At 41.0% G+C, this 121196-nt stretch overlaps 3 protein-coding genes across 6 annotated transcripts; 2 read left to right on the forward strand and 1 right to left on the reverse strand.

Moving 5' to 3' along the window:
- Positions 1 to 28953: 28953 nt before the first annotated feature.
- Positions 28954 to 31907, forward strand: LOC131230998 (protein OCTOPUS-like). Its single transcript, XM_058227046.1, has one exon. It carries the CDS (start codon positions 29878 to 29880, stop codon positions 31459 to 31461), a length of 1584 nt encoding a protein of 527 aa, XP_058083029.1. The 5' UTR covers positions 28954 to 29877; the 3' UTR covers positions 31462 to 31907.
- Positions 31908 to 48358: 16451 nt separating this feature from the next.
- LOC131230207 (AT-rich interactive domain-containing protein 2) lies at positions 48359 to 84034 on the forward strand. Its single transcript, XM_058226024.1, has 3 exons — positions 48359 to 48671; positions 48793 to 49643; positions 82241 to 84034. The coding sequence occupies exons 1-3, from the start codon at positions 48605 to 48607 to the stop codon at positions 83183 to 83185; spliced, it is 1863 nt and encodes a 620-aa protein (XP_058082007.1). The 5' UTR covers positions 48359 to 48604; the 3' UTR covers positions 83186 to 84034.
- A 6785-nt stretch (positions 84035 to 90819) lies between these two features.
- On the reverse strand, positions 90820 to 107403 carry LOC131230713 (pentatricopeptide repeat-containing protein At1g63070, mitochondrial-like). Of its 4 annotated transcripts, XM_058226648.1 has the most exons (4): positions 107220 to 107403; positions 104177 to 107136; positions 97968 to 98075; positions 90820 to 91586 (listed from the first exon to the last, which is right to left on the reverse strand). In XM_058226648.1, exon 2 carries the CDS (start codon positions 106436 to 106438, stop codon positions 104246 to 104248), a length of 2193 nt encoding a protein of 730 aa, XP_058082631.1. In that variant the 5' UTR covers positions 106439 to 107136; positions 107220 to 107403; the 3' UTR covers positions 90820 to 91586; positions 97968 to 98075; positions 104177 to 104245. The 4 variants fall into 4 exon arrangements, with proteins under 4 accessions (XP_058082631.1, XP_058082632.1, XP_058082630.1 ...); XM_058226649.1 differs by having other exon boundaries at positions 90820 to 91520; positions 104177 to 107403; XM_058226647.1 differs by having other exon boundaries at positions 104177 to 107403.
- Positions 107404 to 121196: the final 13793 nt, after the last annotated feature.

The following is a 121196-nucleotide window of genomic DNA, read 5'->3' on the forward strand; positions in this document are numbered from 1 at the left end:
CCAAAACAGTGAAAATTCAGGATGTTACACAAACGTAGGCCCGAAGTATAAATAAAGTTGATAGTTAATTGATTACTACTGCCGACTACACTTAAGGCCTATTTGTTTTTTCAAAGTCAGTGTAAATACACTAGAAATAGGTAATTATTACGGTTTACCGTGTTTGAAAATTCATAGGTATTTGTGCCATTAAAACTAGTTCAAAAGATATAATTTTAATTTTTTTTGAATGGTACGGTAATGTATATGATATATCCGTTCCGTCCATCTATTTTACTACAATATTTTGAAGCATGAGACAAAAAATTAAGCAGATGCAACACTAAGGTGGCCCACACCAAAAGAAACAGTGGCCCCACAAAGTTTTTTATAATAAGTATTTGATTCCCTTTTTCATGTGGTGTGGTCCACTTGAGTTTTAGATATACCTCATTTTTTTGCTCATACTATAAATTTAAATGGCATAATGGATGAACGGTGTGGATAAGCGAAAAGCATCATAGTGGGTCCCATATATATTTTGTAATGTTTTTAGTTTCCGTGTCAAAAAAGTAAGTAGTCAAATCAGGTATGTTGTAAATACATGGAAAATAATTATTACTTTTTTACCTGGTATTTATCAGTGCACTGCACTGGGAAATCAAACAGGCCCTTATGAATGTAAATGGCTGATTATGCTAAGGAGCACGGGGTAATTAAAAGATTGATTTTATTTTATTTTATTTGTTTAATACCGAGACATCTTCTTCTACTTAAATTATCTTGCTATTTATAGCCTTAAATCAGCTATCCGATGCTTACCATGTTTTAATGGTTATTGTTTACCGGTTCATATACCGGTTTTAGCACTCTCAGTGGCCATTTATATCAGCCGTATCCTGGGGTGGAGCCCATGGATGCTCAACTTCACCATGGACGGTAGAAAAGCATTTTCACGTAAAAATAGGCCGTCGAGGGCTTCGGAAATCGCACTTCTTTTTATGTCTCGAGACGCCCAAAAGCGCTTCTACTTTGTCGCTTTTTGGTCGATTCTAACGAAAGACACCTGCATTCGGAAATATTTACAAATCTACCCTAAATTTGCAAATACGGTAGAGTCGGAAAAACTGAATAATGATAATACGTCGATCGTGACCGTCCATCTAGTGGGCCATGTTATAGATGTCCCATATTTCGAAACTTACTCCTCGTGGAAAATCTTATACGTCAATATCCTTCTACTTACTGAAGAAATTTTTAACGGTTAGTTATTGATTACTTTCTACCGTCTCTTTGAGGACCACCAATCAGACGGTTAGATTCATTCCATTGGTGGGTTTTTTCTATCAGTCTTGGAAAATAAATGGACGGTTCTAAATGATAAAAATACACCCTCCCAAGATGCTGTCACGTACTACTCTTTCATGTTGAGTGTACAGAAAACAAGGTCTACAGGAATACATGACGTATTCCAATGAGATACGTGGGGAGTCGGGATTATAGCCGTTGGATGTTGGTCATGTTCAGTGATCCAGACCGTTCCCGAAATGGGCCCCACTATCGATGGAGGTGAGGTTTTTTTTTTTCAAAGAAGCTCTTTGTTTATTTAACATTTTCCCGTTGAATATGGGCTGTCCGTTTAACCGTGATTTGTGGGCCATTGATTTCAAAGTGCCTCTGAGGGGACACCTTGATGTATGGGTTTTATCCACACCGTCCATCCATTTTTCCATATTATTTTAAGGTAAAATGTAAAAAACGATGCAGTTCTAAGGTTCAAGTAGACCACACAGTGGGGATTAAATACCTGCCGTTGAAAACTTTTGAGGGGCCACAGGAGTTTTGATCAAGCTGATATTTATGTTTTCCCATCATCCAGGTCTATATTTGATGGTAATCAACCATCAAGGTGGACCCTAGAAAGGTTTCACCAATGGCTGTCATTATAACCACTGCTTCTTATGGTGTGGTTCACCTTAGACTTGGATCTGCCTCATTTTTGGGATTATATGCTAAAATGACACAATAAATTGGATGGACGGTGTGGATGAAACGTTGGTCCCTCAGAACCTCTCTTTACATTCCTAGCTAGTACCTGCGGGCTGATCTGCTTCCCTTGGCAAGACTCTACGAGAGGGACTCGGATTGCGTAGCGTCGCAAGCATCACTACAAAGCTTTGTCATCATAAGCATCACTACAAAGCTTTGTCATCTTCGTATGATGTATGTATTTTATCCTAGCCGTCCATCCATTTTACCCCCTCATTTTAGAACAGGAGCCCACAAGATGAGGTAAATTCAAATGTTAGGTGGACCAAACTATAGGAAACAGTGGTGATTGACTGAACGCTCAGCATTAAAAACAGACGCAGGTTGCCTACACACCCCGTTGCAGAAATTTCCCGCACTCACGAGTTAGGTGGGGCCCACTATTATGTTAGTGAGAAATCACCCTTATTTTTCCATTTTTGCGGCTCATGCTATGATATTGATACTAGCCTCAAAATGAGACGGATCCACAACTCAAGTGAGTCACGTAATCTAAAATAATAAGGGCCTGTCTGGGAGCGTGGATTTGGAATCCATTGGATTCAAAAACCCCTGCGTTGAAGCCCTCCTGTGGTGTTTGGCACCGTAAATTCGGAATCAACTTTAATACAAAACTAGCTATAGATGATATATTTACAGGGTTTGAATTTAATTACTAAATTAAGTTTAATATCTCTAATTAGTGACGTATGTAATGTTTAACACAATGGTTGTAATAAGCCCACTTAAATATATACTTGCCAGAAAACAATGAAATTCCAAGTCTCGAATGGGCCACAATCACAAGATCATGTACTAGTGACTAATTGACAATTTTTAGCCGTTGATTTACATGGACGATATTTGGATGGTGTTGATCATCATATTAAAATAGATAAAACGGTACAATTGATAATCTAATTGTTTTTTTATATCATTAGTGAGCCATATGTCCAATAGAACAATAGTAAAGCGACACACATATTACACATGCAACTATTGAATGAATTTTACGTGTTATCTAAGTGCTGATAGTGAATTTCAAACCTCTCACTTGAGGGTGTTTGGGCGGTGGATGAAAAGGGTTTGGGTGGGATAAGATTCAAAAAACATAATTATTACCCATGACAGGGATCGTCCCAGTTTTCGTGGGATAAGATTAATGCCATGCTTTATTGGTAATAAAGTGGTACATTTAATAGATATACCCACCATCATTTGAAATAATTGAGAATAACACACATGTGTTATATCTAAACCATTCATTTGTTTTGTAACCTCATTTTATATCATGGGCCTAAAAATGAAGTAGATCCAAAACTTATGTGGCCTAAAGAAGTTTTCAACGGTAAGTATTCAATCCCCCTTGCTTTCTATGGTGGGGTCCACTTGAGCTTTAGATTTACATGAATTTTTAGCCCATGCTCTAAAATAATCTCAAAAAATGGGTGGACGGTGTGGATATAGCCCACTCATTATGGTGGGACCAACACAACTTACTAACACTGAGTGAAATTGGCACAGGACCCAATGCAATTCCATATAATCTAATTCCAAGCTTTTTCATTCTTCTCAGACAGGAGTGGAATTGGCACAGGACGGGATGAATCCCATCCCACCTAATCCCTTCTAATCCCGCTGCCAAACACGCCCTCTCGGATCCCCTCAAATCCACGGTGCCACTGAAGGCATGGATCTAGCTAATAATTTTGTGTTTTCAGTTCATCCCAGCAAGAATGATTTTACGTGGCACGTAAACATCACGTGGGCTTAGAGAAGTTTCAACCGTAAGCATTTCCCTGCCCACTTTTTCTTATACTGTGGCCCACTTGAGTTTTGGATTTACAATATTTTTTTAGCTCATGTCATAATATAAAATGAAAAACCGAATGGACAGGGTGTATTTCTCTAGCTTATAAATAAAAGAGCTTTGGCGCAAGCAATCCACGTCCAATAAAAACTTCCTGGGCCCACCACTGTTTATTTGCCATTTAACCTGTTCATTAGTCCAACCGACCTGGATAAACAAATATCAGATCCAGAACTTTTTAGCCACACAAATAATATGAGCTGATTGGTGGGACCCACCGGTAAAGATTCTCTTTCCATCCAAAGAAAAGTATGATACGCTGGCAGAGTGTGATGGATGATACTCGGGCACTTACAAATTACCTTAAATTTGCATACGTGGCATATAAAAATTTAATTAAACTGAGAAAATTATGTTTCATGTATCTTTTAAATAAATAAAAAAACACGTGAGTGATAATCTGACTATCAGACTGGTGGAGATTTATTGGACGGTTAAAAATGAAAAAATCCAATGGTACAGGAAACAAGTTTTGAAGAATCAGAGGTTAGGATTGTTAGATAAATCTGATTTCAGGAATATGACAAAGTCACGGTGGGTTCCACAATTTAACCTGTTTAATTGAGTTTAATATATGTAACGTATACAATTTCCGAGTGCCTGCGTATCAAGCGTCATTTGCCACCCGAGTATCATATAACTCCCCTTTCCTTCAGGTATTCCAACTTCCTACTCTTATATGTGGGCTGGTGAAAATTAATTTTGAACCGTCCACGTGTGGCTTGAATCTCATGCAACGTATGAGTGCACTCGCGCGGGTGCACCTAACAAATCTCGTAGTCTTTGGGTAGATCGGGAGCGGGTTAGGTGAGTCCGGCCACCAGCTTAGTGGGTGAGTCCCTCACGGTGGGGCCCACCTTGATGTATGTGTTGTATATCCACTCTGTCCATCAGTTTTTTTACAGATCATTCAAGAAATAGTCTCAAAATTGAAGCATATCCAAGTCTCAAGTTGATCACATCAGCTTTTGTGGCCCACCGAGTTTTTAATGGTCAATAACCACCGCCTCCTGTGGTGTGGTCCACTTGAGATGCTGATCTGCTTCATAGCCCAAAATGAGCTGGAAAAACTGATAGATGGAGTGGATATGCAACACATATATCAAGGTGGGCCTACAGCCAAAGACTGGTCTACTTCTAGAGCTGTACACCAACCGAGTTAGCTCAGTTAACTCCCTCGACCCAACTCGAAAAAGCTTGCTTAGACTCGGTTTGAAATTGAGTTCGAGCTGAGTTGAGCTGATTTTTGGAGTTCAAAAAAATTTAGACCCGAGTTTAAGCTTGACCAAGCTCGAATCAATTCGAATCGAACCCCAACTCGAATCGAACCCCAACTCGAATCGAACTTAAATTGAACTAATTTAATTACTTGATTATTTTGATATTGATGTTACTCACCAAGTGTTTGATGAAATGACTCAACAAAGTATCGGTTGGTGGCAAAAAAGGTATGGATATGAAACAAATACTTTTGTATCTTGATTTTGATGTTCACATACTGTGAGATATTAAAGGTGCACTCTATATGTTTAAGAAAATGCCGCATTGGCTTGAACTCAACTTGAATTGGCCCAATCTACCAACTGAATCGAGTTGAGCTGGCTAATCAAGCTCGAGAACTAAGTTGAGTTCAAGCCGGAGTCAACTAGTGGCCGAGCCGAGTTGAGTTGTGCCCACCCTCACCTAATCTACACCACACTTCGCTCATTTGTGGGCCGCCCAAGTATGTTGACCGCCAAAAATTAATTTTGAACCGTCTATTGCTTTTGTGTCCACTTGTGGATGGAATCTCACATTTTCCAGCATGTGAGTGCACTCACGCGAGTGCACCTAACTAGTTTCGTAATCTTTAGGTAGATCACCAACTGAAATTAGTGGGTCCCACCATATATACACACTGGGCTGGATGATCAAGTTGGTTAGATGTCCTGTGGACTTCAAACAGGACACGTGGCACTGTCTGGTGTATAAATTCAAGAGACATTCATTGGTGGGCCCACCGTATGATAGCAACATTATTTGGTGTTTTCTTCCCAACCATCATAGACAAGCCCTACCTGAAATGACACACTCAACGGATGATCCTAGCCGTTCATTCCTTCAGCAAGCATCCCTTCTTGCTCAAGACAAACTTGGGATATTTTGGGATAGTGTAATCTTAACCACTCAAACATATAGTGAATTATGTAGGTTAATCATCACGAGTCACGACTTTTTCATCATCCATCTTGACCGTCCAATACATTCTCCGCTTCTTGATAAGAGTTATTTCAAAACCCAACCAATTCAGATAGCCATAAAACTTCCGATCAAAGGAATTCTCTTGGACACGTGCTGAGCGTCCATTATCCGTGATTTTGTACTGTCAACCAGATATATAGTCATGCTCACCTGCGCACCTTTGCACATGTGTTATGGGTGTCTAATATGAACGGTCCATGTGATGCGGAATCCCATGAAACCCCGAGGGACAAATTTTCACCCTGATCTAAAATTCTAGTGGGCCATAGCAAAGAGGAATGCAAATCAAGGGAGGAAACTATTTTCATTTTTCATGGCCCACCAAAGTTTTGGATCAAATAAAACTTGGGCCCAGGGGGTTTCATGAGGTGCTGCTTCACATGGACGATTCAGATTTTAGATCCACATTATGTATAATGGGTTCTCAAAAAAGTTGGCACCAATTCCACGTGAACTGCTGTCCAGGTGAGCATTTCCATGTGCATACACACACACACACACAAAACCTTTACAACCAAAAGAAGTTTTTAATATTAGGCGTTAAATCCTTTACTTTGTACTATCAACCACTTTAGTTTTCAATTTACCTCTTTTTGGCTAATTTTCTAAAATGATCTCATCAAATAAATGAATGGTTTAGACATAACACATACATAATGACGGCATCAGGAAACTAGATGTGGGCATCGGACAACTCGTTCCGACTAACTCAACTCGTCCGACTCGTTTCGATCCGACTTGACCCGAACCGAATAGGTGAGTCGGTCCAAACTAAGTAGGCTTCGCCCAATCTAAACCAAGTCGAGTTCAAGTTACCTAGTATCTCGATCCGAAACTCGATTCGAGTAGACCTAACTCGATCTGAAAATTGGAATTGTAACTGCAAATGGAAGTGGGTCTCCCTCCCTCATCCTCTTCATCTTCCAAGCCCGACAACCACCTACCACCATCACCCTCCTCCTCCTCCTCCTCTCTCTCTCCCTCCCTCATCCTCCTCATCTTCCAAGCCCGACAACCACCCACCACATTTGCCCTACTCCTCTCTCTCCTCTCCACTCTTTCGGTCTCTCCCTCCCTCATCTTTCAATTTGACTCGATGCCAACTTAACCTGACTCGGTACTTTTGAGCGGACTTGGACTTGGTCCGGATCAGTCCAGGCTAGACCAAACTCGAATCGAGTCAGGCATGCTGAACTCGGTATCGAGTCAGATCAAGTTCGGGTCAAGCCTATTTCAAAACTGAATCGAGTCGAGTCAGCCCTAACTTGATCCGTCTCAACTCCATGCCCAGCTCTACAAGGAACTAAGTGACGTCAACATACCACCTAGGCAAGTGGTGTGACACACCAGGCAATCCACTCTCAAGCGGTTTAGCTGGTGTGCCACACACCAACGACTTGACTAGTATGTTTACATCACTAAATTCTACGAGTCTTATTATTAGGTAAGTGTTATATTCAAATTGTCCATTTATTGGCGAGCTTGTCATAAGGATTGAGCCAGAAAATAAAACAGGTCAAAAGCACAAAGTGGACCACGCTGCAATAAGCAGCGGGGTTGAATGTTTACCATTGAAATTCTTTTACGAACACCCCGTGGGGTGTACTAACAAGCTAACCAAAAAAAAAAAAAACTCTTCTATGGATAATAGAAGTTTTTGATCAATATGATACTTTTTTCCTATTTTTTTGGTTATGTGTGACCTTACGAGGTATTGGATTGAAAATAAAATTTGTGGTAGGCCTATAAATGTTTTAACGGAGAGAATCATTGTTCCACAGCTATTTGTGGTGTCGTACACTTGGGTTTTTGATATAACTCATTTTTGAGGTAATGTGCTAAAATGATTTTGCCAAATGGATGGACGGTGTAGATATAACAAATACATCATTGTGGGGCCATGTAACTTTGATCTCATTTGAACCGTTCGTACAACTCAGGAGCTCAAGGACCGTCAGTGCTCAGCTTTGCACGGTACGTACCCACACCAGCCAGACCAGCCAGGTCGGTGGTGTGTGATACACCAGCCAATCCGCTTCCAACCTTCACATACCCCCCTTCCTTTCATGGACGCTGATTGCATCCTATCCCTATCCGTCTCCAGCTGGGAACGGGCATGGGCTTTGAGTAGCCACCGTGGTGTATAGGTCTTATCTACACTGTATATCCGTTTTTCCGAATTGCTAGGATATAAGCGCAAAACTAAGACAAAATCTAATCTAAAGTGAACTACACCATAGGAAGCAGCAGTTATAATAATTCTCACCGGTGAAACTTTTCTAAGTCCCACCATGATGTTTATTTGCATCCAACCCATTGGTAGAATTACATGGATATGTACAAGCAGAAAACACAAATATCAGCTTCATCCAAAACTTACATAGATCCTAATAAATTTTAAAGGTAAGAATTTAATTCCCACTGTATGGTCCACATATGTTACCTCAATTTTTAGCTTATATACTAAAATGATAGGAAAAAATAAATGGATAGTGTGGATAAGTTCCGTACATCATGGTGGCCGTCAAAGCTAGGGCAGGGTAGAATGCAATCATATCCCTTGTATGGTAACCGTACCCGTGCAAAAGGTACCCGTCCGTCTCTAGCCCCGAAGGAAAAGTTACGTGGGCGGCGGGCCTACCGTGATTTATCTGCATATTCAAGTCATCTATTGCTTTTCTAATATCGTTTCAAGGCATGGACAAAATATTTAAGTAGCTTCTACATTAAAGTGGCCGCACCAAATAATAAGCGTGGCTGCATTAAATGCACAAAATATTAAATGCAAGAGTCTTTATTGTGTGGTACATTCGAGCGTTGCATCTACCTCATTTTCATTTTGTGTTCATGTATTAAAATGAGGGGAAGCGGATTGGTTAGTGTACCTCACACCAACTATATAGCTGCTGTATTGACATCAGCAAGTTCTGTGGGGTCTAATCACAAGGTATTTGTTATATGCAAACCGTCCATCCATTTAGCGAGCTTGTCTTAAAGCTTGAGACTAAAAATAAGATAGATCTAATTATAAAGTGGACCACTATGCAAAAAGCAGTGGGGGAGTGAACATCTACAATTGAAACCCTTTTTTGGGTTCACAAAAGTTTTGGATCATTATGAATTTTGTTTATCCTCTTCATTTAGGTATTTGTGACCTTATGAACAGATTAGATGGAAAATAAACATTATGGTGGGCCTTACAAATTTTTTAACGGTGAAAATCATTATCTCCACTGCTATTTATGGCGTGGTCCAAATGATCTTTGGATATGATTTATTTTTTGGACAATGCTCTAAAATGATCACTAAAAATAGATGAACGGTGTAGATATAATACATACATCATTGTGGGGCCCATAAAACTTTGATCTCCTTTAAACCGTTTGTACAACTCTGAGCTCAAAGAGCGTCAATGCTCATCTTTGCACGACACGTATATACAACAGCTATATAGCTGGTATGAGGTACACCAGCCAATTCAATTCCAAAAGGTATATTGTAAGACCCGTATCCTCACACCAGCTATGTAGCTGTTGTAGGTATGTGTCGTGCAAAGGCGAGCACTGACGCTCCAAGTTGCACAAATGTAGAGTTGGGCATCGGTCCGGATCGGATCGAATTGGGTCCAACTCAACCCGATCTGAAGTCTCAATGTCCTGACCCGAACTCGATCCGATTCGAGACCGAGTCTGGGTCACCTGACTTGGACCAATCCGATACGTGATTGGCTTGACCCAAACTGAGTCCGACTTAGTCAGGAAAACCGAGCCAGATCGGGTTCGATGGGATTCAGATCGTATGAATTTAATCCAACTGTTTTATGTGGTGTGGTCCACTTCAGCCTTTAATATACCTCCTTTTTGTGCTCAAGGCCTAAAATGATATGTCAAAATGGATGAACGGCTTAGATAAAACATATACATCAAGGTGGGCCCCACATGGCTCTGAAAGAACTATCCGTCTATGTATCCTTGCTTTTATCGAATATATGTTAGATATTTTAGTGTTAGCGTGCACTGCACGAAAGCGCAATGATGTTTCACAACGTTTCACGCAAGTGTAACTGTGCACCTGACTTGCTGTATTGATGTTAGCAAGTTCTATGGGTCTGATCATGGGGTGTGTGTTATATCCAAACCGTCCATCCATTTGGCAAGCTCGTCTTAAGGCTTGAGACGAAAAATAAGACAGATCTAACTATCAACTGGGCCAAACGAGATGTTTAACGGTGAAAATCATTCTCTGCTGCTATTTGTGGTGTGGTTCAGATGATCTTTGGATATTATTCATTTTTTGGATAATACTCTACAATGATATCTAAAATTATATGAACGGTGTAGATAAAATAAATATATCACTGTGGGGCCATATAACTTTGATATCCTTTGAATCGTTCGTACAACTCAGAGCTCAAGGAGCATCAGTCTCGTCTTCGCACACCACGTACCTAGCTAGCTAGCATAGCTACGGAAGCAGATTGCATACTATGTAACTCAGTACGCTAAGTGTACTGAGTAAACTCTGTGGGGTCCGCCGTAATTTGCATATTTTATCTACTCCATCCATCCATTTTAACAGATAATTTTATGGTTTCATCCCAAAAAATGAGATATATCCAAATCTCGAGTGGACCTCACCACGGGAAATAGTGTGAATTGAAATTTTACCGTTGAAAATTTCTTGGGGCCCACAAAAGTTTTGGATCAAGCTGATATTTGTTTTTTACATTCATCCATGTCTGCATAATCTTATGAACAGGTTGGATGACAAATAAAAATCACTGTGGGCCCTAGTAAGGTTTCAATGGCGGAAGTCATTATTCGCATTGTTTCTTATAGTGTGGTCCATTTGAGCATTGAGAATACTTCTATTTTACACTCAATCACTAAAATGATCTCGAAAAATGGATGGACGGCGTGTATAACCCAATACATTCATGGTAGGCCCAACTGAGTTTACTCTATACGATAGAAGCGTTCTGAGTAACTAAATACACAATCTTATTTCCCTATTTCCTAGGCTATAGCAGTAGCTGGTACGTGGTACTAACGCTGACGGATTGGCTACTCCCTGTGTTCGGTGATCTGTGGGCCCCACCATGATGTATGTATTTCATCGATGCCGTTCATTCATTTTCACAGATCATTTTAGAGCTTGATACAAAATATTAGAAGGATAAAAATCTCAGGTGGACCACACCACAAGAAAACAATAATGATTGGATATCCTCCATTAAAATCCTCTGAAGGCTCCAGATCGGGTCGGATCTGATCGGATCGGGTCCATTCGGATCGGGTTTCGGATCGGATCGGTCCGGATTGACCACGATCTGATCCCGATCTGAAAATCATTCGAATCTGAACTAACTAACTCGATCCAAGCCGTTGGTTCAGTTAGGATCGGGTCGAATCCACCGGATCGGATTTGTTTTGCCCAGCTCTACACGAACGGTTCAAAGGAGATCAAAGTTATATGGCCTTAGTTCTGTAACGCCACGAAAATCGGGGTCGTGCATACACTCGACTCCCGAGTTCCCGAGGTCACTTATAACCGGTTTTCATTAATGCATTTAATCGGGTTTTAAATGCGCAAGAATTTCTGGAACATGAAACATAATCACACAAGTCTACCGAAATGAAAGAAAAACTTTTATATATACAGTCCAAAAATATCAATGGGTCACATAAGGCGTTGCCCAACCAAAATAACAAAAGAACACTATGTCCAAAAGAATAACATCTCCCACACCCCAACAATCCCAATCCCGCCCATCAAGCCGATGGAGAGCCGTCCATCAACTGGAAATAAGATATCCGTCCTTGGAGAAATTAGCACTCAGCCTTGTCGTTTCAGCCTGGAGGTTGCATCAATGATACACTTCGTTGGTGTTTTAAAACACCGTCCCAGAGTAGGAGTGAGTGATCAACTCTGGGTGTTATTAATCTTAAGTTATCACAGTCAATTATAATATGATCTTAATGAAAAGTAGTCAATCATAAACATTTAACTAATCTTATTAATACGCATGCATGACGGATGGTATGATGCATGCCCTCGCCACAACGCTCCTCGAGCGACTCCATCTAACGATCACGTATGACAACACTCCCTCGAGCGACCTCGACTCTGCCGAGTCGCCATTCTAACTAGTGCGATGCAATGCGATTGTGTTAGTCGAGTTATTAGTTAAGTCCATTCATCCAAAAAAAGATTGGAGAATCTAGTACACCCCACGATCAATGCCCTAAATGGGTTGCGAGGCCAAGACCCCCAATCGTAGGCCGAGACCCCACGTCGTGATCGCTCGGGTTCCTCATCCCCGACTTCAAGCACATAGGAGTGCCGAGAGAAAGGGATCGCTCGTGGTCACTACGGGGAGGCGCATCACCTAGCATAGGGCGACAGAGACACGTGTCTCATTCCACCATACCCACGAGACGGATCTACCAGTTTCAGGTGGTTCAATGATGGGCTACAATGGTTGTAGGGTGGATCAGGTTCCATACATATATGAGCAATCAGGATTAACAACAAGGTTGGTCAGACAGTAAGCTAGACCGCACGAGTCAGGTGAGCGTGAGACGAGTGACATTGGGCATATGGGACCCATGTAGTCGAACTACAGCCATCCGAACACACCCGTCCAAACCCACGGACCTAGCCCTAGCATAGTCTTACCGATGGGACTACCGTCTCTCCTCATGTTCCTGACCAAACCAAGGGTGTGAGGGTGGTCCATAACCTGCCAACTATCTAGGTTACCAACTAACCTATCCACAACATGTTCTCATGCATCTCAACCATATAACACGAATACTTCTACAAAGCAAGCAGACATGATCAATAAACAACGTGCGTGTGAGTGTGTGGGTTTGTGAGGAAGTTAAACACTTCCTCCATCTTAAGAAATCATGTGCACATGGGTAATAAATCATACACACAATGAAGTACCACACATGAGGGAAAAGAATCAAGAAAACATGAGCATACTATCATCTATACATCATATCATGTGAGAGACAAGATCAACACCAAATTTGAGAGCTAAGTATACACATCCATACAACTCTAATGAACATATAATCCTTAGGATTTTTCTAGAATTGCAAATACAACATCTAAGCAATCAAAATCATTAAGCTCATACTAAAATTAGTGCTATGCCACCTAAGAACAATAGTCCGCACCTATGGGTCGTTGGAGACTTGGAGAGCGACCTAGAAATGAGGGCTTCGGGTCGAACGGCCGGAATCCCTAAAACAAGTTCTTGCATGTGAGAAATACATGCAAATCCTTTCTCAATATATGGATTTCAAGGAAAAGAGGGTGAAAGATCTTACCTAGATGTCCCACAGACGATTGTTGAGGTTGTGGTGGAGAGTTCCCCTTGGAGAAGGGATAGAGAGTTGAAAGGGTTGATTCCCTTGGGCCCTACCTTGATCTAGGGTCCACCTTAGCTCTCTTCCAGTCTCCCTTTCTCGTCTTTGCTCTCCCTTAACTCCCTTGGCAATGGTAGTTGTGGTGGGAGTTATGAGATAAGGGTTAGGGATTTATTTCCTAGACTTGGGCCCTTTGGCCTTAAGTTTTCTCAAATTTCCAAAATAGCCTACTAGGACTCACTATTGGTTTTGGAGTAGCCCTAACACTCTTTTGGCCATAAAATTTTGTGGGTAGGTGCCCTATGGCCCAATGAGGGGCCATATAAAATTTGAAAACAAATGGATGAATGGTTATGGGGTTCGAGTCAACGGTTTCGATCTTTAAATGGCCCTGTAGGGGCCGTTCCGGTGATTGGAGCAGTTTTGGGGGCCCTCTGGCCATGAAACTTATAGGATAGATACTCCATGGCCCGATGAAGGGCCATGCAAAATTTGAGAACGATCGGATATGGAGTTTAGTCGTACGGGTCCGATTTGTGATCAACGGTCACCGTTCCTCGATCGGGTCCCAGAGTTCGTGGATGGGTGTAGGAAAATTTATTAGACCTTCACCGAAAATATAGAAGAGATCCGACGGCTGAATAGTCTGGAATCTCAGTTTTTTATTTCAAGTGCCAGATTCCAATCCTGGCATTGGTGGGGTGTATTGGGCAAGCGCCAGATCCTAGTTCTGGGTGTCCACTGGGTGTGTGGCCCGCGATGGTCCACAAGCCCAGTGAGCTCTATGGTTCTCTAAATTTTTAGATTTTTCTGACCTTCCTGCGTCGTGGTGTAGCCCGCATGGACTGTTGCTAGGAGTAAATGGGCATCGCACTGAGTCGAATTGGATTGGGCCCAACTTGACTAGATCCGAGTTCTGCATGGCCTGCCCCGAACTTGGTCAGATCCGGGACCAAGTTCAGGTCCTCTGACCCAATTCGATCCTAAATCTTGCTGACCTGGACCGATCCGAGTCTGACTCAGTCAGGAAAACTGAGTCGGATCGGGTTGGGCAAGGTTCGGGTCGTCCATTTTTGCCAACGGTGTGGAAATCATTATTCTCACTGTTTCTTATGGTGAGATCTACTTGATCATTAGATATACTTAAAATTTAGCATCAATCCCTCAAATGATCTGAAAAAACTGATGGACGGTGTGGATAAACCAAAAGGAATTTAAAACGGGGCCCCACATAGTTTACTCAATGTACAAAATATCTCCCTGCGAAATCAGCTTCTTGAAGAAGCTTTGTATCGGATTGCGTACCGAGTAACTCAGTACAATAAGCCTACTGAGTAAACTCCGTGGGCCCCATTGGCATTCATGCATTTTATCCACTCCGTCCATCTCTTTTGAAAAATAATTTTAGGGCATTATCCCAAAAATGGAGTATATCCAAACCTCAAATGGACCACACCACCGGAAACAGTGTGAATTGAACATCTACCGTTGAAAAATTCTTGGTGACAACAGAGGGTTTAGATCAAGCTGATATTTGTGTTTTCCCTTCATCCATGTCTTTTTGATCGTATGAACAGGTTGGATGACAAATAAACATCACTGGGGGCCTTAGAAAATTTTCAACGATTGAAATCAATTCTTCCACCTTTTCCAGTGGTATGGTCCACTTGAGCTTTCTATATGCATCAATTTTGGGTTGAACCCATAAAATGATCTGGCAAAACGAATGGACGGCGTGGATGAACTAAATGCATTCGAGGTGGGCCCAACTTAGTTTACTGAGCGTAGTAACTCAGTGTGCTCCAAGAAGTACTGCAATATAGGCTATATAGCTAACACCAGCTATACGTACCTGCTATAGGTACATGTCGTGCGAAGACGAGCACTGACGCTCCTTGAGCTCCGAGTTGTACGAACGGTCCAAAGGAGATCAAAGTTACATGGCCCCACAGTGATGTATTTATCATATCTATACCGTTCATCTAGTTTTAGGGATCATTTTAGAGCATTATCTAAAAAAATGAATCAGATCCAAAGATCATCTAGACCACACCATAAATTGCAGCGGAGATGATGATTTTTACCGTTAAACAATTTGTAGGGCCACCATAATGTTTTTTTTTCCATCCAATCTGTTCTTAAGGTCACAAAGACTTAAATAAAGTGGAAAAACAAATTTCATGTTGATCCAAAACTTCTGTGAACCCAAGAAGGGTTTCAATGGTAGACGTTCAATACCTCGCTGCTTTCCGTAGTGTGGTCCACTTAATGGTTAGATTTATTTTATTTTCGTCCAACCCTTAATATGATATTGCCAAATGGATGGACGGTTTGGATATAACACATACCTCGTGATTAGAGCCACAAAACTTGCTAAACCGCTTTCGTCTTTGGGTCGGGTTGTCAAGACGATGCTTGTAAATAGCGGTACACCGACCTTCGATCAAAGTCTGCAGTCTCTTTCTCTTTCTATCTTTCGTCCGCAGCTATCCACCATTTTCAGTGTATTTCTTTCCAACAGAGAAATCTCCAAAATCCAATGGCGGAAAGAGAGGTATTTGATCTACCCTATATCTAACTAGTTTTCTACTCGCCTTCATCTTCAATAGAAAGGGAGAGATAGATATAGAGAGAGAGAGAGAGAGAGAGACAAATATAAAGAAAGATAGAGAGAGAGTTGGGGGCTCAAGTGTGTGTTGGGCGGGTTTTTTTGACGCCAAACGAAAAGTCAAAGATACATGGATATTTTTTTTTTAAATATAAGGATATTTACATCCTCGAGTCGGGTCGGGTTGGGTCGGACCCTTTCGATCCGGATTTTCGGATCGGATCTGTCCGGATACTACTATCCGAACTCGATCCGAAAACGATCGGATTTGAAGGGCCAACTCGATCAGGCCAATCTATGCCGTCGGTTCTGTTCGGATCGATCGGGTTGGATCCACCGGATCGGGTCTAACATGCCCACCTCTACTCATGACCTAAAATGAGCTGGCTGCTCGCACTTGGCCTTGCCATGGCCCGTTTGGCCCACTCAATTTGGCTAATCCTGGATAAATTTTATTTGTGGTTCATCACCACGAGCAGTATAATTAAAGTCCTGTGAAAAATCCTCCGTGGATGCCCCAGGACACTGTAGACAGGATGTTACAATCTACCCCTCTTATAAATAAATTTCATCCTCAAAATTTATTCTTATTGCTAAAACAGGCTTGGGTAATGCTTACGAACTTCTGCTTCCGTCTCCTAAGTGGCCTCCTCTTCATCTTGATGGGTCCATAATACCTTGATCAATGGGATGACCTTGTTGCGTAGGACCTGCTCCTTCCTATCTAGTATTTGAGTGGGCTGGAGAATGTATGTGGTATTTTTCTTGAGTTCCACATGTTCCCACTTGATGATATGCGAAGGATTGGGGACATACTTCTTCAACATTGATACGTGGAAGACGTTAAGCACTCCGGCGAGAGGCATGGGTAGGGCCAAGCGATAGACAACTGCACCCACACGGTCCAAAATCTGGAAGGGCCCTATAAACCATGGCGCGAGCTTTCCCTTCTTGTCGAAGAGTAAAACGTCCTTCATTGGGGAGATCTTGAGAAATATGTGGTCCCCAACTTCAAATTTTAAGTCTCCCCGCCTTGTGTCGGCATAGCTTTTTTGCCTGCTTGGAGCCGTCAAGAGGCGCCGGATAATTCCAATCTTCTTGGTCGTGATCCGCACCAAATTTGGTCCTAGCAAACTCTTCTCACCAATTTCCTCCCAACAATGCGAGGCTCGGCACAGACACCCATATAAAGCCTCGTAAGGCGTCATACCGATGCTAGCCTGGAAGCTATTGTTGTAGGCGAACTCAGCATATGGGAGACAATCGTCCCAACTCTCCTGAAAGTCCAGAAACAAGCCCGCAACATGTTTTCTAAAATATAGTTCACCCGCTCGGTTTGCCCATCTGTCTGCGGGTGGAAGGCGGTGCTAAACTTCAGTTTCACTCCCATGGCTTCATGATTGTGGGTCCAGAAGATCGACGTGAATCGAGTATCCCGATCCGACACAATCTCCAACGGGACGCCATGGAGCCACACTATCTCCTTGATATACAGCTTGGCCAAATCATCGGAGGAGCTAGAAGTCTTGATCGGCAAGAAGTGGGCTGATTTGGTTAGCCTGTCCACAATCACCCATATCGAGTCATGCTCCTTCCTAGTCTTAGACAAACCAGCAATAAAGTCCATAGATATGAAGTCGCACTTCCATTCTACTATGGGCATGGGCTGCAATAGGCCCGATGGTCGGCGGTGTTCAGCCTTGACTTGTTGACAGGTGAGGCATCGGGACACATACTCCGCTATCTCCTTCTTCATGTTGTCCCACCAATAGTTCCGCCTCAGATCCCGGTACATCTTGGTACTACCAGGATGCATCGCCAACTTGGAGTTGTGAGCAACATTTAGAACCTCTTCCCGTAGTTCTTGAAGATTTGGAACACAAAGGAAGCCTTGGTACCGCAATCCCCCATCGGTACCGATCCTCCACTCGGACCCCATGTCATTCTTTGCTCTTTCTCTCATCTTCTCCAATAACTCATTACCCTCTTGGGCTTCAATGATTTTACTGTTAATCATTGGTTAGGCCTGAATGTAGGCTATGACCTCCTACGATTCCTCCACGGTTAGCTTCATGTCGAAGTCCCGTATGAATTTCACCATGTCCCATTTTCTCACCATTAGCGGGGCCGCAAATTCGATTGTCTTTTTGCGACTCAAGGCGTCCGCCACCAGATTGGTCTTGCCAGGGTGATATGAGACATCGAACTTGAAGTCCTTCAACGTTTCCATCCAGCGACGCTGTCTCATGTTCAGGTCCTTCTGGGTGAAGATGTATTTGAGGCTCTTATGATCAGAAAAGAGCTCAAACTCCTCACCATAAAGATAGTGTCGCCATATCTTTAATGCGAAGACTACCGCCGAGGTCATGTGTAGGGTAGTTCTCCTCATGTTTCCTTAATTGCCAGGACGCATAAGCAATTGCCATATCCTTTTGCATGAGCACGCAACCCAACCCTACTCGAGAGGCGTCTGTATAGACGGTATACCTAACCCCTTGCTCAGGTAGCACAAGCACTGGTGCCGATGTCAGTTTATCTTTTAACTCTTGGAAGGCCGCCTCCGCTTTTTCATTTCAGGCAAATTTGAGGTCCTTCCGAGTTAGCTGGGATAGCGGTCGGGTTATCTTCGAGAAGTCTACAATGAATCTGCGGTAATAGCCTGCGAGACCAAGAAAACGTCACACTTCCGTAACCGACTTCGGTTGCTTCCAATCTTGCACAGCCGCCACTTTGACGAGATCTACAGATATGCCCTCCTTGGACACCACATGTCCTAAAAATTTGACCTCCTCCTTCCAGAAAGCGCACTTCCTAAATTGTGCAAACAATTGATTTTTCTTAAGGGTTTCAAGTACTGCCCTTAGATGTTCTTCATGCTCTTCACTGTTCTTTGAATAAATAGTATGTCGTTGATGAACACAATGACGAATCTGTATAAGAATGGCCTAAAGATTCTGTTCATGAGGTCCATGAGTACCACTGGGGCATTGGTGAGCCCGAACGATATAACCAGGAACTCATAATGGCCAAAACAAGTCCTGAAGGCCGTTTTCTATATATCCTCGTCTCTAACTCGTAGCTAATAGTACCCTGATTATAGATCGATCTTCGAGAAATATTGAGCACCCCTCAACTGGTCGAATAAATCGTCGATTCTGGGCAACGGGTATTTGTTCCGAACCGTCACTTGGTTCAATCTTCTATAATCCACACATAGTCGTAAGGAACTGTCATTCTTCTTTACAAATAGGACTGGGGCTCCCCATGGCGATACACTGGGTCGGATGAAGCCTGACTTTAGCAAATTGTCAATTTGAGACCGCAATTCTTCCATCTCACATGGGGGCATGCGGTAAGTAGGCAAGGAGATGGGCTTGGCTTCCGGAGTCGGATCGATCGTGAAGTCTATCTCACATCGAGGTGGAAGTCCAGGTATGCTCTTAAATACGTCCCAAAAATCTCAGACCACGGGTGTGTCCGTTATCGAGGGCCCATCATAACCCTCCTCTAATGAAGTATAACACAATTCTTTCTTGGTGGCTAACCTGGAATGGGAACGTGAAGGGAACTTTGTCGCCCTCGTATATTTTCACTGTCCTTGTTTCACAATCGATTTCCGCCTTCGTCGGTATCAACCAGTCTATACCCAAGATGACATCGTAATGAAAAATCTTAGTTGCGATCAGATCGACGAGTACCACCTTGCCCCCCAAGTCTATGGGGCAGTCACAACACATCTTCATTGCATCAGAAACAGTTCTAGCGGTGACAATGATTTTCACCCCTATGATAGGAGTGAGGCGTAGCCCTAAGCGCTTGACGGTTGCATGCGATACAAGAAAAACAGTAGCGCCAGTGTTCACTAGTAGAAATATGGGAGTACCTTGAACATGGGCCGTCACCTCGAAGGCCATAGGATTGGGAATAACTGCATCTTGGCCATCGGCCGCTAAGGCATACACCCGTGCCTGCTGTGAGAAGTTCGGCCGCTGCATGGGTCGTTGTGGTGGCCTAACTTGAGGTGGTGGTGGACGGTGAAACTGCTGACTAGGCCCCATTGCCCGTAGGGGTGAAATTTGTAAGGCCTGTTGTGGGGGCCTATTGTTGCTCTGTGGAGGTGTGAAGCTGAGGTCTCTCATCCTAGTGAAGTAATATGGCTCTGAGTGGCCAGTCCTCCTATAATAACTGCACACCTGGGTAGATCGTGTAGAAGGGGTCGGTGTGGCAGCTAGTCGGGGCGGAGAGTTTGGGGGCGCCCTTTTCCCAGTAAAGGAAGAGGACGGTCCCTCTATCCTATTCCATGGCCCCAACTGTGAACGAGTCCGTGAGACTCTTTCCTTATCCTGTTCTGCCCGTATGGACATCTCGACGAGCTTGGCATAGGTCCGGATGCTCGAACAACACATCTTCGAGCAGTTGCCGCTCCTCAACCCCATAGTGAATCGCCTCATCTTAATCGCCTCGTTGGCGATCATTTCGAAAGCATAGCGTGACAATTCTGTAAAACAGTTCTCATATTGCGCTACAGTCATCCCCCTCATTGAAGGTGGTGGAATTCATTCTCCCTCTCATGCTTGTACGTCTGAGGGAGGTACTTCTCATTGAAGCGGCTCTCAAACGCCTCCCACGTCCACACGTAGTTCTCGAGAACGGATCGAAGAATGCTCTCCCACCATAGGTCTGCCTCTTTCTCAAAGAGGTATGAGAGAAACTCGACATTCTCCGCTTCAGAACAATAGAGATGCCAAAGTAGCTTGATGACTCGGTTAAGCCAATATTTTGCTTCCTCGGGGCAGTGGGTGCTGGTAAAAGTGGGCGGCCTATACCGTTGGAACCGCTCAAACAGATTGCTTATGTTGTTTGCAGGCGCGGCTAAGCCCGGTTGCGCCGGTTGCGGCATACCCATGTTATGGGCCATAGCTCCCATCATAGTGGCCATCATTTGTTGTTGTTGTTGTATACTTGTAGCCATCATTTGTTTTTGTTGTTGCATAAGAAGTAACATTTGGTCCATTCGGCCTATGGCCTATGGCGTAGGAGGTACAGGTGCCGCGGCTAGCGGTAGCGGAGCACTCGGGGCCGCCTCTTGGGTAGTGCTACCCATATTTTGGGATCCATTCCCACTTAGAGGGCCTTGTTAATTAACGGGGAGGAGGTCCCTATCGACTAGGCCGCTGTGAGGAAGGAGGACGTATCAACCCTCCGGTCACGGAGGCATTTCCTGGACAAAAATTTCTTAGAGTATTAGTCACTAGAGCATCGCGTACACTAGGCATACAGACCTATAGCCTGTTATTCATGACTATAACAACAACATAGGTAAGGCACATTTCTAGCGAAGAGAACTTCATGACGATCCATACATTGACATTAATTTCAAAATGCCATTAACATGGCCAGTTACATGCTACAACATAGATTACATAGATTACTAGATATGCTAAACGAAGAGAAAAAAATAAGCTAGTTAAGCAAAATTCCTACGCATCCATCAGTACATAAGATTAGACCTAAACAACTTAAAACAGACTACTAATCATCAGTAGAGTCGTGGTGCTACTCGTCTGAGTCGGGCGAAAGTGGGGGTGCTTCTTCCCCTTTGCTGCAGCAGATCAAGGCCTTTATGGCTCGGTACATCTTCTTGTTCCATTTCTCTTGCTTCGCTTGGTTCCTTGCTTGGGTTTCCTTGATCTCTGCCACCTCTGCCTTGAGCGCATCCAAGCGCTCACTTATGTCTGGGATGGTAAGTGGCTCCCTACCAGCTTCTTCGACCTCGTCAGCTCCTTCCGCCCCTTCAGCTTCTTCCTCATCCTCATCCTCCTTGCTTCCGTCACTATCCTCTTCTTCTTCGACCGGATCTCCGTATCGATCGATGTGGGCCTGTCGCTGCTTTGGGCCTATCCTCATATTGTTCAACATATCGTCTCCCAAGATCAGTGTTGGTATATAATTTCCATCCGATCCGCCCACGCCGTACTGCTAAGCCAGCCGACAAACTAAACAGACAAATGGGAGGCATACGTCCTTCCGGGTCGCCCTTGAGGCCCTCACGATCTGATGGAGTACCACGCTGGGGAGGCATACGTCTACTCCCTGGCCTATCTGGTATAAGAACTCCACCATATAGCGGGAGCACTCGGTACGGTTCTTCAACCTTGGATAAATATTGTGGGTGCCAATACGGTGAAGCACACAGTACTCTGGGGTCAAGTTAGACGCATTCAAGTCGACTTCTCGCCTCCATTGGACAACCTGTCCGCACAGAAAGCGTGCCCGCTCGTTGCGGGCCCGACTCGTATCCAAGTTTCCTTCCTCAATCTGCACCTCCCCCAGTGGCTCGCCAAGTACGTCCGTAATGTCCGCCACCCCAAATGGGAACCTCTTGCTTCCCACCACAAGATCAAAGCCTAAGGGCTTGAATTGAGGGTTTCTAATTTGCACGTAGAAGGCTCCAGGCCGTCCTTCATCCGCCTGGGAATCTCCATAGAATATTTGACCCCATCCCTTTTTCATGAACTGACCGAGTAGGATGATATCATCGAACAGGTGCTCCTCTATAGAGGCTTCGAAGGCAACGTTACGTACGTGAAAATTTCCCACATCTTCAACGGGCGGTTGGGACGCTTGAATCGCGAGAGCCCTTTGAGGGTTGTTTCTGTGCTTGGTTCGGACTTCCGCGATTTCCTTCCCCTTCAGATCGGCCCTTTGCTTGCTTCGCCTTTCTCGGCTCAGTCCCGATTCGGCGGGAGGTGGCCTCTTCTTCCCCATGAGGGAAAAGATTGTCGTAATGGAGAAGAGAGAGATAACGGTTGTTAGGAAGGTCATTTCCCTTAGCTATGATGGATTCGGGTGTGAGAAATGTGGGTGGATTGTTGAAGGAATGGTCTTAGGAAAGGCTGGAGGATAGACCTAGGAGTGGGTTTAATGCTGGATTTGAGAATGGGTTTTGAGGTGATGTTAAGTGGGATGAGGAGAGTGAAAGGAGTGGGGTTTTGGTGTTGGGTTTGTGAAAGGGGCTTTGTAAAAGATGTGTTTTGGGAGAAGAGAATGGAAAGGGTTTTGAAGTAAGGGGATTTGGGGGATTGAGTTTGGAGTAGAGGGAATGGGATATGTGGGAGAAGGGAATGGAAGTTGAGAGTGGGGATGAGTTGAGGGATGGGGTTTTGAGATGGAAAATGTGATGGTGAAGAAGATGGGAAGGGAGGAAGGGTGAAGGTGGGTTGAAAGTGAAGAAGAAGAGGTGGGAGTTTTTGGAAGAAGGGTCTTTGAAGGTAGGTTTATAGAATGATGGTGGAGAATGGTGGGTTGGAAATGGGTTTGAGAGTGAACGAGGGGAAGAATGAGGGGTTTTGGTCCTTTAACTTGCATTGAAAATGGGCCCCACGCCGGTCGGGCGGGGTCCCGCCGACCCGCTGGACATCTGGGCGAGGGCCACGCCAGGCGGGCGGGGTCCCACGGGCACTATGGAAAGGTGGGCGGGGTCGGGACGGTCAGGCGGGGTCGTGTGGACAGGTAGGCCGGGCGGGCGGGGTCCCGCTGGCCCTCTGTACTTCAGGCGGGGCCCTCTTCTTTTATGATTTTCCAGGCACCGGTAAGGCCCCCCGGGGTCCACTTGCGTCGCCATTTCCCGGGCACCGGTAAAGCCCCCGGGAAAGTTCTATATATGGATTTGGGGTAGGAGGAACTGATCTACGCAATGGGCCTATCCATTTCAAGAAATTATTCCTGTTTAGTGTCTGAAACCCCCTTTTTCTCCATTTTCTCTGTTTTCACTAAAATTTCGCTTGCCCCTACCTAATAACCCCCGAATGGGTCGAAACTAACATGTCCGGCCTAGTATTTGCTCATTTGGACTTGGATGAGGGCTCCTGCTACGAAATCGTTTAGTCTACGGCCCGTCTCTATCAGTATGCCAGGAAAGTCCGAAAATAGAGCAAGGACAGGTGAATACCCAACAAGACACATTAAAAAAAAAAGAATTTCAATCCTTAGCCTACATGGCTAGCGGCATTAAGTTGTACTGATTAGGATTGCAAGGTTAATCCCAACTCAAGGTTGGGACTGTTGTGCCTGAAATGAGTGGAGTGGGATTTCCAAATTTATTTCGTTGACTTGCTATATGAGCATCGTTTTGGAAGATGTAGTATGGGATTTTCAATCCCATGATGGTGAATTTCTAAGTTTAACGAGAAATGAAGACACAGAACTTCCTAGTTAATCGAATCGAGCCGCACCGTCAAGTTCCCTATTCCTTGTCCGGAAGTGGGGTGGTTCCTAGGGTTTCGTAGTTTCTATGGCATAACCTCTCGAGTCAGCGAACGCGTTAGTGAGTTCATGACCCATGACCTAATTAATTTCAAACCATGCTCTGATATCAACTTGTAACGTCCTAAAAATCAGGGGTCGTGCATACACTCGACTCCCAAGTTTCCAAGTGTCACTGATAACCGATTTTCATTAATGCGTTTAATCAGGTTTAAATGCGCAGCCTGGAATTTCCTGGAACATGAAGCACAACCACACAAGTCTACTGAAATGAAAGAAATCTATCATATATACAGGTCCAAAAATATAAATGGGTCGCACAAGGCGTTGCCCAACCAAAACAACAAAAGAATGCTATGTCCAAAAAATAATAAGGCTGAGCCCACTGCTCAGCAATCCCAATCCTGCCCATCAAGCCGATGGAGAGCCGTCCATCAACTGGAAATAAGATAGCTCGTCCTCCTCGTCGAAGCTCGCCTCGCCAGGCTCCTCCAGCCCTGAGTGTGCAATATCAAAGTAATGCGGTTGGTGTTTTAAAACACCGTCCCAGAGTGGGAATGAGTGATCAACTCAGTGCGTGCGCTATTAATCTTAAGTTATCACAGGCATCAATTATAATATGATCTTAATGAAAAGAAGTCAATCATAAATATTTAACTAATCTTATTAATGCGCATGTATGCAGGATGATATGATGCATGCCCTCGCCACAACGCTCCCTCGAGCGACTCCATCTAACGATCGCGTATGACAACACTCCCTCAGAGCGACCTCGACTGCCGAGTCGCCACCCTAACTAGTGCGATGCAATGCGATCGTGTTAGCCGAGTTATTAGTTAAGTCCATTCATCCAGCAGGTTGGGAAATCTGGTACACCCCATGTATTAATGCCCTAAACTGGTTACGAGGCCAAGAGCCCCCAACACGTGATGCTAAGGCCCCGCGGTCCGTGATCCCATCAAGTTCCTCATCCCTGACTTCAAGCACATGAGGAGTGCCGAGAGAAAGGGATCACTCGCGGTCACTACGGGAAGGCGCGATACCCCAGCGTAGGCCGACAGCTCGGACACTGTCCCATTTCACCATGCCCGCCCCACGAGGCTGTGGACCAGTTCCAAGTGGGTTATTGACAGGCTACAACGGTTGCAGGGTGGATCAGGTTCCATACATATGTGAGCAAACAGGGTTAACAAACAAGGTTGGTCAGACAGTAGGCTAGACCGCACGAGTCAGGCGAGCGTGAGACGAGTGACATCGGGCACAAGGGACCCATGTAGTCGAACTACAGCCACCCGAACACACCCGCCCAAACCCACGGATCTAGCCCTATCATAGTCCTACCGATGGGACTACCGTCTCTCCTCATGTTCCTGACCAGCCCAAGAGTGTGAGGGTGGTTCATGACCTGCCAACTATCCAGGTTACTAACTAACCTATCAACAACATGACCTCATGCATCTCAACCATATAGCACGAATACTTCACCAAGCAAGCAGACATTATCAATAAACAAGGTGCGTGTGAGTATGTGGGTTCGTGAGGAAGTTAAATACTTCCTCTATCTTAAGAAATCATGAGCACAAGGGTAATAAATCATACACGCAATGAAGCACCACATATGAAGGAAAGGAATCAAGCAAACATGAGCATACTATCATCCATACTCAATATCATATGAGAGGCAAGATCAACACTAAATTTGAGAGCTAAGCATGCACATCCATACAATTTCAACAAACATATGATTCCTAGGGTCTCTTTAGAATTTTAAGTATAACATCCAAGTAATCAAAATCATTAAGCTCATACTAAAATTGGTGCTAGGTCAACTAAGAATAATAGTCCGCACCTATGGGTCGATGGAGACTTGGAGAGCGACCTAGGAATGAGGGCTTCGGGTCGGACGACCGGAATCCCTAAAATAAGTTCTTGCATGTGAGAAATGCATGCAAATCCTTTCTCAATATATGAATTTCAAGGAAAAGAGGGTGAAGGATCTTACCTAGATGTCCTATAGACGATTGTTGAGGTTGTGGTGAAGAGTTCCCTTTGGAGAAGGGATAGAGAGTTGAAAGGGTTGATTCCCTTGGGCCCCACCTTGATCTAAGGTCCACCTTAGCTCTCTTCCACTCTCCCTTTCTCCTCTTTGCTCTCCCTTAACTTCCTTGGCAATGGTAGTTGTGGTGGGAGTTATGAGATAAGGGTTAGGGATTTAATTCCTAGACTTGGGCCCTTTGGCCTAAAGTTTCCTCAAATTCTCAAAATAGCCTACTATGACTCACTATTAGTGTTGGAGTGGCCCTAACACTCCTTTGGCCACCAAATTTGGTGGGTAGGTGCCCTATGGCCCAATGAGGGGCCATATAAAATTTGAGAACAAACGGATGAACGGTTATGGGGTTTGAGTCAACGGTTCCGATCTTTAAATGGCCCTGTGGGGGCCATTCCGGTGATTGGAGTGGTTCTGGTAGCCCTCTGGCCATGAAATTCGTCTGTTTCATGGCCCGATGAAGGGCCATGCAAAATTTGGGAACGATCGGATATGGGGTTTGGTTGTGCGGGTTCGATTTGTGATCAACGGTCACCGTTCCTCGATCGGGTCCCAGAGTTCGTGGATGGGTGTAGGAAAATTTATTAGACCTTCACCGAAAATGTAGAAGAGATCCGACGGCTGGATAGCCTGGTATCTCGGTTTCATTTGCGAGTGCCAGATTCCGGTCTTGGCATTGGTGGGGTGCATTTGATCAGTGTCAGATCCCACTTTTGGGTGTCCACTGGGTCTGTGGTTCGCGATGCTCCACAAGTCCAGTGAGCTCTATGGTTCCCTAATTTTTTAGATATTTATGACCTTTCCGCGTCACGGTGTAGCTTGCACGGGCTACTGCTAAGAGTAAACGGTCATCCGGCTTAGCGGCCTGCACATGGCCTTGCCATGACCCGTCTGATCCACTCAGTTTGGATCCACCGGATCGGATTTGTTTTGCCCACCTTTACACGAACGGTTCAAAGGAGATCAAAGTTATGTTACATGGGCCTCACAATGATGTATTTATTATATCTACACCGTTCATCTATTTTTAAAGATTATTTTAGAGCATTATCCAAAAAATGAATCATATCCAAAGATCATCTGGACCACACCTTAAATAGCAGTGAAGATCATGATTTTCACCGTTAAACAATTTGTAGGGCCCACCATAACGTTTATTTTACATCCAATCTGTTCATAAGGTCAAAAATAACTAAATGAAGAGGAAAAACAAATTTCATATTGATCCAAAACTTCTGTAATCTAAAAAAGGTTTCAACAGTAGACGTTTAATCTCCCGCTGGTTTTTACAATATTGTCCAGTTGATAGTTAGATCCATCTTATTTTTTGTCTCAAGCCTTAAAACCAGCTCGCCGAATGGATAGACAATTTGGATATAATACATATCTCATGGTCAGACCCACGGAATTTGCTGACATCAATACAGCTAGCTAGTGTGACATACACAAGCCAATCCGCTTCCACGGCTATATAGCTAGTGTGACAAACACAAGCCAATCTGCTTCCGTATATACAACACTCAAGTGGACCACACCAGATAATAAGTTTAAGTTTGGTTGTATTAAATGCACAAATTATTAAACGCAAGAGTTATCTGTGGCGTGGCACATTGGATCGTCGGATCTACCTTATTTGGTGTTCATATATTAAAATGATATGGTATGAAAAAACAGATACATCGCGGCGGGGCCGCTACAGAGCTACCCGTCCGTAGCATACCTGACAAGTACATCTTGTTTTCGCCGCGGGTGATCTTAATGTGCGGCCGACCTTTCATCCGAGTTGGATGTTAAGTTTCCGTCTACTGAGATCACGTTCTACAAACGTGTGCCATCGGTGGCCCCCCACCATGAACGGTCCAGCTGCGCACACGTGTGTTAGACTCGGCCACGCATAAAAAAGTGCCCACGTGGGTACCTTGCCGCACGTGTGCTAGATCCGTTGTTCATTATCTTTTTTAGCATCTGAAGTCAACTCCCCGTACCGCGCTGCCGTACCTTGTGATAGGTACCTACCAGGGTTACTTTCGAAAACCGAGACCCACGTGGGTGAAATTTTCACAAGATCCACACCGTCCATCAGTTACTCTAACTCATATAAACCATTGAAAATAATTATAACATAAGACTCAATTAGGCCCCTACATAGGAAACAAATGGGATGGAACGCCCGTGGGGTTTATATGTCATCCAATCTATTAATCTGATGTTTTTCATCAGAATGAAAGCATTACCCAAGTATAAAACTATGGTAAAAATAAATATGGGCCATTCCAGGTGAATTTAAAGTATTTTTGGGTTTACTTCTCGTTGTGGTCAACATAAAATTTTGAATTATCGTGATTTTTTATTAAAAGAAAAAACATTTTTGTACTTGATAGACGGCATGGATTGTACGTTCATTAGTCTGTTTTCCCAAGATAGAGAAACTAACCCTGGATATATATAACGCGATGTACACAAGTGGTTTCGATAACGGCAAGGATATCCTGGTAATTCCACTTTCCCTTGTTAATATTTTCAACGGAGATTTTGATAAGCTTTTCGCAGAATCTAGGGTTTCTCATCTCTCCACGACCGAGCTTGCACAAATTTTCTTTTTTCACCCGTTTCCGAAGAACAGAGATCTAGGGTTTTGGAAAAAGGCACCAAAAACCTTTGATTTTAGGGTTTCGTTTCTGAGATTAGCTGATTTTTCCCTAGATTCCATGGTTATTTCGGTTCTCTTGAACTTCTGGGGGGTTTTGCGATTTTTATCCCTTGATTCTAGGGTTTTGATTTGAAATGCATGGATTTCTGGGGTTCCTCCTTTAGATGCAGTGATTTGTAGGGTTTTTAGGGCTTTCGTCTCGTAATGTTCGGATTTTTAAGCTTTGATTCCATTTTTAAGGGTTTTGCATCGAAATAACAGGATTTTGTTGGGCTTTTAGGGTTTTTAAGTGTGTTTTGGGGATTTAGAGCTTCAATGACCCCAGTTTTTGGTAATTTGTTTTGAAAACTGCTCTTTGATCCTCTTCGGCTACTGATCTGTGAATTTCTGTTCTGTAACCCCTGCTTTTTTTCTTTTGGATTTTGCAACTTTGCTGGTATTTATGGTTTACAGCTACCATTGTCTGTGAATTACACCCCCTGGAGTTTCTCTAGAAATTTCTGCTCGAAAAGCTGAGATTTGTTAGAGTTTTTGCTTCTGTGTTGGGGGATTTAGGGTTCACAGCCACCATTCTATGAGATTTTCTGGTGAAAACAGAGCCTTGGGGTTTTGAGGATATTATTCGGTGACATTTGGCTCCAAAAACAGAGATTTTTTTTGGGTAGAATGCACTGATTTGGGGTTGTTGCTAGCTAGTTAGGGTGTTCTGGAGGTGGGAAAAACTAGGATTTTGATGTTTCTCAGGCGCCACATTCTTATGTTATTTTCATTTTGAAATGCTGAAACCTGGGGTTTTATTGATCGAAGATGAATCCTGAAAGCAGCAGTTTCACAAGGTGCGTGCGGCACCCATCTCAGTTTTTCACTGGTTTCTGTTCGACGTGTTTGGTTGAGAGATTGTCACGAGTGGAGTATGCAGGAAGAAGCCCAAAGCCATCCTTTGACACTGAGCAGAAACAGGTAGAGTGCTCTCTACCTGTCTCTGGATCTGAAAAGAAAACTCAAGATATTCGGGTACGGAAAACCCTCTTGTCATTGTTTCATTTGGATGATAATGTTAATGAAGAAAATGGTACAAAGCATCAAGGTCAGATCGAGAATTCCACAAGCAGTGTTAGATTTGCTGAATGCAGAAATGGGTCTGCAAATATTTCTGTTGGGGTAAAGTTCAATCCTGTGACTGGGGTTTCACCAGACCCAAATTTGTCGGAAAACAATCATATCCTGGAAAATTTTGATTCAGAAACTAGGTTTCGTGAAAATGGAAATGGGTCAAAGAGTGATGTCATGGGAAATTTCAATTCAGAAACTCAGGCATCCAGCTCTGTTGGTGTTGTAGAAGATGTCAGTGTTGATGATGGTGTTCGGAAGAAACGCAGTTCTCTGGAGTATGAGAAATTGAAGGAGAAAAGTGTCTTATTTTGTTGGAGCTCTGTGTTTTCAAGAAAAGTATTGAAATGGAGTAGAAGTGCTTGCAGGAGAACTCTAACTCAGGAGACTAACAACTGGAATGTTGGATTCAGGGAGAAACAGCTGGAGACCAAGGTTGATTTCCGTAATTCCTGTGATCAAAAGGCATCTTACAACTCTAATAATGCCTTTTGGGAGGATCCGAGACATTCATGGGATGGTGTCATGATGGGCAAGGCATTTACTCCATCTTTTACTGGCATTGAAGCAGTAGATGGGAAACTGATGGGGACTTCGGGGATTGATTGGCGAAATTCATTAATGTCTCACAGGAGGAGAATGAGTCTGCCCGAGGAAGATATATCATCGTTGGATCCTAGGCCATCAACGGATAGTAAAGATATGGGCAAGATGAGTACTGTGAGTTTGGATGAGGAGAAGTGCATGTTGGCAGGCAGCAATCTGGGTGAACCAAATGGAGATGTGAAATATGACGAACCTGGCCAAGACACCTCAGTTCTGAATACCAGAAGGAAATCTCATGGGTGGAGTAAGGTGTGGAACAGGAGTCTAACCAGCCCTTTTAGGGACTTGAGTAAAAAACGTGAAAACGTTTTGGAGCGGTCTCTATCAGAGTCATGGTGTGGAATTCAAAGAGAAAATAACACAGAAACCATCAAAGCAGACAGTATAACGCATTTGTGTGGTGGCAGCGCAAGTTCTGCTAAGAAACAACAGATTCCAAGTGGGAACAGAAATGTTGGGAATGGTGAATTCCAGAGGGTTAGACCTGATTGCCAGAAGAAGAAGAAGGAAATTATGCTTGGTCGGAGCCGGAGTGTTCACTACTCCTCACCTGGAAACCTGGATCATGGACTTCTTCGCTTTTATTTGACTCCTCTGAGGAGCAGCAGAAGAACTACAAGAAAGGGTCGGATGAAGACATCAAGGTCTTTTGCTAGAGGCATCTTTGGTTTTTAGTGATTATGTACTTGTGGAAAGTATTTTAGTTTGTGGTGGTGGAATTTAAATTTATCATGTGTTATAATGTAAAGATATGATGTTGATGATATGGTGATTATTCACGCCTGTGGAGCGGAGCTGTGCCAATGCATTCTGCTTATCCCACAGTACTGCAGCAAGGCTCTTCACTGCATTGTATAAAGCCGGGTTTTTACTCACAACTGAAAAGCATGGAAGAAGGTCTGAGTGCTGTCTACAACTCTGAAGATAGAGAAAGACACATTCAAGGTGTGCCTCTCAATTTCAGCCTGAATGCTCTTTTGTAAGCATAGTTACATAGTTTCCTTATTCTCACAACCTTCTTTTAGTTAGGAGACAGACAACTTTGCCCTTTCCAAGTTCCTTGAATGTTATTGTTCTCTTATGCCAATTAATAATGGGAATATATATTTCAAATTCGATCATTTGGGTTATTATTACCATGTCTCAATATTACTGTCAAGTCCAGATTGCAGACTCTCAGTCATCCGCTATCCACTGTGGTGCCGATTGAGTTCAATGACCTAGAATTCTTTCCTCTCTCCCTTTTTAAAAAAAATAATAATAATTATAATTATAATTATGAAAGGCTCAATGACCCGGAATTCTTTTTCTTTTTTCCTGAAAGGCTCAATGACCTGGAATTCTTATTTTTTTAAAAATCAAGAATGTGGATCACCAAACCTGTTCCAACTGACTCATGCATCAGGTGCCAATGAGTTCAATGATCTGGACTTCTTCGAAATTAAAAAGAAAAAGGTTCAAGGATCTGGACTGCCAAAACGTGATGATTATTATCAACCTATGCAATAGACTATTAGATAGCGCTTGATAGAACCTATGCAATAGTCAATTACATTGTGATTGTGGGAGTTATGTGCTCTCATTGCTGGTCCCAAGCCTGGATAAAGGGGGTTGTGTCAGGTTGGCAGTTCGCATCAAATTTATGCCATAACTTCGAACATGAATCCGAACAATATGACATTCCAAACTCATGCACATTTGAAGACATCGCCCTTGAGAGATTGGAATCGTGGAAAAGGATTCATGTAGCTGACATCACTTAGTTGGGATAAGGCTTAGATGATGATGATGATCTTAATCACTGAACCTGTACCAACTGGTGCATCAGGATACTCGGGATGCAACTTTCGTTAGAGAAAAATAAATGCGGGTGTTCTGCTCGTCTCGAAAAAGTTTAGAATTTTTTCTTTTTTTCTTTTTCAGTGCCTAAAGGGAGCCAAGGAGTGGTGTCGAAAAGTTAAATTCTTCCCTCTATCTACTTATCATCATCTAAGCCTTGTCCCAACTGATTGGGGTGAGCTACACGAATCCTGTTATGCCAAGGACATGGCGAAGAAGCAACCCAGAAGAAAAAAGGACAGCAAACAAAAACAAAAGAAAGCATAACAGAAAAAACCTAACAAAAACTATTCAACTCAAAACAACCCTGAAGGCAACTGTAAAAACCATACGAAGAGAGTACCCCATGCCACAAAACTTCCGAAAAATAATTATCGATTTAATATTAGGATCAGAAGTTCAAAATTTTCACTCTGTATATATCTCATTGGGAGCTAACTTTCAGTTCATGGGATGTCCTAATTTGGTTTAGGGTGTGTTTGGTTCACCAAATATCATGATATTTCATGATTAATCAGTCTAATTTGATGCAAAATATCACGAATTCACGGTATTTGGTGCAACCAAACGCACCCTTAATCATTTTCATTTTCTCCTATTTAAAATAAAGGGAAGAACTGTCTAACTCCACTGGTTGATCTATGCCATAAGCTAGACTTTTTCTTTACAAAAGGAAGTCTTGCTGTGATTAGGATAAGAATAAAGACCAACAACACCTATGTAATGATGGCTTCAAGTCCCACTTTCGGATATGGGGTTGCTGGTTGCTAGATCATGCGTAAGATGGGCTATGGCCCACCTTGTTAGGTATTGAAAGTCGACACCCCGGCAGCTAGCCAATACTTTTGCCTCTCGTAGAGTATGCACGTCTAACAACAGCTAAACCATCCATCTAAAACTTCTAGGATTTTGAGTTCCAACTCCAAAACGTGGTGTAACACAAGAAGCAAGAGATTATGGAGAAGAAAGCCTTGTAAGAACAGGTTCAGCCAGACGGATGGAGACCCATATGCTTTCTCAACCAGTTGATTGTACCAAAATGAGCTTCAACGGGGAAGATTGATTGGATCAGAACTAAACTGATAAGGGGCAACTTCAACGATTCAAGAGGTCTAGTTCAGGATCTCTTTTTTTTTTTTCCCGCTTCATCTGTTTTCAGTTTAGATCTTCTTTTGTGTCTGACATGTTTCCTGTGGTCCCTAGCTGTTCTCCAGGCCCGATTTTTTTATCTTTAACTGAGATAATGTCTGCTATCCCAATCTGGACCTCTTCTGACTCAGTGCCTGTGGTTGCGGCCAGCAAAGACAGCTTCCCAGTCATCAGACTAAGCATAACTCGCATGCATCTTCCAATGACGGTACTGATAAGATGCGACTGGTGTATGACACTGATGGTCCCACGTTTCATCTCTTCCGGTCACTCAAAACGTAGTTCTAAAACCCTCAGACTCAACTCGTAACTGAGCCGTGTAAACTTGAGAGAAGCTCTCGAGGGCAGCTTGCGAAGACGCAAGCTGAGTTTTTGAGTTTTTGAGCCATGGTTTGAAAAGATGAAGCTCAGATGCTGGAGAAACTATCAAATTTTACTTTGTCGAGCTGGTTCCGAAGGTTGGAGAGATTATCATTGGCAACTTGATAGAATGGGCTCTCGTAAGGCCCTGAATTCTGCCATATTGCACCATCATTCGTTGATAAATCCAAGCTGAGGAGCTCAGAGGAGAATCCGGGTTGTATTTTAATTGTTCATTTGTTGATAAGTCTGAAAATGAGATAGGCCGTTTTTTCATCCCATACAATGCTAGATAAGTCAGCTAGGATGGGCCTAGTTGTGATGCCTTGAGAAAAATGCCAGGTGGGGTCCAGCTGACTCATTACAAGGCCTAAAATTCAGGTCCAGGTATGACACACAACTCTTGAGGCTGATACGATACCCGGCCCAAGGTGGGCTGGACTTGGACTGAGCAGATCCAGCCAAGTGTAGAGCCCATTTGGACACACCCTCTATGGGGGTGTTGGATGCCTAAATGTCCTTCAATGCTAAACCCCTTTTCTGTTCTTTGCTTCCTTTAATTTTTATTAATTTAATGTCATTATCCATTTTAAATCTTCTAAATTAGCTGCAATAATTATAGTATTTATTTTATTTTTATCCAAATCCAAGGGGGAAGCTCATAGTCACCGTTCTTAAGGGTGATAATAGTTTGAAAAGACCCTTATGAAAATTTTAGAAGATAGTAAGATACTCCATGATTTTGTTTACAACATGATCAGAGCTCACAAATATACCATATTTCATTGGTGAGTTAAAACCTGCATTGATTTATTTCCAAATATCAAATAGTGGGATTAACTGATCTAGAGCTCTATGTCAGAAAATAATCTTAATTTCTTGATAGTGAGTTACGTGCTTTTTGAGGCTAACCCAAAAAAAAAAAAAAAACATTGTAGGATGTGATTTTTAGGACAATCATCCAAAAAATGCATTAGGATGCATGCAAGAAGATAAAGTTGAAGGCCATGATGCATGATTTTATTTATTTAAATTAAAAGTTTGGAGATTCTACCCATAAGGTTTTAACTTTGAATTGAAATTTTAACATTGTTGTTTGCACCATTGATGTTATTATAACATATTGGATTTAAGATATCAATGATACTTTAACATTCACTGTTTCACTCAAAAAATTAAAAAGATTGAATTTGTTTTCAATCTACGTTAGTGTGCATATGCTAAGGAATGGGAAATTATTTAGAAAGGTATTTGTGCAGGGTCATTAATACGCAACCTATGTTTTTTGTGGCGGGAAGGTTCCCTTAATTTTCAAACTTGTAAGAGTTTTAAAGAGCCATGAACATGTGATATTGATATGCATGCAATTAAATTGAAGACAATGATACATCAAGACCTCACCTTTGGGCTCAAATGCTTGCTTCTCCCTAGATTTCCATACTCACAAACCTTGATTTTTGGACCTTCGGAATTCTTGTTAAGGACTGGAGAATAATATCTTTCTTAGCTTGATGAACTCTAAGGTTGTGAGGTATATTGAATGAGAAGAGGAGACAGGTGTGTATATGACTCGAACTCGAAATGGTATAGGTAGGCTGGCGGCCATACATGTGATGGTGACTCAAGATCCCATATTGTCACTTATGTTTATATTGCCATGATATTCTTCTATTGTATATACCATGGATAGTTGAAATTTCAATTTTCTTGATCCTTTTAATGACATGATGTATTATCCCGTCAGATGTTTTAGCCCTTTTCGTTCTTTACATGCATGATGAGATGGTACTAGGGGTGTTAACAGGCTGGGTTAGGGTCAGGCCAAGCTTTGTTCAAGTCCGACTTGCATTATTCAATGTAGGCTTGAACTCGGCTCGAGCCTATGACGGGCTCAAATAGTCCGGCCTGAAATGTTTCTGTTGGGCCTGAGCTCGAGTCTAGCTTGTTTGTGCTGTGATTGAGCCCAAACTCAAGTGTTCCTTAGGTGAGTCTACTATTTCTGAAAATGGATGGCTTACCTAATTGTGATACACGAATGGTCTAAACATATGCAAGGTTAGCACACGTGGAAGGTGTACTAAGCGTGCTCTTCACTTGTGAAGTATGTAGACTTCGATGGCCTGAGTTGTTTCCATGTTGGCAAATTGGCAATGGGACTTGGGGGACTTGGGTCATTGACTTGTTGTAATGGGTCGGGGTTGTTAGAAAGAAAGAGGAGGGGGTTTGGGGTTGCTAGAGAAAGAGTGATTTGTATTATATATTTAGTATGTTAGAAAATTATCTTGTAACCCTTAATTGGCCCGAGGGGGACAGATTTGAGTCAGGCTAACAGGCTGTTGTACATAGCCCAAGCTCAGCCCATTTAAAGAACGAGCTTGAGTTTTAAGCCCAACCCAACCCGACCCGACCCCTGGGGCATGATACTATGACCTAAGCTTGGCTTAAGGCAGGCTAAGGCCAAGCCCAACGTTTTACCTTGGCCCATTGATAGCCCTAAATAGTATGTTTTGTCCATGGCTAGTTCTTTTTTTTAAAGAAAAAGAAAAAAGACTATTTTTTCTTTTTACGAACTTTCCAATGGACTGCCTAAACATTTTATGACAAAATAATGAGTTTTACTAAAATGGTTCCAATGTATGGCAATTCCAAGAGAATAGCTTCTTTTTCATTTCTTTAAAAGAAAAAGAAAAAAAACCATCTTAATGGCTTCTTATTGTTTATAGAATCAAAATGCATCATGCTTTTGCATAGGGAGAAGCTTCATAGCCCCAATCTGACATAGCCATTATGTGATGATTGGGTCCACTTAAAGGTAGATTCAATCCATTCATTCTTTTTGTGACCTACCATTTTAGTAGGAAAACATTAATTTTAGCTAGATATGAACTTTCTGTTACCTATAATAACCGATAACAATGATCGTTTACTCTAAATTATTTTGTTGTGGTGTGGTTCACCTTATCTGCGGATGTGGTTCATTCCTTGACCCATGACCTTTTATGAAATTTCGAGTCTAATGGATGGAGTGGATTTGATAAATAACCTACAGTGGGCCCCACATACAATATCTGGATCCCTATAGGTAGGGCTAAAGTTGTCATGTGTTAAGGGTTGTGTTTGTCATATGTTAAGGGTTTGAGTCGTGGTTATCATGCGTTAAGGGCCTATATTATCATGTGTTAAGGGTTGTGGGGTTCATCATGGGTTATGTGTTAAATCCACTCTGTCCATTGAATTTAAAATTTAATTTAAGGTCATGTGCCAAAGAATGAGTTACATCTATAGATAAAATGAGGCCACACCATAAGGAAACAATTGGGAGTGAACGGTCACCGTTATCAATTGTTGTGGACTGTAGAAAGCTCGTATTATGTTGAAATTAGTGTCTTTCCACTAAAATAATGGGCCATGAAGAAAATGAATGGATTAGATCTATCTTTAAGTGGGTTCGGTGACTATGTAATGGTCACGTAATGTATTAAGATTGAAACTACGAAGCTTATACCGGAAGTAAAAGCATGAGCCTTGTGCATTTTGGTCATATAAACACTAAAAAGCTATATGAGGTTAAAAGAATAAAAAGAAATATTATTCTTTTAAAACAACCATACTTTGGGACCATTTTGATAAATAAACATGACGGTGGCTCCTATATAACCTTATGAACAGATTTGAATGGAAAATAAACATAACGGTGGCTCCTATGAAAGTTTCAACGGTGAGTTTCATTATGAGCCCTCCGACCAAAAATTCAATTGGGCCCACCTAGGTTGATGATCGGGTTGGATGGCATATAAACATCACGGTGGGCCTGGAGAGATTTCAATGCTAGGGTCCCTTACCCCGTTGTCGCTTGTAGGGTGGCCCACCAGGGTTTCGGATCGGCCTGATTTTCTAGCTCACTTCCCAAAACGAGCTGGCTGGAGGAGATGGATGGAGTGAATGTATTACACACGAAATCGGATTGAGTACCGATTAACTCATATGCTTTTATTGTGCATTTTGGTCATATAAATACTAAAAATCTACAGGAGGTTAAAAGAATAAAAAGAAATATTATTCTTTTAAAACAACCGAACTTTTGGACCATTTTGATAAATAAACATGACGGTGGCTCCTATATAACCTTATGAACAGATTTGAATGGAAAATAAACATAAAGGTGGCTCCTAGGAAAGTTTCAACGGTGAGTTTCATTATCGTCACTACTTCCTATAGTGCAGGATACTCACATTGGACCGATCTAATTTTCAGACTCATAAAGTAAAATGATCTGAAAATTCGAATGGACGGCGTGGATAAAACACATACATCATGGTGGGCCCCACATAGCCCTGCCTGTACGCATTGAGACGCAATCCGCTTCCTACTCGAAGCCCGCACTCACGGCTCGTTATCCAGACATGACCGGCCCTCGTCATCCTTCCACTAAAGCGGAAGCAGATTACATGCGGACCGACATCACGGAAATGGTGCGGCACTTAACCTGGGACCCGTCTTGTTGCATGTATTTTATATCCAAACCGTCCATCCGTTTTTTCAGAATATTTTGTGGCATAAGACCAAAAAATGAACAAGATCCAAATCTCAAGTGGACCATACTACATGAAACAGTAGTGATTAATAATTAAATCTTTTTGTGGGTCATAGAAATTTTGGGTCAATCTGATATTTATTTTTATACTTTCATAAAGTTCTTTGTGATCTTATCAACAGGTTGGATGGAAATAAAAATTATGGAAACATTATAGAAGTTCCAGGAAGTTTTTTACGGTGGAGCATTCAATCACCACTGCTTCCCACAGTATGGTCCACTTAAGATTTGGATCTACTTCATTTTTAGCATTATGACATAAAATGAAACGAAAAAATGGATGGACGGAGTGGATATAGAATAAATATATCAAGGTGGGCCCCACTACGAGTGCCGCACCGTCTTGGGTGGGGCCGGTGCCGCGTCTAATCCGCACCTACTAAAGAAGCCCAAAAATGGCAAGTGTCTTTTGTTTTCTTCTATTACTTTAAAGAGAAATGATCCAATATTCCTAGAGCATTATAAGTTGCAGCGCCTTTAGTTGCGTTGAAACACGTGGATAGTCCGACAAATCAACCTGAGCCGTCCATTACGTCCAAGACTCAGTGCACTTGTAGTAGCATAAGTTTGTAGTGATCCATGTTGCATCGATCAATCCAGACCATCTACTGGGTTCATCATATATTTAGTGGGCCTCGACGTGAATATAACACCTAATTGCATGATATAATTTATACATACGTTGGACTCATTTTTACAGCCATTCGTTTCCCAAGCCAACGATGGAATGCTTAGAAATTTTAATTTGAGCCATCACCGTTCCATGATGGATCCCAACAAATAGAGTCTAAATTGTTGACTAGGCCCACTTTCATCAACGATCTTGACCATCCATGTTATAGGAGGTCGATGGGATGGTTAGAATTAGTAGATTGGTGTGATTTTTTTACTTGATAGACTACTAGATCATTTCTAGTTATACTTAGGTGTACGGATGGTTAGTTATTTTGGATAAGTTATCTATGCCATAAGTAATTTATCTTAGTTTCTATTTATCCGGCGGATAACAAACATACTTATCAATAAAAAAAAGTCGAAGAGTATATTTAATTTCCAAAGTCATTAGTAATCATACCATAGGGTTGTTTGGTCTCCCTCACATTTACTATCAATTGTGTGAGGCCAACCTTTGACGTGGACCAATCATTGTGTAAGCTCCACCTTTAATGTGGGTCATCCATCATATGGGGTCCACCATGGATGTGGGTCATCCATCATGATGGTCCAACCATTAATGTGCACCATCCATTATGTAGAGCCAACCTTTGATGTTGGTTATCCATCAAGTGAGGCCCCACCATCAATGTTGTTGTTGTTCATCGTGTGGGGCCCACCTTCAATATCCACCTCCCATCATGTGGAGCCTACCTTTGATGTGGATCGTCCATCATATGGGCCTCACCTCTGATGTGGGTTCGCCTTGGATACAGGCCACTCATCATTAGGGTTGACCTTTTGATGTGCACCGTCCATCATGTAGAGTCTACCTTAATGTGGACCGTCCATCATGTGGGGCCCATCTTGATGTGGATCATCCACCATGTGCGGCCCACCATCGTTAATCGCCCATCATGCGGAGCTTGCTTTTGATGTGGATTATCCGTCATGTGGGCCTCACCTTCAATGTGGGTTACCCATCATGCAGGGCTTACCTTGGATGTGGGACATCATTCATCATTGGGGACCCACCCTTGATGTGAATCGTCCATCGTGTAGGGCCACTTCAATATGGGTCATCCATCATGTGGGACCTAACGTCAAAGTCCAATGTCCACTACCCATTATGTGGAGCCCACCTTTGGTGTGGATTGTCCATCATGTAAGCCCCATGTTTGAAGTGAGTCATTCATTATACCAACTTGCTTTGGATGTGGGCTTTTTATCATTATGGGCTGACCTTTGATGTGGACCATTTATATGTTGGCCCACATTAATATGGGGTCATTCATCATGTGGGGCCCACATTTTGTGTGGACTACCCACCATACGAGTTCTACCTTCAATGTGGACAATCCATCACCTGGGGCCTCTTTTAATATGGATAGTGAGAAAGAGCCACCTTTGACATGAATGTTGAGAGAGAAGTAGAAAAGCAATAAGTTAAAAATAATTGATTATTAAGATAAGTAGCTTTAGGCACATAAATTACTTTTACAATCAAGCTTACTAAAGTAACTGAAGTGGGAAAAAAAATCAACTTAATTACTTAAAATAAGCTTAAAAGGTAACTTATTTGGTGGTACCCAAACAGGCCCTTAATGAGAATTGCTCCAATGCTTTTACTGCACTAAGATCCACTTATTTGAAAAGTTAAATCTATCAACTTAAACCGTCTAATAAGTCCTAAAAACATTTCATGGACCACCATAATCAATCCTCAATTTGGCCCTATGTTCTATGCCCATCCTTTTTTCCCAGCTATGGATGGTATGATTATGATCTCCTAATAAAAGCGACTCTTTATAATCATGAGTAATCCGTGATGGGCCTAACAAATAGATGGGTCAAATTATTAATTGGACCAATGTTTGTGTAAACAATCCTGACCATCCATATTAAAGGTTGTGGATCAATGGTTAATATTTCTTGGATTGGTACAATGTTTGCATGGTATTCCATAACATGAGTAAGGCCTAATGAACAATATGGATTATTGAATTGGATTGAATTAGACTATTCAAGTGGACCACTGCAACTTGGAGCATTATAAGTTATAATGGCACTGGAGCATTTCTCATATTTACTAATCTATAATTTTTTGAAAAACTTTAGAAAAAAGTGTAAATTTTATTAAAAATGTTTGTAAGAATTGTTAACATAGATATCAAATACACATCATGGTGGGGCCCACTTGAGTTGCTCCCCTTTTGCCTGCACATAAGGTTTCCTACAGTACAACTTATAGGGGATTGCTTCTCTTTTTTAGTATTTGTGATTTTTTTTAATTTTTAATTTTTTATTAATAGAACTTGCACATAAGGTTTCCTACAGTACGATTTATAGGGGATTGCTTCTCTTTTTTAGTATTTGTGATTTTTTTAAATTTTTTTAATTTTTATTAATAGAAAAATATGTGGTCATTTGATGAGCATTTTAAAGCTAACAAATATGGATTTTTGTAATTTATTGGTTTGTAAAAATTTTAAGGGTGTTTTCAACTTTTAAGAGTTTTCTTGGCATATAATTGGAAAAATCTTATTTAAAAAATTTTAAATTATTGGCTAAAATTAAAGAATAATGAGCAATTAATATATATATATATATATATATAGAGAGAGAGAGAGAGAGAGAGAGAGAGAGAGAGAGAGAGAGTATTGTTTAGAATGTTAAGTTATTTATGCGTTAAAATCATGATACTTTTGTGATAAAGTTATAAAAACGTTAAAATTTACCTAAAACTTGACAATAATGATATAATAATTTTATTTAATTATTTCTTTTCACAAAAATATCATGATTCAAAATCTTAGTTGTGGACTTGATTGAGTGGTTCTAAACTCATTTTAATGGACAAGCATTTAGATTGCTTTCGGTTTTTCATTGCATACATCATCAAATGACAATACGAAAGAGTTCACATATGGTGGAGTCAAAATAAAATCAAATTGGACATACTTCTAACCGTGCATGAATTAAAATAATCATAAAATGTTCCTTCGATGAGGATTGAAAGGGACATTCAATGTTTGCTTTCTCTCTCGTTCTCATCGTGAACCAACTACCATAGAGTTTTTACTCCATGTGCTAATAAAGGTTCCTAGGGTGCGAAACTCTACAGGCTGCCTATGCTATTATCTAATATTTATAAACCTAAAGGTTGTGGTAACTAACTTTCTTTATTATAAAAAGATTTCTCCATGACAATCTTCTTAGATTACCTAAACTCAGTGTTCGCAATATCGATACTATCGGCCGATATATCGGCCAATATTATCAATATCATGGTATAGTGATACAAAAACCTTCAGAAGATACTAAAAAAATGAAATTTTTTACAAAATAGTTTGTATAGCATAATATTGCCAAATATTATTCTAAATATAGTGCGATATTAACGATACTATCACTTTTATCGGGATTTTATTAGTTTTTTCAAGAAATTTGCTACAACACCTACCAGGGCTACTGTAGCCAACTCCGGGATGTTGGGAGAGCATCATTATTTGAAAAAATTGGAAAAAAAAAAAAAACTTTTAACTGTAGATTTTGGTACCTGTAAAGAAGATCGCCCTGATCGGAAGCTGCATATGATGGGCCATTCGAATCGAAGTCTTTGATTTGGAGAGATTTGGACGCGAAATCCATTAAAATCCTCAAAATCATCAGCATTTGGGAGAGATTTTAGGGTTCCGACACTCCAAAACCCTCTCTGCTTAAAAAAAAAAGGGCCCAGAGCCCTTCTTTACAGGAAGCGGATGGGCTGGTGTATCGCACACCACCAACCTGGATGGTGTGTTAGCGTCACCAAGTTATGTGGGTCCCATCATGAGGTATATGTTATATCCAAACCGTTCATCCATTTGGCAAGCTCGTCGTAAGGCTAGCTGAAAAATAAGACAGATCCAAACATCAAGTGGACCACAAAAAAAAAAAAGAAAAAAAAGTGGGATATTGAACGTTTACTATTGAAACCCTTTTGGGGTCACAGTAGTTTTGGATCGATATGATATTTCTTTTTCCTCTTCATCAAGGTCTTTGTGACCTCAGGAACAGATTGGATGGAAAACAAACCTTATGGTGAGCCCTACAAATGTTATAACAGTGAGAATCATTGTCTTTACTGCTATTTGTGGTGTGGTCCAATTGAGCTTTGGATATGACTCATTTTTGGGCTCATGATCTAAAATGATCTCTCTAAATGGATGAACGGTGTGGATATAATAAATACATAATCTCCACCATAGAAAGTGGCCAATTCTTGGCTTTTAAACTTCCTGAATGTCTCCGATCATCTTGAACTTCTAACAATTTTCTTTACAATGAAAATACATCTAATGAACACCAATTTACCTTTTATATGCATGATGAAAGAATATGAAATTGATAATAATCATGCAAAAATTTACAATTATCAACCATCGATGAATTTAAGCAATTTGTTTGCCCATAAAATAAGGACAACTTAGCTTTTCCACGACAAGTAGTTGTCACGATCCAGCTTAATGGAGACTGTTGCATCGATTATATCCAAATGTATTTTACGTGGTATATATCCTTTATAAAAACAATATATGACCATATAATTCGATTTAAACATGCTCTAATAAAGAAGTGCGTTGAAGTTGAAAATATTTAGTAGAGATGAATTGACTAATACAAGGCTCGAAAAGTGAGAAATAAGTAAGATAAGTAAATCACCTTTAATTACACACATGTATATGTACATACACCATTAGTAATTTCGAACATGTTTTCCCTTGATATTAGTCTTAGGTACTTTAGTTGTTAGATAACACAATTACTATTAAAGATAAATTTGCTTGTCAGTGGACAATTCAATTTTATCATACAAAGTGTTATGAAAAACCTATATTAAGTTTATTTTCTTTCACTTATTTTAATAAGTGTAACCTACATCGACATTTCATCTTCTCTATATGTAACCTATACAAAGTGTCTGATTGGGTAGATGGTGAGGCAAAGAATTCGTAAGGTGTACCTTGATGATTGTGCGACATTCATTCTATACATTTGTCGTGTTGACTCATGTGGGAATATCAACTAAAAAATTACATGGATTAGGGACTTGATCGGGTCATAAAAATGGGAATAGTAGGGATGAGTCACCCACTCCTCTTTCTCTCTCTAAACATGTATACAAACACACATCTATCTTCACTCAACATGTGTTGCACATGGCATACTCCTAGTGGTGTGTAAGAATATCTCAAATTATGTAAGTACACCATCTAAATTGTCCAATTGATTATGCCCACCACAATAAGATAAACTTGTATAAAAATCAACCTTATCCACTCGTTAAATGAATCACACCATAGAAAACAATGCATAACTACAAATAAAATAACAAAATATCAATGTGGTCCACCTAATAAGTGTATTAAGCTACTTTTTTAATAATGTGCCCTTTTAGTGGGATTAACCTAATGGATGGGTTAGATGACACATGCACATGACATGTTGGAATATATCCAATAGGTGGATGGTTAACATATGATTCAATTGGTTGGGTTGTCACGCCCTAAAATTCGAGTATAAAGTGTGCACCATCAGACCCAAGTTTCAAGTTATAAATCGTACACAGAGTATACTAACTTTATTTGTTGATTAATTTAATTAGATGTGGGAATTACATTCATTCTAAGTTCTACCAAATATCATCGAATTCCAATCACGTATGCATAATATTTAGGACTAATTAACCAAGCATATATAAATATTCACGATCATTAAAATAACATAAATCTCAAATATCATTCATTTGTTATCACATCCTATTATAAATACGTTTATTCCAAACTCCATTATTTCAATCAAATAAATCTAAATAATTTATTAAAATCATATAATCAATACCGATATGCATTATACACCAATCAAAACTATCATAACAATAAATCAAATATTCATGAATGGTCTAATGTTATCAATTCATCCTCAGATAAGTATAATCACGTTTCACATGGGTTGTGTTTAGGTGCGGCGGCTCCTTCCGGTTCCTACGCCACATCATCTGCTAACTGCTCTTCTAAATGGTTTTTATATCAATAAAAATATAAGCTGGGCTTAATGAAATAACCCGGCATGGTTCATAATCATAACAATTAAAATAATATAAAACATTGAATGCAAAAATGTATGCACAGTGATATGAATGTAAATTATATATGAATGCATCAGATGGGACAATCGTCCATCTGCTTGGGTTGGAGATCGTTAACCCGCATCCACCCGTTGGGTAGACTTTCACTTTTTGGTAGGCTTGAGCATTGCTCATATCTAGTAACGCATTACCAGGATTGACATTTCTTCCAAGGAGGGCCTAGATGACCAATAATGCAATGTGCAAATGAAATGAATGATGGATAATGTATGAATGCATCAATTTTATAATTACCATAGTTACTTGTCTTGATCACAACATTCATATATGAATTTAACGTACAATTATCATAATTCATGCAATTCGACACATATTAGCATGTGATTTACTGTAGCATACATTCACAATAGTTAAATCAACAACATTGTAACAAACACTTCAATCAATCAAACCATCATAAATTATTTATTTTAATTTAAATGAATCATGAGACACGTTGGGTTACTCGCCTGAGTCCAGTAGTGTAGAATACACATAGTAATCATGCTGATTTAATTTTGGAAATCCTATTAGTTATATTCACAGCATTGTTATTCATTCGTTTATATTACACGGTGGGGCCCACCTTTGATTAACATTCTAAGTGCCAAAGCCCTAAATGACCAAATATGTTCATTAAATTTAATTATTAAAATTTAGATTTTCTTTTTTGTTCTTTTTAAGATTATGAAATTGAATGAAAAATGATTGATCGAAGTGGCCCACCGAATGATTGGATAATCCAGATTATTGAGATCTTGGCATATTTTACCTCTATACACTGGATGAATGGTATGGATCTAACCACACATACACCGATGACCCATCTCGACCTTGTACGCCAAGTAATACCAACACTTGCGCATAAATATGAACTTTTCTTATTAAACATTTTAAGATCTGACTAGTGTGGCCCATCCAATAGTCAGATTGATCTGGAAGTTAGGGCCCCTGTATATTTTAGTTTTAGGGATTGTATGATTCGTACATATCTAATTTGATTCGACCAAATGCGCACCAATTAATCTCTATGACAAAAAATTTTGTATGAAATTTTAGACTTTTATTATCTTTACATCTCATCTACTAACATATCAGTGCAATGAATGTGTGGTCAATCCACACCGTTCACTGCATAGATCGAATCAAATTACATTAAATGCACAAAAAAAGAAAGAAAGAATAAACAATAAACTTACTGGATCGAAATTCTCCAAAATCTTATATATCTCGCCCTTTCTTAGTTATCATAGGATGTCTTTTGGTTAATATATGAGTTGGAGTAAAACTCATTTTACGACACATTCCTTAAACAAAAAGACTGATTTGAGAGATTGAGAGATACGAAGAGAATAAGAGATATTTATAAGAGATAAGGATTAGGGATATAAATAAGACATGAGATAAGACAAATATAAGATATGAGATAAAAAATTTATTATTGTTATTTTAATTTTTCTGAGTGTTACGTGGCCGAGTCTTCTTTTGTTGGGGCCCTTACACAAAACCTTAAGATCTAGCCTCCCGAAACAAATCAGAATTATGGATACTAAAGCAATGAAATAAATCAAAGCATAAATTATACCGCACAAAATATTTTTACGTGGAAAACTCTCAAAGAGGTAAAAACCACGGGACCTCGTTCAGATCAACAATCCATTATGAAATAGAACGTTGTAACCTTCTTCACTCACGCAGGAGTGGATAAACAATAAGAGAAACAAAGAAAACAAAGAGATCTTACCGATTACGAGGACATGCAAGCGCTGAGATATAAGTTGCACAGTAGATAACCTCCGTGAGCATAGCCTACATTCCATAAGCTTCCTCTCTCTCTCTCTCTCTCACCTTTAATAGCTCTCTTGTGTTTTGCATATATCTAGAAAAACCTTAAGAACCCTTATTTATAGTTTTAGGAAACTCTTTTTCGCATCCTAGTTATATAAAATAAATCTCATGAATATAAGAATTCTAACCTTCATAATTGAAGTTTTATATTTTAGTCTTATTGTATGTGACACAAATTAGTATACAAATATATGAATACATAACATTTTTTTTTCATTTTAAAATTTTAGGCAAAACTCGTGATATGGTAAAAATTTTCAATCTCGAATGTTTTTGCATTTTAATTTATTGGACATGATTTTCACTATTTCTCTATGATAAAAATTGAATTAAAAGTGAATATTTCCCATATTATTTTGCTTATAAGGTGTTTTGCTAATTATATGTATATTTATATAATGTTATTTTTTAAAAAGGTAAAAAAAGTAAAAATAATATTTTCTTCTTATAATAATCAAATAAACAAAGAACATTAAAGCTTCCTAATTAAAAAACATGTCTAAGAGTTATTTTAATAAAAATCTCATTAGAGAATATTCTTTCTTCTTTTTCCTTCTCCTCCTCCTGTCCTCTTTAAAGGAGAAAAAGAGGGGAGGAAGAGGACCTTACATAATGGAGGCTATATTTTGAACTTCTTAAAGCCTAGTTGAGTTAATGAAATCTAATCATGATACATGTGTAAGCTCTATCCATTCATGATATGGGCCATAAAATTAGGTGACTTGGCTCACTGGGTGCATCAAAATGTGGACCACTTGCCAATTTTCCAACCATGTAATTTTTTTCGCACCGGCATGGTTGGCCTAATTACCTAATTAACCTAATTATAGGTTTCGGAGCACATCCATATTAGGACCCACTTGATGAATGTCTTAGATCTTATACACGTATAATATCACCACATGTACTAACATACAAGGACTCCACAAACCCTAAATCAATTATTTCCATATATAAATATTCATATATTCCTTTCCTTGGAATCCTTCGACCACATAAAAGCCCAAGAATCCCAAGAAAAGATGGAAACCAAAATCCCCATCAATGGAACCCCACCATCTGTAGTGTCCTGATACAGTACCCCTTCCCAATACTCCTTAAAAAAAAAAGGAAAAAAAAAAAAGAAAAAAACAAAAAAGCCCTTGTTCCCTGGCGTTTTTGCAACAGAGAAGAGAGAGAGAGAGAGGGAAGAAAGCGCGGGACAAATGCGAGAAAACCAGACCGAAGATCAATCAAATCCCGCCAAAAATCAAATCGAGTCCAGCCAATCCGGTAACCTTTTTCTCCCATCTCCCAAACGTTGAAAACCCATGTTTTGAATTTTCAATCAAAGAGACAAAAAAGATCCCAACCCTTCGTTTATGTTCCATGGCCGGATGGTCTCTTCTATCAGATGGGTCTTCTCTAGATAGCGTTGAAATCCTCCGCAATCTCGAGATCAACGGATTCGGACTCGACGGCAGCAAAGATCAGACCGTCAGATGCTTATTCGATCAGATCCTCTCTCTTTTCCTGAAAGAGATCTCGCAGAAAGAGGAGATTCGGCCGACTCCTGTGATGCTCGGTGATGGGCAGACCGTCGATTTGTTCAAGCTCTATTGGGCTGTTAGACAGAAGGGTGGGTATGATTTCGTCACGTCGAACAGGCAGTGGGGACTGGTCTCGGAAGAAACTGGGCTGGCAACGGAGATGGGATCGATGGTGAAGTTGATCTACGTGAAGTATTTGCACGCGTTGGATCAATGGTTGCGGATGACGTTCGATCAGACGGTGATGCCGGGCCGGGCATTGTCGGTTGGGCTGGAGATGGAGATCAAAGGATTCTTATGTGGGGCCACAGATTGGAAGATGGACGGTTGGGAGTTACCGGAGAGGAACATGGTCCGTGCGGTGGTGAGTGGCAATGGGCATACGGGTGAGAGCATTAACAGATTGGCGGCCAGGGAATGCATTATTGTCAATGATGACGATGACTATCAAGCCATGGTTGTGGACCCCACAGGTGTGAATGGGGACACTTGTTCTCTTAGGAGAAAGCGAGGTCAAGAGTGTCTGTCGGGAATGTTGAATTGGGTGATGAGGATTGCAAAGAATCCTGGTGATCCTGCAATGGAGAAGGCATGTGAAGGATCTGGAAGGAAGGCGGTCGGAGTCAAGGAGTACTGGGCCCAGGTGCTTGTTGCTAGAAAGCTGTTGTTTTCAAGAAGGCCGGCTTGTTTGAGAAGTGAGGGATTCCTCTTGCTGGTATGTTGCTGAGCCATGCCCTTTTTTTGAACTTTTACCATGCAAATCTTTGGTTTTAATGGTATGCCAATGCAGGTGAAAAGCTTCTGCCTGAAAACACCATAAGGGGTCGTTTGGAACCATGGATTTGGGGAGATTTCAAATCCCTTGGTTGTTTGGCACCATAAAGTAAATGGGGGTTTCAAATCCCCTCAAGCAGGGGTTTCAAATCCACCGTGAAAGCTTGGATTACATCTAAAATCCTTTCAAGAGTTGCATGTGTAACATGTGTGTCACCAGACTATTAATCTATTGGACATATGGTCCCCTAATGATATCCTAAAGTAATTAGATTATCAATTGCATCACTATAATTACTTTCATATGATGATTAGCGTCGTCCAAGCATTTTCCATGCAAATCAACGGTTAAAAACAGTTGGTTAGTCACTCGGACATGATCTTGTGTTTGTGGCCCATCCGAGACTTGCAATTTCATCATTTTCGGGCAAGGTATATATTTCAGTGGGCTTATTACAACCATTGTGTCAAACATTACATATGTTCACTAATTAAAGATATTAAAGTTGATTTCAAATCCACCATGAAAGCTTGGATTACATCTAAAATCCTTTCAAGAGTTGCATGTGTGTGACTAGACTATTAATCTATTGGACACATGGCCCACTAATGATATCCTAAAGTAATTAGATTATCAATTGCATCACTATAATTACTTTAATACGATGATTAGCGTCGTCCAAGCATTTTCCATGTAAATCAACGGTTAAAAACAGTTGGTTAGTCACTCGGACGTGATCTTGTGCTTGTGGCCGATCCGAGACTTGCAATTTCATCATTTTCGGGGCAAAGTATATATTTCAATGGGCTTATTACAACCATCGTGTCAAACATTACATACGTTCACTAATTAAAGATATTAAAGTTGATTTAGTTATTAAATTCAAACCCCCGTAAATATACTGTGCATAGCTACTTTTGGATTAAAGTTGATTCTGAGTCCAGGGTGCCAAACGCTATAAGAGGATTTCAAATCCAGGGGATTTCCAAATCCAGGCTCCCAAACGGGCCCTAATCCTGGCGTGGGATTGGAAATCTCAATCCTCATGTATAATGATTATTTCCCAAGGCGCTATGCAAGCATGGATTCCATTTGGGCTTGTTTAGATAACAAGTGGAAATCTCATATTCCTCTGACAATGCTCACCTTGTATCGTGTGCTTGAGAATCCAAACTATGCAAAATTTTAGCAATTGTTCGGGGGAATCCGTTACTTCTTTGCTATTGAAAGAACACAAAGGGTCGCATCAATGGAAAATCTTTTCCATTTCTTTGGATTTCGATGGTTTTTCTCATACCTGGACATGCCTTACATAATGCGAATCTATATACTCATAGAATTCCTAGTTCTAAACTGAGTAGGAAACTTGCTATAGTAAGAAAAATTAATTAGTGACATTTGGATGAATGATCCCTGACAGCCAGCTGAGGTACTGTGGTTAAAAGAGTTTAAGTGACAACTTGTGGTATGGGTACCCTTATTTTTGTCACTTATTTTTCAGGCCAAACAGCATCCACATGACACGAAGTTGGTGTAGTTTGAAAGTTTATTGTGTTATCTTTCAAAGAAGCCTATGATCAAGTGGTCTTGACATCAACTAACCATGTCATGGCCGGATCTGTAGAATGGCTATGTTGTTGTGACAGGATTTAGGTGTATTTTAGTCATTATCAATACTTTTATGGACAAAGAACATCTCTATGAGATTTTAGATATTCTATAGTTCCTCCCCGTATCAATTGCCAAGTTGTGGTAATTGAGATTCATGGGCTATTTGGATTGATATTTAGGGATAAAGGTTACTTTTCTTTTCTCCTTTCAAAAAGTTTGTCTATTTGGATTTGTCTTTGGTCTAATTCCTATTACTTTGGTCAGATTATTTGTAATTGCATGGTTACAATGCAAATGTGGTGATCAATTGCACTTTCGATTGATTAATGTGCACATGTGTGTGCATGTGTACCTGTTCTTCTAGTGGAATTCCAAAGAAGGGCCTATCCCTTTATTCCTTTTCCTATTTTCAAATAAGTCTTATCCTTTAAACACGCGGTAAAAAAAGAAGCCCACATTTGATTTTGATCAGGGAAAACGATATCCAGAATGGTTCGGAAATGATGATTTTACCCAATGTTTTCAGTATCAACGATACCCGCTGATTTATCCCACAATATATCTAGCATCCCACTTGTGTGATACGAAATGCATAGCTACACAAGGGGTTCAACATAAACGGTGCCTCTTTTCTATAATAAGGCGATCGACGACTACATATAAGGCTGCCTTATTTGTGATTATCTGGACAACTCCCACTTCCGCAACTACAGTATCTACTAATTTAAACATGTCATTTGCCGTATGAAGATGATCCGATGCATCCACATACTTTAAGGACATTGTCTCAGCTGGACAATTCACTAGAAAGTTTATTAGAGTCCGATCGGATTTATCGGTTCATCTATTGGCCACGAGTGTACAATCGTAGGTTTTCCATGATTCTTTATATTTGACTATGAAATTTTGTGTATAGTTAACCTCGGTTTTGAGGTATGTCTCCCTCACTTCATGATATGAAAGATGCTTAAGCCCAGGACCAAATTGACTTATTGTCTCAACCATAACTTTAAAGCTTTTCAACTTAACGGTGTCGAAAACAACATTGGCTTGGTATAACCACTTTGTGATATATTGAATCGTGGGTTTTCTATCTTTTTGCTTGTATCTGTTTTCTAATGTGGTTTGAGCAGGTCCTTTGCCCCAACTCTTTTGGTTGACCACATTCTCGGGGTGTGGTCTACACCACATATCCTTGAGCCCATGCCTACAAGCTCTTTTCGAGGCTGGCCTGTCAAAATAGGGGGAGAAAGGTTTATCCACATCAACCACATCTATATTCTCATATGTTTCATGTTCCATAAATTTCTCTTGAAGTATAGAACTATCGTGTGTTTTTTTCTTGTTTGTTTATCCATATACTCCATGATTTCCCCTTGGATTTCAGGAGTAATATTGGGACATGCTCTTGCATTTGATCCCGACGTATGTGCAAGGTGTTGCTTGTGCCGTGCAATGCCACTGACACTTACAAACCCACATAAGTCACATACTATGTGAGTCTTTTTGGTAGCACTACGATAGTGCTCGTACATCCAATCCGCGTCATTGGACTTAGGTTTCAAAGAAGAGGATTGGGAAGAAGAAGACATGATTCTTTCTTCTTGTACACTTGTAAGTTGTAAAGATTAGAGAATGAAAGAGAGTTACAGACTTTAACTTATAGTTGTAGACTAAAAAGGAAGGAGAGAGAGAGAGAGAGAGAGAGAGAGAGAGAGAGAGAGAGTCACACAATCTTGAATCCTGATTCTTGTCTTGAGACTTGCTTGAGTCTTGAGTCTTGTTTCTTTAAGCCTACACTTGTAGATTCTTAAAGTCGAATCTTAAATCTTGTAGTTGTAGCTTATAGCCTACACTTGTACCCTTGTAGTTTTAGACATTTGGATTGTACACTTGTATACTTGAGTTCAAAAAATACACTTGAAAGGAGAAGGTAAGTAATAGATAATGTAGAGATTAGAGAATGAGAGAGAGAGAGAGAGAGAGAGAGAGAGAGAGAGAGAGGAAATGTAGGAAAGGTACGATGGGGACATCACACGCACGCCCCCCTACGCACGTACGCAAGGAGGAGGAGGGCCCCACCATTGATCTAGATCGATGACGACGTCTAAGGAAGGTCTCCTAGTTAGAAGACTGCATTTTGGTTCGTTAGAGTGGGCCTGATAGTCATGTAAATCCCACCATGGGTTCTCATGGTCGTGACCCACTATTCTAATTAATCTAGTACTTTGGGTTTTGTTTTTTATTGTTATTAGGAATATCATGGATGGTTTAGATTGCTTTGATTAGTTTTTATTTTTGATTACTTTGTCTCTAAGTAATAAGTTGCGTACATGGCGCGAGTTTTGGGGTATAGGGTTTTCTTATAAATAGGTACCCCTTGTAGGCTTTTTTTCTCATTGAAGATTAATAAAATTTCTGCGTTTTTTTGCTGTCTAAATTTCTGAGTTGTGGAGATCCAATTGGGTGTGAAACCCTCCATTCCTCGAAGGGCTGACTACCGTGGTGCGAAGTCACACTTATCTCGATTCGCCCCCACCTTCTACCATTCATATTTCTATTCTCCTACAATCATCTACGCTTCAAATCCATCCTCTATTGCAGCTGTTTTTCTTTCTATAGCAAATTTCCAGAATCTGGCCCTGTAAGAGGGCTGAAACTTCGGCGGAGCAACACGCACAGACTGTGCATCGGATCAAGCTGAAATTTGGAGGTTTTGTGGCCCACCTCTGACCGACCAGAGCCAAGCTGGCCGTTTTCTGATTTGTGGGCCCCGCACATGTGCGGGACACCTCTAGCGCACGTGCGGCTGGGCCTTCGCTGCTGTCCACACGTATGACGCTTCTCTGGTTCGTCTCTCTCCTCTCTTTCACCCCTTTTTCACCCCGAATCCCTAACCCTAACCCTAAATTACTCAAATGTCCAATTTTATGCCCTCTCTTCAACCTTAAGGTTCCCCAAATTGAAATATGTAAACCCCTTGGATTGGGGAATTATTTCTGTGCATGTGTGGATGAATTTACCCTCCTTTGATTATTGTTTGGTCTATAATTTTGATTGATCCAACCCTAGCTTGTGTAGGCCTGGGCCTGCATAGATTCCCCTTGTTGAATGCTTGAACTTTTGTGTGGGATATGGAATTTTGTGTAATTGTTTATGAACTAACGTGATCTAAAGCCTGAATATCTTGCACATCATATTTGAATTTCATGTCCTACATCAAATTTGGTATCAGAGAATAAGGTTTTTATAGGGGAATGCATTGCATGTTTAAGGTTTAGTTTATTTGTGTCCATTATGCATTAAGTATCATCATATGGAGCTGTTTAGAGGTCCATAATTTCTGATATAAGCTACTGAATTTTCTGCTATTAGAAAATCCAGCAAAATCCGCATATCTCTTTGCTGGATTTTCTATTGACAGATTCTTTGGACAGATAGGGTGTTGGAAATTGAGTAGTATTGTGTCGTTTCCCCCATATAGAGTCCTATAGGAGCATTTAGTCCCATCTAGGCGCATATAGTCGTATTAGAAGGTCCCTAAGTTGAGTTAGTTGTATGCCCACACGTATGGGTTGTGGTTTTGGCTTGCACCGTACACTAAATACGAAGCAATTGCAAGAGTCAATAAACAAGCTGACCCAGCAGTTTGAGTCTTTGAGTAAGCGCTTGGAACAATGTATGGACCAACACTTTAAGCAGTTTAATGTGTGCGTTACCCGACTAGAGGCCTCCGCCGGAGCAAACCCCACCATTGGGGAAGATGCTCAATCTCAGGCAGGTGATCAGGAGGTTAGACCAAGGAATGGAGGTGGCCAAGGAATTGGTCATGGGTGCGCATCTGTGCACCCACCCCGCGAAGGATATCATGATTAATATGACCTAGATGCGCAACTCCTCAAGGGAGTTAGAGTAGATGCCCCTATATTTGATAGCCACTTAGACCCTAAAGCCTTTTTAGACTGGCTGGCAGATATGGACCACTATTTTGAGTGGTATGACATGTCGGATGTTCGTCGAGTCCGATTCACCAAGATGAAGCTTGTGGGCTAAGCAAAGAGATTTTGGGCTACTATAGAGTGAAAGAAAGAAAGAGCGAGGGAGCTCCCAATAGTCCATTGGACAGAAATGAAAGAAACTCTTAAGGAAAAGTACATCCCTTTCTCTTATCACTTACGGTTAATTGAGGAATGGCAGTCTCTTCGACAGGGTTCCATGAGTGTTGCTGAATACATTGAGAAGTTCGAAGAGTACTTGACCCGTTGTGAGGTTGATGAGGACCTCGTACTTACCCTTGCTCGATTTAAAACGAGCCTCCGTTCTGACATTAGAAGAGAATTCTGACATTAGAAGAGAATTGCTTGCCAAAGACAGACACTATTAAACAGTTATATTAAGTAGTGTTGGAGGTTGAGCAATACCTCAAAACATCTATGGGAAGGCGGTTTGACTTTCGCGATTCTAGTGCTAAGGCCAATCCTTCTGGGGCTAAACCTAACACTAGATACCAGAACAAACTTTCCAACAGTTCTCAGTCTAGGCCCAAGGATGATAAGGGTAAAGAAATTGTCGGGTCTAGCTCACGTAGAAGTGGAACAACTAGGTGTTTTAGGTGTTAGGGGTTTGGTCACTTTTTCCACCAGTGCGGCACGAGAGAGGGCACCAAGGTGCTCCTTATTGATGGGCAAGTAGAAGTAGTGCCCCTAGAGAGTGACAGCGAAGAGGAAGAATATGAGCCAGTAGAAACCCCTGGTGATGAGGAAAATGGAGCGCAAGAGTCTGCGACCCTCGCAGTTGTGCGTTGGTACTTTGCTCAAGCCAAGAACACTGACGATTGGTGCGGCAATACGATCTTCTATACTTGTGCAAAATATGGGGAAAAGAGCTGTAAGATGATTGTGGATAGTCTAGTTGTGCCAACGTGGCATTGACTAGCACTGTGAGCCGTTTGGGCTTGAAGCTTGAAGCCCATCTTCAACCCTATAGAGTGTCCTAGGTTGATGAAACTTTCATTCTAGTCTCGCACCGTTGTCTTGTTCCTATTCAGTTTGGATCATATAAAGATACACTTTGGTGTGATGTTGTTCCCATGGATGTTGGCCATATCATTCTGGGTAGACCGTGGCTTTATGACAGGGATGTTACCATATTTGGTCGTTCAAATGTGTGTACATTCTGGTTCGAGGGCAAGAAGGTCAAGCTAAATCTTCTAACACCCAAGAACACGACTGGAAAGGAGTCCACCACACAGAGTGGTGTAGCGGCTCAAAAGAATTGAAGGAGTTGAAGTCCAAGTCCAAACCTCTCCATATTCTAAATGCCAAAGACTTTGAGCGAGAAACGGAGGCGGACTCGATGGTATACGCCCTTGTGGCTAGGGAAAGTGTACCAGAGGCTAGTGTAGAGTTACCCACTGAGGCCATTCAGGTAGTGCATGAGTTTCGTGATGTCTTTCCTGATGATCTACCGAATGAGCTTCCTCCTATGAGGGATATACAACATGCCATTGATCTAGTCCTTGTGGCAATTCTACCAAACCTCCCTCATTACAGAATGAACCCAAAGGAGCATGTTGAGTTGAAGAGACAGATTGAAGAGCTCTTAGAAAAGAGTTTCATTCGAGAGAGCATGAGCCCATGTGCCGTGCCCGCCCTTCTTACACCTAATAAGGATGGCACATGGAGGATGTGTGTTGATAGTAGGGCTCAAGTATCGGTTTCCCATACTGCGTCTTGATGACATGGATATGATGGCCAATGCTACTATCTTCTCAAAAATTGAACTCAAAAGTGGTTATCACCAAATCTGTGTACGCCTTGATGATAAGTGGAAGACGGCCTTCAAGACGAAGGATGGGCTATACGAGTGGCTAGTTATGCCTTTTGGGTTGACTAATGCCCCAAGCACTTTCATGTGCGTGATGACCCAAGTGTTGAGGCCCTTCATGGGGAAGTTCCTGGTCATATACTTTGATGATATCTTGATTTATAACGTGACCAAGGAACAACACCTCAACCATTTGAGGCAGGTTTGTGGGATCCTTAGAGCCGAGAAATTGTACGCCAACCTAAAGAAGTGTGCGTTTTTGTCTAGTAGTGTTATCTTCTTAGGTTTTGTTGTGTCAGCTGAGGGCGTATCAGCAGATCTCGAGAAGGTCAAGGCCATCGTCAATTGGCCTATACCCCGCAATATTCATGAGGTGCGCAGCTTTCATGGCTCAGCCACCTTCTATAGCCGGTTCATTTGAAGCTTCAGTTCCATTATGGCTCCTATCACGGATTGCATAAAAAAAGGAGAGTTTCAATGGACAAAGGCAGCCTCGAAGGCCTTCATGGAGATAAATGTCAAGATGACCGAAGCTCTAGTCACACAACTTTCGAATTTTTCAAAAGCTTTTGAAGTCGCATGTGACGCGTCAGGAGTCGGCATAGGAGTACTTAGTTAGAAGGGGCACCCTGTCGCCTTTTTTAGTGAAAAACTGAATGGGGCGAAACAAAAATATTCCACCTATGACAGAGTTCTATGCGGTAGTGCAATCACCGCGCCATTGGCGTCATTACCTATTGCTGTAAGAATTCGTCTTATTCTCAGATCACGAGGCCTTGAGATACCTGAACTCTTAAAAGAAATTAAACCATAGGTATGCCAAATGGGTTCAATTCCTTCAAGAGTACATTTTTGTGCTTAAGCACAAGGCTGGTGTAGAGAATAAGCCTGTCGACTGGTTGAGTCGTCGAGTCGCGTTACTCAATTCGATAAGTGTCGAAGTCACGGGCCTCGAGCGCATCAAAGAAGATTATTCTGAGTGTCCAGATTTTGGAGTTGTGTACGCATCGTTGTTAGAGAGTCTGTCAAGAGCTAGCAGAGTACTTGATTTTAGGCAGATATTTGTTTAGGAGTGACCACTTGTGCATACCTCGCACATCCCTCCGCGATTTTCTTTTTTGGGAGTTATATGCAAGAGGGGTTGCGGATTATTTCAGTCCAGATAAGACCATTGCCCTAGTGGAGGATATGTTTCATTGGCTAAGACTTAAGCGAGATGTGACCAAAATAATAAGGCAATGCCGTTCTTGTCAACTGACAAAGCAGAAAAAGCAAAATATAGGATTATACACACCTTTGCCAGTTCCATTCATCCCTTGGCAGGACATCGGTATGGACTTCGTGCTTGGACTCCCCAAGACTATTCGGAAACACAATTCCATATATGTTGTTGTGGACCGTTTTTCTAAAATGGCCCACTTCATTCCTTGTTCTAAGACCTCCGACGCTTCTCATGTTGCCAAGCTGTTCTTTAGTGAGGTCGTCAAACTGCATGGGTTATCAAAAACCACAGTGTCTAATCGTGACGTGCGATTCATGAGTTGCTTTTGGAAGACACTATGACATATGATGAATACTAGGCTCCAATTTTCTTCTGCTTACCACCCTTAGACCGATGGTCAGACTGAAGTGGTCAATAGGAGCCTAAGGAGTTTGCCCAGATGTTTAGTGAGGGAGCACACTAGGACGTGGGACACTGTACTACCTATAACCGATTTTGCTTTCAATAGTTCTGTCAATAGGTTCACAGGTCTTAAGTCCTTTTGAAGTCGTTTCTGTTTATAAACATAGGAAGCTTATTGATCTTGTTCTTATGTAACTGTCCCATAGGCCATTAGAGTTTGCAGAGTCCTTTGCGCATCACATTCATTCATTACATCAAGAAATCAGGCGAAAGATCATTACTAGTAATGAACATTACAAGATTTTTGTAGACCAACATAAACGTTTTAAGGAATTCAATGTAGGGGACTCTGTGATGGTCCGCATTAGGCCCGAGCGGTATCCTCAGGGGGCCGTTCTTAAATTACATGCACGTAGCGCTGGACCCTTCAAAATTATTAAACGAAACGGTCTCAATGTGTATACGGTAGATCTTTTACCTTCCATGGGAATTAGTTCCACATTCAATGTGGAGGATCTAGTTACTTTTCAAGGGACCACTGATACTTTGTCCGGCCCTTCGCCCACCCATCCTAATTCCCTAGACCTGTACCTTGATCCATGGCCTCTTTCCGACCATTCTTCCCAACCTCTACCTCCTATACCTACCATTTCCACACCCAGAGAGGAAATAAAGGATATTCTGGACCATCAGATAGTATCATCGTCGGACGGCGGGTTTCAGAAGTACCTGGTTAAGTGGAAGTCACTCCCAGCTTCAGACAGTACATGACTCACTGAGGAGGAGCTTCAGAGATTTGATCCTAACATCTTGGAGTGGTTCAAGAGTTTTGTTTCGCTAGTGGCGAAATCTTCGCAGTCGGGGAGAGTTGATGGAGACATCACGCGCACACGCATGCCCCCCCTACGCACGTATGCAAGGAGGGCTCTGCCATCGATTTGGATTGATGAAGACGTCCAGGGAGGGTCTCCTAGTTAGAAGACTGCGTTTTGGTTTGTTGGAGTGGGTCCAATAGTCATGTAAATCCCATCATGAGTTCTCATGATCGTTACCCACTATTCTAATTAATCTAGTACTTTGGGTTTTGCTTATTATTGTTATTAGGAATATCATGGACTGTTTAGATTGCTTTGATTAGTTGTTATTTTTGATTATTTCGTTTCCAAGTAATAGGTTGTGCACATGACGCGAGTTTTAGGGTATAAGATTTTCTTATAAATAGGCACCCCTTGTAGGTTTTTTTTTTATCCTCATCGAAGATTAATAAAATTTCTGCATTTTTGTGCTCCTCTAAATTTCTGAGTTGTGGAGATTCAATTGGGTATGAAACCCTCCATTCCTCGAAGGGCTGACTACTTTGGTGCGAAGCCACACCTATCCCGATTCGCTCTCACCTTCTACCATTCATATTTCTCCTCCTTCAAATCCATCCTCTATTGCAGCCGTTTTTCTTTTTACAGCAGGTTTCTAGAATCTGGCCCCGCAGGAGGGCTGAAACTTTGGTGGAGCAACATGCATAGACCGTGCATCGGATCAGGCTGAAATTTGAGGGTTTTGTGGCCCACCCCTGGCCGACTAGAGTCAAGCTGACCGTTTTTTGATTTGTGGGCCCCACACATGTGCGGGACACCTCCAACGCACGTGCGGCTGGGCCTTCACCGCTGTCCACATGTATGACGCTTCTTTAGTTCGTCTCTCTCCTCTCTTTCACCCCTTTTTCACCCCAAATCCCTAACCCCAACCCTAAATTACTCAAATCCCTAATTTTATGCCCTTTCTTCAACCTTAAGGTTCCCTGAATTGAAATCTGTGAACCCCTTGGATTGGGGAGTTATTTCTGTGCACGTGTGGATAAATTTACCCTCCTTTTATTATTGTTTGGTCTATAATTTTGATTGATCCAACCCTAGCTTGTGTAGGCCTGGGCCTGCATAGATTCCCCCTGATTGAATGCTTGAACTTTTGTGTGGGATATGGATTTTTGTGTAATTGTTTCTGTACTAACGTGATCTAAAGCCTGAATATCTTGCACATCATATTTGAATTTCATGTCCTGCATCAATGTATGTAGAGATTAGAGAATGACTCTAAAGATTAGATGATGTAGAGAATGAATGTAAATTGTAGAGATTAGAGAATGAATGTAAAGATTAGATGATGTAGAGAATGGATGGTGAGAATGTTGAGAGAGAGAGAGAGAGAGAGAGAGAGAGAGAGAGAGAGAGAGAGAGATTAAAGAATGTAACTATGTAAAAGAAAGAGAAAAGAATGTAGGAGAAAGAGAGTGAGAGATTAAAGAATGTAACTATGTAAAAGAAAGAGAAGAATGTAAGAGAAAGAGAATGAGTAAGTAGCATGATTGTCTTCTTAGGAGCTCCAATCTTGAATGATCTTTGTAAACTTCTCTTCTTAGGTGCTTGTAGGGTTGTAGAAGATTGTAGAGAGATTAAACTTTAGAAGAGAGAGAGAGAGAGAGAGAGAGAGAGAGAGAGAGAGTTTAGAATGAATAATATTGAAAATGGGGGGGAACAAGACATCACTACAAACTTAGAAATGAAAACATCACAAAAACATGTGCACCTAATAGGTTTCATTTGCATGGGGCCCTAGTTATGCATTGTCTCATTGAACTAACGCAATATTTTCAAAATCAATTCATATAATTTATAAATGTAAGAAGACATATATGGAAACACAACCAATACATTCAAAAGCAAAAGAAGTAGAAAACTAGAAATATACTTGTGAGCAATGCGTGTGCATGTGGCTCAAAGCCTCAGACCCACATAGATTTGCGCGGTGACCCATGTTGTCGAGTGTGATCGCATATGCATTTATTCGACAATATGCAACATATGCGATTGACTATTAGCCAACAGTCAAATATTTGACATTGATTTTACCCTTTTCATGACCATTTTACCCATCTCTCCACCTGTACCCATTAGAAGATCCGCTTGCCAAATGTTAGCTATTGTGTTGGCCCCTTTGTAATTCAATGTTGCTGAGGTAAAATCTCCTCATACTCCTTCCTAACATGATTTGATATGTTACATTTCATAGTTATTATTATCCAATGGAGAAGATATAGGGTCATTGCCCTATAATATGTGATGCGGGCTGATCTCGGCCATGCCCATTAAGTCCAAGCCCAAAAGTTGGCTCATCAATAAGGAGTTCCAAGCCTCCTATTTAGGTAGCTAGCTAGTGATATCATTCAGCTAGCTATGAATAATTCACTAGTCAAATCCCTATTTATTTATTTTCCATACTTGTAATAAGTCATTGGTTGTCAATTACATTATAAGTTTTCCTTTTATGTACGTTTCAAAGCTTATATAAGGGTCTGATATGAGTAGTATCAAGGCACCTTTGAATTGAATGAAAATTTCCAGCTTGCTTCTTTCTACTTTATGTGGTTCTTGTGCATAGATTTAAGGTGCCTACGCTTGGGCGGATCCTTCACATCAGCCAGCTGCGCTAGTTTGGTATCAAAGAAGGTCTTAACGGCTGGGTTGAAGTCCTGGATCAACAACAACTCGATATTATTGTGTCCAGGTTCTTTAATCATAAAATTCCGCCTCTTTTCCTTTATTTTCTTCATTGCATCCATCCTTCCTACCCACATTCTCCTTTTTTCTTTTCTTTTACAAAGCCTAAAAGTCCAATTGACAAGGTGAGTCTCTGCCGAAATTTTGGCAGCCATCTACCCATATTCCAACCCTTTAAAAACTCCCAAAATCAGCCATATTCAAACCCATTAAACTCCCTAAAATCGGCCTTATTCCAGGCCATTAAAACCCCCAAATCAACCCATTCCAGCCCTTTAAAACCCCCCAAAATCAGCCATATTCCAACCCATTAAAACCTCCAAAATCAGCCATATTCCAGCCCATTAAATTCCTCAAAGTCAGCCCCATTTCAGCCCATTAAAACCATAAAACCAGCCCTATTCCATCACTTAAAAACCCCAAAATCAGCCTCATTCCACCCCCCTCCGCCCCCGCCCCCCCCCCAAAAAAAAAAAAAAAAAAAAAAAAACAGCCCATTAAAGCCTCCAAAATCAGCCCCATTAAAACCCCCCAAATCAGCCCATTCTATCCCATTGAAGGCAAAAAGACAAAAAGGCCATATTCTTGTCCAAATCCAGTCCAACTAGTAACGACCCTAATCCAGCCTATTTCAATCCAACGTCGCGATGTCTACCCGTAGTGGTAACGTCTATCGAGGGAAGCTTACCGATCAACAACAAGACAATTGCATCACCGAGCTATTCGCAATGGTAGCTAGCCTGGAAACCGCTGTTGACCAACTACGTGGAGAACAACATGGTGAACAACCGGATCCTATCGGAGATCCCAATGGTAATCCAAATCCACAACAAGGGTTCCAAGCAGAACCTTCGGCGAATCAAAATGGTACGGGTCCTTAGGAGTCTATTTATAACTTCATGCAACGACTCTTTGCAGAGAGCCCATAACATTGCGATAGAGATGCCTAAGAAAGATGATATTATTAAGAAATTACGGGTTGAAGTCAGGACGTCATGAGTTATCTTGATGCAAAGGCTTTTGTCGATTGGATTACAACGTTGGAAAATTATTTTGCAAGGTACGACAAGGATGATGTCCATCAAGTGGCCTTTGTCAAGGTCAAGTTCAAGGCCCCAGCAATAATCTGGTGGCGAAGCATTGGCGACAACAATGTCATCATGGCTCGTCCTGCCATCACCAGGTGGGCTGACATGAGGGAGAAGTTGGAAAATAAGTATTTGTCTTCAGATTACATGGATACTCTTCTCTAGGAGCTTCTTGTGTTCAAACATGAAACCTTATCGATGGATGATTACACCGAAAAGTTACAATTAACTTTATGTTCATTGTAAGCTTGTAGAGACAGACCACGTAACCGCTAACCGCGATCAGGCAGGGTTACACCAAGAGATCCAGCGCGAGATAGTCATGTATGATTTTGAGTCAGCTGATGATGTTCATCGGAAGGCTCGACGAGTTGAACAACAGTAGCAGCAACGTGCTCTTTGATGCTTTGGTTCTCCAGTTGGGAAACCTTCCGTGAGAAAGGGTTCGGATACCCATCTCAACCGGTTTCCACCACAGGGCTACCGGCCACCTCCCCACCCATTTCAGTTACGCCCATAGATGTAGACTCCTCTTATAAGGTAGCATTAACCTTTGCAACGCCCTCTGCCGCAAAATTCGTACCAAAATCAACCAACAGTGCAGGGACATGACACCAGCGAACGAGGTATTAATCTTAATCATTCCATCCGAAGAGAATGATAGGGTGTTGATTGTTACCGTTGTGGACAGATAGGACACTTTTCTAGTGAGTGCCTGCAAGTCAGGAACCTCCATTGCTACTGCAATGAGGATGACTCGTACTACTTAGACGGCCATGATTATTACAATGAGCACATCGAGATGGAACAACCTTATGTAGAACCTGCATCATAGCTAGAGGTCCCTCCTGCTGAAACTGCGGTTGAAGCTGAGGATGAAAGCCCTACTCTTATCATACGTTGCCTCCTTACCACCATCGAGGAGGAAGAAGAAGATTGGCGATGGACCACTGTTTTCCGTACCCGAGTAAAATGCCACGGTAGGTTATGTAACATGATCATTGATGGTGGCAGTGTAATGAACACCGTATCTCAAGAGGTGATTGATAAGCTCAAGTTCCCAACTGAGAGGCATCCAAAACTATATAAGGTTGCATGGGTTGGGGATACTGCCATTCTTGTGATTCGAAGGTATTTTGGTATCATTTAAAATTGGCATATATGAGGATAATAGTTGGTGTGACATAATTTCGATGAATGTCACCCACATCCTTCTCGGTCGACCTTGACTCTTTGATTAAAAGGTACAAAGCGACGATGAAGCTAACATGTATACTTTCCTATGGTCAGGTCATCGTATCCTTTTTCGCTTGTTGTAGCCTACCTCACCTCCATCATCAACATCAGCTACTCTTTTAAACTCCCATGTTCTCACAATGCGGAAGTTCGAAGAAGAAAGTAAGGAGAAATGCGTAATGTTCGCTCTAATCACAAAACATGTGCAAGAGCCTATTATTTACTAGGATGAGCCTATTCTTGATGAAGTCAAATCCATGTTACATGACTTCCAAGATTTGGTCCCTGATGATTTGCTTGGGGAGTTGCCTTTGTTGTGGGATATTTAACATGCTATAAATTTGGTTCCTGGAGTATCCTTAGTCAACTTACCAGCATACCGGATGAGTCTCACCAAGCACGCCAAGTTGAAGAGTCAAATTGATTACATCTAAGAGAGCCTAAGCCCATGTGTAGTGCTAACCCTCTTTACTCCCAAGAAGGATGGAGGTTGGCGCATGTGTGTAGACAGCCGAGGTATTAATAAAATAACAGTGAAATACCGTTTCCCCATTCCTCGGCTTGATGATATGCTGGACTTGATGCCAAGTGCTAGCGTCTTCTCCAAGATTGATCTTTATAGTTGATATCACTAGATTCGCATCCGACCTGGTGAACAGTGGAAGGCGGCATTTAAGACGAAGGATGGTCTCTACAAGTGGCTAGTTATGCCATTCGATTTCACAAACACGCTTGACACTTTCATGCGCATCATGACCTAGTTGTTATACCCTTTTATTGGTAAGTTTGTCATTGTCTATTTTGACAACATTCGTATCTATAGTAAATGAAGAAAAGAGCATCTAAATCACCTAAGTCTTATATTCAGAACCCTTCATTGGCTTTAAAAAGTGTACCTTCATGAGTACATCAATGGTCTTCTTATGGTACATTGTCCCATCGCGAGGTGTAGAGGTGGATCTCGCCAAGGTGAAAGCCATTGTTGATTGGCCGACACTTACCACCATCTTTGAAGTTCATAGTTTCTATGGCCTCGCTATATTTTATAGATGTTTTGTGCGGAACTTTAGCAACATCATGGCCCCGAGCACCCGATTGTATGAAACGAGTTTCAATGGACAAATGCAGCAACATGAGCGTTTAATCGGATCAAATGTAAGATGACTGAAGCTCTAGTCTTGTGCCTTTCGGACTTTGAGAATGTATTTGGGATGAGTTGTGACGCCTCTAATGTCGGCATTGATGGAGTTCTCAGTATAGAAGATGAGTGCTTGTCGTGTCAAGTGGAGTGCATACCTTTAAGGGTTTTCTTTTGTCATTAGTCACAAGGCTGGCAAGGACAATTAGGTTGCTGATGCATTAAGCCGTCGTGTGCATCTATTGCCATTGATGACGGTCATTGTTCCAGGATTCAAAGAGATACAACGTGAGTATGCTAATGACAAAAATTCCAGTTGTATTTATGCAGGCATTCCTTGTGGTGAGCTTGCGAGACACCCACATTTCAGTATTTATGATGACTACTTATTCCAAGGAACACAACTTTGCCTACCAAATACATCCATCCGCGAGTATATTTTGAGGGAATTACAATTCGGTGGGTGTAGTGGACACTTGGACCGTAATAAGACCCAAGCTCTTGTTGGAGATAGATACTTCTGACCTCGTCTAAAATCAGAAGTCGCAAAGATCTGCCAATTATGTAGGGTTTGCCAGCGTGCTAAAGGTCAAAAGAAAAACAGTGGATTGTATCAACCACTGTCGATCCCACATGTTCCGTGGGAAAATCTCAACACAGACTTCGTCCTAGGTTTGCCAAAGACCGCTTGGAAAGTTGATTTAATATTTGTGGTTGTTGATCGATTTTCAAAGATGGCTCATTTCATACTATGCTCGAATACAGTAGATGCTCTCAAGATTGCTCAATTGTTCTTTCAAGAGGTTGTTTGTCTTCATGGGCTTCTAAGGACAATTGTATCTAATCGTGATACCAAGTTCATGAGTTATTTATGGAAAACCCTTTGAGCAGCAACGAAAACGAAGCTTCAGTTCTCTAGTGTGTCTACCACTATCAGATTGGTGGTCAAACAACTCTCAGACTGATGGTCAAACAAAGTGGTCAACTGTAGCTTGGGCAAGTTATTACGATGTCTTGGTCGCGATCATGTAGGTACGTGGTACTTAGTTATACCCATGGCTGAATTTGCTCATAATAACTCAGTCAACCAGGATGTCACCTTTTGAAGCAATACTGGTATACGATCGCATCTTCCAGTTGATTTGGTTCCTCTACCTATAGAGTGGAGACCAAGCGCAAAAGTCAATGACTTCATCCACCATATGCAGTAGGTGCATGATGAAGTTTGACGCATTATCGCCTCAAAAGTTATAAGCAACATGCAGACACAAGACGTTGTTATGTTGAATTTGCGAAAGGTGACATGGTTATGGTCCGTATTTGTCTCGAACAGTTGCCCCCCGGTACCTTGAAGAAGCTCTATTCTCGCAATGCGGGGCCGTTCAAAATCATAAAGAAGATTAGTGCGAATGCTTATGTTTTAGATCTCTCACTGGATTTACCTTTCATTCCTACTTTCAATGTGGAAGATTTTCCATCTATCATGTGCACCATACCGACGATGGTATCGAATAACACGTCATCACACTTCCGACCATTTTACCACCGATAGACACGATCGTTGATATTCTCAATGACCAGATCGTCTCCACGTGCTAAGGTGGTTACCAAAAGTTTGTCATTCGTTGGCAAGGACGACCTCTCTTCGATGCTACATGGATCACAACTATCGACTTCCATGTCTGAATCCTGACCTCTACGAGCAATATGAAGCCATTAACTTGCCGGAGTCGAGTTCTTTCAAGTGAGGGAGGACTGATGTAGGATGATTTGGTCCCACAATCCACGGGCCAGGCCCATGCCCATTAAGGCCAAGCCCAACAGTTGGCCAATCAATAAGGAGGCCCCCCTTCTGTTTAGGTAGTTAGCCAACGAAATCAATCAGCTAGCTATGAATAATCCACTAGTCAAATCCCTTTTATTTATTTTCCATATTTGTAATAAGTCATTGGTTGTCAATGACATTATGTGATTTTCTTTTATGTACATTTCAAAGCTTATGTAAGGGCCTAGGATAAGTAGTATCAAGGCACCTTTGAATTGAATGAAAATTTTCAGCTTGCTTCTTTCTACTTTGTGTGGTCCTTGTGCTTAGATTGAAGGTGCCTATGCTTGGGCAGATCCTTCCCATCAGCCGACTGCGCCACTCTGATTGGTCCCCACTGCGAATAGTGCATAAATGTTTGATGTGGTTATGCCAAGCACCCAAAATATCTATAAGTGTGAGACATAGATGCGACACCTTGACTATGATTAGGTGTGTTCCACCCTGAAGGAAAATTGGTGCAACCCAAGCTAACGAGTCAATGAGATCTCAACACTTGCATCGCAAAGAAATGGACAAGAGGATACTTATAAGAATAGTTGAGTGGAGAGGGACAAATAATTTTATTGATATCATATCAAGCTTCTTCATGCAATACTCAATACTTAGAAAATACCTCCTACCCCCCTTTTGTAAACCTTAAATGAATCTTTAATGAGGATTTCCCAATTAAGAGATTGATTTCATCAATCATAGTCGATTAGAAATCAATATAATCCACTTAAGATGGTAAAAGCCTAATAATAGTAAAAGAAAATCTAGGAAATAATCCTCAAAATCTTTAATCATGTTTTTAAATCAGCCTCATATCATCTATCACATCGTAGCTTTTGATATTTAAGCCCCAAATCTATAAATTAACACTCTAAAATTAGCACATGTTGGCCCTACTGTGGGCCATGGGCTGCATCATTCTCCCTGGGTCGGAAAGAACTCGACTCTGACAAGTTGGATGCCTCATACAAGTAATAGTGGTTTGTATCCAGTTGTTTCAATTTGTCGTGTGTGATCCAATCATATTCAAAATAGAGCTTATTCTTCCATTTCAAGTATTGCTTGTATTGGCCCCGTCGAGTTTCAGTAATCTTCACTTGAAACAACTTCTTTTTCTTTGGGAGTTGTTTATCTATATCGATAATGACTTCATCTCGCACGTTAGACACCTCGCTATAGTGCTTGAACAAATCCATCTCGTTTAAAGTCGGCAAGATATCTAAGTCATCTAGCAACTCGATATCATAATTATTGTCACCCAACTTCATCTTAACTCGACGTGGACCAATCTTCTTAGAATTAAGCTTATTATAAGTTCCCCTCAAAAGTGATGCAGGACAATTATCCACTTGCTCTAAAAGCTCGAATTGATAGAGCGTGGCGAATCAATTCATTTATCTCATAGCTTAGGCCCCACATCCCAAGGGTTAGGACCTCGATTGAACCCCCATTGTGGGCCCCACTTCACATGGGTTCCGCCTCACACGAGTCACCCGCCTCACACAGGCCACCCAGCCCATGTGTGCCCTTGCGTCCCACAAGCCACCCCACTCGAGCCTGATGTGAAAATGCCCCCGCATTAATCACCATCGGTGAGGAGTTTCGAACACAAGACCTCCTGCTCTAATACCACTTTGATGCTGGACAATTAGCCACTTGTTCTAAAAGCTCGAATTGATTGAGCGTGGCGAATCAATCCCTTTATCTCATAGCCCATGCCCCACATTCCATGGGTTAGGACCTTGGCCATACCCCCCTCGTGGGCTCTACTTCACATGGGTTCCGCCTCACACGAGCCACCTGCCTCACGTCGGCCGCCCACCCTGAGTGTGCCCCTGCATCCCACAGGCCACCCCACTCTAGCCCGGTGTGAAAATGCCCCCTCAATTAAAAAGCCTTTCTTTGTGGAGGTAAGCCAAAGCTAAGTCACATTTTTTATTTTATTTTATTTTTTAAATGTCTTCTCCCATCAATTTTCATTTACGGCTTCTCGGTACCCGGTGTTGCTCTCTTCAATCTTCTTCCTTGTTTGAACTTACGGGTCTTGGATGTGCTCAGCGAAAGCATCAACATCTTCACTTGATCTTGTACCGATTATGCTACTAACTCAAGCACAAGATGTGGACTTCTCTCATTTATAGTCTTAAATGGGGATTTTCTGGTGGTATGACTTATGGAGTTATTGTAGGCAAACTCAGCTTGTGGTATAGCTAAGTCCCATTAAGGAGGTTACCAAGGCACTCTTGTTGGCTACCTTGGTTTGGTCATCTGTTTGAGGATGATATGCATTAGAGAATTGAAGCTTTGTCTCCAACCACTTCCATAAAGTGCGCCAAAACTACTCCACAAACTTTGAATTGTGGTCCAAAGTTGTTGTTTTCAGTACCCTGTGAAGTCTCACAATTTTTGTGAAGAATATGTTGACAATATGCACAGTGTCGATCATCTTTTTTGCATGGAATGAAGTGGGCCATCTTCGAAAAATGCACTACCACAAAGAAAATAAAATATTATCCCCGTTAAATCTAAGGAAGACTTAGAATGAAGACCATGGAGATGTCCATCCATGGTGTGAATGGAACGAGAAGTGGCATATAAAGGTTGGCATTCTGTATGTGACCTTTGGAGATTTGGCATCGACGATATTGTACTACGAATCGTTCAATGTGACGACGCATATGAGGCTAGTAGTATTTTCCCTCCACCATGGCCAATGTTTTATTTCTTCCAAATTGTCCATCTCATCCTCCTTTATGTAGCTCAGATGGAATTTTCTCTCGTAGCAATCCTTCAGGAATGCATATATGAAAACCTTTGAATAAATATCCATTGACTGAGATGAATTTACACTTTGTATCTTGGTCATCCACACATCTGTCAGGCACTTTGCAAAAAATGGTGTCTTCCTTGTATTTTTCTTTTAATGCCTTGAATCCCACAACTTCCATGGCGAGTATTCCTTTGGAAAACATCAGCCCTATCCACTCATCAAGTGGGCCACACCATAGAAAACAATGTCTAGCCATCGATAAATAAAAAATAAAATAAAAACGTGGCCTACTCGATGAGTGGATATGAATGATTTTTGCACTAGGTGATCCTTGTGGTTTGGGCAAGCTATTGGATGGGTTGGATTTCGCATGCACTTAATAGGTGGGAAGTTATTAGCTAGGTGGACCGTAACTTGTGGTCCAATCGGTTGGACTTGAGACCTTTATATATATATATATATATATATATATATATATATATATAAGTGTGGCCGTTGGCAAGGAAGGTATGTATACGACGCTGCACAGGCGAACTCGGCTCATACTAGCCTAAGCTGCTGACCGAACTGAGCCGAGCTGGCCAGTCAGGCTCGAGGACCGAGCCGAGCTGAGTTCGAGCTGGGGTCAGCAAGTGGGTGAGCCGAGTCGAGCTGTGCCAAGCTCTTACTCGTGTACACCTCTAGACTTAGATGGTTTGGCCATGTGCAATGGAGACCAAGAACAACAACGGTTGGAATGAGTTAGTTCAAGTTAAAGTATCCAAAAGGGCGAGGGGAAGGCCCAAAAGGACATTGGTGGAGGCAATTAGAAAAGATTTGAGCACCTTGGGTTTAAACTAAGAATACGGCCTTTGGTAGAGTAGAACGGTAGAACAAGATTTGTGTAGCCAGCCCCAATTAGTTGGGACAAGGCTTAGTTGATGATGGCAATGACAATCTTATTGAAGTAGATGGTTATGATTAGAATTACCAAATGGGTAAGGATTATATTAGGATTTCTTTTTTTCTTAAAAAGTATAGTTCCATATACATACTTATTTTATAGGATGGGTATAAAACCAGCAATGCTTTATAGGTCAAAATGTTGTGCATTAATGAACAACATGTTCATAGGATGGGTTTAGCTGAAATGAGGATTTTAAGATGGATGAGTGGCAAGATGGGAAAGGATAGAATTAAAAATGTTTGCATTTGAGAGAACATAGGAGTGGCACCAATAGGTAATAAGATGAGGGAAAGTAGAGATATGGTTTGGTCATGTGAAACGGAGACTGATTAGGAGTGAGTTGGTGCAGGTCGAGGGCTCTACAGGGGCATGGGTGGAGGACTGGAGATCGTAAGAAAAGACTTAATGACCTACAATCTAATCGAAGTTATTGCCCTTGATGGAGTGGATTGGTAGAACAGGATTCATGCAGCTGACCCCAATTTGTTGCGATAAGGCTTTAGATGACGACAATGCTGACGACGACGACGATGATAATATATCTATATCTATACTACGTAAAAGAGTGTTTTTGCTTTTTAGGATTAAATTCTCACTATCTCCCGTGAATGTACTTTCAATGAAGCTGTCGTCAGCTTTTGTTGGCGCACTTGATGCGGACCATAAGTGACATCTGATACTTACATTGGATGGGCCATACTTTAAAATGTCTTTAGCCAAGAGACAGCATATCTATACCACATAAGAAAGAGTGTTGTTGCTCTTTAGGGTGAAATTCCCAGTGTCCTGTGAGTGTACTTTCGGTGAAGCTATCATCAGCTTCTGTTGGCGCTTGTGATGCGGGCTACAAGTGGGATATCTGAGACATACATTGGATGGACGCACCCTTCTAAGTCTTAACAAGTGGCTATGATTGTAAAAACAGGCATGTTCAAATGATTGACATGGGTTTCACAGTCACACATGTGCACAAAACTAGTGCATGTAAAAGTCTTTTATGAATAGCTGGATGAAGTAGAGAGAGACTCTCATGCTTGGGGGAGTGATTTCTTTACTCTTTGGTAATGATGCTCCAAGCCGGTTGGTGTGATTGCTAACCATATCAAAGTATAACTGATAAAATTTCTGTCATCCATTTAGTGTCTTAATTTATCACATTTCTATCCTTGCATTTTACCTTTGTAATATTTGATTCTAATTTTCCCTTGAAAAGAATAGTATATTTTCAAGGGAAAAGCAATTGCAAAAGTGGTTATATGTTACATTAACCTACAATGGGATGTGGGGGATTGCTTCTCTAGCATCTATATGCCCTAAAATTGTAATGCACTTTAACTTAGCTAAACTACCCGTGACAAAGCAGAAAAAAATACCTAAACTTTTTGTGAAGTTTAAGGGTGTTTTGTGCGATGCAGTTTTGTTCAAAGCATAAATTGTTGGTGTTACATGGATTTTCATGAGTCAAAGTTGTGTCCATCCTTTGCATGGTAATCTTCGTATCTTTGTAATGATGACATTTGTGCAAAAGGATATAACATGCTTTATTGCGGGTTTGTTAGATCTTACTTTCGCCCCTTGTTGGATTTGACAATTTGTTGATTTTGAAGCGTGGTTGAGGATCATTCTGGTCAGTGAGATTTGGGTTATGTTTTCTTTCTTCTTGTAAAGTTCTAAACATTTGTTGGTCTTTCAAAAAATTTCAAACATGGATTAATCAAATGGGAATAAAATGCAAAATTTCGTCGAGTGTATGTGTGGCTTTTGTTGAACGCATTAGAAATTTCTTTTAGCCTAGTAAGTTATAGTTTGCCCTGGAAGTCATGCTAGATGGCTTCTTATCATTACTTTTGTTAATTGGCTTGCCACAAATTCTTTCATTTTGATTTGAATATTGAAATTCAAATTTGGATGCCTAAATGTAAGAGGTAGTTATTATCTACTTGATATAGTCTTTGTAGAGACAAGGTATGTAAGAGGGAGTCATGGGCCTTGATGTGATGATAATTTTTTGTAATGCTCTTTGTTGAAGCTTTCCTTGTATGCAATGTTTTCTATTGCGTTGCTGGAAGATGTCTATGAGTATAAAGATGGATTTTAAGAGGAACTGATTAAGGAAGAAAGAAAACCACATATATGAAGGGCATAATGGACGGTGTAGTAGGGGTTTACAGTGGAAAATTCCAATTTCCAAGTTCCCCTTTACAAATTGTATATGATATGGTTCTATGAGGCATAAAGGACTCAGTTGCTAAATTTGAGAAAGGTCGTGAGGTGTCTCTAAGGTGTATTGAGTTGAAGTACAATCTCCAAAAGTGCAAGCTTCTAGGGGTTTGTTTGGAAAGATGGCCAAACACCTCTGTGATGGGGATGTCGAAAGAATGGAAACCAAGCTCTCTGGATAGAGAAGAAATTATTTGACGCTTGGGGTCCGCATCACCTTTATTGAACTGGCTAGCACAAACATGCTTATTCATGTCCTTGCTTCAGTGCTCAATAAGCATGCTTAACAAGCCTGATTTTTTCTGTGAAGTTCTTTTACTCATTTACTTTGGAGGAGGGTGGGGTTTGAGGACTTTGACTGCCAAGATAGGGCATTATTCAGGCCCTCCTCGGGTGATTGCTTTTAGGGGTGCAAATGGATCGGGTCTGATCGGGTTTAAGGGGGTTCAGGACCCGACCCATCAAATAGTTGGGTCTGTATTTTGCACTCAAACCCTACACAGTAATAGCTGGGTTCTCCAAGTCAAAATAATCCAAGCCATTTGTTTAACATGCCAAGTTTGATATACGAGGATCCCTACCTAACCGTTCGGTTCAAGTTGAAGGAGTATATTGGGGTTTCACACAAATGATGTTCCATATCTGTCGGTTGTGTGTAGGCTTAATTCAAATTAGCTCCAAGAGCACATGGTCTTATGCCATTTTAGATAGAAGTTGAGGAGAACTTTTGAATAATCCAAAGTATAAATCTATTTAAAGCCATCCTCCATATGTATTGAACAATTATAATAAATGATTAAAAAGGTGTCTTCTTAGAGCATGTGTTGCTTATTATGGTAGCAAGTGGGGTTATGTGTGCACAGATGCTAGCATACAGCTATTAGGTTGCTTGCAGTATGTTTCAGATCTAGATTTCATATTTCCTGCTGTTGGGCATGGTTTGTTTGCAGTGTTAGATTCGGATATGGAAAAGTACAGCTTTAGATCTGGTTTTGTTCATTGTGCTGCGTCAGATTCAAGATAAAAATTGTGGTTGGAAGTTGGAACCTTAGTTGCATGATCCTTAACTAGGTGCCACTCCCACTTCAAATCATGCTCTGGACTTGCTCTCCCACCCCCATGTTCTTGCTGGTTATACTTGCTAACAAGTTGGACTAGATGCTTCCATCATCATCATCATCTAAGCCTTATCCCAATTAATTGGGTCGGCTACATGAATCCTTTCCGCCATTCCACTCTATCAAGGGCCAGACCTCCAGTTAGACCATAGATGATCAAGTCTTTTCTTACAACCTCCATCCACATCCTTTTGGGCCTCCCCCTTGCTCTTTTAGAGCCTTCAACTTGTACCAACTCCTAACCGGTGTGGTTCTTGGTCTACGTTGCACATGACCAAACCATCCAAATCTACTTTTCCTCATCATATTACCTATTGATGCTGTCAAACAACCATTCACTCCAAAAGCTCAAGCTGTCAGAGTGTGGTGCATCGATGTATATCAAGGGACTTTATCACTTCAACACCCCCCCGCATGTGCGAGGTGGGAACTCCGCACGGGAACATATTGACGAAGGTGGAGGGACACTCACACCATAAATAGGCCGGGCTTAATTTCCCGGTCCCTGGGCCGGACCTGATTTTCCTGACCCCTCGTGGGAGAATAATATATTAGCAAGGCATATTTGCTGCTCTCGAGATTCGAACATAGGACCTTCCGCTCTGATACCATGTCAAACAACCATTCACTCCAAAAGCTGAAGCTGTCAGAGTGTGGTGCATCAATGTATATCAAGGGACTTTATCACTTCAACAACGCTTCTTTCGCTGTATACCCCCTCCATCCTTCGGAGGTGGAAGAAAGGGTACTCATTATATTACAGGCCCCAGAACGCAAAAAAGGTGGGGGAGAAGCAAGCCAAACCTCTGATCGACCTGGACACATAAATCATTCTCGGCGTCGAGAGAGATTTGAGATTCCGTATGTAACTAAGTGAGTGCTTTCTAAGAAGGGCTTGGCTTGGAAGAAGAAAATGAAATACGAACGACCGCGCTGGTCGTAATAGATCGACTTGAATGCTAGTTCTTGCTCCAGCATGAAAGTTCCATTTCAGGGAAGGACGACGTACCATGATACTTTCTGTTTCGTCGAGCCCTGCTTTGGTCTCTGGTTTGATGGTTGCACGTGCTAAAAATCCAAACAACCATTCACTCCAAAAGCTCAAGCTGTCAGAGTGAGGTGCATCAATGTATATCAAGGGACTTTATCACTTCAACAGGTGCTACTCCTAAGTTCCATCAAATGCATTCGTTTCCAATATGTCCTTCCTCTTCTTGCCACTCAACATCCTCATTTCAGCTGGATTCATCTTATGAACATGTTGTTCTTAATTGCCGAACATTCTGTCTCATAAAGCATGGTGGTCTTATAACTATCCTATAAAATTTCCCTTTCAAATTGAGTGGTGCACGACGATCATATAAAACTCCAAAGGCACATTTCCATTTCTTTTACCCAGCTTGAATTCTATGGGCAACATCCTTTTCAATATCTCCACTCTCATGAATTGTCGACCCAAAATATCGAAAGTGGTCATTTTTGGTAACTTCTTGTCAGCAATCTTAATTAATTCCTCGTTTTCACTCCTATCAATACTAAAACTGCACCCCATATCAAGGTATTCAATAGAGATAACAGTGGCAGTAATGGCCACTGTTGTTACCATTATGATACAGACCTTAACAGCCATTACAACCTTTTCTAAAAAATTTATTTACCATAACAACTGTTATGGGGCATTTTTTTTCCATAATGGCTCCGTAATGCATAATGGTACCCACTGTTACCCATTTTTGGATACCATGCTCCATATACTTTGTTTTAGTTTGACTAATTTGAAATACTTTAGATTTTAAAGCATCCTTCCATAAATCTAGCCTTGTGTTTACGCCCTTCCTCATCTTGTCAATCAAAATTGTCATCTGCAAACAACACACACCATGGGATCTCCTCCTACAAATGCTTCGTTAGCTCGTCCATAACCAATGTGAAAGGTACGGGCTCAATGCTGACAACTGGCGTAAGCCTAGTAGCCTACAGTATTGGGAACTCACTTGTCTCCACTAGTGGTCCTCACATTTGTTATCACTCCCCCATACATATCCTTAACAATGTCATTATATCCTCTTGAAACTCTATTCTTTCCTAACACCTATCAAATTAACTCTATAGGGACCCTATTGTATACTTTCTCTAAGTCAGTAAAGTCAATGTGGATATCCTTCCTCCTTATATTTTTCCTTTAATTATGTCAGTAGGAAAATAGGTTCAGTGGTTGACCTCCTAGGCATGACAAACTGATTTTCTAATACAATTGTCTCACGTCTTTGTCTTTGCTCAATCACTCTCTCCCAAAGTTTATAGTATGGTCTATGGCTTAGTCTCTTTGCTCAATCACTCTCCCAAGTTTCATAGTATAGCTCATGCCGTAGTCTTTGAAATAGGCACTTCCCCAAAGTTTTTTAATAACAGTATCAGGGGGTGTATCTACGATATCGGCCCATACAGCTCCTTGGCTGATGTGAGCCTGTATCGGCCCCATATCAGATCCCCATATCGTGTATCGGAAGGCGCCGTATGTACATGGCTTCCCCCTGCTGCACCGAAACCTGTTGCCACTTAGCTTCATGGTTCATGCAACTATAGTTGGAACAACTATTGCAAAGGTGAACTTGTTACAATTTTTCCTTCATTACATTTAGTTTTGAGCTCAAACCATCTTTTATGAAGGGTACAATCAAACAAATCGTTAGAATATACAGCGAATTGTGCAACTTTTCTTAGACATTTTTACACTTTTTGACACTAATGATAGATGAAGCGGAGGAAAAGGATACAATGATTGCACCTTTGCTGCAAATGTTCCTACCACAATATATATGTTACTACTAAGAAACAGATGCATCCACACATCCATAGCTATTGAACCATTTAAAGATTATTTGACTGTTGAGGTAATTATTTTGGCTATCAAACAACACATTGGGAAAATGTGATGTGGACTTGTAAGGGCCTGTTTGAGTGATGGGCTTAAATGAGTTGAATTCATTTCTTGTCATTTTCGCACAAGGTTCTATCATTTTTATGGACAAAACTGTGCGAATGGTCTTCACCGTAGGTTTGCTCCCTATAGGTGAGGGTTCGATTCCCCTCCTTGGCTTTACCCGATACATGTGGTTGTGGGTGATTGCGTGTATCCCCTGGGATTAGTCTCACTTCAAAAAGAGGTGGGGACACCCTGTGTCTTCAAAAAAAAAAAAAAAAAACTGTCAGCTGAAAATGTTATTTTGCCTGAAAGGAGATGAATGTCTAGACTTTACCCTGGTTTCTTGGTCAAGGGATAGTACCTGCCTGACAAGTGTTCGGATCACACACACATGTAGGCCATGTTGGCAAGCGTGCAGCAAAGTGTGAATACTTTGGCCGATGAAATAATTCTTTATGAACAAGTCGAGCTGAGTCTCCGAACTCGGGCGAGTCGTGACTTGACTCAAGACCGAACGAGTCAAGCTGAGTCTCCAAATCTGAAAACCATGCAGGGTGGTTGTCCATCATGTTGACCAACATATCGATGAGCTGGCCTAAATTTTAGGCTGCTCTACGCATTAGGTGGGTCACTTTTGTATGTTGAACATAGTTGGCAATGTCATTAACCATTCATTGATTCCCATGTTCCACTGGATGAGTTGACTGGCCTGACATTGGGCCAGATCATCATCATCATCATCCGCATTGGGGGTCTGCCTGATGATGCATGCGTTGGATGTCCTGCACACATACATGGTTGATACATGAGGTTGTGTAGAGGTACATGTGGGCTAAACAAAACTCTGATAATGTTGGTCTCATTGGGTTATTTCTCTTATAATGAAAATGGGAACGAAGGATGAGTTTTCTTGTGGTGAAACGTTGAGTTCAATGAATGTTGAACTGTCCCTATATCCCTAGGATACGATTCTCTCTAATTCCTTGTGCTGAGTGTATATTTCAGTAATTGCTAAATCTTCTGGGATTCTCAAGGGAGGATTATTCAGTTTCTCCTGCCATAGTTTGGGTCGACCTTTGGTGTCTTCTTTGCCTAAAGGTGGTTTCTAGTGGAATTTGTGGTGCCCAGAAGAGGGTCTGATTGTGAGTTGGTGATACTTTGATGAATTGAGATTCCTTTATGGAAAGTTTTAAACTCATTCAAGATAGGTTCTCTGTGAGATTCCTTCTAGAAAATACAATCAACCAAAAGATAAGTCCCATGTGGAAGGAGGGTTTTATGGGTTTGTTTGAGGGCTTTTACATCTTCTTTGAAGGGAATGCCTTGTGGGATGCATCGATGCTACCTTGTGGCTACAGCCTCTTGTCGCTGTTGTTGTTGTTCCTTCTCTAGGAGCTGTTGGATTGTTAGGGTGCTAGTTGTGTATATCATAGAGAAAGAAGGCCCATTTTGCATTTGCATTGTTGGTGTTTGGACCAACTGGAATTGCGAGGTCATTTTTATACTTGTCTCTGACTTGCATATGAATTCATCATCATCCTAGCCTTGTCCCAGCTACTTTTAAGTGATAGACTTGATAGACTGATAATTCATCTCAAAATGAGGAAGATATGTAGAGTTTACAAAGCAAATGAAGTGTTTGCATCATGGTTGACGATGCATATCACCTTAGCCCATCTGTTAACTCTCTCATTTCTGCCTCGTTTTGACTCTAACACTGTTTAACTGGATGGGAGAATCTCATTTTGATTCCTCTTTGCTCCACCTAGTAGTGTGACGAGCTAGCTGGTCGTAGGCTTAGGTAGAGGTGGCAATAGCTGAGCAGCCTGCTTGCCCGCCTGGCTGTGGACTGGGCTTGGACCATGAGATGAGCTTGCCTGATGTGTTTTCTCAATTAATTTTCTGGCCACGCTTGGGCTCAAGTCATGCTCGACCGCCAGAAGGATATTTGGAACACCCCCCCCCCCACCAAAAAACCCTTCTCTCCATCCCTACCAAGCCATCTTGCCATGGTGGTCATCTGGGCCAATGTAAAACTTCTTGGGCCTTGTATGCAAGGCCTAGTCTGGGCTTGGGCCTCATAGTGCAGGACTTGGTCCACTTCTTGTCCCAGTTAAAAGAGGGTTGTTTGCAACTAGGTACCCGATCGTCATATTTTTGCCAAGCAAATCATGAAATTCACGTTTGGTGCTAGCAAGCCAACCCTAATGGTTGAGACAATGGTATGATGATGCTGATGATTCTGATGATGTGGTGGTGATTTCTCAGAATTCTATTTTGGAAGGGCCTGGATTGTTAGTGGAACTACCCCCAAGGTTGAGTTTCAAAACATTGGGAGGGGGAGGAAAATCCATTACATTTTGACATTGTGACCTTCATTTCACAATAATTCACAACCAGCAAATTAATTGCTTGGCCTGAAACTTGGAATCCATTGAACTTTTGTTACGGCCTAGTGCCTAGTGTTTGATACAAATTGCTTCCATAACTTTCTCAAGGGTACACTTTTTTGTTAAATTTAATTTTTCCTTTCATCCACACCTCCCACATGACATGAGAGCAAACAACATCTCTTTCCATAAAACCTGATCTCTTTGAGGGAAGGGCCCACAATGACTAACAACTTCTATACCAAAATGCAAGTCATGACAAAAAGGTTGGGAAATGTTTCAACTTTTTGATGCACCCATGCTTTGGCTTCAAAGGTGTCCCCATCCATGGCTTGGGGTGCTTATGGCAATGCCAATACCCATAATAACATTCCTGGAGTCTCCATTATCCACTAAGAAGACCTCTGCAAGGACGAAGAAAAATAATTCTTGATCCTTCGCGTAGTGCCCACACCTCCGCTTCATTTGGTTTCTTTGGCGTGATTGGAAAGCGAATAGTTTGAAGCGTAGTGTTCACTGTTCACTCCTCCGAAGCGTGAGGCGTAAGCTACTAGCTTATAGCATTAAGTTACATGCTACATCTAGATTTTTAACTAAGGTTGTGTTTGGTCACACCGAATATCATGACAAATAGATTGACTAACAATGACATTTTATAATATATGGTACAACCAAACACAACCTAAAATAATAGGAAAAATAAGGTAAAGATTAACTATAAAGATAAAGAAAGAGCAACGGAACTAGTTTAATGCTATTACTTTCATTATTTTGGTAAAATCGCTGAAAAAATTATCTAATTTTTTGTTGAAAAATAGAAAAATGTAACAAATCATTGAAAACATTAATTGAGCTTTGTTTTAGTGAAAAATAACTTGTATTGTCAGCTATGCAGCATAGGCTATGTGATGGGTAGCATATGTAAATTAGCATGTGGCGTAGGCTACATGTGATTTAAGCTATTTTCATGAGCTACGCAGTGTTAAGGCTAAGCTAGGCTATGAAACGTAAGCTATATGCTTCATCACATGGGCAATTTAAAGCACTGCAATGGATGAGTGGTGATCAATTGATTCTTCTTTTGTTGTACTCATAAAGCACATGTTTGGAACCTTTCTAGTCCATATTTAGATGGTTGAGGGTGAGTATCTTGTCCTTCCTAGCCTTCTGCCCTCCTTTCCCCCAATTTGTATTTCCCTCTGATTTTTATTTATTTATTTTTCCTTCTTTGTATATTTGCAGTTCTCTTTTATCCTCCATCAGATAAATGTTGCCCGTTCTTCGATTTTATTATCTTGTTTCTTTTTCCTCGTTTTGTTCCATTATTTGCTGTTTTTCATATTTGTTTATTTTTTCTTTAAGAAGATATAATGTATGCCTCATAAACCTCCAACCAATCATCTGTTGTTTTTAGTCGCTGCATTATCTGTATTTTCTTGATTTCTTTTCTTTTGGTTTTTTTTTTTTTTTTTTAAATGTCCGTTTATTTGCTGCATTTCTTCTTCTTCGTGTTTTCTTTCTTTCTTTCTTTTTTCCCTCACATTATATGATATATGGATGTATATCTTTGATTTTCACTGATACTTCCATCTTTCTGCTTTCTATCTATTTCCCGTGCTTTTGTTTACTTCTTTCAGATGATAGACACTTTACATGTAGCCTTACTATCTTTTCAACTATATGAAACATTGTTGGTTTTCTTTTTTTCTTCTTTCTTTTAATTGTGCAAACACCATAACATGTTTCTTTTATTTTCATCATATCTTCAATTTATACAATTTAGAGTTTTGTACTTAGTTAATCTTTATTTTATGCTTATGATGACTGGGTGAGTGATGAATCATTGCAAATTTGTGTAATGGTTTTGCTGATGAAAAATAAAATACAATAAAATTTGACACTAAGTTACTGGTGAATGTGGCGTGTTCCGAGTCCTAACCTGGATTTCAATGGGTGAGTGCTGGACACACATGGAGATACCGTAGTGTGGATCAATGAGGCTCCATGATGTTCAAGCATGAGTGTTACTTTGGTCCCACTCAGAGCTCAAGTCTGATTGGATTCTCCACCTTCAACTTTTCCAGATCCATCATCGATGCATGGCATCTGAACCCAACTCATTAGTTGCAACGTTTCATTCATGCAAGAAATCCTTGTCTTGTTCTTTGAGATCTTTACTAAGTCTCTTCTTTCTTCAACGCATGCGGGTCTTTTTCTGTTCATATCTCGTCACTAGTGATCCAGGTAAAAGAAATCACTTTTTATGTCTTGCAGAAAAGGCAAAGGATGCATCCTTCCATGTACGAAGATTATAATGGAGCTGATTCTACAGAGAACCTAAGGTGCAGTCGGAGGCTACTCTCTTTTCACAAGAGATCTCATTCGGGCTCTTGTTCAGACACGTCAACCGTTCCTGACAATGCCTTCGATAAGCGTCTGATTCCCTATGATGCAGGGATGGACCACGATCCCAACATTCGAGTGCTCAGGACCATTGGTTCTTTAACCACAGAAGCGGTAGTTGGTCTGTTCTGTAAAGATCAGCTCCATAAAAGGGTCCCCGTGGGCCCACACTTTCAAGCTGAAGTACCTGATTGGACCGGAATGGCTTCCGAGTTTTCACGTCACAGTTCAACTGATTCTGATGACTCCAAATGGTTGGGCATGCAACACTGGCCCGCCCCTGATCCCAGAGGCAAAGAATTAATCGAGAAGTGTCCGATTGGGAAAGGCCGGCCTGATTCATGTGGATGCATACTTCCAGGATCTGTAGAATGCGTGAGATTTCATGTGGCAGAGAAAAGATTGCAGCTGAAACTCGAACTGGGTTCAGCTTTTTATAACTGGAAATTTGATCGTATGGGCGAGGAAATTTCATTGTCATGGAGGGAAGAAGAGGAACGGAGATTCAAGGCAATCGTGCTCCAAAATCCCGCATCCATGGACAAGAACTTCTGGGATGTAGCTTACAGAAGCTTCCGTTCAAGAAGCAGAAAAAGTTTGGTTAGCTATTACTTCAATGTGTTCCTTCTTAGACGCAGAAGTTACCAGAACCGGGTCACCCCAAAGAACATTGACAGTGACGATGAAGAATCCGAATTTGGGTTTGTAAGTGACAGTCTCGATCATTATGCAGTCGAGGTCTTTGGGGCTAAATCCATCTTGTGCACTCAGAATAGGCAATGCATGGATTTGGAGGAATCAATGGGTATCAATTAAGAATCAAGAATGGTTGGAGATGTAAAAATCACGTGGGTTTTATACGAATGCCGTCAGGAAAAATCATCGACCAAGATTGTTTGAGTTTTTTTTTCCCCCACCCTCTTCGGTAGTATAGCAATCATTGCGCCGTTGTGGATGGGTTCGATCCTCCTCTCTAAAGATAGGATATTTTTTTGCAGAGATTGATTGATAGCATGCGATTGGACTGGGCTGTTTAGATGGCAGTGGAAACAAAGCTATTTGGGTGGATGACAGTACAAATTGAATCTACGGCTAATATGAATATCTTATGATCTCAAGCTTTGACTGAGTGATTTTTCGGTCCAAATTGTGAAATCGGTTTTTGAGTTTCTGGTTGATCGGTCATGAGATATCGAAGATCGAAGATAGGTTACTCTCAGTATGCATTGTCTTTCAGTTTCTGTTGACTTCTTTTACATGAGGCAAGTAGCAAGGCTGATTCAAGCCAGATGCAATCACATAATGCTCGATCAAAGAAATTGTGACTTCGGATCGTTCTACCTTCAGAGAGGAAAAGAGAGAACAGGTTAGAGGAATGAGAGGAGTTTCCTTGGAAAATATACGGCCGACTTCTTTTCATTTAAGAACCATGGTGCTTGCAATTTTGAACATGACTTCATGTCATATAATTTTTCTTCTCCCTCCCTCCCTCCCTCGATCTTGATCTCAATCTCTCAACCAATGGCCTTGATATGCAATCAGCTCTTTTGCAACTAATATTCTAAAGGCTAGCAACTGCTGAGGGCCCTGTTTGGATGTGTTGAAATGTTTGTGGAAAAGTTTCATTTCTTTAGGCGTTTGGCCGCCGGTTTTTATATTTACCGACATCGTAATTCCTTGGTTTTTGTATCATCAATGTTTGGTACACACTTTTTGGTTGTTTTTTTTACTTTCCTGAGAAATTCCATTACCCATATTTTCTTTGAAAAACTTGCCTTACCTTCTTGTTGGGGTATTAAACTTGATTTTCTCTAAAAACTCAATGCATCAACCAATCCCGATTTGGAATGACCTAATTCTGATTACACCAGATATATATACTTTCACAATTGGAATAGGAAACAAATCATGCACTTACACAGTTTTGTGCGCGCCGTCGATGGGACCTTCGATGGCATCAATAACCATCAAAGACCAGTCGATGACATTGAAATCACCCTCAATTACATCAAGTAGCATCTCCAAAACTGTTCAACAAGCAACTGAGATTTTTTCACATCGAAGCCACCTTCGATGACATCAAGTAGCATCTCCAAACTGTCCACCAAGCAACCGAGATTTTTCCATATCGAAGCTACCTTCAATGACATCAAGTAGCATCTCCAAAACTGTCCAACAAGCAACTAAGTTTTTTCCAGATTTTCTCGATGGCATCGAGCGGTCTGTCGATGAAATCGACATACCCTGTTTCAAACAAATTTAAGACATCTGACAACATTAAAATGAGTAACTTTTTCTATTTTTGTTCTTTTAATTTCCATACGGGTTCTAAAATTACCTTTTTGACTAAATATGCAAAATTGTTAATAAAAAATGTTTGACATTATAATCAACTCTAAAAAGCCACACATTAGTTATGCATATAATATCACTTTCTTTTTTTTATGTTTGAAATCATTTTCTTTTTTATATGTTTGAAATCATTGGCAAAAAAATAAAATGAAAGTTCTAGTTTAAACATTTGTCATATGTGGCATGTTTGGGGTGCTTGAAGCTAAAAAGTGGCACATTTTTCACATGTATATATTGACACGTGAGGTTTTGAGATGGACATTAGCTCACGTGACACATTCAGGGAACTTGAAGTTACATGGTGGCATATGGCACGGCACATATATGGCAATAGTAGCACGTGCTACATACTTGTAGGATGTCACATGTGGCACATTCGACATGCTTGAGTTCTATAGTGGTGCATGTGTTCATTGGCGCATGTGGGGCTTTTGAAGCCGAACAATGGAATATGTTATATGTGGCAGACATAAAACATGCGAGGGATGCTTGAAATTCCACAATGACACGTGGCAAATTTGGTGCATGTGTGGTGCATGAAGATAGACAACGGTAGCATATCCTTGCCTGATGGTAGACTCCCACAAGTTTCAACACAAGGTCTGGGGTTCAAATACCTACAGGTGGTGAAATCTTACTACGGCGTGAGTGCAGGGATGCGTGTGTAAAAAAAAAGGCATTGGTGCCATATGTAGTAGGGGGAAATATTAACATCTAATGAGCTTGTCACACCATCTATTGTCAAAGTGGGAATAAATGTATTATGTTTTTAAATGAAAATATAAGCAATGATTTTTTTGTTGGAATGGAAATTAGACATAATTTATTTTGTAGATTGGGTCATTTCTTTGGAAATTTTTTAAAAAAAAGGCATAAGGAATACAGTGTTTCCATAGAAATGCATCTTTGAAATTTGATTTCAACACATCAAAATATGACCTAATATGCAATAAAATTTTATTTTATTGATGAACACAATTGGTTATATTCTCTACTATTGTACCTAATAATGTCAACTCTTTTATTATGTTATATAATATTAACAAGTATGGCACGTCGTACTTGTAGAGCACCATTAGCAAAATTCCATTTTTAAACTTTATATATATATATAAAGGCATACAATTGATCAAACATTTAAAATTATGTATATTTCAGAAGATAGGAAAAAATTCATTTTTTGGACATTGAATTAAACACATATTTTTCAATAAAACATATTTTGTGTTTAAAAAATAATAAATAAATAAATAAATAACATTTGGAGGCAATTTAAAAAATAGAGACCATTGGTTGTGACCCATTAATAAAATTGAGTAGAAGGTGAATATTTTTGGTAGAGAATAATTGATTTATATAAGGATTACTTGAAATTCAGGTAAAGAATATCCAATTATCTATAGATTATTGTTTATACATATAGATATTCTAATTATTTTTATTAAAGTTTTTTATTTTAACCTTTTTCATATATATTCTTAGGGAAAGTCACATGTGCAATGCGTTACTCATACAAAGATGAGGTGAAAGAAAAATTAGCAAAAGTAAGGGCCAGAGAGAGAGAGAGAGACGCTTATGGTTTCAATGGTGGGCGATCCATTTCTATGTTTTCCAATGTTGTGGCTCACTTAAGCATTAAATATGCATAATTTTTTAGTTAACATCCTAACATTACCCAATGCAATAGAGGTACAATATGAAATACCTAGTCATCATAATAGGTTGCACAAAACCTTTGTTGCACAATCTCCCTATTATTATGTTATGTGTAGGCTACATATAAAGAAAAGTTTCAGTGATCCACATTTGCGTCATATAATTAAAAAATGCAAATAAAATTTAAGCCATTACAAGCTTTTTTACAAATGAAATATACATTACACGTCGGATAATAACCACAAGTTTTAATTCTTAAAATATTCCTAACTTCATTTAAAATGTCTTCTCACATCCTTTAAATATTCAAAAAAAAAATAAAAAAAATCACCATAATTAATTGTAGATGCAAAAATGTCAATATATATAGATGTAAACACATATAACTCTCTCTCTCTCTCTCACCATTTTACTGACTATGATGGAGAGGAAGACATTCTCATTTTAATTCTTAATCGAGTATGACACCTTATAGGATGCGTTGAAACATGAACGTCCTTGACCATAATCATCTATATAATGGGCCCAACTTTAAGTAAGAAAACCCAAAATAACCTTCAGATTGAAGCATTTCAACCATTTGATCATCTACGTTTACACCACCCAAATTCAAAAGTTGTCAAATGATCAAAGGGATGAAATATCTCAATCTAAGAGATTTTATTATTATTTTTATTTGTCCATCTCAGTTGAGACCTACATTGGATCATTAGAGGATTATCCCACATCAAAAAGCTAAAGTCCCAATGTGTTCCATAGCAATAAGTTAGGATCTATTGTATGTGTAAGCCATACACATCAAAGTCACACGGGCTTTAGATTTTTAAATAAAGACATTGTAAATGAAGTTAGAGATATTTCAAGGCATGTAACTTTTTTCAATAAACATGTTTGGTCAATTTACATGATAAAAAATTGACGTCGACCCAACCATCATAAACCCGCTAAGTGAATTTGGAGGCTTTTGGATGGGTGTCTATTGTTTTCATGAATTGGGTATTACCCTCACCAGGACCTAGCAAGAGACGAATGTGCCTGTTAGGGTCTCTGTGGAGGCCACCATGATATATGTGTTTTATCCAAGCTGGCCATCCATTTTGAAAGGTCATTTTAGAGCATGAACCCAAAAAAGAGGCAGATTAAAGGCTCAAGTGGACCACACCACACCATAGGAAGAAGTGGTGATAATGACTGCCTTCATTGAAGAGATTTTCAATGGTAGACTTTCAATCCCCACCGTTTCCTATGGTGTGATCCGCTTGAACATTTGATCTCTGCATCATTTTTGGGCTCGTCACCAAAAATGATTTGTCAAAATGGATGAATGGCATGGATAAAATGCATACATTATAGTACAACCCATAGATCCCATGACAAGACCATCCATCTCTAGCTAGGTCCTGGTGGGGTACCAGGAAGTACCCGATCCATGCCCAAGCCCCACCATGATAATAGGATGTCCCAAAAATCAGACCCATATGATCATTAGATGTGTAACACCATATCAAACAATGGGCATCCATCCAATAACCTTTGGATTCATGTAGTAGCTAACATGATGGTTGTATTTGCCTGATTTTTTAGGTGTCCTACTTTCGTTGTGGGCCAACTCTTCATGAAAGGTTGGATGTGGTATATACACTCCACCACTGTCCCCACATGCAATCCAAATATCATTTCAGTGCAGTGGTTATTTGATAGTTAGGTAGTGTATAACAATAGTCAGCAAATACGCATATGATAGGTGTATATTATATGGGGTGTATTAGGTGCGGCCCTAATCTCACACAAGATAGTGGTGATTGACTGTTAAAAACTATTTGTAGACCACTAAAACTAAAAGTTTTGGATCAAGCTGATATTTGTTTTTTCCCCCTTCGTCTAGGTCTGATCTTGTCAACATCAATGGGTTGAATGGAAATAAACACTACGGTGGGCATTAAGGTGGGTCCTTGGAAGTTTTTAATGGTGGGCATTCTGTCACCATTTTTTCCTATAGTGGGGTCCACTTGAGATTTGAATCTGCTTCATTTTTGGGCTCATGCCCTAAAATTGAGGGTGTCGCCCTACTTAAAATGAGCTCGAAAAAGGATGTACAGCATGGATATATATATATATATATATATATATATATATATATATATATATATATAGAGTCATGCTCCCCTGCGCACCTATGCACGTGCGCACCTTTGCACACGTGTCATGGGTGTCTAATCTGAACGGTCCATGTGATGCGGAATCCCATGAAACCTCACGTGTGAAATTTTCACCCTGATCTAAAATTCTTGTGGGCCATAGCAAAGAGAAATGCAAATCAAGGGAGGAAACTGTTTTAATTTTTCATGGCCCATCAAAGTTCTAGATCAAAGTAAAACTTGGTCCTAGGGGGTTTCACGAGGTGTTGCTTCACATGAACGGTTTAGATTTTGGATCCACATCACGTATGATGGGTTCTCAAAAAAGTTCGTATGTAACAGGTACGAACTGGTTCGCAGGTGAGCGTTTCCATATGTGTGTGTGTGTGTGTGTGTGTGTGTGTATCCAAGGCCTACTGTAATGTTCATTTGCCATCCAACCTATCGATTAGGTCACACAGACCTAGATGATGGGAAAACAAAAATATCAGCTGTTTCCACAACTTTCGTGGCCCCGAGAAGTTTTTAAAGGTGGGCGTTCAATCACCACTGAATCTTATGGTATGGTCTACTTGAGACTTGAATCTGCCTCATTTAAGGTCCACTGAGATTTGGAGTTGCCTCATTTTTTAGCACATGCACTAAAATGATATGGGAAAATGGATGGATGACATGGATAAGACACATACATCATTGTGTGGTCCATATAGCTTTTTCCAGTACCGACCAATTCCGAGGTCATTTAGCAATTACAACATTTATCCATTTCAACATTCATCACATTCATTTATTACAACATTCCATTACAAAATTCCTTCATTACAAAATTCATCCCTTTCACAAACTCCTCTCATTCATAGGGAACCACCACACCATCCTTCCTTTCACAAACTCTCACTATCCATACAAAAAAAAAAAAAAACAATTATAGAAAGAACCACCATACCCTCCTCTCTTTCACAAACTCTCATCATTGATACACATAAAAAAACACACAAAAGCCACTTACTTTGGCAATCATACCTTCTACGTCGAAGAGTGTGGTCGTAAGATATATATATATATATATATAGATATATATATATATATATATATATATATATATATATATATATATATATAACCACACTCATAAGCTCACCAGAATTAAGGAAATGACATCGGATGCATGCCGGAGTGGGTGCTACAAAGGTGGCAACGATCCTAATGGCCAAAATGGTCATCTCCTAAGAACAAAAAAAAATGAAGAAATAAAAGAAATAAAATGCTAAAATGGCCTTTCTGCATAAGGAACCCATCTATTGAACCCATCACATATCTTGTGTGGGGCCCAATGGATCATCTTGTAGCAAAGCAAAGCCATCCATATGAAAAGGGTTTTAATTTCATGCCATTGTTAAAGTTTGAAAGCAAAACTCATCACGAATAGACTATACTTAGAGCTGGGCATGTCTAATCCGATCTGGTGGATCCGACCCGATTCGAACCGAACCGACGACTTGGATCAATGCGGATCGAGTTGGGCCATTCATATCTAAATGATTTTCGGATCGTGGTCAATCCGGACCGATTCAATCCGATCTAATCCGGAGCGGGTAGTCGGGTAGTATATATATAATTTTTACCCTAAAAAATTACCTACCCAATCGTTTTTACCCCTCTTTCTTACCCTACCCTCTTCCACCCGAACGAACGAGCGAGCGCTGCTGTCTGCCCGGAATCCTCTCCTCTTCTTCTTCAAAGGTCGATCCGAACCCACCAGCTGCTTCCTGCCCAACGGTATTCCGCTCATCCGGTCGTCCCTGCCTGCCCAACTCGAATCAGTAAACTTTTTATGTGGATGTAACATCTAATGCTTCTGATAGATTGGCACCATTTTATTTTTTTTCATAAGGTGATCTTCATGGTCAGGACAACCTATTGGACGGGTCGGATGCAGTGTACGCTTAATAAGGCAGAAGTTATCTGCAAGGTGGACTGTAACTTATGGTCCAACCACTTGACATGAGACCTTCCCTTTTGATATTATACTCTCCTCGTTCACTTCTCTCTTATGATCCGAACAGTACCCAAATCAATCCGATTCGATTTTCCTAACAAGTCGGACTCGGTTCGGGTCAGGCTAGCAATGGATCAGATCGGATCGAGTCAGATGACTCAGACTCGGTCTCAAATCGGATCGAGTTCGGGTCAGGCCATGTAAAATTCGGGCCGAGTCGAATTGGGCCTAATCCGATCCAACTTGGTCCGATGCCCAGCTCTACTGCTCGCATTATATATAGTATAGATAAACAAGATAACAGATTTATGGTGATTTCTTCCCTTGAATATATCAAAATAAATAACAAAAGATGATACATGGATATCCATTAGGAAGTAAAAGGCCCCCAACATGAAGAGAGAGCACAATATTGATGAAGAGAGTATTATACAAAGCCCGAACGGTCGAGTTTGTATGGTACCATTGCCGCTTTCAGTTTCTACAAGTGGGGCCCACGGTTCTGTGATCCAAAACCGTTGATCTCGCTGTGGATGGCACATGCACCAAAAAACCCCCACAATGGAAGAATTGCTACCCCCCACTCCATGGCCATCAAAATAAATGGTTAAGAATGAAACAAAATGGTTCACAATCAACCCAATAAAAGGCCAAATTGTCTATGGCTGGGATTAGGATCATGGAACAATGGGCCCCACATGGACAAAATGAAAACCCAAATATGATGTACAAACGAGAGCCGGAGTATTATATAATAACTCACTGATGAAACAGGTAAAAGGCAGCACCTGAATCTAACCTCATTTTCCTTGTATTCTGTCTTTGAAATCCATTGCATAGAACCTGTGGTTACTGCCGTTCCATTCATCTGCACCAACTTCAACTTTCAGCTTTTGGGTTTTGCAGAGAATCCCAATGGTAAGACACCCATCATCTACAGGTGTATTTTTCTTCTGTTGGTGAAGAGGCTTTGATCTTGACATTGCCTCCTTCACATTGCTAGCACCTGAGCACGAGGTTCGAACTCATTGTCAAAAAGTCTCATATAAAGAGCAAAACCCATAGAGTAAACCTGCAAAGAAATTATGATCATTACTAGTTTGTGGTGGGATCTGAAAAGAATAACAAAATCTATCAATTTGAAAACTCGCCCTCATCTCTCGATGTTGGAATGTACCTATCTGCAGTGTGACAAATATTGTTGAGATTTTGAAAATGTTTTGCCAATTGCATGGTAAAAAAAAAAATAATCAAGGACCAAAGTCTCCACTTGGCCCCACATCCAATGCGATCCAACATATAATCAAGGACCAGTCGACGTGATCATACGCCTTGTCCAAATCCATTTGCACAAAATACCTTGCCTTCCAGCCCTATGACAGGATTCCAGATACTCATGAGCACTTAGCGTGTTAGTACACTTATTTGTGCACCTTATTTATCAATCATATGCGTCTGTGTGTCGGGGAGTCGGTTGAGCCCTAGGAAGCTGAAGACTCAAGACACATGAAGACTGAAGCATCAAGGAAGTGAAGAACAAGTATATGAGGTGCTTTGGTGACCCTAACATTGACCCAAAACAACCCTTGAACCTCTAAATAATCCTTGCCTTAATAAAAAAAACCTTGTTTGATTATCTCTTAGCCTTAGGAGTCTAATTGGAAAATGATAAGATATGCTATAAAGGTCCCGAGCTGCTAGAAAACATATTGCCCAAACCAGCAGACTCATTGGTGTGCTCGAGCAAAGCTCAATCAATCGAGTTGATCGACCAAACATGGCCAAAAACGTCCAACACGCATCTGGCCTAAAATTGATTTAGTTCGAGCAGTCGAGGCACGAGCTCGATCGATCGAACATGGCCAAAACAGTCCAGCAAGTTCACTGGACTATTTAACCTACCTCGATCGATCGAGGGCTAGGCTCGATTGATCGAGCCTAGCCATTAGAGATATGTTGAAGCCTTTTTGTTATACATATTGCATTTTGATCTTTGAGCAAATTATAGATTTTGGTATTTTAAAGGCCCTAATGCATCGCAAGCTTTACCAAACCTCTCAGGCTCTATCCCCATGAGATTCATGTTCTCTTCTTAGTGATTAGTTACTCTACTGAGCATTCCAAGCTCCTATATAAGAAGATCATGATCTCAAGCCTTCTCTAGAGTTTAGACACCGATTCTGTTGGCAAATCCTAGTGTCTATCAAACTCTAAAGTGTCCATCAAGGTGAATCCCCTAGGAGTTTAACTTTCCATTAGTTGTAGGAGATTCTACTTAAACTCCCATCACCTTAGTCACCTCAATGGAGCATTGCTTGCAAGGTGTTTGATCTTAGAGTTGAACAATTGGCAAGCATTGGCATCAATGATTGGGGGAGAAAAAAGAGAACTGATTGAAGCACGGGAGAACATCAATTAAGCAACCCGAGAAGGCACTATAAAAGGGGCTCAATCCGACAAGTTGTCAATTGTTAGAGTCCACACACTCATTCCTTGTGTAAGATTAAGCGTAGAGTTTATAACCCAAACTCACGTAGGCTCTTGTGTAGGATTGTATCGCCATCGACATTAGGTGAGTATGTGTGAAAGTCCTTGTGTGGGCCACCGACACAGGTATGTACGAGGTAAGTCCTTACATAGGCCACCGACATGGGTGAGTATATAGGTAAGTCCTTGTGTAGGCCTCTGGCGGTAGAGTACGCTTGTATAGTTAGAGGTGAACCTGATTTAAAACCACCGATAGTAAATACTAGTATACTCAGGGAGAGTGCGTCCACCGGGAGTGGAGTAGGGAAACCAAACCACTATACATGCTTGTGTCTGCGATTGTAAATTGTGTACATTCGTATCCATGCTTATGTGTTTGATTAGGTAAATCATATGAATGCTTAAATTGAATTGTATGCTAGGCACTTAACTTGTAATGCACACATAAGCTCACTATCAATTATAGACTAGTTGTATAATTAGCAAATCTTTAGGAGTCCAAGTGATTGGACCCATTATTGTCTTGGAAGCCTTAGTGTTAAATTGCATTGCTTAATTTAATTGGCATATTAGTTTAAGCAATTGAAATTAAATTGGCAAAAATTTATGCGCACCGTCGAGAATCTGCCTCCCAGCAATGAAGCCACTTTGAAATGAGGAGATCACCTTATGACGCATAGCTCTCAATCTAAGGCTGAGAATCTTTGCAACAATTTTATAGGCGCTATTGATCAAACTAATAGCCCTAAAATCTTTTAGACACTCAACACCTTGAAACTTCATAATCAAAGCAATGAACAAACGACCAACTCAGACAGTATTCGACCAAAATCAAAGAATTTTGTAACAAAACCCAAGTTACCCAACAGATTTGGCTTGGTCGTGTCCCAGAAGATCTGAAAGAGAGCCTAAGGGAACCTATCCAGCCCCAGCTTTGTCCCTATCCAAACCGATGATGACAACCTTGACTTACTCCTCGCAAACAGGTACCTCGAGACTGAAAGCCTTCCACTTTGAGCCAGGCTAACTCAAAATGAAAGGGTTTGGGGCCCCCAAAAAAGCCCCATACACTTCAAGAAGAATAGGACAATGATCAGAAACAAGTTTGGCAAGACTCCTTAGCTAAACAAAAGGGAAAGAATCCACCCACTTAGGAGAAACAAGGTTTCTATCCAGTTTGGACATAGGTAGGTTTGTCTAGCCATTTGACCATGTGAATCTAACACCTCCCAATGAAAGATCAACCAACTCATGCTTGATAACCCAGTCACAAAAGCCTTTCAAACTGTTGGAAACCCAATCTCCATGGAGCTTCTTATAGGCAAAGCGACAACAGTGAAATCACCACCCACACACACCAACGGAGATGCCATCTAGAAAAAGCGTCAGATAGCTCATCCTACAAAAGAGGCCAAAGGACAACTAATTAGAGCCATAGGCACGTGAGGAAACCCATTTGAAACCGGAGGGGACCCTCTAAAAGGCCACAGAAATAGAGAAGCAGCCCTTCATGTTGTCTTCCTACCCAGACAAGTCCCAGAGAACCTGATACAGGATAATTAACCACTTGCTCTAAAAGCTCGAACTGTTAGAGTATGGTGAATTAATCCCTTCATCACATAGCCTAGGCCCCACATCTCATGAGTTAGGACCTTGGTCGAACCCTCCTCATGGGCCCTAAATCACATGGGTACCGCCTTACACGGACCGCCCACCCCGATTGTGTCCCCGCATCCCACAGGCTACCCCACTTGAGCCTGGTGTGAAATGCGCATTAATCACCCCTAGTGAGGAGTCTCGAACACAAGATCTCCCCCGTGGGCCCCGCCCACCTTGAGTGTGCCCCTGCATCCCACGGGCGACCCCACTCAAGCCCAGTGTGAAAATGCCCCTGCATTAGAACCAGAACATCACCTGCAGAACGAACTGCATCCAGGGCCTTGCATTTAACACCCCCATGGCTTACCAAAACCCAAACGATCTTTTGGAGTTTAGTTTCTTAAAGAACAATCAGCTTATCTCTAGACTTTTTACAAATATCTTTTACGGTATGCTTTTGAGGACACCCAAGCCTGCAAATATTCCAGTTAAGAATCTTCATTGGGAAACCAACCTCACCCCTCCCCTTTCTCTCACCTCTAGGAATGGCTCTAGACGAACTACTAGAAGCAGCCCCAAGGCTCACCACCTCCCTACCTCCTTTGTGGTGAATCGGGGACTAACGAGGAAGCTGGGTCGAACTCCTTCCATGGACTCTCTCTTCAACAAGCTGGAATAATGCAACGTAGTCCTCCTCCCAATCTCCAAACACCATTCCTGGAAGCCTGCCCACATGGTCAATGGCCTCCCTAAACCATCGTTTTCCCCTAACAGCAAAAACAAAACTCAAGACACCTCAAGACCAGAAAGGGAGGCAGTGGGAGATTGAGACGTTTCAACATGGGGGAATAGAGGGATGGATGGAGAGGGAGTATCAAAGATCTCAAGAGAGAGAGGATAAAGGGGGAGAGCCACACGAGTGAAAATTAAAGAAGGGATCCACACGTGATAAATCACTCTCCCCTCTCGCATGAGAGCAAACATCCACATGAGAATCATCCTCCGAAAGAAGGCCCATCTCATAATCATCAAGACCCAATGTCATACGAGGCGAACACGTCACAATCTAAAGCATCTGACTTGACAAGACCAGAGAAGTTTGACATGTCACACAAGCATGTGTCAGCTTTCAAAATAACGTTGGCATCGCTTGACTAAACCACGCCACCCGCGTCAGACCTTGGCAACACATGCGTCAGCCCATCTCTCGAACATAGAGAAGCAACAAGAGTTGTTCAGAAGACCATTAATGCCTCGCTTGACTGACATCATCCATCATAAAGAGGCCGAACACATGGCTCTAGTGCAGGGGTACCACCAACAATTGGCATAGAGAGCGTCTCCAGAGACACCATGCATAAAGACCACAACTCGAGACTAGGGGAGGGCAGTGATTTTCCATGATTAAAGCCTAATTCGATAGCTAAGCAATGGACATGTGTCCCACTCCCACCCTCAAATCTCAAATGTCGAGATCAGAGCCACATGGATCCTTATCGACGGTTAAGCCAGGCCCACCGACCGAAACAGCTCCAAAACACACGCCACCTGTGAACTCAACCACCCAAAGAGACCCGGAGGGCAGTTGAGGAAAAATCTCAGAGTACCACGTAACTGGTGCATTACGGTGGGACCGAACAAGAGGGCAGCTCATCCCCATCATGACAGGAGAGGATAGGCACATCATCGTCTCTCTACGAATAGGAGGGCCACACGTTGCCCCTAAGGGAAGAGATGAGGCCACTTGGCAAGGGGCGTTGATAACAAGTGTACACGTGTCTCCTCTTGACTCTGGTGATCCGCAGGTGCACCGAGTTGGAGCTCCATCACCCTCCCTGAGAACCCATCCAGCACATTGCCATGAACCCCAGCCATAAGGTCGTCGGCCAAGCCTTCAGACAAATCCTCTCACTCAACTTTGACCCGAAATTCAACCTTCCCCACCCTAACTAGAAAAAATTCTGACATCAGAGATGAATTTCTCATCCAGACGCAAATCCAAGCTGATCAGAGATTATTGCATTTCTCAATAGCATGATCAAAGGCAAGCACCTCACCAAGGTAAGAGCCAACCGTAACGATAGCCTCGTCAAACCAAAGCTCCAGGGGAAGGTCCCAGAGAAGGACCCAAACATTGACTAGTCCAACCACTTGCGAAGTGATCTAATAGGTCCTTCATGATAGAGATGATGATCGGCCAAGATGAACCTATCCACCTCTTCAGATTGATGAAGAGAGTTCTAGAAATTCAGATCACTCAACTGACGTAAAATAAAATCTTAAGCCCCAAGCCTGCAACTCTAAGCAAGCCAACCAATGAAGTTTGTGGTGGTGGGCCCCGACTTCAACAATGCCACCCGGCTCCACTACAAGGCATGGCAAGCTTTGTCAATCACCCAAGGATGAACGGTCACCTCTGGCCCCATTAAAGAAACTGACATGGAAACCCAAGCAGAGCCCACTTCTTAGACTCTCAGGGCCAAGATATCTGCTCTCAGACCTGGCCTAAATGATCCACACCAACAAACCTCCCCTCCGTCCTCCCTCTTCCAAACATCCTCTTTTCCTGGTTAACAGTTGCCGGCCCGTAATGAACCTTTTGCACCCTAATTTCTTTGTTATTGAAACTCCTCCTTTTCAGATCCTCTATCGCCCTTAGCATCTCCTCCTCAAATCCCATTCAAATAGAAGCAAATCCTCAATTAGCTGCCGACGCCTTGACCCTGGGAATAACCACCTCCCTCACAAACCCAAATTGCCCAAAAACCCTCCTATTTCCTCTTCTTCTTCCTTTACCCACCGAAATCCAAACCCCCTTGCTATCCCCACGAACAACTTGGGAGTTAGACTTGGAAACAACCAGTCCTTTACCCTTTTGATAGAGTATTGCCCCTCCCTCCCTCCCTCGACTTCATAAATGGAGCCCCACCAAACCAATTCAACTCAGTACAGCTCCTGAGGTAAGCCTTTGAGCATCATTTCATTCACTGCATGGGTTTCATATATAAGAATTATATGATCCTTGCCCAAAGGATATGCACTGTATCCTCAGGTTGCCAGTCTGCATAGATGGGGCCCATGACAGGCCCATGCCTCAGCGATCCAGAGAATTGATCTAATGCACCACACCATGGATGGTCAGTTCCTCAAAAAACCTCTTCAATTAAACAATCCTAACCCTTCAATTGGTTGCCTGCAGAGAAGAAAGGAAATACAGCAACAGTCCACAATCAACTGAAAATGGACAATTTTGGACACTGGCATCTTTGGCCATACTGGATGGGACTCGCCAGATCAACGGTCTGGATCAATGAGCTGTGGGCCCCACGTATTTGGATTAAACAAGTAAATACTGAATCATGCTTACCGCATGGGGTCTGCATGGTAACCCATCATGTACAATTGCAACATTGCGAATAGAATCTCCACAAGGGATGCCTTTGATCGCAGCTCATTACAATAAGACTCCTTAACGCTGCACAACCAGAGACCAAAAACAGCAGTCATTCAAATTAGTATTACATTTCACTTGATGTGTAGACTTAGGTTCACAGATGAACAGAATTCTCAAAGCAGATCGACAGTATGATTAGGTAAAGAGAAGCAAATAGTATCAATCATGCATGGATAGTACGAAATCTTCTGATACCAAACCGTATGAAGTTGCATGACTCCTTGTTATAATATTTGACAGTCCTACATCTTGATTATCCAAGCACCTATGAAGAAATGCATGTGCATCAAGGCTACTCATGCACTTACTGTTTCTATGGAGGAATGGTAGTGTCCTAAATAGTTAATGCATCAGGGCACGCAAAAAGCCATGACATGGTCAGTCTTTACAGGTGGGTAACTTGGTTCAGTTATACAGACTGTTCATCTGATGCCCCACTGCAAATGGGGACGCCCCAAAAATCTACCAGGGGAATATCCTGAGATTGTTCTTTTCTTCTCTGTTTTTTTTACCGTCTACCTGTAGCCACTGATCAAAGAGTTTGGATCTTCCAATCTGTGAGATTTTGGGGTTGTCCCCCATCCATCGAGGGACCCACAGATCGATGATCTGGATCACTGAACCATGGACCCCACTTGTACAGACTAGGCCAATGGTTCATTAAACACATCCTGGCACAACAGACCCAATAATTCCATATTTCTACAATGGGAAGTACTAGGAGCATTCTCAAGCAAGTCCTGAAGGCTGTTCTGCAGCAGCAAAGGTACTTTTCACTTCCTATCTTCATGGAGGAGCACCCCATCATTTTTCTTTTTTCTTTTTTTCAGAGATGCTTTCATATACTTCCAGCATCAGTTACAAGTTGGTTTTATAATAGCATTTCGACAATGGCAAGCATCTTATCTGAAGGTGCTCTTGCTTCAATGAAGGCTTTAACCAAGAAAAAAAGGAACTATGTAATTATATTGATGCAGGACATGAAAATTAAATATGATATGCGAGATTTCAGGCTTAAGATCACGTTAGTTCAAAAACAATTACACAAATTCCATATCCCACATGAAAGTCCAAACATTCAATTAAGGCGAATCTATGCGGGTCCAGGCCTACACATGATAGGGCTGGATCAATAAAAATTATGAACCAAACGATACTTAAAAATAAGAAATAATCATCCACACATGCGTAGTAATTAGTCCTTAATCCAAGGGATTCACCAATTTCAAATCAAGGAACCCTAGGATAAGAAAATGGGCATAAAATTGAAGATTTGAGTAATTTAAGATTAGGTTTAGCGATTTTGGGTGAAAGCGGAATGAAAGAGAGGAGAGAGACAAACCAGAGAAATACCGCACGCGTGGACAACAACAATGGCCCAGACGCACATGCGTGTGATCTCGGCCGCATGTGTGTGGGGCCCACTATTCAGAAAAAGGTCACCTTGGCCGTTGGCCAGGAATGGACTCCAAAACCCTCAAATCTCAGCTCGATCCGATGTACAGTTTGTGCATAGTGCTCCGCCAAAGTTTCAGCCCTCCTGTAGGGCCAGATTCTTAAATTCTGTTGTGAGGAGGAGAATTGCTGCAATAGATGATTGATTCGAAGTGTAGATAATGGGGTGAAATGAGAAGAAGGGATGGTAGAAAATGGGTAGTAGAGATGGCGATAGATAGGGGCGAATCGTGATAAATGTGGCTTCGCATCACGGTAGTTAACCCTTCGATAAAGGGAGGGCTTCGCACCCAATTAGGCTTCACAACTCAGAGAGTAAGAAAATGCAGAATTTTTATTAATCTTCAATAAATGAAAAAAAGCTACAAGGGGTGCCTATTTATAAGAAAACCATATACTTCAAAACTCGCGCCATGTGCGCAACTTGTTACTTGGTGATGAAGTAAACCAAAATAAAAACTAATCAAAGAAATCTGAAGCGTCCATAATGTTCTAAATAACATTAATAAGCAAAACCTAATATGAAATCAATCTGACTAATAGGCCATGATCATGAGATCCCATGATGGATTTTTCTTAACTAACGGGCCCAATCTTTTGAATCAAAACTTCGTCTTCTAGCTAGGAGGCCCTTCATGGACGTCGTCATCGATCCAAATCGACGGTGGGGCCCTCCTTCTGGCGTACATGCGTAGGGGGGCGGCGTGAGTGCGCGTGATGTCCCCATCAATTCTCCCCGGCTACGAAGATTTCGCCATTGACGAAATAAAATTCCTGAACCGCTCCAGGATGTCCGGATCAATTCTCTGAAGCTCCTCAATGAGCCACGTGTTGTTTGAAGCTAGGCGTGACTTCTATTTAATCAGGTATTTCTGAAACCCGCCGTCCGACGTTAAAACTATCTGATAGTCCAGGATATCTTCTATTTCCTTTTTAGGTGTGTGAAGGTTAGGTATAGGAGGTAGAGGCTGGAAAAATGGGTCGGGAATGATAGATATGGGAGGTAGAGGCTGGGAAGATGGGTCGAGACAGGTAGGTATGGGAGGTAGAGGCTAGAAAAATGGGTTGGAAATGGTAGGTATGGGACGTAGAGGCTGAGAAAATGGGTCGGGACAGGTAGGTATGAGAGGTAGAGGCTGAAAAAATGGGTCGGGACGGGTAGGTATGAGACGTAGAGGCTGGGAAAATGGGTCGGGAAGGGTAGGTATGGAAGGTAGAGGCTGGGAAGAAAGGTCAGGAAGAGTGGGTATGGGAGGTAGAGGTTGGAAAAATGGATCGAGAAGGGGCCATGGTTCAAGAGATAAATATGAGGAATGAGGACGGGTAGGTGAAGGGTCGAACAAAGTATTAGTGGTCCCCTGAAAAGTAATTAAATCCTCCACGTTGAATGTGGAACTAATTCCCATAAAAAGTGGAAGATCTACCTCATACGCATTGAGATCGTTTCGTTTTATAATTTTGAAGGGTCCATCACTACGCGCGTGTAACTTACGAATGGCCCCTGGAGGGTACCGCTCGGGCCAAATGCGGACTATCACAAAGTCCCCAATATTGAATTCTTTGAAACGTTTATGTTGGTTTGCAGAAAATTTGTAATGTTCATTACTAGTAGTGATCTTCTGCCTGATTTCTTGATGTCATGAATGAATGTGATGCGCAAAAGACTCTACAGGCTCTGACACCCTATGGGACAGTGACATAGGGACAAGATCAATAGATTTCTCAGGCTTATAAACAGTAACGACTTCATAAGGACTGAGACCTGTGGACCTATCCACAGAACTATTAAACGCAAACTCGGCTATAGGTATTACAGTGTTCCATATTCTGGTGTGCTCTATATCCCTCTTAGGGGGAGACTCGTCTGGTAGATCATTAGGAAAGGCATCACGTAACTCATCCATCATCGGAATGGCCTCAGTGGGTAACTCTGCACTAGCCTCTAGTGCACTCTCTCAAGCCACAAGGCCGCACATGTCGTACCCCTCAAAATAGTGGTCTTGATGTCTCTCATGGGGTGGGTGCACGGGTGCACACCCATAATTGATTCCTTCACCAACTCCATTCATTGGTTTATCCTCCAGGCCACCTGCTTGAAATTGGACATCTACCCCAATGGTGGGGTTTGTCCTGACGATGGTCTTTAATCGGGTAATGCGTACATCAAGTTGTTCAAAGCATTGGTCCATTTCCAAGCGCTTAATCAAAAACTCCAACTTCTGGGACAGCTTGTTTAGTGACTCTTGCAATTATTCCATGTTTAGTGTAGGGTGTCAACCAAAATTCAGCAATATAGTTGTCAAAATATAAGATTTTTAAAATTAAAAAAAAATTAAGAAACAACCTAGTTTCTAAAAACGAAAAAGGAAAGTTTTTTTAAATAAGTTAGGAAAGCTTCTTAAAAAAAGCAACCTAGTTTCTAAAAACGAAAAAGGAAAGTTTCTACGAAAAACAAATTAGGAAAGTTTCTAAAAAAAAAAATTAGTAAATTTTCTAAAATAAGAAAGCTTTTGAAAAAAACAAATTAGGAAAGTTTCTAAAAATAGAAAGTAAGTTAGTTTCTAAAAAAGAAAAAGGAAAGTAAACTAGTTTCTAAAAAAGAAAAAGGAAAGGAAATTAGTTTCTAAAAACGGATTAAGAAAGTTTCAAAAAATTAGTTTCTAAAAAACAGAAAATGAAAGTTTCTAAACCTAGAAATAGAAAGCTAAGTTAATTTCTAAAATAATTCAAATAAGGGGATAACAAAATTCCATGTCAGGGTTTATGGACTTCTAAACAGCCATATATGATAAGAATTGATGCGTAATGGACATAAATAACCAAACCCTAAACATGTAATGAATTCCCCTACAAGAACTCTAGGCTTTGATACCAAATTTGATGCAGGACATGAAAATTAAATATGATATGCGAGATTTCAGGCTTAAGATCACGTTAGTTCAGAAACAATTACGCAAATTCCATATCCCACATGAAAGTCTAAACGTTCAATTAAGGGGAATCTATGTGGGTCTAGGCCTACACATGATAGGGCTGGATCAATAAAAATTATGAACCAAACGATACTTAAAGATAAGAAATAATCATCCACACATGCGTATTAATCAGTCCCTAATCCAAGGGATTCACCAATTTCAAATCAAGGAACCCTAGGATAAAAAAATGGGCATAAAATTGGAGATTTGAGTAATTTAGGGTTAGGTTTAGCGATTTTAGGTGAAAGCGGAGTGAAAGAGAGGAGAGAGACGAACAAGAGAAGTACCGCACGCGTGGACAACAACAATGGCCCAGACGCACATGCGTGTGATCCCGGCCGCACGTGCGTGAGACCCACTATTCAGAAAAAGGCCACCTTGGCCTTGGTCGGCCATGAATGGACTCCAAAACTCCCAAATCTCAGTTAAATCCGATGTGCGATTTGTACGTGGTGCTTTGCTGAAGTTTTCGCCCTCTTGTAGGGCCAAATTCTGAAATTCTGCTGTGGGGAGGAGAATTGCCGCAATAGATGATTGATTTGAAGTGTAGATGATGGGGTGAGATGAGAAGAAGAGATGGTAGAAGATGGGTAGTAGAGATGGCGATGGATGAGGGCGAATCGGGATAGATGTGGCTTCGCACCACGGTAGTTAACCCTTCAATGAAGGGAGGGCTTCGCACCCAATTAGGCTTCACAACTCAGAGAGTAGGAAAACGCAGAATTTTTATTAATCTTCAATGAATGAAAAAAGCTACAAAGGGTGCCTATTTATAAGAAAACCATATATCCCAAAACTCACGCCATGTGCGCAACCTATTACTTGGCGATGAAGTAAACCAAAATAAAAACTAATGAAAAAATCTGAAGCATCCATGATGTTCTAAATAACATTAATAAGCAAAACCTAAAATATGAAATCAATCTGACTAATGGGTCACGATCATGAGATCCCATGATGGGTTTTTCTTGACTAACAGGCCCACTCTTTTGAATCAAAACTTCATCTTCTAGCTAGGAGGCCCTCCCTGGACGTCGTCATCGATCCAGATCGATGGTGGGGCCCTCCTTCTGGCGTACGTGCATAGGGGGGGCGGCGTGAGTGCGCGTGTGCGCGTGATGTCCCCATCATATACGATCCTTGATTGAAGGATATGCGTAGAATTCTTGGGTATTCAGTTTGTACAGGTGAGGCCCATGGTACACAGATCTAGAAAGTTGTATCTGATGGCACCACTTTGTTAGACCACACCCCAAAAATCTCCCACATTGGAAGATCCTAGTCATCCGTTCTGTGGCCCTTTTTTCAATTGAATGTTGATGTTTCCATATTTCTTTCTCAACCATCTATTTGGGAACTACCAACCAGTGGATTAGGAGTGTCCTATCAAGTAGCTTCTTGGGGCATGGTCCATCCACGGTGGGTCCCACAAGATCAAGAATCTAGATTTCTGAACCATGCGACTGACTTATGAAAGCTGAAAACTCGAGGTTACTATGAGTCTCCTCAGGTCAAGGATCATATAATCCCTAGTACATGATTGTTTTATTTTAGACTCCCACTTTCTTTAAATATAACAGAATTATCAGACCTGATAAAATCGACATAAACAGCATGCAAGAAGCTCAAAAAAAAATTATAACAAAAAAACAATTGAATTTCTTTACAATGGGCATATGCCATATTACTTACCAAGGTAGATCGGTTTGAGAAAACACGATAGGCCATGCATGGTTTACGCCATGTGACTCATTTTCCCATTCAACCTTTCTCATCCTGCTGCAAATGCAACCCCAATGCTGTATAGGTAACAGCATCTGGTTCAATGCCCTTTTCCAACATTTTCTCATACACCTTAAAAGCTTTGCTCCAATCACCAGTGTTTCGGAATCCTGCGATTAGGGCCGTATAAGTTACCAAATTCGGAGCAGCTTCCTTTTTCTCCATGTCATCAAACAAAACAACCGCATTGTCCATCCGACGAGACTTGCAGTACCCATCAACAAGACAGGTATAAGTAACTACGTCAGGCAAGAGACCGCTTTGCACCATCTGATTGAACAGATTCAAAGCCTTCTTTATATCTCCAGTTCTACAAAACCCAGCAATAATCGTCGTGTAAGCAATTTTGTCAGGCACCAACCCCTTCCTAATCATTTCCTCAAACAAATTCAAAGCTTCCCGCATTCTGCCGTAATTGCATAGTCCATTGATAAGGTTCGTATACGTAATGATGTTTGGCGTGATCCCATCTTTCGACATCCTAGCGTACAACTTGAAAGCCTCCTCCAAATTCAATTCGTTCACGAAACCATTGATTAGGGTGCTATAAATAACAACGTCAGGAACAAGCCCTCTCTTTACCATCGATTCAAAAATCTCCATGGCCCACTCTGATTTCCTCTCCTTGCACAGCCTGTTGATGATTACATTATAAGTAAACAAGTTAGGAATAATGCCCTGCTCTAGCATTTCATCCATAAGCTTGAAAGCTTCCAAGACCAGCCCTTCCATGCAATACCCATCAACAATAACAGTGCAAGTAACAACATTTGGCAACACGCCATTAGCAAGCATATCTTTAAACAGTTCCAAGGCCATCTTCAAGCACCTATTTTTGCAGTAACTACATATTAGGCTGGTGTGATTGAAAACATCAGGAACCAAATCATGTCCAATCATCTCCTGAATGAGCCTGTGAGCCCCAGCCAAATCCCCATGCTTGCAGTATCCGTCAATCAAGATGTTGTAAAAAGTCTGGTCATACTTAAAACCAAAACCCGAAAGTCTTTGGAACAAATACAATGCACTTTCCATTTGTCCTCTCTTACACAGACCGTCCAAGAGCGAGCTATAGGTAACGAGGTTAGGCCTTATTCCGCTGGTCACCATTTCGTCAAACAGGCTCAGACCCTTTCGAACATTGCCATTCTTGAAAAACCCATGAATCAAAATGCTATAGCTATGAACATCTGGCAACAGCCCACAACTCCTCATTTCCTCCAAAACCATCACCGCCTCATACAAGCTGCCTTTACAACAAAAGCCATGAATAACGGCATTATAACAGTGACTGTTTAGAGGCAGCTCTCTGTCTCTCAAATCCCGTAGAAAGTCCCAAGCCAGCTCAGTTTCTCCAGCTATGCAAAGCCCACGAATGTACGTACTGTACGTCACAGCATTGGGGTGCACATCATTCCTTTCCATTTCCTCTAGAATCTCAGTAGCTCGGCCCATATCTTTTCCACAGTAGAAATCCATCAAAATAGTGTAAGTATAAACATTGGGAGTTGGGCCGCAGTTCTTCATTTCATCAAACAAGCTCGTCACTAACGCAGCTTCATTCCTTTTAACAGAATGCTTGAGCAGGAAATTGCATGAAAAAATGCTCAGCTCCAACCCCATTTTCTTAGCCCACAAGAACACATCCATGGCATGCACGAGCATTGAGAACTCTGTGAAAACCTTAATGAGTTCTTGGGACACGACGGACAAGGTTCCAGTGCTGCCTGACAACTCCACCAATGCATCCAACAATCCAAAAGCATCAAGATTTACATTCTTAAGGTAGCACACAATCTCCCTCAATAAACTGTTCGCCTCTCCTCGCAATCCCACAGATACAAAGATATTGATGATAAATGCAAACACGTACATAGAATGAGATAAGCCATGCTTCTCGGCGGCTTTCATAAAGCTTATTTCCCTCGCGGTGTCCCAATTCAAAGAATGAAATACTCTAGCAACTAAGGGAAAAAGAGAGCGGTTTCTACCGATACAAGGATTCAATCTCTCTCTGCAACTTCTATCGTCAATTTCAGTTCCAAGAGTCTGATTTCGATCAAAAGATTGTTCGTCCAAGAGACACACAGAAGAAGCAGAAGAATAGGCACTAAAAAGACGTCCTTTTGAAAGAAGAACCCGAGGTAGACATCCCAATTGTTTTCTACTCATAGATTAGGGCTCTTTTAATGATAGAAAACCCAACAAACTGATTGAAATCCAAGATTACCCAAACACCCATCAGATTCTACTTCAAAAACCCACATCAGAATACAGATTACTTCTTGTGAAGAGGAAAATTACCACTGACGGATGTCTAAATGCCAGGAAAAACATACCCATCATATTCAACTTCAAAAATCCATGTCAAAACAGTTCCAAAAATGCATCTTTCTCAATGAAAATGCCGCCAAACAGACCCCAGTTTTCCAGTTTTAGCGATGATAAGCAGATTCCACGCCAGACATAAAACCTACATCAGAATGGGCTAGTTCTCATGAAAAATCAAATTACTTCCAATAGAAATCGCAAGCAGTTCAAGGCACCAGCCCTTGCAGCGCACTTAGCACAGACCAAGTGTTTTTTCTAACTTGCGCATGGGCAGCAGTCCGTTAAATAATCTCGTCTGGAGAAGAACACGACGAAGAAACCAGCCCGGGCGGCGCATTTTAGCAAGGCCCCGGCCTCCTCGCTAACATGCGCATGGGCGGCAATGCTCCGCCCGGCAGCTCGCTGGCAAGAAGCAGAAGAGAAAACCCCAGAAAGGAAGAGCTTCTGGGAAGAACAGCATAACTGAGAGAGAAAGAGAGAGATAGAGTACTTAGCTGCTGCTTTTCTCCAACGGCTTTCTTAGAGCAGAAATCGAGAAGCTGTAGAAGAAACAGAAGGTTTGAGGAGAAATCGCTGGACGGTTTTGAAGTGAGATGAGATTTGAGGGATGTGGGCCGATTACCACGATCGAAGAAGGACAAGAAACGCGCAGAGAGGACCAATGGCCTTGGAGGTTTTGAAAGAGAGAAGAAAAGAGCAGAAGAGAGCAGAGAAGGGAACCGAAAAGAGCTCGGAAGAGATTTTTCTTTTTTAACCTACGGACTGGCCCTGACTTGCGGACTCGGATTTCCTGCCAAAGCAAGTTTCTGCGCAAGGATTCTAGGTGGGCCCCCTGTGATGTTTGTGAGAAATCTAACCCGTCCATCCGTTTTTCGAGCTTATTCTAGCACATGCGATCAAAAATCAGGAGGATCCAAAACTCAAGTGGGCCATGCGAATTGAAATAGTGGGGAAAGGAATGCCTGCCGCTGAAACCTTCCTAGGCTTGACCTTGATGTTTATATTCTATTCAAATTGTTTATAAGATTATTTTCATTGAGAGGAAGTGGAAACACTAGAACTTAAATTGATATAAAATTTTGTGATCATATAAATGTTTCAACGGTGGTCACTAAATCCCCTGATTCCTCGGCATAGCCCATTTAAGTTTTGAATACATTTTATTTATAATCGCATATTCTAAAATTAACTCAAAAAAAATGGATGAAAAGAGTGCTTTCTCACAAACATCGCAGTGGATCCCACGCACAATCCTTGCATTGGAACTTTCCCAGGATTTGTCTCGATTTGTCCTGACTTGCGGAAACGGATTGGCTACTACCCCTGCCACCATCTCCATGGCAGGTGGTTGGTGTTATATGGGCCCCACCATGATGTATGTGTTTCATCCATTCCGTTTATCCATTTTTAAAGATTATTTTATGGCTTGATCTTAAAAATGAGAGGAATATAAGTCTCAGGTGGACCACACCACATGAAAACAATAGCGATTGGATATCCACCATTAAAATCCTCCTGAGGCCCATTATGCTGTTTATTTGACATCCAATCTGTTGGTTAGGTCATACAGTCCTAGATGAAGAGAAAAAACAAAGATCAGCTTGATCCAAAACTTTTATGGCCCCAAAATGTTTTAATGGTCGACCCTCATTCAACACTGTTTCCTGTAATGTGGTCCACTTGAGATTTTGATATACCTCATTTTTGGCATAATACTGTAAAATGATCTGCAAAAATATATGGACGGCATGGATGAAATACATACATCATGGTGGGGCCCACATAGCACCGCCCATCAGCCATTGGCAGGTCTCGGGGGAGTAGCCAATCCTTTTCCCCGACTTGCACTGTCATTGGACTCGGTTTCCTGGGCCTGAAGTGGGACGGGCCTGTCATTCCGGCCCATTGACAGAACTCTGGCATGATTCGATCAGTCCCCACTCGAAGCAGCTGAGTCACCCCTATTTTCAATTCTGACTCACTGAATCGAGTTGAGTCGGGACCTACACGAGTCTTAAAATAGACCTGAGCCTGACTCATGATAATTACACACAGCCCAAGCCCAATCACAAAAACCCATTTTGTGCAAGATCTAGGCCGTTCATTAGGTGTGCCCCATCATGCATGATTCGTGATAAAATCCCCTTGAAAATCTGACCAGATAGGCCAAGATGATCTCAGGATGAGTCAATGAGTCTTAACCAGACACTTAAATGTTAGGCCCAGGCCCAGTATTGCAATCCAAGTAGCCTAGGCCATTAGCATGGGTCTGATTAGAGCTGGACCCAAATCGGCCCAAGCCCAACCCTAATCCCCAAAGCCCTAGCCAAACCCTAATCGCGCTAGCAATGCCTTGGCCAGCTTCGCACCATAAAGAAAATTACTTAAATGATCAATGGTTTGAAATAGTCCACTAAATTCTCACATATAACTAATTCGGATCATCGAAACATGAACCGCATTCAACGTGGATGGCATCTATGGTGAATGAGTGAACATGTTGTATAATGGTGGTCCACTTGATTATTGAGCCAGACTAGGCTGAGCCATTCATCATTTGATTGGCCTGAGCCTGAACTAAACACTTAGCCTATATTTTAGTCCTCAGGCCAAATTTAGGGGTCCATGCTCTAGCAGCTCTACAGGGCGAGGCCGCCCAGCCCATTGCCACCCCTACATAGCTACACCTTTTAAATGGTTGTGACACGTTCCACTGTTTACTCGCCGATGTGATGGTGGGCCTGAGTTCAGCCCGCTATAGAATTACCCATGCTCAAAACTCACCAATGAGTAGTGCACTCCATCAGTAAAATGTGAACACATACCTATATATTCAAAGGTGTTGGTTTATATATTAAGATATTGGGTACTCATTTTTTATTTAATTTTTTTAATAATACATTATTGATTTAAAAATAAAATTTTATTATAGAAATTTATATGTATTCAAGGCCCAACTTTTACTATAATTCAAAACTTTGGTAGGCCATGGCAAAAGAAAATTTCTTCACTTGATTTGCCTCTCTATGCTATAATCTACGGGAGTCTTGGATAAGGGTGAAAGTTGACCCCTTGAAATCTCAGGGGTGCTGCATCATGTGTACCGTTCAAATTTTGGGCCTAACACGTGTGCAAAGGTATATTATCCCTTAAAAAACATAAAATGTATCATGATAACATGCTATTTTGAATTTAAAAAAGAAAATTCATGTTGTTTTTCATTCATCATATCTTTGAAAGCTAAACTACCGCGATGAAATTGCATATTTAGAGTACAAATAATTAAAATATAAATTGTTAAATGTGGCCCCCAATCACATGTATAATAGACTTAAGATTAGCATTGTTTTTTGTTTATTAGGGTCTCAACGCATGGCTTAATGATGATTGCATTGTGTTTTAATATTGAAGTCACATATATTATAGAGAGAGAGTCATGCTCACCTATACACGTGTCATGGGCATCTAATTCAAATAGTCCATGTGATGCGGAATCCCATGAAAGCGTAAGGGACAAATTTTCACTCTGATCTAAAATTCTTGTGGGTCATAACAAAAAAAAAAAAAAAACAATAAAGGGAGGAAACTATTTTCATTTTTCATGGCTCACCAAAGTTTTCTATCAAAGTAAAAATTGAGCCCGTACTATTTCATGAGATGAAGTTCTGTATATTGTGATGCGCGTTGACCATCAACACTGTGCATTTGATGGGTCCTCTTTAAATTATGAGATATTCCAAAAATCAGTTGTATACGGAACTCAGGTGGGTCATACCATCTAAAATCACGTGAAGACATGCCTAAAAAATATATAAGCATTTGGTGGGGCCCACATGAAATTTGGATGGATCTGGAACTTGGTCTGACCCCTCATCCAAGTGGGACACATATAATGGATGGGCTGGATTTGTGAACTACATCTTGGTGGACCCAACAAATGATTATGAGTGTTTTAATAGAGGGTAACCCTCTCAAAATTTATATGTGGTGTGGTTCACACAAGTCAAGGATTGACTTGATTTTTAAGCCCCAAGCCCACCATAGAATGGTGCATCTGATTGATGGGGTAGATGGTCGACAACACAACTCAACCTCATGAGAAGTTCCCACGAGCTCGACCGCACGGAACCTTTTCCTACACACACCCACCATGATGTATGTCAAACATCAACCCCATGCATTTGATGAATTCCCTTTAAATCATGGGATATCCCAAAAGTTAGCGGCATACAAAACTCAAGTGGGTCATACCATCTAAAATCATGTGAAGACATGCTTAAAACATTAAGGGCTTGTTTGGCCGGACCGATCCCACGGTATTAGGAGGGATGAGATCGCAATATCCCGGGATATGCATGACAAGCCAAACAAACCCTACGAACTTGTCCCGGGATATAAGCAATCCCATGGATCTTAAAACAATCCATTAACATCACCATCATTACCTTAAAATTGATCCCATCCCTTGGTTGGATGGATTAGAAGGTAAAATCCCGAAATATGTTAGGCATGCCAAGTAGACCTAGTGAACTTGTCCCAGGATATAGCAATCCCATGGATCTTAAACCAATCCATTGACACCACCATCATTACCTTAAAATCCATCCCATCCCTCATGATCCCATGGGTTTCGCCCGGCCAAACAGGCCCTAAAGGCACTTAGTTGGGCCCATGTGAAATTTGTATATAAATCATATACACACACATATACATGTGTGTAAAGAGAGCGGGTGATCAAAACGGAACGTTCATGTGATGCAGGTGGACATCCCGCTAGAAACAATGGATATCGAACCCCACCATTGAAAACTTCCCGGCCCAGCATGATGTTTATATGTCATCCAACCGATCATAAGGTTATTCCCACCAAGATGAAAAGAAATACTCCAAATATCAGCCTGATCCAAAACTTTCATGGGCCTCAAAAATATTTCAATGGTAGGTGTCCAGTCTCTCTCTCTTTTTCTCTTTTTCTTTTTTAAGTGTGGCCCACATGAGTTTTGAATAAAACTGATTCTGGACCTTAAATCCTCACAAGAGCATTTTGGGAGTTGCGGGGATTTGAATGTATTTTTAAATTAAAAGTCGGTGGATAGGAACTATTCATGCTAAGATGCATCAGGCTAGCAAGGACCCGGATTAGGTGGTGTCGCCATCACCACACCCCGTGGTGTGTGAGCTGTTGGGCCCACCCCGATGTATGTACGTTATATCTACACTGACCATCCGTTTTGCCAACTCATTTTAAGTCAAGCAGATCCGAAATTAAAGTAGACCACACTATAGGAAACAGTGGAGAGAATGATACCCACCGTTAAAACCTTCCTAGGGCCCACCGTAACATTTATTTCCCATCCAAACCGTTGATGAAGTCACAAAAACCTCGGTGAAGGGAAAAATACAAATATCAGCTTGAATCCATAACTTTTGTGGGCCCCAAGAAATTTTTACTGGTAGACATTCAATCATCCTTTTCCAGTAGTGTAGTATTCTTGAGGCTCAGATCTGCTTCATTTTTAGTTTCATGCCTTAAAATGATTTGGAAAAATGGATGGCCGGAATGGATATAAAACATATATATCAGGGAGGCCTCACAGCTCCCAACACATCACACACCACTCGCTGGGTGGTGTTGGTGACACCACTCAATTAGCGTCCGGCTGACTAGATTTGTGGTATCTTAGTCGCGTTTCTCTTTATTTGAATGGAAAAAGACATCAGTAGTGGTAGTTCACGGGCATCTTCAACAGGGCCCACTACTCTCTTTAGTGTGTCTGGTGACTCTAGACACTTGGATGGTCAAATGATTCATCTGGACCGTTCATTACATTCGCCTCACCTTTTGGGAGCCACCCTTGAGAAAAATCACCCTGATTAGTGGAACTTCAATGTCAGCAATGACATTTTAAAAATAATGGTTGGATCAAAAAGCTAGAAATCAATATGAATAATCCATCACACTGTGTTCGCTTTGATTTTTTTTAATTATTTTTTTCTAATAACTCTTTCAATTATCAAAAGCAATGACTGACCAGTGTATTAATGCCCACCTCGGTAGATACTGCTGAAGCTATAAAAAGCAAATGTAGGTACTAATTGAAGGTTATTTAAACTTGTCTCATTAAATGGGATTTTACGGTCCCGATGAACATTGTAAATATAAACTGAATATATAGAAGACAACTCATTATTAAATAAATTTCTGAAGAGACGTGTCCAAGATGTAACTTTGAGATAAGGGTTTGTAACTATTAACGCTATATCAGCGTGAGAATGTGAGGGAGATTCTAGATGATATAAGAACACATTTGACAAAGGGTAAACAGGATCAAATGAAATTAGCCACCACTTTACAGTTGTCAGTATGCTAGATTATCACATAGGCAATGATTATTCTTATGACTATATCAATAATTTTATAAATAGTATAAAAAGACTCAAAGAAAATGATCCGCGATCTATCAAACAAACCTAAATATATCAACTACAGCACAACATTATTTATCTAGTCCTCTAGGATGTTTAGCTTTGTTATCTCTACCATTCTGTGACAGTGGAAACCTTAGTTTAGGAGTATCTCCGTTCGTCCCTACGATTACGTCAGACCGACTTAGTAGCAGCCAGTAGTTATAATTCCCTTTCATTTATGCCTAAGTGTTGAATCTGAAGGAAGACTATAATTATAGGAATCATCCACCTATACTCATTACTTGGGGTCAATGGTAGGCTATAACTCCGGCATTACCCAACCCTAGCACATCAATGAGCTACTCTGTGAAGCATCATGTTGCTCTCAGCCAAGCTAGTAATCCTGATTTAGTGGTAAGTTTTCATCTTCTTTACATTTATCTTTTGACTTATTTTTGCTCAGCTAGGCAAGTAATGTACATTTAAAAATCATTGATTCTCAATACAAAAAAGAACTCATTGAAGAAATATCCTCAACCTTTGTAAATCACTTGATATCGCACTCGATAGTTGGCTAAGTAGATGGGTTGTGGTCCCAACCAAACACCACTCTGTCTCGATGCTAGGGGTCGGTGGGTTTGGTTTGAATTCAACCCAATCGATTATAGCATGCCCACATCTTTCGCACGTTTACCATGTGACTGAATTCTAGACCAACACCATTGTAATAGACTATTTAAGAAGCGAGGGGACAGACACAATAGCTACTTAGATGAGTCTCTATGCCAATTTAGAGAAGTCCAAGGTTATTGAAAGATAGTGTGCGACTGTCAAAAGATCACCACACGTGCTATTTCCTACTCTAGTTCCAAAACTCTGACAACGTCAGCATCTTGCTCAACTGAGAAGCATATTAAATAAAAGTAGAAAATACTATTGAAGTCAAAAGAGTAAGGTTGGAATTGGAGACATCCAACCATCTATTTCGTTAAGAAATAGTGTTTAGTTTCTTACTTTTCTTCCCGTGTCTTAGTTTAAACCACACTCTACTCCATATATACTAAGACACTTACAAAACTCACACATTCACACATTCTTTACTCTTGTTTGCCCTATTTTTCTTTTTTTACTTTTGCTTACAGTGGGTTCGAATACCCTACAAAGTATGGCTTGATGTTGTAATATTGAAGTATCATTGAATCCTTTAAAAATTCAAAAAATCCTACAAAGTAATGACCACACATTATGCGTGAGAAAAATAGTGCCTATTCCTTTCATTTTATATATGGTGCAAAATCAACCACATGAGTCAGCAATGGATTCTAATATTTATTTGATTCTTCAATCTTCAAATGATTCTATGACTTTTAGCCAGCAATGGATTCTAATATTTATTTGACTAATATTTTGATTCATATCATGCCCCATTGTATAGCACAATCAAGGAAACAAAAGAAAATATAAAGTACTAGTTGGGCACATGCACTCCCTCACAATGTTGTTCACAGTGATACAACGGCTAATATATTCAGCTAGCATAGTACCTTGATCTGACAGTATCTTGATTGTCTATTTTATCCAATAAATATGATTCATTGATTCATTTTTTATTCTATGATATGAGGTTAATTTTTCAATAACATATAGTTATTATCTAATGATGGAAGGCTATTTGATCACCTAGTCCACCCAATCTCTTTCCATTACTCTAGCCTTTTGGAACACTTGTGATAATATGGCGAACCTACTCCCACTATTTTAAGCACATATGCATGGCCAAAATCTCTTGCTACACCTAACATTTATTTTGGCTTAAAAAATAAGAGCTATTCTAAGACTATGCATATGCACAAGTCATCTAATGCACGTGCCAGAATGGCACACGTGTAATAGCCAAGCCATTCATCATAACAGTGCCAATGTGTAGATTTCCTACCCTAGGAATCAGGTCTGTCCACTAGTAAGGTGGGCCACACTTAAATAAAAAAATATACAATTGTGAAATCCTAAGAAAAATGCATATGGATTGAGTATAATGTAATTGGGCTTATTAAAATATTGGGGACGTGGATTGCCGACTTCGGCTGCCAGTAGCAAGGTGGCTACTAGAGCTGCCAGATGGGCCCCACTATGATATGTGTTTTTATCCATGCCATCCATCTATTTTTCCAGATCATCTTGGGGCATGAGCCCAAAAATGAGACACATCCAAATCTCAGGTGGACCACTCTACAAGAAAAGAGCGGTGATTGAATGACCACCATTAAAAACTTCATAAGGCCCGTTGTAATGTTTATTTACCATCCAACCTATTAATTAGGTCATACAGACATCGATGAAGGGAAATTACAAATATCAGCTTCGTCCAAAACTTCTGTGGCCCCTAAGAAGTTTTTAATGGTGGGCATTTAATCACAGCCATTTCCTGTGATGTCGTCCACAAGAGGTTTAGATCTGCCTCGTTTTTTGTGTAAGGTCCTAAAATAATATGAAAAAAAATGGATAGACAGCATGGATAAAATAAATACATCATAGTGGGGCCATATAGCACCAGTAAATTTCTACCATGTTACTTCAGTAGCCCTGTGGCTCCTGAAGCATTTAGCAGGCAATTCACGTCCAAATACAAATACAGGTGCCATATATTGAAAACCTCTGTATTGATTAAACCGAGGCTAACCCATTGATTAGAGCTTTTCATTACTAGAGGTGTACACAAGTTGAACCAAGTCGAGCTGGGCATAGCTTGACTCAACTCGGCCACTTGCTAACCCAAGCTCGAACTCGGCTCACCTCGGTCCTTAAGCTTGACTGGCTAGCTTGGCCCGGTTCAGTCAGCAGCTTGGGCCAGTTTGAGCTAAGTTCGAGTCAAGATCGAGCCAAATTTACCTGTGCAACATTTTCACAGACACATGTACTGCACTTTCAAAATCTCAGTATATGTAAAACAATAACAGTGGTTTTACAGGTATTTCATGAAATACCTTCTAAGCAATATAAAAATCAATAATTAAAAAAAAAAAAAGTATTTGTTTCATGTACATACCTTCCTTGCCACTGGCCACACTTTGTTGAGTCATTTCATCAAACACTTGGTAAGCAACATCAATATCAAAGTAACCGAGTCACCAAACTGGTTCGATCCGAGTCCAATTCAAGTTGGGTTTGATCCGAGTTGACTCAAGCTCGGGCAAGCTCGAACAAGCTCGAACTTGTTTTGAAATTTTTTTGAGCTAAAAAATTCAGCTCAACTCGGCTCGAACTCAAATTCAAACGGAGTCAAATTGAGCTTTTTCAAGTCGAGTCGAGTGAGCTAACTGAGCTAACTCGGTTTGTGTACAGCCCTAGTTGAACCACGCTATTGGATTCTCATTTTTATAGAGTGATGCTCATGATCTGATCAATCTAAACCGTTCTTTTCATAAATGCTTCTGAGATGGACCAGGGCTTGAAAATATCTTGAGTTGAAAGATCATAGTCAACAACCTATATAGTGGGGCCCACTTGACGCATGAATCCAATGTCTCCCACGTGGGCTAATTGGCCACTTGTAAAATTCCTGATCAATGTGTGTTGAGCATGGAAGTATTAAAAAAGGGTAAAATGCAAAACAATGAATAAAGCCATTGTACGGTGGATCAAGTACTAAAAGTGTCATGCTTTGTACTTTGCGGTGATAAGATTGGGATGCCTCAGCTAAAGGGAAAGAGATAAGTGAGATGGTCCCTTCGGTTCACTTTCACAGGTGAAATTTCAACCATCAATCCGGGAAAGAGACAGCTTCAACGGCTCCATCCGAAGGTCCTCTTTTATTAAGTTCTACAAGGGCTCAAGCACCCCAGGGAAGTTCCTGCTATCAAAAGCTACGTGGGGCCCACTGAATGTCCATGAGAAAATCAGACGTGGATTGTGTTGTGTTGCCAACACCACCCCCAACAGTAGTGTGTTGATGCGTTGAGCATTGTGGGGCCCACCTTGATGTATGTGTGTTTATATTCAAATTGTATGTCCATCCATTTTGCTAGATTATTTTAGAGCAGAACTAAACAATAAGTTAAATCCAAAGTTCAAATGGACTACATTACAAGAGCATGTGGTGATCAAACAACCACTATTAAAAACTTCTTAATGACTATAAAAGTTTTGGATCAAGTTGATATTTGTGTCTTTTTACTTCATTTAGATTTGTGTGACTTTATCGATAGGTTGGATGATAAATAGACATTATAGCATGCATTAGGAAGATTTCATGGGTGTCATTATCCCTATTGTTTTATGTGGTGTGATTCATTTTAGCTTCATATTTGATTTTATTTTTGTTTTCATACCCTAAAATGAGCTAAAAAAATAGATGCATAGCGTGGATATAAAACAGATACATCACAATAGGCCTTACAACACCCAACAGGTCACCACATCAATGTAAGGGTGATGTGATGATGTCGGAAACACCACCTAATCTGCATCCGATAAATACACCCCATCCATTAGTTTCCCTTACTTAGGTTAGGATATGATTTTTTATTTTTATTTTTTGGAAAGAGGCAAATCCAAAACTCAAGTGGACCCTACAATAGGAAACAATGAAGATGAAAAAACCATGGTCAAAACCTTTATGCTTACATAAGTTTTGGATTTGGTTGATATTTTTGTTTTCATTTCATCCCAATTGGAATCACCTTATGAACGATTTAGATGGCATATAAGCATCTTCGTGGGCCACAAGACGGTTTTAGTGATGGGCATTTTCATCCCTAACATTTTCCATTCACTTAAGGGGTTGTTTGACACCATGGATTTGGGAGAACTTGACAGGATTTTAAGTCCTTGGGTTGTTTGGCACCATAAAGTATTTGGGGGTTTCAAATCCCCTCAGTCATGGTTTGAAATCCAAAGTGAGACCTTGGATTGCACCTAAAATCATTCTCATAGTTGCACGTGTAACAAGTGCATCACTGTACTATTAATTTATTGGACACATGACCCACTAATGATATCCTAAAATAATTAAATTATCAATTGCATCACTATAATTACTATAATACGATGATCATCACTATCCAAACATTGTCCATGTAAATTAATGGTTAAAAATCGTTGGTTAGTCACTCGGGCATGATCTTGTACTTGTGGTCCATCTGAGACTTAGAATTTCATCATTTTTTGGTAAAGTATATATTTCATTGTGTCAAAAATTACATAAGTTCACTAATTAGAGATATTAAAGTTGATTTAGCAATTAAATTCAAATCCCTGCAAATATACTAATAATAGTTAATTTTGGATTAAAGTTATTTTCAATCTAGGGTGCAAACACAACAAGAGGATTTCAAGTCCAGGGGGTTTTAAATCCAGGGGTTCCCAATCCAGAAGGTTTCAAATCCATGCTCCCAAATAAGACCTAAGTTTTGGATTTGCCTTGTTTTTGGATTATGTCTTAACATGAACTGGAGAAACTAATGGATGGGTGGATTTCCCATGGACATCCCAGTGGATCCCACAGCTCTCGGTGGCAGCCAGCGCTTAGGCAACAGCCGTCCATTCTCAAAAGGAAATAAACCAAGGACCTCTTTCTCTATTTGAAAAAAAAAATGTTCAAAAACCAAAAGGTATGTATGCCTCGTGTATATATATATATAAATTTCTGGTTGGTTCATGCACCATCTATGGTCGAGTCAATAATTTGGACGGTCTGAATTTCCTTATAATAAATTTTAAATGAGGAATGGCAGTCATTTGAAACACGAACTTTGGATTTTTTTTAAATTTTTAACCGTCCAGTAAATGTCCACGAATCGGATGGTCATCTTAGCAAATAAGCTTTATTTTTAGCTCATGATACATCTAAATCCATACCAGCAATTTGGCTTCCAGTTATGCAATTTCTAATCGTTTTATAAGTGACTGCAAATCATCCACCACACTCTGCCAGAGTATCAATTGACTTCTCCAATCAGAAATGAACAGTAGAGACATGCGAGCTTGGTGTTGAATAGACCAGACCCAAGCTCTTATGGGCCCACCATGTTGTGTATGTGAAATCTACTCCGTCTATCAGATTCTATACTCGATCCTAGGCCATGAGGCCAAACACTAACCATATCCACTACTCATTTGGGCCACAGCATGGGGAACAATGGGATGAGATGGCAAAGGTTGGTTTGAGTGTGAGTCCACCATTGTGTTTATCTTTCATCAAACCCGTTAATCAGGTGTGATTCACCCGGACGAGTTGAAGATAAAAATTTAGGTTGATCCAAAAACTCATGTGGGCCACTCTGCCTGAAATTAAAGGCTTTAATAGCAATTTCCAATTTTCCCATTGGTGTGGCCCATCGAGTTTTTTAATGGGGCTTCTCTTTTACTTTCATGGTTAAAATAAGGGATTTCACCTGATGGACGGGTTGGATTTAGTGTCCAACATGGTGGTCTCCACAGAGATTGGGTATTGTGGACGATAACGGTCCATGTGAATGGCAATTACTGGCAAGAACTTCCACAAAAGGCAAGATAAAGGGTTCAAAACAGCCATCCACCACGGCGTGGCATGATGAAAGCCGTAGAATGTGGCACTAAAAAAATGGCTTTTTAAACAGGAGAAATAATCTAGCGGTTTCGAGTGTATGGAAATCTTTCATGCACCTTCGTTGGATTTGGGCTCAATGGCATCCACATCAACCGTCCATTGTGCTCTACTTTGAGAAACTTATGGTGATCTGATGGTCTAATCATCCATGACTGGCCTTATCTTTGGCTAACAATCTAATCCATCAATTTTTGCATACCACTGACTTATGAGTGGTTGGATCAAATGGACGGTTGAGATGGCTTTTGTGGATGCCAACGAGTACAAATTCATCTGATTAGAGACCTTGAGAAGGCCAAAGGAGCACAAAAGCAATTCGATGGATGGGATTGTTTAGTAGTTTGATTTTGGATAGCCCTCATAGATACATAGCCTCTACCTGCAATACCTGTCTAGAAATGGCAAGGTATTTTGATCCTAATTAATGGTCCGTTTGGATGGATGTAATTAAATGTATTTTCATATAATTCTTTTCAAATCAGCAATAAAGATCACATTATAAAAAAACAGTGAAAATTAAAATCTAACCATTTAAATATTTTACTTGAGGTGTAGTCTACTTGAACTTTAGATCCACCTCATTTTTCAATAAATGTAGCCAAATGAATGGATGGTGTGGATAAGACATACATATCATGGTGGGACAAATAGAGTCCCATCTTGTTTTCCATACTTTAAAGTTAATAGTGTTGTAGCCATACAGCCTCCCTTGATCAAAAATTCTTATGATAAGTAATTAATGCTAAAAAGTTTAAAATACACTACAATTCACATAAAATTAATACAACCAAACATGAAAATTGCTATATTACAAATCAATACTTGGAATTGTAATCAATGTACTAAATTTATTTATTTATTATATATTATAATCTGGGCCATTAATCTTACCCGGGTGGTAGACTACCTGGAGTTTCAACACCGGGTCAAGGGTTCAAGTACCCATCAGTGGTGAAATCCCACGGCATGTGTGTGGGGTGTGTAGAAATATATATATATATATATTAATCTTTTTCTTGAAATCATACATAAAGAATGAAATTTCACATATGATACTCCGTCATCTATATTCATATGCAATTTAAGTGCCACGGGTAAATAATGTATATGGATGGATGACATGAATAAACACCGATATTCATGTGGGGTTCACAGATATTGTGAATTTCAAAATTCATTAGAAAACATGCTAAATGCAAAACGATATTTATTTTCAATCGAATGTAATAGGTTGAAATTTTACCTACAGCTCTGAGCTTCTTCATGGGACTGTTGTGGTTGCGCCACCTCAGTGTTTGTTTATGAAGCTAGGGCTTGTTTGGGAGTGTGGATTTAGAAGCCCCGGATTTGAAACCCTTTGGATTTGAAATCCTCCTAATGTGTTTGGCACTTTGGAGTGTGAACCAACTTTAATCCAAAAGTACCTATGCATGGTTTATTTACATGGGTTTAAATATATATGTTTTGCCCTAAAATGAAGAACTTTCAAGTCTCGGGTGGGCCACAAGTACAAGATTATGTCTGAGTGACTAACCAACGATTTTTAATCGTTGATTTACATGGAGAATGTTTGGACGGTGCTGATCATCATTAGTGGGCCATGTG

Source organism: Magnolia sinica, chromosome 17 (assembly GCF_029962835.1).
Source record: "Magnolia sinica isolate HGM2019 chromosome 17, MsV1, whole genome shotgun sequence".
Classification (NCBI taxonomy): domain Eukaryota; kingdom Viridiplantae; phylum Streptophyta; class Magnoliopsida; order Magnoliales; family Magnoliaceae; genus Magnolia; species Magnolia sinica.

Excerpts from the sequence above, each read along its gene's own strand:
- LOC131230998 (XM_058227046.1), top strand. The coding sequence starts at position 29,878 with ATGAATCCTGAAAGCAGCAGTTTCACAAGGTGCGTGCGGCACCCATCT.
- LOC131230713 (XM_058226648.1), bottom strand. The coding sequence starts at position 106,438 with ATGAGTAGAAAACAATTGGGATGTCTACCTCGGGTTCTTCTTTCAAAA.
- LOC131230207 (XM_058226024.1), top strand. The coding sequence starts at position 48,605 with ATGCGAGAAAACCAGACCGAAGATCAATCAAATCCCGCCAAAAATCAA. Across the intron at positions 48,672-48,792 it reads AATCGAGTCCAGCCAATCCG|ATGGGTCTTCTCTAGATAGC; the intron begins GTAACCTTTTTC and ends CTCTTCTATCAG. Across the intron at positions 49,644-82,240 it reads GTGAGGGATTCCTCTTGCTG|AAAAGGCAAAGGATGCATCC; the intron begins GTATGTTGCTGA and ends TATGTCTTGCAG.